Source organism: Lynx canadensis, chromosome F1 (assembly GCF_007474595.2).
Source record: "Lynx canadensis isolate LIC74 chromosome F1, mLynCan4.pri.v2, whole genome shotgun sequence".
In the NCBI taxonomy this organism is placed as follows: Eukaryota; Metazoa; Chordata; class Mammalia; order Carnivora; family Felidae; genus Lynx; species Lynx canadensis.
Genome location: NC_044319.2, coordinates 37501 through 158229, shown reverse-complemented (window position 1 = coordinate 158229; position 120729 = coordinate 37501). Strand labels below are relative to the sequence as shown.

The following is a 120729-nucleotide window of genomic DNA, read 5'->3' as shown; positions in this document are numbered from 1 at the left end:
ACCTGCCCCTTTCTCTCACTCTTCTTCTTCTGGGACTCCTATGATGTAGCTATTATTTTGTCTTACTGAATCAATTAGATCTCTGGTACCTGCCTCGTGGTCTAGTAATTTCCTTTCTTTCCTTTCTCTGCTTCATCTTTGTCCATATCTTCTGTTTCACCGATTCTGTCTGCTTCTTCTCCCATCCTTGCTGTCACTGCATCTAGTTTATTTTGTATCTCCTTTACATTTCATTTTCAGCGTTCATCGTGATGATTCCTTAGGTCCTTGATCTCTGAAGCAGGAGATTGTCTGCTGTCTTCTGTGCGTGGTTTCAAGCGCAACTATGCGTCTTATGAGTGTCATTCCAACAATGTGCTCACATATATTGTTTCTGTGTCTTTTGAGCACTTCTCTGGCTGTCCTTTCTTCCCGGAATTTTTTTTGAGGAGAATTCTTCGATTTCGTCGTTTTGGCTAGATTCCTGCCCTTTATGTGTTTTTTTTTTTTTAATTTTTGTTTTTCAACGTTTATTATTGTTGGGACAGAGAGAGACAGAGCATGAACGGGGGAGGGGCAGAGAGAGAGGGAGACACAGAATCGGAAACAGGCTCCAGGCTCTGAGCCATCAGCCCAGAGCCTGACGCGGGGCTCGAACTCACGGACCGCGAGATCGTGACCTGGCTGAAGTCGGACGCTTAACCGACTGTGCCACCCAGGCGCCCTGCCCTTTATGTGTGTTAATAGCTTGTTCTGTGTCCCACACCTGCGAGTACTACTATATTAAAAAGAGCTCCTACACGGTCCAGGGCCTGGCAGTTGAACAAATGTTTTTGGAGTGTGTTGTGTGCACTCTTTTGGTGCGTCTTTGGCTGCTTTTCTCGCTACTTGGAGTGGCGGTTTGAGCCTTCCACCAGGTGTGCTTTGATTTGTTTGTTGAAGTAATCCTGGAAAAAAGGAGAAGAAGGTGGTGAAGTATCCTTAGCCCAAACAAAGAGAGAAGTGACAGGAGTGGAAAAAAAGACCAGGCAGTGACTCAAAGGAGCTATAGGGCTTAATGTAGAAAGAGAGGGAGGCAAATGAAGGAGATCTGGAAAAGTATAGAGAAAATGCCCGATCAAACAAACAAAGAACCAGAACAGAGGAACAAAGAGAAAAAATATATATAATTAGCTTTGACTGAAAATCAACTCGAGACTACTAGGCTGATTCTAACGGGAGAAGAGGAAAGAGGAGAGTAGAAAGACAAAAAAGGGAAAAAGAGGAGAAAGGGACAGAAAAGGAAAGAAAAGATGGGCGCCTGGGCGGCTCATTTGATGAAGCGTCCGACTCTTGAATTTGGCTCACGTCACGTTGTCGCTGTTGGTGGGTTCCAAACCCCCATCAGGTCCTGCTGTGAGAGCATGGATCCTGCTCGGATTCTCTCTTTCTCCCTCTCTCTGCATGTCTTCTGCTTGATCACTCACTCTCTCTCTCTCCAAATAAAGAAATAAACAGTAAAAAAGAAAAGGAAAGACAAAAGAATAATAACTCAAATGAAAACAAACAAACAAACAAACAAAACCGGAGGAGAGTTGTCTATTGGTGCCTGGGACTGGTGGCTGTGCTGCTCTAGACGAGGGGCTGTCTGGTCCCATCAGTGTCAGTCTCACTCCTATAGAGAAGCAGTTACGAGGCACAGAGAGCCAGGGTTTGGTGTAATGGGCCTGCCTCCACGGAGGCTCACTGTCCATTCCCTGAAGCCCCACGATGTTGGTCATGGGGAGAGAAATGGCGACACCCCAATCTCTCCTGCCCACACGAAGTGTCTCAAAACTCACTGTTTAGCTCAGAGAGAGTGTACTTTGCCTGATGTCATGAAACCAAGTAGATGCAGACCAGGAATACACTTGTGGTCTTACCAAGCCTAGAGTTCTATGCCAGTTACTTCCTCATAGTCAGGAAAAATACGTGTATTTTAAGTATAACTCAGAGAAAATGAATACATAAAACTTTGTCATGTGGCTCAGTAATGCTTAGGTATGAGGTACACAATAGTAGCTCTCTAACTAAATTACAAATTTTAAATTCATGAATGAAAATAAAGGAACAGAAATTATGTTAACTTCTTTTAGTAGCAGTCAATTTTTAAGCACAACTTTTTTTAAATTTTTTTTAACGTTTATTTACTTTTGAGACAGAGAGAGACAGAGCATGAATGGGGGAGGGTCAGAGAGAGGGAGACAAAGAATCTGAAACAGGCTCCAGGCTCTGACCTGTCAGCACAGAGCCCGATGCGGGGCTTGAACTCACGGACCGCGAGATCATGACCTGAGCCGAAGTCGGCCGCTTAACCGACTGCGCCACCCAGGCGCCCCCCCAAGCACAACTTTTTTAAACCACAGGACAGAGAACTTGAAAGAGAAAATCTTTAGGTGAAGCAAACAAGCTGAAACTGAGGAAATTCTTCCTGAAAGCATTATTTATTCCTTCCAAAGAAAATTTGGTTTATCGAAATCAATCAACAAATGAGTGAACCCATGGTGTGGTTATTTATAGTAAAATTTAAAACCCAACACAGATTTCTCTTTCCCATCTAGCATGCTTCTGCCTAACCTCTCATCATTCGTTGGTATGTACAAAAGACACAATTGACTTTATTAATCATTTAAATCCAGTCGGAAATTATAGGTGAATCTTCACTTCTCACATGTGGACTTATCTCTCTCTCCCTCCCGACGGGGAGGGAGACTTACCTAACGGGTGAATTTGGGAGAAGGAGCTAAGCAGTGCTTATGTGTTTCTGAATCTCCTCTTTGAAAAGATGTGCCTGCCCACAGTAACATGTATTTGGGTCTGCTCTCAGCTCTGTGGTAAGCACCCTGCCCCCGGGGTGGGTGTCATGCATTTGTTTCCTCAATTTACAACTGTGTGGGGAAGTGCACAATTTGGGAGGAAGCCCAATGTGGCTAACATAACCTAAATCATATCCTCCAATTTGTTAGTGTGTATTAGTAATAAAGCTACTAATTTTCTCTCCATCTCCCTGTCTCCTGTGTTCTGAATTTAGAAAGAGAAGAGCAGGGTTACTTGCCACCTACCCAGTGTCACCTGTCACAGCTCCACCGAGAAAAATGACTAGACAACACTTACAGAAACATTCTCTTCTTCCTTGACTTCATAACTAATGTACATTGTTCAAAAGCAACACCCACTCGAAAGAGAGAAAAAGTTGAAAGGAACCATTTTAGGAACAAACATAGAAAGTCAGACAAACTGAGGACACAGAGGAGTACATTCCAAATGAAAGAACATGACAAAACCTAAGAAAAAAAACTAAGTGAAACAGAGATAAGTAATGTACCTCATAAAGAGTTCAAGGTAACGGTCATAAAGATGCTCAGTGAACTTGGGAGAAGAATGAATGGATCCAGTGATAACATCAACAAAGAGATAGAAAATATAAAAAAGAACCAATCAGAGCTGAAGGATACAATAACAGAAATGACAAATACACTAGAGGGAATCAACAGCAGATAAGAAGATGCAGAAGAACAGATCAACAATTTGCAAGACAGGGTAGTAGAAATCATCCAAGCCAAAAATAAAAAAAAAAGAATTTTAAAAATGAGGCTAGGTTAAGGGACCTGTGGGACAACATCCAGTGTAGTAATACTTGCATTCAAGGGGTTCCAGAAAAAGAAAAGAGAAACGGGCAAAGAACACATTAGAAGGAAAAAAAGCTTCATTTTAAAAATTCAAATATTTGCTTGATTTAGCTGTTTATAAAATGCTCTACAATCGCTCAGCAAGATAGTTTATAAAAATTGAAACAAGGTGCTGTAAGTAAAAAAAAAAAAAAAGGAAAAAGAAAAAAGAGTGCCATAATTAAGAAAGCAATTAAAGATGTATTCTCGTGTAAGAAAATAGCAAAACTTTAACTGAAAATAGAAATTAACCTTTTTAGTGTTACAAGTTGATTTAATTCATAAAAAGGACTTACCATGGATTCTTTTTTTTTTTAAAGTAGCCTCCATGCTTAGCATAGAGCCCAATGCAGGACTTGAACTCATGACCCTGAGATCAAAACCTGAGCTGAGATCAAGAGTTAGACGCTGAACTGACTGAGCCACCCAGGCACCCCCCCTGGATTCTTTTCAATAGTAAACATTCATATGTCGTTAAGTGTTTGGAGGACGATCATTCACTGACATACAGGGGTGCAAAAACTGGATTATAACAAAACTTTCAAATGTTTATGAACTACTGCCAACTGAAAATAAGTCCAAGCATCTACGTATGCTTGTGGTTAGCAGGCAATAACATTTACTTTCTAAAATCAAATTTAAATGAAAGCTTTTCAGGAAATTTTACATGGGTCAGTTTAGTTATATTTACTGAATACAGTTAATGCTAGGTGTCTCTTGTGGCGCATCTGGTGGCTCAGTTGTTTTTAGTGTCCAAATCTTGATTTTGACTCAGGTCATGATCTCATGGTTTTGAGACTGAGCACCACATTTGGCACTGTGCTGAGCATGAAACCTGCTTGGGATTCTCTTTCTCCCTCTCCTTTTGCCCCTCCCCTGCATGCACTCACTCATTCTCTCGGTAAAATAAAATAAAAATAAGTATCTCTTAGAAATGAGAGATCAAGGGACTAATATATATAAAATTAAGCTCAGTTCTTTCTTAGCATGTATAATTATGACTTTTACTTCGTATGTATTGGTTACTTAAACAACTCATAATTCACCAAATTAAAAGCAACAACTATATCAGATATCTGAAACCCCAAGTAAAACAGATAATATAACTAACCTTCCACAAGGAAGTCTCCCTGTCGTCATATGACAGCCGTGGGTTTAAGGTAGGAATCACTAAGTTTCCTCTTGGAGTAAGGTTTCCATTGAGCACTAAATTATTTTCAAAATGTCCACAATAAGGTGGTTCCAGGCCTGGGCTCATAGTAAGGGTCCTGAGTAAAGTTTGGTGCTGCTGTCTCTCCACAACAAGTTTTGTATTGCTCTCTGACAGTCTCTCATTAGTCCTGTGAAGATTAAAAAACACAAATACATTTTTTTCCCTAAATCATTCCTAAATGACATACATTTTTTTAAGTTTCCATAATAGTAAATAGCATTTGCCATTGAACAGTGTTTTAACACTGAACATGTGACAGAGCACACCTACTATCTAAAATTATACTTTTAAAATTGTTCTAAAGAAATACTTTTGTTTCCAGGGGGATTCCTAACTAACAATTCAAATTAGGGAAGGGAGAGAAGTGGCTATCAGTGATGTACATGGGTTAACAAATAATACTTGCTGTCTTCTGGAATGGCTGTACTGACAGGATCCTTCAGGATGCCATTATATATACATACTTATATTTAGTAAACCTGTTTACAGATGTAAAACTAAACCATCCCTCAAAGACATTTTCAAGCGTTTGCTTTCACCACTCTTGTACATTTCACTTTTTATCTCAAAGAAACTGAGCATTTGACACTGAGGAATCATTGAGAACAACAATCTCTAGGGGAGATAGTAGATGGCAGAGGTGTGATCAGAAAGAACTAAAACAGCTACAGAGGCAATTAGCTTATAACAGTTACCAAGGCACTGGAGGCAGAATCTGCCCTTTCTGTCTTCAGTCTTCCACAGGCCTCCCTCCCACCATGGTGCTCTTTTTAGCCACTTTGGGAATTATACTACCCTTCAGCCCTGTGTGAGTCTTTCTGTATTTCACCATATGTATGCCTTTATGTAAAGTAGAAAAAGCATAAAGGATAGTTTTTCTCAAGGCCCACTCTAGGAATCATACCAAAGATCACAATCAAGAGAATAAATGTACCAAGCTGCCAGGATGAGTAGTAGTAGTACTTGACCTTTTAGGTTAAAGATGTAATCTTCCAAAAAGAAACTCATCGACATTTCTATTTAGGGTAATTCTGACAAGCAATTTTATACTAATATGCTTCTAAATGAGAAAGCTTCAAACAATGCACTTAAAGACTAGCAGATCCGATCAATGGAAAATACACGGAGCGGGGGGTGCGGGGGTGGGGTGGGGGAAGAGGTCCTGTAAAAGCGAAAAAAAGAGGGATGCAAACTGTCCTGGACTAACATTTCAAAGGTAAGTTCACTTAGAAACCTCATTTTCCAAAATGACACGATCTAGTTGGCTTTCACTTCCTACTCATCTCATGATCTTGGCTCCACAGAAATTATGCTTTAGAGGCAAATTAATAAGCTAAATTTCTTGTCTATGATTCTCTTTTGACTTACCTATTCAGCTTATTTCTCAAGGACTTTCTAACTTTTAATTCTTCTAGGTAGAGTTGCCTGTAGGTTTCCAACTCTGTTTTAGTCGAACCTTGAGAAGTCTTCATTGTAGAGACCTGAGATTCCAGATCTTTAATTCTAAGTTCCATTTGACTTCTCGTTGAAGCATGAGCATTTTCTCTTAACTGGTCCAAGTTTTCTCGAGCTGCTGCTTGTGCCTAAAGCAAATTAACAGGATAGTTTTAAAATAGCTATAATCTGAATAATTAATTATACCTGTTTCCTTTAGTTCTGAGTCAATGATTCAGAGAGCAATTTTAAATGAAAAAAAAGCTCAAGTATAAAATATTTATCATCAATGTCAACCAAATTAAATATGATTTATAAAATTAAAGTTCAATCATTCTTGTATTAGTATTCACGCAATCTGATAATTCAAATAGTAGAATCAATGACAAAATTTTAAAAGTCAACAATAAACTTAAGAATAATCCAAGTACAGTGCAATTTTTAAATCATAATTTTTCTTTTCCTCTTCATAGTGAGACTAGTTGTTTAAATCATCATTTTTTCTTATCCTCTCGATTTAGTAGGAATAATGATGAAAACTGAAATCTTTAAAGGGAGGAACAAATGCCTCCAGAAATCTACAAATTACCATAAAGCAAGTAGAGGAAACCCCTACAATACATCTATCCAAAATGTAATTTGCAGTGAAATGAATTAAAGCACATTACAGATCAATCAATTAACCTGTAAAAACAGGTTGACTTCGTGTAATTTTTCTTCTATGTCCAGTCGTGCTCTTTCTTCAATCTCCCGTTTATACTGCTCCACTTGACTGCGTTCTACCATATTCATTTCCATAAATTGTTTCAATTTTACTACTTCTTGCTGTAACTTCTTGTTATTGCTCTCTAGTTTTTCACGTTCTTCTTCAAAAGCTTTCATTGATAATAACTCTTGTTGAAGAACTTGATTTTTTGCATCCAGGTGTAGACATTTTGAAGATGTAGTTTCCAGTTCTGTTGTAAGGACATCAGCCTGCATGAATAAAACACTATAGTTTGGAAGGGAGTGAAAAGAGTCTAACTCAAAACTACTATGAAAAAAAATTTTTTTTCCAGGGGCGCCTGGGTGGCGCAGTCGGTTAAGCGTCCGACTTCAGCCAGGTCACGATCTCACGGTCCGTGAGTTCGAGCCCCGCGTCAGGCTCTGGGCTGATGGCTCAGAGCCTGGAGCCTGTTCCCGATTCTGTGTCTCCCTCTCTCTCTGCCCCTCCCCCGTTCATGCTCTGTCTCTCTCTGTCCCAAAAAATAAATAAATAAACGTTTAAAAAAAAAAATTTTTTTTTCCAGATTTTAAGCAATCTCTACGCCCAGTGTGATGTTTGAACTCACAATCTCAAGATCAAGAGTAACTGAGCCAGCCAGGCACTCAAATTTTTAAATAAACTCATTTGCAATAAAATGTTACCTCTCTTAGAATGTGGAACCTTAACTCAGAAAATCAACACCCAAGTTAAAGCCATCGGGTGTTACTGAAATAGATCTTTGCCATCATTCTCTTTACTACACAACATTTGCACTTGATTCTATACTTTTATTTTTCTATGATTTTTTTCATATCTTTCTTTCATAAAATAAGTTCCCTCTTAGGAGAAAGTCTCTTAGCCCTTCCCCCATCTTAACACTCCATAACTTTTAAAGAAGTTTTAGCAATATCATATTGACTTATGTATGCCCAAGTCAAAAAATACGTCCCAAGATAAGACTCTGGAAATAAGACTCTAATTCATGAATCTATAAGTAATGATTCTAACGCCATGGCCTGTTTCTGAGCTGCAAATGTTTTATGTTAATTTGAAGTACATTCCCAGGAGAAATGATTCTCCAGGGTGTGTTAAGAAATCACATCTCCCAGTATAAAACTTGAATTGGATGATCCAATATGTTTTTGAGGCAAAAAAAAATTTTTAATTCAATACTGTTATCTTGTAATCCTTTGTTACTTTCTAGAAAATAAGAGATCATACTAAACAAAAACAACCACAACAAAACTGGCTGGAGTTTCAGTGATGCTGAGTTGGGAACGACTTCCATCCATTCTATATGATTGGTAAGACAAGGTGAGTGGATGTGGTGGTTTTATAAATTCGTTGATACTTCTGTGAAAATCCCTCCCCTTAAATATATGCTGGCTTCAGTAACTGGTTTCTCGTGAACAGAATATGCAGAACTGCTGTGATTTTTAAGGCCAGCTTAGAAAATGTGATACAGCTTCCTTCTGACTTTCTTTCTCTAGGGAAGCTCACCCTTAGAACGCAGCCACCACGTGGTGAGGAATCCCAGGCTACCTAGTGAGTCTTCATGTAGATACTCCAGCTGAGACTAGCCAACGTCCTAGCCAAAGGCCAGCCTCAACAGCCAAACACGTGCGTGAACAAGCCTTTAGATGATTCTAGTCTCCAGCTTCCAGTTATGCCAGCTGATGCCAAATGAAGAAGAAATGAGTTGCCCTACTCTGCTTTGCCTAAACTAAAGATTGGTGAACAAGAGAAATGCTGTTTTGAACTACTAGGTTTTGAGGTGGCTTATTATGCAGCAGTAAATTACTACCACAGATACTGATACTAAAAATGGTGTGCTGCTATTCAAAAAAACCTAAAACTAAACTTCCTTTGAACCAGGAGGTAGGTCGAACCTGGAAAGATGTAGAAAAGCGTAAGAATGAGACCCAAAAAGGGCCTCCACAAGACTCTTAGTGGAAACCTGATGGCCTGTGAAGAGGCTGACAGCAAGGGTTTCTAAGCAAGTGAAGAAAATGACACTGGACGAAAGGGAAGTCATGCTACAAAATACCTGAAAGTAAAACGGATAGGAAAGAGAAACTAAAGAAAGACTATGCAACTGAAAGGAACCAGGACTTACTGGGTTCAAGTATCTGTTTCTCATTTACAGCCTCTCTACATGTTGAACTGTCAAATAATGCTAAAATAAAGAAATGGCTTTTGGGTTCAGAGAAACTCCAGGGTGCTACCAGGAAAACAGAAAGATTTAAGGTATGCCTCCAATTGCTTTAAGGATCTTAAGACTATAAGATTTTTTTTAAAGTGGGTTCCACACCCGACATGGGGCTTAAACTCAGCACCCAGAGATCAAGTGTCACATGCTCTACCAACTGAGCCAGCCAGGAGCCCCAAGAGTAGACGAATTTTAAAGGCATTGTCCTATAAGAGCTTCACAGGAAACCTGAAGCGAAAAGCTTATCTCAAAAGGACTTGGGAGGGTCGCTTTGCTAAAACACGGCATGAAATCCAGTAATATTTACAGAAAACTAAAAAAGGTAAGAGATTTATTGTAGCAAACATGCTATTTGCTACCTTGGACTAAAAGGGGCCAAATAGTGCAAAATGAAAAGAGGCCTTTGGGTCTTAGAAGTCCCACAGGGAGGAAGCAGGATGAAAAAACAGCTGCAAATACAGGTCATTCCTTATGAAAAGGAAGGAACCAAGAGCTCAAGGAGTAAAGAAAGGGAAAAGACATGGAGAAAGTATTCCCGTGGTTAGGACTAAGTCCTAACTTAAGAACTGACAGCATGCATCAGGCTATATTTCAAAACTCTTATGGACTAGGGTGCTTCCCATCTTCTTTTTCTGAATGGGTGAGTCCTCAGCAGTTGACTAGAATGTTGCATTTGTGAGTGGTAAATAACTGTCTCTTTCATTCTCAAGTCCTCATATTGAGAACACTTGCACTCAAGGGGCTATACTTGAGATACCATAACCCAGGCAGCTTATCCCCACTGCACCTGATTAAGATGGTAAGATCTTGGACTCAAGCCCTGAACCTGATGCCATGATAACTGCGACTTGCAGGAGGTATTGGAGGGGGAGGGGAGTGAATGTATTTTTCAGGTGGGAGGAATACAAACATTTGTGGCCAGTGGGTAAAGTATACTGCTTTTTAAAGGTGTGCATAGGTTTTAAATATTAATTCCACTAAAAAAAAAGACCATGGAACAACCTTAGTGACTTGCTCCTAATGAACAGAATATGTGACTATGATCCTGTGTGTATTCCAAGTCTAGGTGACAAAAGGCGATTCTGCCTTGCTCTGTATCTCAGGCTGCTAACTTGGAATCTAGCTCCCCATCTAGTGAGGAAGCCTAGGCCACAAAGAGGGTCTAGGTGTGTCAGTTTAAGTGTTTCTGCTACCTCCTGAACTGAAGTCCCAGGCAACAGCCAGCATCAACCACCAGACGTCAGTGAACAAATCTTCAAATGGATCCAACCCCAAACCTTTCAGTTGCCCCACCTGAAGCTGAGCAGGGCAGAGACTAGCTGTCCTGGCCACACTTTTCCTAACAGATATGTGAACAAAAGAATCTAACCTTTGGGGAGTTTGTTAAGAAAAAAAAAAATGATACATTGAAAAGTGGATGAAAAAAAAAGAGATAAGACACATAAACCTGTATAGGAGAAATCGGTCTCCATTAAAGTAGGATGTAATAAATGTTAAGATTAATTTATTAACAACCAATGGTGCTAATGAGAAGAAGCAGATAACTAGAAGCAAGATCTAAGAAGTTTTTTTTCTCAGTTTTTCCCCAGTTAGGATCATATTAGCTGCTCATTTTCCATATATGGCCTTTATTATGTTGAGGTATGGTTCCTCTAAGCCTACTTTGCTGAGGTTTGTATCATGAATGGATGTTATAGTTTGTCAAATTCTTTTTCTGCATCTATTGCAATAATTGACTTTTATGCTTTTTTGAAAATTAATGAGGGTATCACATTCATTGATTGCAAATATTGAACCACCCCTGCAAACCAGGGATAAATCCTATTTGGTTATAGTGAATGATTTTTTTTAATGTTTATTATTTTTGAGAAGGAGCACAAGCAGGGGAGGGACAGAGAGAGAGGGAAATACAGAATCTGAAATAGGCTCCAGGGTCCAAGCTGTCAACAGAGCCTGACACTGGGCTCAAACCGACGGACCATGAGATCATAACCTGAGCTGAAGTTGGATGCTTACCTGACTAAGCCACCCAGCTGCCCCTGACCCCGGTGAATGATTTTTTAATGTATTGTTGGATTCAGTTTGCTTATTTTGTTGAAGATTTTTTCATGTTCATCAGAGATGCTGGCCTGTAATTCTCTCTGTGGTGTCTTTATCTGGTTTTGGTATCAGGGTATAGCTGGCATAGAATGAATTTGGAAGTTTCCCTTCCTTTTATGTTTTTCTGGAACAATTTGAAAAGGACAGGTTAAACTTTGTTTTTTCTTTTCTTTCCTTTTCTTTTTTTTTTTTTGTATTAGCTCTTCTTTACATGTTGAAATTTACGTCTGAAGTCATCCAGTCCTAGACTTGTGTTTGTTGAGAGTTTTTTGATTCAGGATTCAGTTTCCTTGCTGGTCATTGATTTTTTTCAAATTTTCTATTTCTTCTTGTTTTAGTTTGGTAAGTTATATATTTCTATGAATTTATTCATTTCTTCTAAGTTGTCCAACATGTTGGCATACATTTTTTCACAATATTCTCTCATAAATGTTTGTATTTCTGTGGTGTTGGTTCGTATTTCTCCTCTCATATTTGTGGTTTTATTTATTTTGGTCTTTTCTATTTTCTTGTTGATTACTCTGGCTAATGCCTTATCAGTTTAATTTTTACAAAGAACCAGCTCTAAGGTTTCATTGATCTGTTCTAGTATTATCTGTTTTTTGTTTGTCTATCATTCATTTCTGCTTTAATCTCTTTTTTAAATTTTATTTTGAGAGAGACCACACATGAGTGGGGGATGGGCAGAGAGAGAGAGAGAGAGAGAGAGGGAGAGAGAGAGGGAGAGAGAGAATCCCAGACAGGTTCCATGCTGCCAGCAGAGAGCCTAACACGGGGCTCGATCTCACAACTGTGAGATCATGACCTGAGCCAAAATCGAGAGTCAGACACTTAACCAGTTAAGCCACCCAAGGGCCCCCTGCTCTGATCATTATTACTTGCTTTCTTCTGCTGGCTTCAGGCTTCATTTGTTGTTCTTTTTCTAGCTCCTTTAGGTGTAAGGTTAGGTTGTTTGAAATTTTTCTTGCTTCTTGAAGTAGGCTTATATTGCTATGTACTTCCCTCTTAGGACCACTTTTGCAGCATCTCAAAGGTTTCAGACCATTGTTGTTTTTTTTTTTATCATTTCCATTTGTATACACGTATTTTTTTTTAAATTTCTTCTTGTATTTCCTGCTTAACCCATTCCAGTGTAGTAGCACGTTCTTTAACCTGCATGTATTGTTTTTAATAATTAAGGCCTGTTTTTTGTTTGTGATCCATTCTTGAGAATATTCCATGTACTCTTGAAAACAACGTGTATTCTGTTTTAGGATGGAACGTTCTGAAAAAAATCTCTTAAGTCCAATCTGGTCCGCTCTGTCATTCAAAGCCATTGTTTCTTTTTCTTTTTTTTAAAAATATATGAAATTTATTGTCAAATTGGTTTCCATACAACACCCAGTGCTCATCCCAACAGGTGCCCTCCTCAATACCCATCACCCACCCTCCACTCCCTCCCCCCCCCCCTCCGCCCTCAGTTTGTTCTCAGTTTTTAAGAGTGTCTTATGCTTTGGCTCTCTCCCACTCTGACCTCTTTTTTTTTTCCTTCCCCTCCCCCATGGGTTCCTGTTAAGTTTCTCAGGATCCACATAAAAGTGAACACATATGGTATGAGCCTTTCTCTGTATGGCTCAAAGCCACTGTTTCTTTGGTGATTTTCTGTTAAGATGTATTTTTTGGTGATTTTTTTGTTAAGATCTATTGATGTAAATGGGGTGTTAAAGTACCCTACTACTGTCTTATTATCAATTAGTTCTTTTATGTTGGTTATTGTTTTATGTACTTGAGTGCTCTCATGGTGGGTGCATAAATATTTACAATTGTTAGATCTTCCTATTGGATTGTACCCTTTATTATGATATAGTAGCATTCTTTGGCTCTTGCTACAGTCTTTGTTTTTGGTGGTTTATGTATTTTGAGAGAGACAGAGTTGGGAAGGGACATAGAAAGGGGGAGAGAAAATTTCAAGCAGCCTCCATGCTGTCAGCCTGGAGCCCAACATGGGGCTCAAAGCCACCAGCCATAAGATCATGACCTGAGCCAAGACCTAGTCGGTCGCTCAAATGACTGAGGCACCCAGGTGCCCCACAGTCTTTGTTTTAAGGACTCTTGTCTAACAAAAGTATCGCTATTTTTTCTTTTAACGTGATAAATTTTTCTCCATCCCCTCGCTTTCATTTTTTTTTAATAGAATTTATTGTCAACTTGGCTAACATACAGTGTGTACAGTGTGCTCTTGGTTTTTGGGGTAGATTCCCGTGGTTCATCACTTATAGACAACACCCAGGGCTCATCCCAACAAGTACCCTCCTCAATGCCCACCACCCACTTTCCCTTCTCATCCACCACCCCCCCCCCCATCAACCCTCTATTTGTTCTCTGCATTCAAGAGTCTCCTATGGTTTGCCCCTCTCCTTCTCTGTTTGTAACTATTTTTCCCCTTCCCTTCCCCCACGGTCTTCTGTTAAGTTTCTCAAGTTCCACATATGAGCAAAAACATATGATATATGTCTTTCTGTGACTTATTTCATGTAGCATAATACCTTCCAGTTCCATCCACATTGTAAGAGATAGCACGATTTCACTCTTTCTCCTTGCCAGGTAGTATTCCAGTGTATATATAAACCACATCGCTTTATCCATTCATCAGTTGATGGGCATTTAGGCTCTTTCCACAATTTGGCTATTGTTGAAAGCACTGCTATAGACATTGGAGTACATGTGCCCCTATGAATCAGCACTCCTGTATCCTTTGCATAAATTCCCAGTAGTGCTATTGAGGGGTCGTAGGGTAGTTCGATTTTCAATTGTTTTGAGGAACCTACGCACTGTTTTCCAGAGCGGCTGCACCAGTTTGCATTACCACCAACAGTGCAAGCATCCCCTCACTTTCAATCTGCAGGTGTCTTTATGTCTAAAATGAGGTTTTTATAGGCAGCATACAGATGAGTCTTGTTTTTTAATCCATCCTGTCACCCTAGGTCTTTTGGTTGGAGTGTTTATTCCATTAATATCCAAAGCAATTATTGACAGGTATGTATTTATTGTCATTTTACTACTTGTTTTGTGGTTGTTTCTGGAGATTTTCTCAAATCCTTTATTGTTTTTCTCTCGTTGATGTCTTTCTAATTTGCTTTAAGGATATATTTGGATTTCTTTCTCTTTATTCTTTGCATGTTTACTAGTGGGTTTTGGTATATGATAAGCATTAATTTGTATATCACCTCTTCTCTGTGTAGCAGTCTATATTAAGTTGATGGTCACTTAAGTTAGAGCTCATTTTTTTTCTCCTCCCCATGTTTTGATAAGCTATTATATTGTATATCCTTTTTGGGGGCATTCCTTGATGATTTTTTTTACAGAAATATATATTTTTACTGCTTTTACATTTCCTGTCTTTATACTGTCACTTTTGATCTCTCCTTTTCACTCAGAGTCCCCGATAATGTTTCTTACAGGCTGATTTAGTGGTCACAAACTCCTTCCATTTTTGTTTGTCTGAGAAATTCTTTATCTCTCCTTCTATTATGAATGATAGCCTTACTGGATAGAGTATATTTGGCTGCAGATTTTTCTCATTCAACACTTTGAATATATCATGCTATATCCTTGTGCTTTGCAAAGTTTCTGTTGAAAAATCTCCTGCTAGCCTTGTGGGTTTTCCCTTGGAAGTGAATGACTTGTTTTGCTGCTTTTAAGATTTGTAGCAGTGGGGCGCCTGTGTGGCTCAGTCGGTGAAGCATGACTTGATCTTAGCTCAAGTCGTGACCTCGCAGTTCGTGGGTTTAAGCCCTCCAGTGGGCTATGCACTGACAGCACAGAGAGTGCTTGGGATTCTCTCTCTCTCTCTCTCTCTCTCTCTCTCTCTCTCTCTCTCTCTCCCCCCCCTCCCATGCTTGTGTCTGCATTCTGTCACGGAAATAAAAAAAAAAAAAAACAAGAGCAAAAAACAAAACACTAAAAAAAAAAGATGTTAGCAGTATATTTTGCAAATTTAATTACAACATGTCTTGCGTGTTGATTTTGATGGAAGTTCTCTGTGCCTCCTGGATCTGGATGTCTGTTTCCTTCTCCACATTAGGGAATTTTTCAGTTATTGTGTCTTCAAATCAATTATCTGTCCCCTTCTCTCTGTCTTCTTCTTCTGGGACTCCTATCATATTAGTGTTTTTACATTTGACGGAGTCACCGAGTGCCTTAAGTCTATTCTTGCATTGGATAATTCTTCTTTGTCTTCTTCAGCTTCACTGCTTTCCATTACTTTGTCTTCTAGGTCATTAATTTGTTCCTCTGCTTCTTCCAGCTTGCTGTTCATTTTTACTGCACTCTTCATCTCTGATTCTTCAACTCTTTTATGTCTGTGGTAAGGGTCTCTCGGATGTCTTCCATTCTTTCCCAAAGTCCAGTGAATATCCTTATGATCATGGTTTTAAATTCTCCATTAGGCGTGTGATTTACATCTGTCCCATTTAGGTCTCTGGCCATGGCCTTATCCTGTCCTTTCATTTGGGATAAATGCCTCTGTCTTTTCATTTTGTCTAAGTATCTGCCAGCTTCTGTGTGTTAGAGAAGCCAATTATGTCACCTGCTCCCGAAAGTAATGGACTTAGGAAAAAGACGCCATGTAATGCCCAGGGTCTAGCACTTCAGGGAGTGTCACCAGTGTGTGCTGCATGTATTCTGCTGTTGTGTTCTGGCTATGCTATCCTTCAGGCCAGTCGTCTGCAGAGGCTCTCCTTGCCTGGTCTGGTGAGTGTTTGGTCCCTGGCCTGAATGTAGCAAGTTTTAACTAGGTGTGCTCTGGTCTGCTTATGAAATGAGACCTGTTACCACCTTTACTGGAACTGAGGCCAAGGGAAACTCTCTGGTTGGGAGATGTGGTGTGGGCAGACATTTGTCTTGGTCTGGGGGATGGGTCTGCTGTGCTGGAACTCAAGCAAGAGTGATTGAAAAAGGTAGTTCCACCAGAGTGCAAGGGGGTGGTGCTTGGTGTAAGCAAGTTAGGTAGCCAGTGTTAGCAATGCACTGCTTCCTGCAGGTGGCTTTATGTTTGTGGTGAGGGGCAGGAGAAGGAGATGGTGCCACCCAGCGGCTTTGTTCCTACAGACAGGTCTCTCTGAACTTTGCCTCTGAGGGATGTGCTCTGAGAAGAGCAAATAATCTCCCCACTGTGTGCCCCAGGCACTCTTCAGACCACTGTATCCATGCTGTATGCTCCCACGTTGTTTGCCTGCCCTCTGTCCATGAGCAGTGCAGTACCTCAGGGCTCTAACCCATCTAAACCGGATGCCCTTTAAAACTCCAGACTTTAAGCACTACTGGTTGCAAGAACTCACGAAATGCAGCCCCTCTTGTTTTCCAAGCCAGTGGGTATGGGGATATGTTCTCTTTGTGCATTCCCCTGTGTGTTTCCTCTCTCTCACCTTACCACAACCTCGACTCCCTCCCCTCTGCAGCAGCCCAGGATATGTTTCTCTTCTAGGCGACACTTCTGAATCAAGGACCTTCTTTGATGTGGCCTCTTTTCTCCCTTTTGTTGTGGAGTTTGTTCTGTCAGTCTTCAGGTCGATTTCTGGGGTATTTAGGGTGAGCTGACTGTTATCTAGTTCTATTCGTGGGATGAGGCAAGCCTAGAGTCCTCCTACTCCTCTGCCATCTTCCTGTCTCTAAGATCTTTTGCTAAGATTCCCTTCAATTTCAACAATTCTTACAAGTAGGCAGGAATGCCTCTTTAGAATTTCCCCTCAAGTTAAGGCAGAAGCACAGAGACATACGATTTGAAGCACAATAGTTGAAAAACTAGAAAGAGTCAATTTGATAACCAAAATTGGGCCTTTGATCTGATTTCAATTAAAGGAAATAGGCAGCTTTGAGTATTTTTTAATCCATTGAATACTCAATCTTCATTCTCCTTTCCTCAGTGAGGAAATAAAGAGACTGTTATGGAATCATTTTTCATCTTTTCAGTAGCAAAACAAATGTACTGTCCTTTGGCACTACTTAAATTAACTGCACATTCTCCTTTACCTTACTCCAACCTTGTTTGTGTGGGGAGGTAAGACCATTTCATCTTTGTGTTGTCCCACAATGCTTCTCCATGTCATACAAGTTGGCTTCAAAAATTTGTCATTCAAATTACCAATCTACTATTTGTTTCTGATAAATCAACTTAATACTACTTCACTTTGTACAGCTGTATTATTTGAATGATGTAATGTTTATTCCATTAATTATATGCTGAGCTATAACGTATAGCTATGCATATCTTTCTATTTAAGTGAAAGAAGGGGATACAGGCTACTGTGTTTTCCAAGAATGTAGGATCTGTGCCAAGAACAGGATTAACACCAGTGTTACACACAAGAACCAGGTCAGAAGAGGATTTCATTGTGAATTGCAAGATGATGGATTAGCAAGATTGCTTAACAGGAAAGAGGAATAGCCCAGAGTTAATCTTTTCCTTCCTAGATGGTGAAAACTATGGATGAGTCTATGCATTATAATGAGATAATAAAATATAATGAAGTAAACGGTAGACTGAGTCAAGAGATCCTATGGCCAAGATTTGATGGAAATGAAAGTGGGCAGCACTGACTGAGACACTAAAAGTTTGCACAGGTGGGGAACCTGGGTGGCTCAGTCAGTTGAGCCTCAACCTCTCAGGTCATGATCCCAGGGTCATGGGATCAAGACCCCTGTCAGCCTCCACACTAAGTGTGAAGCCTGCTAAAAATTCTCTCTCCTCTCTCTCTCTCTCTCCCTCTCTCTCTCTCTCTCTCTCTCTCTCTCTCCCCACACACCCCCTCGTCCTGTTTGAGCATGCTCTAAAAAGATATATAAGTAAGTAAGTAAGTAAGTAAATAAAAGTCTGAACACACTAAAGAAAGAGCATTTTATCTTTTTGAGCCTGACTTCACATTGAGTCATGGGGTCAGCAAGGCATAGGCTGGCGAAAGGGTCCTTCAAGAAGCAAAAATCTCTATAGGAGCAAAGTTAAGTTCTACTACATTGACTTTTCATTATTACACAAGTGACTGGTAATTTGCAAGATAACTAGGAAAAAGTTTTCATAAAATTTGATATGGTGCTGGCATAAGGACAGACATATAGATCAATGTATTAACATTGAGAATATAAAAATAAACTCTCACATTATAGTGAACTGATTTTCCACAAGGGTGCCAGACAATTAAATGGAATAAGAATAGTCTTTGTAGCAAACGGTACTGGGACAAATGGATATCCACATGCAAAGTAATAAAATCAGACCTCTACCCCATAGCATATACACAAAATTAACTTAAAATCTAAGAGCTAAAATGATAAAACTCTTAGAAAAAAGCTTCCGTGTATATGTTTGTGACTGGATTTGGCAAGGATTTCTTAGACGTGACACCAAAAGACAAAAGCAGATTAAGTTTACTTCACCAAAATTAAAAACTACTATGCTTCAAATATCACCATCAAGAAAGTGAAAAGGCAAGTGACTAAATAGGAGAAAATACCTGAAAATCCCATATCTGCTAAGGGATTTGTATGTAGGATATTTAAATAACTCTTCCAATAATGAAAAGACAATCCAATATAAAAACGGGCAAAAGAATGGATTAGTTCTTTAAAGACGATACAGAAATGGATAATAATCACGTTCAAAGGGAGATGTTCGGGGTGCCTGGGTGGTTCAGTCAGTTAAGCTTCTGACTTGGGCTCAGGTCACGATCTCACAGTTCGTGGGTTCGAGCCCCGCATCAGGCTCTGTGCTGACAGCTGGGAGCCTGGAGCCTGTTTCAGATTCTGTGTCTCCCTCTCTCTCTGCCCCCCCCCCCCCCCCCCCCCCCTCACACTGTCTCTCTCAAAAATAAAAGAGACATGTTCAACATCATTAGTTCTAAGAAAATGCAAACCAAAAACCACAAGATGCCATTTCATACCCACTAGAATTGCTACCATAAAAGCAACAGATAATGACAAAACATTGGCAAGAATAGGAAAATGGAACTCTCAAAAACTGCTGATGAAAATGTAATGTTGGCTGCCACTTTGGAACAGTCTGGCAGTTCCTCAAAAGGTTAAAACTAGAAAAACAATTGTTCTAAACTTATTGAGAGAGAGTGCACAAGTGGGTAGAGGGACAGAGGAGAGGGAGGGAGAGAATCCCAAGCAGGCTCCATGCTCAGAGCAGAGCCCAATGTAGGACTTGGATTCCACAACCCTGAGATAATGACCTGAGCTGAAATCAGAGCCGGCCACTCAACCAGCTGAAGCCACCCAGGTGCCTGCCCCTCCTCAAAAGGTTGAAAAAACAAAACAAAAACAAACAAACAAAAAAGGTTTATTTAACAGAGTTACCATATGAACTAGCAACTGTATTTATAGGTATATACCCAGAGAAATCAAAACATGTTCACATAAAAAGGTGTTCATCACACAAAAAAATAACCTCAAAATGGATGAAAGACCTCAATGGAAGACAGGAAGCCATCAAAATCCTCGAGGAGGAAAGCAGGCAAAACCCTCTTTGATCTTGCCTACAGCAACTTCTTATTCAAAAACGTCTCCGGAGGCAAGAGAAACAAAGGCAAAATGAACTAGGGGGACCTCATCAAATAAAAAGCTTCTGCACAGTGAAGGAAACAATCACCAAAACTAAAAGGCAACCGACAGAATGGGAGAAGGTATTTGCAATGACATATCAGATAAAGGGTTAGTATCTAAAATCTACAAAGAACTTCTCAAACTCAACACCCGGAACACAAGTAATCCAGTGAAGTAATGGGCAAAAGACATGAATAGACACTGCTCCAAAGAAGACATCCAGATGGCCATACAAATCAAAACCACACTGAGATACCACTTTGCGCCTGTCAGAATGGCTCACATAAACAACTCAGGCAACAACAGATGTTGGTGAGGATGCAGAGAAGAGGATCTCTTTTCCATTGCTGGTGGCAATGCAAGCTGGTGCAGCCACTCTGGAAAACAGTATGGAGTTTCCTCAAAAAACTAAACATAGACCTACCCTACGACCCAGCAATTGCACTACTAGGCATTTATGCAAGGGATACAGATGTGCTGTTTCGAAGGGACACATGCACCGCCATGTTTATAGCAGCACTCTCAACAATAGCCACAGTATGCAAAGAGCCCAACTGTCCACCGATGGATGCATGGATAAAGAAGATGTGGTATGGGGCGCCTGGGTGGCTCAGTCGGTTAAGCGGCCGACTTTGGCTCACGTCATGATCTCGCAGTCCGTGAGTTCGAGCCCCGCATCGGGCTGTGTGCTGACAGCTCAGAGCCTGGACCTGTTTCAGATTCTGTGTCTCCCTCTCTCTGACCCTCCCCTGTTGATGCTCTGTCTCTTCCTGTCTCAAAAATGAGTAAAACGTTAAAAAAATAAAAAAAGAAGATGTTATATATATATATTCCATGCAGTATTACTCAGCAATCAAAAAAAAGGAATCTTGCCATTTGCAACTACGTGGATGGAAGTGGTGCGTATTATGCTAAGTGAAATTAGTAGGAGAAAGACAAAAATCATATGACTGCTCTCGTATGAGGACTTTAAGAGACAAAACAGATGAACAAAAGGAAAGGGAAACAAAAATAATATAAAAACAGGGAGGAGGACAAACACAGGAGACTCATAAATATGGAGAAAAAACTGAGGGTTGCTGGAGGGGTTGTGGGAGGGGGGATGTGCTAAATGGGCAAAGGGCATTAATGAATCTACTCCTGAAATCATTGCTTCACTAAATGCTAACTAATTGGGATGCAAATTAAACAAAAATAAAACTAAAGATACAACAAAAAGAGTAACACCCCCCGCCCTACCAAAAAATTTCTCAACCCAGGAAGCCTCTGGTTGGGGATTCAGGAGATAAGGACCTTCTAGAGAAGTCAGAGCTATGGACTGAGTTGGCTGAAAGCTATCTAAGTTTTTGTTTCACAGGGAACACTTTAAAGTGGCAGACAATTTCATGCCATAACCTTAATTCCTTTCTATAGGGATCTACAGAAAATCCCTCGTTATTCTTTAATAAGCTTCATCAGTTTCGGATATTCTTACAAATTTTAGTTTTTGAGACCTTAATGATTTCTTTAGGACACAGTAGCAGGACAATGCCTAGGACTCGCATTCATAGAAGACTGAACAACAGAGAGTCATGTTACTCGCATGAAAAGTTCCCTGTTACTATTTGACTCATTTATAAGACATCTAGAAAAGAAAATAATTTTCAATGTCTCTTCAGCCACAAAAAGGACCAGTCAACAGAATGTTCTAGTTCCCCTGACGGGTATAGCTGTCTAATGAAACTTGCATGTATATTATATAACTTTTGTGACTGACAGAAACGAGTTGGTCAGTGTATCTACCTCATTGCTCCAGCTTAGGATTTACGATGAGCATCCTCCAAAGGAGGGTGAGAGTGGGATGACATTCACTGTTCTGCTTGGAAAACAGTTGGGGTTTCACTAGATATGAATAAATGAGAATCCTGAATGGCACATTAGTCTTTTCTGAGATTGAATTGTGAAATCTCCGAAAGTCTGGTTAACTCACTTGAATGGAAAAAAAAAATGAGTCTGAACTTGCAATGGTAGGAGCACTATGTTACTAGGTAAGTCTCTGACAGAGAAACCAGTTCTCCCTTTTCACTGGCATTTCTTTTCCATTACAAAATCCAACAAGGAGAAAAGTCCATTCCTTTGAGAAGGACGTTTGCATAATGATCTGCTGGTCATTGTTAATGAAGAGAATAAATTGCAAACTTGTAATTACAAATTACAACAAATCATCATTAAAATAAACCGTTCTCAAACTCTCACTGAAGGGATGAGATTACAAGAGAATGTCAGAATTCAAGATCAAATGATCACTCAAAGATTGGGGACGTTGGAAACACGCTGAAAAATAGTAGCAAGGACTCTCACACATCTGTATGCCAACATTCACAACAGCATTATTAACAGTAGCCAAAGGTGGACTAAAATGCTCAATGTGGTATATATAAAATGTTGCTTTTTTTAGATTCTCACGTTTTTTTATGAAAATCTCACTATAAACATCATTACTTTATGAATTCAATCAACTTCATCTATATAGAAGAATTACATCACTAGTAGCAAGTAGGAACAATATCAACCAAACCTTTGCAGCAGTGAGATTTTCCATGGGATCCAAAACATTCTTATGTACTACTACTAGTGAAATACGGATTCTTTTTCAGTAGGACAGACATTAAGAGATCGACTTACCAAACTTGTCTTTATCACGTTGTTCTCAGGATCTTGAATCTGGGCCGCTTGATGTTTGATGGTTGCTTCTTGTGTGGCATTTTTAACCTGTAGCCTAAAATGCAGATCTTAAGATAATTATTCTCACCCATAAATTTAAAACAACATCACATACTTTCTGAACAAATGAGGGTATTACAGAAATCCTTAAAATTTTGTCAAGAGGAAGATTTGGGAATTGTGCCATTTTTCTCATCGTGTTTTGTGGATAAGGTGCAAAATTCAGAGATAATATGCCACAATTCTGCATTTAAAAATAGCTCAAAGCTGGAATTTGTATCCAGCTTAACAATGATATACTGGCATAACTAATACATTTCCATACTACACTGTTTATCTGCTTTATAAATAAACAAGTTATTTTCTGTGAGGTTTAAATTATACTTTTGCACATGATCTTTCATCTCCTGAGCATATCTTACGGCCTCTCCATGTCGTTCCTGTTCTTCTGGCAACTAAAATAGAGAAAAAATTACTTTAACCACTGAAAATCTAGTAGAAAACCATCATCTGTTTCTTTAACTAAATTTTTTTTTGACTTGAGAGAGACAGGGAGAGAGAGAGAGAGAGAGAGCATGCAGAAGTGGGGAAGAGAGACAGAGGGAGAGACAGAGAAAATTGTAAGCAGACTGCTAGCTCAGGGCGAAGCCTGATGTGGGGCTCGGTCTCATGACCGGTCTCATGATGTGGGATTTGGGATCATGACCTGAGTGGAAATTAAGAGTCAGGACCTCAGCCAACTAACCCGCCCAAGCGCCGCTGTAAAATATTTTTGGAGCCAGCCACCCTCTCCTCTACATGCTGATTGATGGCTACTTTGAGATCATAACAAAAGAGTTCAGCTTCTACAACAGAGACCATGGCCTACAAAGATGAAATGTTTCAATACTCTTACAGAATAGTTTACCAACCTTACTCTCCTACAAAAACATAACATCGTTAATGTTTTTAAATTATATATGATCACATAAATGTACAAATGTATCTATTGGTCAAATGGAGGATATATAGGAATTTACCTTATGGTAAACATTTCTATTTTCATATTCCAAGCACCACATCAACTATGATTTTACATATTCACATAGGTGAATTACGTTCCTATTCTCGTGATTATGAAACTGAACACACTGTTTTCAGCGACAAGATATTTCATGGAAGAATTTGAGAAGCAATATCCTAGTAGGGGCCAGAATGCCTGGGTCTGATTTCCCAGTTCTGCTCATTATGAGCTGTATGACCTTGAGCACACTACCTAAAACTTCCATGTCTCAATCTCTGCATCTGTAAAATGAAGGTAATAATAGCACCTACTGGGACATCTGAGTGGCTCAGTCGGTTCAGTGTCTGGCTCTTGATTTCAGCTCAGGACATGATCACAGGATCATGTAATTGAGCCCCACATCGAGCTCTGCATGGACAGTGAGGAGCCTGCTTGGGATTCTCTCTCTCTCTCCCTCTCTCTCTCTCTCTCCCTTTTTCTCTCTCTCCCTACATGCCCTTCCCCAAAATCTCTCTGTCTCTCTGTCTCTCTCTCTCAAAATAAAGGACTTTAAAAAAGTGATCTCAAAATAAATGATAATAGTATCTACCCCACTGGGATGTTGGGAAGATTACATTAGGAAATAATAGATGAACAACTTAGAAGGGTACGTGGCACATAGCTCTAAGTGTCTGCATGTAGCATGATAGTTTAGGCAGGTGGCCTGCCAATACAAGTTTTCCCCCATACAAATTATACTGAAGTTATTCTTCATTCCACCGCAAGTGGTAGCATATGGGGAGCATGAGGCCCAGAATATTTCCTCAGTACTTCAAAAAACTTTGCCAATGCCACTAGCCTACAGTACTTTTTTCCACTTATAATCCTTTTAACTTACTTCCTCTCTATACCACTGAGTGCACAATGCTCACAGACTACGGTACAAATAGCACCTCCTTGACTGAGTAGTAGATCCTTTACAGGACCATCAGAGGCAAGGGAAAGCCACTGACATGGAAATAAATGAGTCTTGCGAAACTAAAGTTCCTCAATCATTTCATGTCCATACTCTTTACGTTAGGCTGCTTTAGCATGTACTCTGATGAAGAGATTAAGGGTTTGTGGTAAAAGCATATCAGAAAAGCTGTCCCCAGATATTTGCCTTGGTAAAGTAATACAAATCTGTAAATCACAGTTCTGGCTGTGTAAGAAAGAAAGACAAATTTAGCATGCTTTTTCATAGTGAGAGGGAAAAAAAACCTAAACATTTGATTGAACATTTCTCCTCTATTTGATTAAGTGCTTTCATTAATAGTTTTACTTATATAAGCGTGTGTGTGTGTGTGTATAGAGATATACACACATTTTTTTAACGTTTATTTTTTGATACAGAGCACGAGTCTGAGTGGCGCAAAACGTGAGGGACACAACAGATCCAATTAGGCTCTGCTGACAGCAGAAAGCCCGATGCAGGGCTCCATCTCAAGAACATGGAGATCATGACCTGAGCCAAAGGCAGACTCTGATCGGATTGGACCCAGCCAGGCACCCCTCAATTTAGTATTTCATTTCTTAGCATACATTTAGAATAAAAGCTTTGCTATACCAATGTTTCCAAGAAGAATTTATTGATACGGTATAAAGTACTTAATTTTATCAGAAAAACTGTTAAGTTAAAGTATTTTCAATTTATACAAGGATAAGTACCACACATATCAAAGATTACTATCCCTTAAATGTATACTTAGGAAGACGAAATTACCTGTCATGAAAAAAATAAAAACAATGTCAAACAAAGGAGTGAATTGTTCTGCACAGGCTAGATGACAAGTGTCAAGAGAGTTAAAGCTAATGGGAGTTAGAACAGTCAGAGAAAGTTCATTGGAAAGGAGACTGTGAGCCAAGTCTGAATAACATAGGTTTACTCAAGAGGAACAGAAACTAAAAAGACAGTAAGGACAGCATGCGTAACGGCTGAGAGATGGTGAAATCAACCCAATTAACTCAGAGGATAAAATCTGATGGCAGAGACATTACAAACGGGTGTCCACACAAGAACTACATAAATGTTCATAAGCAGCAGTATTAATAGGCAAGAAGTGGACACAACCCAAAGGTCCATCAACTGATGAATGAACAAGGGTCTTAACCCACAATGGAGTACTGTTGACAATAAAAAGAAATGAAGCACTAATATAAGCTGTAACCAACACAGATGAACCCAGAAAACATTAAGTAAAGGTAGCTAGTCCCAAAGTACCACACGTTGTGTGACTCCACTTATATGAAATATTCACAAGAGGCAACTCCATTGAGAGACCAAGTAGTAGACTGGTGGTTGCCTGAGGCTGGGGGCAACGGGTAAGGGTTTCCTTTCAGGGTGACGAAAACATTCTACTTGATGGCAGTGATGGTTGCACGAGTGTACACAGAGACAGTGAACTGTGCGTGGCAAATGGGTGACTTTTATGGTATGTGTTTTGTACCTCAAAATAGCTTTAAAAAAACCCAATGGCAGGACACAGAGAATGTTCTTAACTCTCGCTTTTGGGCGCCCATACTATACATGATCTGAATATTTCCGTGCTTTGACAATATGTCTAAAAGGCAAAGAAAATGAAGGAAATGCCGAAATTCAAGTGGTTTGTTAAGCGATCTTTCTGTACAAGTCATCCTGAAATCAATATGCATTCTTCTCAAAAGTGAAGATGAGAACTAAGACAATTATCTGAAACATCCCATTAAACATTATCTTCTGATTTGACCCAGCTTGCCTCATCATGGTAATAGAGATATCATTAAAAAACACTGTTTAGTAGGGGACAAAAGTCTCTTGGGGCACCTGGGTGGCTACGTCAGTTAAGCGTCCAATTCTTGCTTTCAGCTCAGGTCATGATCTCATGGTTCATGAGACTGAGCCTCACACTGGCTCTACACTGACAGCATGGAGCCTGCTTGGGATTCTCTCTCTCTCCTCTCTCTACCCCTCCCCTGTTAACACGCATGCACACACTCTCTCTCACTCTTTTTCTCTCAAAATAAATAAATAAAATGTAAAAAAAATTTTAAATTAAAGAAAGAACAAAAAAAGTCTCTCAATTTCTGTGAGGAAGGATACAAAAGCCTCAACTTTCCTAAGAGTAAGTATTATAAGAAAACAATGTATAACACAAATAGGAGAAGGAGAGGCAGAAGTTTACGAAATAAATGCATTGTAAAGATACTAAAATCATAATAAATTAATTATAATGAAAATACCAAAGAAAGCGGTCCATGGAAATTGGTATCCTAAAACACTTTATATTATTTAACCAGCTATAAGTTAGCTGTTGACAGGTTACATTTGCTACATACCTGACTTCTGATTTGACCTAATTTCTTCTTGAGATCCCGTGTTTCATCTTCCAGACGAAGATATGACGTAACCTCTGGGGAAGCCTCTGACATAGACTTTTTCTTCAGAGTATCAGCCAGTTCTTGTTGCAGTTGTCTCGCAACTACCTAATAAGACATTTCTGTTACTGATTTTCTAAATCATCTTATTATTAAATTATGTTAATAATAGACAACTCTCACATACGTACTTTGAGAAATATCAACACATACATCAATTCACCGTCGTTTTGTAACACATACACATTCCTGTTCACTGAATTCAGTTAAAGACACAAAAGGTGTTATCTCCCTGCCTAGTTCTGATTTTTTATGGTGTCTCTTTCCAGTCTCAGCACGACAATTTCGTCCTGCAACATGTGGTTTTTCTTGTGTTTTCTCATGATTATCAGAAAGCTAAGTAAAACCAAGCACATTTTCAGATAGCACTGAATAAAATGGCAGTATCATGATTTTCTTTGAAATGAAAGTATAATCTGTGTTTAAACAATGAAAAGGTTGCAGGGGGTGCCAGTGTGGTTCAGTTGGTTGAGTGTCTGACTCTTGATTTTGGCTCAGGGAATGATCTCACATTCTGTGGGTTCAAGCCTCGCATCAGGCTCTGTGCTGACAGTCAGGAGCCTGCTCAGGATTCTCGCTCTCCCTCTCCCTGCCCCTCCCCTTCTTGCATTCTCTTTCTCTCTCTCTCTCTCTCTCTCTCTCTAATGAATAAAGAAACATGAAAAGAAAGAAAGAAAGAAAGAAAGAAAGAAAGAAAGAAAGACAAAGAAAAGAAGGAAGGAAGGAAGGAAGGAAGGAAGGAAGGAAGGAAGGTAGGTTACAGAAAGTGAATATCCAACTGGAAAAAAAATAAAGTTGGCTCCAAATCTCAAATTTTAGACAAGCATAAGTTCCCAAAAGTTCAGAACTTTAACTGAAGATAATGAAGGCATGAAAGTCAAAAAGAATTTGTGAGAAAAGTGTTCAGAATCTCAGAATTGGAAAAGCCTTTCGCTGATTTACAACAAACCAGAAGGCCTACAATAAAAGATTAATAAATCTGACTATACTTAAAAATTGAGTTTACAGTAGATATCGAACACAGCGACCCCACAGTAAAATCCTTAGCTCTGCATATACTCGGACAGATTAAATTTCCTAAAATTCTTCTTTCCTGAGAATATTTCATAGATATCTACTTTGCTACCATTTCTATAGTCAGTTATAAGAATTATATCTATTGATAACTGAAAAATCTAGGCACTGTACTATAATAGAAACACTTCTACATACATCAATGAACTCATTTGGTTATCACAATTCTAGAATGGAGAGATTAAAACGGTGAGCTGCAGGACTCTCCCCAGGTCTTCTCAGTCCACAACTAGTGCTCTTGCACCAACCACTGCCACTTCTCTAGTGTAAATACACAAGTACGAAAGAAGTCTTGTATTTCAAAATACTCATAGGAAATAAGGTGAAATTCATACATCTCTTAGAAAACCATGAGATGATTTACTGCTGCAATAACTTGCATTTCCTCTTCATGTTGAAAACAGTAATAAATATAAAGGAGGGGAAATACACTCAGCTATTTTATTAGGAATAAAATACCTATCAATAAATTATCATTAAGTATATACCACAGCATACCATTGTTATCAAAAGTTCCTTGTAATGAAATAGGATGCTACTTGAAGCAAAAGTGTTACTTTTCTCAAAAGTAGGAGACTTGATACCGAAAATATGATCAGTGAACTGGCTACACTTGTCCTCCTGTCCATTAGCGGAAGTGTTCACCTAAACTATTAATATATCAAGGCAGTGAAGTAACTGTTCAAAACTAAAACACATGTTGCTAGTAGCAATAGTTTTGAGATTAGGGAAAGCTCATCAATTCCTACAGAAAGTAATAAAAGCCTCTCTTTGGACGAGGACATTATGAATGTCACTAGTTGTTGCAGACAATGCATTTAATCAAGAATATTATTTTATCCAGTGAAGCAAAAATGCCACCGTCCCCCATGACCCTCCGCTAAATATATGTGCTTTTAAAATCCTCTATAGTTTCCATGATGATCAGAGTTCAGTTTCATATGTACATATATATATATATATATATATATACATATAGATACACACACACATATGTATATATACACACACACACACATACACACGGAGAAAAAAGTAACAATAACTAAAAAATAGAATGCATACAAATACATACACACATGAACTTCAAAATAACTAAAGAAGACACCTTAGAATTAGTTTTCTTATGAGCCATTTCTAGCTCCTTTTGCTTGCAAAAGAGATTGTTTAGACTTCCATCTTGTAAGACTCTGGCCTTCTGTTCTGGAGAAAGTTGCCACTGAGTGTCACTGCGCTCTTCTACAACCTGGAGACACATTTCATTATGATTCTGGTCTCATACCGTTAAAAAAAAGAAGGTCAAAAGCTGAAGAGGAGAACTTTAAAAAAAATGTTCAAAAGAACATAATCCCATGTTTTAATTTATTTTAAACCTAAAGAATATATATTGAGTCAAAGGGATACTATAAAATATATATGTATGCTATTACACTATGTAATATAGATGGAAATACAGTTTTTATCAAAGACTGATTTACCTGATTTTTTGTGGCCTTCAATTCCGTGTTTAGCATTCTAAGAGCGAGTTCAACTTGTTGTTTTGTTTCAACTTCTTTCTTATATTCGTCTTCTTTTCTTCTTAACTTTTCCCTAATATTTTCATATAACATATCAGCATTTCTTCTTTCTTCTTCTTCTTGTTTTAAGGTACATCTGCAATTACATGTGCTTCTTTTAAAATTTGTTTTGTTAGACATAAAAAGTTCATTTTATGATCTGGTTCCACATAAGTTGGCTTATTATCCAAATGAAAAATTTCTATGGTCTCCAATCGTTTTCCTTGTAGGGCTCATGTTTTTAATTTGTCACTTCAATGTCTTCCAAACCATACATACAGTTGAAAAGAAGCCAGGAGAAAGCATTATGCAACTTCGTTAGTTTTAGTCAGTAATAACTCTGGTAGGTGTTGTAGGAAAGGAAGTTTGAAATTATCCAGGAAAGTTAGAGTTGAAAATTACCCCCTTTCCCACAGGTATAATTATTCCTCCATAGGACAGATAATTCAGTTTCTCGTTAAAAAGAGAAGTTGCTGTTTATAAGCAAGTTTATCAATTCACTGGAAATAAAATTTCCACTTGACGAAACCTTACAGGTACCTCCAAAGTGATGTGCAGTGAAAGAGAGCATCTGTGGATGTTGTTTACACAACATACACGTGCAGATTACTGTCATCCAAGACTACGCTGACGAGTCTAATATCTGTTGCCTATGCTTTTTGTTTCTTCTTCCACAACACTTGCAACTTACCTTGTTGATGATTACCTACTTTATGAATCACTTAAACATCCCTTCTAGAACAACACAGGATACGTATTAATTAAGTAAACAATAAAGAGTAATATGACCTTTCAGCATACACTTTTGAATTAATTTTATCTACCTATGACAGAGATGCTGAAAAAACTTCTCAGTAACCACTTTCCGTATTACTTTTTTTAATGTTTATTCATTTTTGAGAGAGAAAGGGAGAGCCCATGCAAACAAAGGGGGGGGGACAGAGAGAGAGAGAGAGAGAGAGAGAGAGTGAGGCAGAAAATCCGAAGTGGGCTCTGCACTGACAACACACAGCTCGATGTGGGGCTCGAACTCACGAACCCTGAGATCATGACCTGAGCCAAAGTCGGACGCTTGACTGACTGAGCCACCCAGGCGCCCCCATTTTACTTTGTTTAAATTTTTTATTGAGAGAGAGATGACGCAAGTGAGTGAGGGTGGAGAGAGGGAAAGAGAGACAGAATCCCACGAGGGGCAGACAGAGAGGGAGAGACAGAGTGAGAGAAGAGGAGCTCATCCGAAGCGGGGCTCGTGCTCACCCAAAGCAGGGCTCGAGCCCACCCAAAGCAAGGCTCAAACTCACGAGATCATCACCTGAGCCGAAGCCAGATGCTTAACCAGCTGAGCCACCCAGGCACCCCCACTTTACCTTTTAACCCCTGCATGTTAAGAAGCAAACGGAATCAATTTTGGCGGATTTTACTGTCTTGAGAAAAATGACCATTTTATACTCTGTTGGTAGGTACAGAAAGTAATATAAACTTTCCTGAGAACAATTTAAAAATATGGATCAAAGACCTTTTTAAAATTTTTTATACTTTAACCAGATTACATTATATTGAAGAATTGACTCCAAGCAAGTAACCAGACATGTAGAAACAGATTTATATAAAAGACATTCCTGACAGCATTAATTAAAATACAGAGAGATGAAAAACAAGCAGAATTCAATCTCTTAAATAATGATGTTTCTTGGACTATGGTGGACTTTCATATGGCCATTAAAATTGTGATTTGGAATATACATTAAAGTATTAGAAGTATTCACTGTTAAGAACTTGCTGTGTTATTGCCAAGAATCGCACACCTCACAACACTAAACAAGTATTCTTTCCAGGAAAATCCCATAAGGTAAGTCAGCAATTACAAAACTGCCCCTACACATCTGTAGTATAAAAGGAAACAGTTGAAATATTTCCTTAAAGCCAAGATGCTGTACCTCAAACTGCAGAATTCACGTTCCCATTCCACTTTTTGATGTTCTAACCGTGATATCATGTCTTTGGCTTCCTGTAGCTCGTTTTGTAGTGCACTAACCATTTTGTCCATTTTCGTCATTTTTCCCATAAGAAGTTTACAGTGATTTGTGTTAAGTTTCCTTAATTTCTCATAGGAAACACGTATATCTTGGATTTTCAAGAAGCCAGCATAATCTGCATCAGAGAAGAAACAGAAATGAAATAGATGAGTACTTTTTGCATATACAGGCCTGTGCATCTTCAATTCACTCATTCACACATTGAGTAAATATATACCTTCAATGGAAGATGTTATACTCAGCTCTACAGATGCAATAGAGAAGACCCCTGGCTCTCGATTAGCTTAAAGTCTAGTGAGGGAGAAAGACAACTCAAATGGTAATTCTAAATTCAGGTAGTTCCTATTAGAAGACAGAGTTCTGTGATCATAACTTGATCTAGATTGGGCCCAAGGAAGATAGATGTCCCTGAGGAAGAGATAAATATACTGAGGAATGAAGGATGAGCAGGAGACAATTAAGCAAAGGAGGAAGACAAGCACTCTCGACAGTCTAGAGCATGTGCCGAAGTTCCACTGTAATCTGCTTCTGGCCAAGATGGGGTAACACGTACTGATTGATCTTCCTACCTGAAGCAAGCAAAAACAAAACAGACAAAATACAATTTTAACATGATTTTCAAGACACAGAACTTCAGACAACGAAGGACAATGATCCCTGAAAACAAAACACGTTAGCCTAACACGTATGCCCAAGCTCACTGCCTTGAGAGAGTTTTCAGGCTACGACACAGGAGACATAAATTATTTAAGTAGATTTCACCAGACTCCTTGAGTCGTGGTGGCAAAACTGAGAGTCTGGTGAAGTCAAGGCAGATAGAGACGACAGGTCAGCATCCAGGAGAGGAGAAAGCAGGACACAGAAAGAACCCTGGGCATCTGCACAGGGTCCCCTTTGGCTATTCAGCAGAGTAACAACCAGTGCATACATGGAAGGAAGTCATCAAGGGAAAAAAAATCTGAAAAGAGTAGAGGAAACACTGCCTGGTGCTCCCACAGCACGAGGGACAGTATCTATTCACATTAGCTAAGATAGAAAAACTCATAATTTGCCTTAGGCTGATCACCACTCTGGATTCATCCAATAATTTGTAAGAGCAAGACTAAAGGATCCAACTGTTTGTAAGTAACTTAACTATATCTCCAAACAAAGCATGAAAAGATAACTAGAGGCATGGGAGCTATTGTTTTAAAAACCAAATAGTACTTACAGAGACGTAAATTATGTTAGCCATGAACAATACGATGGGTAGGAATAAACACATATTAGACATCACAAAACAAAGGACTGAAGTTTAACATTGGAAACCTGGGAGAAAACTTCAACTGGGAAATATACAATTGCCCAAAGAGGCAGGGGAAAGGGACAGGAAAAAAAAATGGCCCAAATCTTCCTAAACCTCATGAAAACTATAATCCCACTGACCCAGGAAGGATATGTCTAGGAAAGAAGAAATGGAAGTCAACTCTTGTGATTTGCCTAAACTCTATACGATGTGGTATAACATTACTGGAAGGGAGACTGTGATGCTGAAGCCATAGACTATAAACCCTAAACCAACCACTAAAGCAGCAAAACTGAAAAGTTCTAGCTAGGAAGCCTAAATAGATAAGTGAATAAATGAATACATGAATAAATGAATACATGAATAAATAAATAAATGGATAAAACTGAATCATAAAAATTACTCGATTAAAAGAAAGCGGAAAGAGAAGAGAACGGGAACGAGGAGCAGATAGGACAAATGCAAATCAAACAGCATGATGACATATTCAAATCAACTATCTCAAAAATCACAGTAAATGGCCATTTGTAGCAACGTGGATGGAACTGGAGAGTGTGATGCTAAGTGAAATAAGCCATACAGAGAAAGACAGATACCATATGTTTTCAGTCTTATGTGGATCCTGAGAAACTTAACAGAAACCCATGGGGGAGGGGAAGGAAAAAAGAAAAAAAGAGGTTAGAGTGGGAGAGAGCCCAAGCATAAGAGACTCTTAAAACCTGAGAACAAACTGAGGGTTAATGGGGGGGTGGGAGGGAGGGGAGGGTGGGTGATGGGTATTGAGGAGGGCACCTTTTGGGATGAGCACTGGGTGTTGTATGGAAACCAATTTGACAATAAATTTCATATATTGAACAAAAACATCACAGTAAATGAAAACGGTCTAAAAGCCTCAACTAAAACGCAGACTGTCAGAATGGATAAAAAAGGAAGACTCAACTAGATGCCACCTATACAAAATGCACTTTAAATGTCAAGACAGAAATTTGTTCGAAAGACAGGAATATGATATACCACACTAACACTTGACCAAAGAAGGCTGAGCTAGAGTGGCTATATGAATAGCAGACAAAACAGTTTCAAGCAAAAAAAATATATATATATATTACCAGCAATAAACAACAGGTCATTATATAATCATAAAAGGGTCAATTAAGAGCAATCTTAAATGTTCATGTATCTGTTAATAGCTTCAAAGTACATGAAGCAAAAATTGATAGAACTGAAAAGAGAAAGAGGCAAATTCACAATTATAGTCTGATATTTCAACACGCTCAACATCAGCAAGGGCATAGTAGACTTGGCCGCCACTATTCTTCTCAAGGATCTATGGAACACTTACCAAAAAAGACTATGTTCTGGGTCAAAAATAAATCTTAATAAAAGGAAGAAGTCAAGAGGCCTGAAGTCATAATAGTGTGTTCCCTGACCACAAAGCAATCAAATCAGAAATCAAGCACAAAAATATCTCTGGAAAATACTCAACTATTTGTGAACTACAGAACACATCGAAATATCCCCTGGGTCAAAGAAGTAATGAAAAAAGAAAAAAAAAATTAGAAAGGATTCTGAACTGAATGAAAATGAAAACATAGTAGAATTTGTAGAGTCCTGCTTTAGTAGCACTCACATGAAGACTGATAGCACTGAATGTATACATTAAAAAGGAAGAGGGAAGTGCGGTGCTCCTTGCTGCCTTTGTGGCTCCTCCCCCAGCTTCCCAAGGCACCCTGCCCTGCCCCGCCCCACCCTGGCAGTGGCTGGAGAGCAGGTGCTTTGTTCACAGCGCACAGCAGGCACTTGGGTGGGTGGGGGCGGGGTCCGCCAATGCCGGGAATTGAAGGTGGGGGAGTAGCTGTAGGAGGAGACCCCCCTAGACTGAGGTGGGCATGGGTCGGGCCCCGGGTTCTGCTGGAGCGGGAGGCGGCGGCGGTGGCAGAGGCATGGTCCTTCTGGAAGGGAGAGCCCAATGCCTCTGCACCTGTCTCCCCTCCCTTCCTCTCCGCCCCTGCCATGGGTTTTGTGTTCTAGCTCCCCATCTTTTTCTCACTACCTACATCATCACCCTTCTTCCGACTTCGCTTCCCAGCTTCTTGCGACCCTTTCTCTCACTTAAGCCTCAGTTACTCAGGCTCTTTTCACCCTAGTCTTGCCGGAGACTTCATATGCCAGCAGTCTCTTTCATGGGATGTCCCCATCCTTCCCCTCTCCCCACATCCTATTCTGGGCTGATGGCAGCCAGAAATCCTTCCTATTGCGTTTACCGGCAGTTTCCACCTGGCCCTGAAGCTTGGCGCAGATCAAGTCCACCACACCCACGCTGAGAAGGACCCCTAGGAGAACCACTTGTCCCATGGTGGTATTGGACAATGTGTTCTCGATTTTCCTCTGGTTGCTTATTTTAGTCTGAGTATTTGTTACTCTCCACCGCTATACTTTACAAACGTATGTTTTGGTTGCATGACAAGGAGTTGGAAATGAGCCAGAGACCATTCGCAGGTAAGGAGAAGATTTAGACATTGAGGATTCAAGGAAGAAAGGAGAAACAGAATGTTAAGAAGGTTAGATTCCTGAAAGTATTTTGATATCTTTTGTGATCTGAGGAAGTGGAGATTACTGAGCCTACACAGATTGACATTTTGGGAGAAAATTTCATGATGCTTGATTCGCTCTTGGAGTAACACGAATACAAGTTCTCAAATCTGCATATTCTCTCAGTTGGAACCAGCTGTATATCTGAATGTTCACTTCCATCAGAACTTGTATAAGAGAAAGAATGGGAGTCTGCTTCAACGAAAATGACTACCTCCGGGACCGGAAAAGGGTCATTCTGTTTCCTAATAGTGTATATGGCCATTTCAGTGGGCACAGATCAGGATTTTTACAGTTTACTTGGAGTATCCAGCACTGCAAACAGTAGAGAGATAAGACAAGCTTTCACGAAGTTGGCATTGAAGCTACATCCTGATAAAAAAAAAAAACAAAAAACAAAAAACAAACAAACAAACAAAAAAAAACGAATAACCCAGGGGTGCCTGGGTGGCTCAGTCAGTTGAGCGTCCAACTTCCGCTCGCTCGGGTCATGATCTCACAGGTCGTGGGTTAGAGCCCCGCGTTGGGCTCTGTGCTGATGGCTCGGAGCCAGGGGCCTGCTTTGGATTCTGTGTCTCCCACTCTCTCTGCCCCTAACCCACTTGCATTCCGTCTCTGTCTCTCTCAATAGTAAATAAACACTAAATAAATACATAAATAAATAACCAACCAACCAACCTACCAACCAAATGAATAATCCTAACGTACAGAGTGATTTTCAAAAATAAATAGAGCATATGAAGTACTCAAAGATGACGATCTGTGGGAAAAGTATGACAAATACGGAGAGAAGGGACTTGCAGATGATCCAGAAGGTGGCCCGTATGAAAGCTGGGATTATGATCGTTATGATTTTGGTGTTTATGATGATGATCTTGAAAGCATGACATTGAATAGAAGAGAAGTGGATGCTGCTGTTCATTGTGGAGAACTGTGGTTTGTGAACTTTTACTCCCCAGGATGTTCACACTGCCATGAATTAGCTCCCACATGGAGAGACTGTGTTAAAGAAGTAGATGGATTACTTTGAATTGGTGCTGTTAACTGTGGTGATGATAGAATGCTTTGCCGAATGAAAGGAGTCAACGGATCTCCCAGCCTCTTCCTTTTTAGGTCTGGAACGGCCACGGTGAAATATCACAGGGACAGATCAAAGGAAAGTTTGGTGAGTTTCGCCATGCAGCACGTTAGAAACCCAGTGATGGAATTATGGACAGGAAATTGTGTTCACTCCATAGAAACTGCTTTTGCTGCTGGTATTGGCCAGCTGATCACTTTTTGTTGCAAAGGAGGAGATTGTTTAACTTCATAGACACGACTCAGGCTCAGGGGCATGTTGGATGGTCTGGTTAATGTAGGATGGATGGACTGTGCCACCCAGGACAAACTTTGTAAAAGTCTGGATATTATCACAAGTACTACTGCCTATTTTCCTCTGGCGCCCCATTAAATACCAGAGAGAAAAGCAGCGTTTTGTTCCTTAATTCATTGGATGCTCGAGAAATATATTTGGAAATCATGCATAGTCTTCCAGATTTTGAGCTACTTTTGGCAAATACACTAACGGATCGATTGGCTCATCATCTATGGCTCTTATCGTTTAGTTTCGGAAAACATGAAAATCCAAATGATCCTGAGTTGAGGGAACTAAAAACTCTACTCAAAAGTGAACATATTCAAGTTGGCAAGGCTGACTGTCCCTCTGCACCAGACATCTGTAGTAATCTCTCTGTATTTCAGCCATGTCTAGCAGTATTTAAAGGACAAGGAACCAAAGAATATGAAATTCATCATGGAAAGAAGATTCTATATGATATACTAGCCTTTGCCAAAGAAAGTGGTAATTCTCATGTTGCCACACTTGGACCTCAAAATGTTCCCGCCGATGACAGGAACCGTGGCTTGTTGATTTGTTTGTGCCATGGTGTCCACCATGTCAAGCTTTATTGCCAGAGTTACAAAAAGCATCAAAGCATCTGCGTGGTCAGCTTAAGTTTGGTACACTAGATGGTACGGTTCACGAGAGACCCTGTAACACGTATAACATTCAGGCGGATCCAACAACAACAGTGGTATTCAACCAATTTAAGGTTCATGAATAAGAAGGACATCACTCTGCTGAACAGATCTTGGAATTCATAGAGGATCTTAGGAACCTTCAGCGACCTCCCTGACACCCACCACTTTCAATGAACTAGCTAAACAAAGAAACCATGATGAAGTCTGGATGGTTGACTTCTACTCCCATGGTGTCATCCATGTCAAGTCCTAATGCCAGAATGGAAAAGAATGGCCCGGACACTAACTGGACAGTTACTGTGGGCAGTATAGACTGCCAAAAGTATCATTCTTTTTGTGCCCAAGAAAATGTTCAGAGATACCCTGAGATAAGATTTCCCCCCACAAAACCAAATAAAGCTTTTCAGTATCACAGTTACAATGGCTAGAAGAGAGATTTGGGGTCCGGGATTTCGACCTCAAGCATCCACAAATCTAATGACTCAGACTTTCGATGAAAAAGTTATACAAGGGAAAAATCACCGGGTGATTGAATTCTATGCTCCTTGGTGTGGACCTTGCCAAAATTTTGCTCCAGAGTTTAAGCTCTTGGCTAAGACGATGAAAGGAAAAGCGAAAGCTGGAAAAATAGACTGTCAGGCTTAGGCTCAGACATGCCAGAAAGCTGGCATCAGAGCCTATCCGACTGTTAAATGTTATCCCTATGAAAAAGCAAAGAGAAACATTTGGGGAGAGCAAATAGATGCCAGAGATGCAAAAGCAATCGCTGTCTTACTAAATGAAAAATTGAAAAATCTCCACACTCATGGAGAGAGAGATGAGGATGAAGTTTAATGATGTGAAGATGAAGAAAAAAGAGAAAAGGAATTCTAACCCATGACATCAGAGGAACATCTTTGTAGGATGTTGCTACATTCTGGGTCACACTAAAGGAACATTATCTCGGAATTGTAATTGCACCGTCTGAATTCTGTACAACATTGGTATAAATGAAGGGTCTGCAAGCTTTTTCTGTAAAAGGCCAAACTGTAAATATTTTAACCTTTGTAGACCATATACTTTTGTCACATAGTACTTTGTTTTTGCTTTGTGTACAACCCTTTACAAAATCTAAAACTTTTCTTACCTCAGGGCCATACACAAACAAGCCAAGCCACATTCAGTCCATGGGCCATAGATTGCTGACCCCTGGAAATGATACTAAAACTGCCTGGCTCAACCAGGAGCCTGCTCTGTCAAGTACATACATGTCTAGGGTCTATTCCTTAAAGTTTTGTGGCTGGCCTGAAAGGAAATAATTTGGTATTTATTTACCTGTCTGAAAAATTGTGTGAAATGGATTGTGGCCATAGTGTAATTAAAAAAACCACACACACACACACACACACACACACACACACACACAATGTGGCAAGCAGATACCTTATTTTCATGGTGTATTATAGTGAAGAGATTTTCTTCTTTTTTCTTTCTAAAGGTTGAAGAACTGATTTTAATTTTTCACAGTTGAGAAAAATTTTGGTAAAATAATGCCAATAGATTTCTACAGCATCTAGAAGGAGAAGAAGCAGCAGCAGCAGCAGGAGAGGAGGAGGAGGAGGAAGGGGAGGAGGAGGAAAGAGGAGGAGGAAGAGGACAGAGGAGGAAGAGGAAGGAGGAAGAGGAGGGAAGGAGGAGAGGGAGATGGAGAGGGAAAGGGAGAAGAAGATGATGAAGAAGAAGAAGAGAAGAAGAGGAGGAGGAGGAGGAGGGGGGAGAAGGAAGAAGGAGAGGAGGAAGAAGGAGAGGAAAAAGAAGAAGAGGATGAAGAGGATAAGGAAGAAGAAAGGTCTGAAATCTATGACATTGGGTTCCACCTTTTGAAACTAGAAAACGAAAACAAATTAAACCCAAACCAAGCAGAAGAAAGGAACTAATAAAACTCAAAGACAAAAATCACATGAAAGAAAGCAGAAAAACGATAGAGAATAATCAATGAAACCAAATGCTTTCCGGAGGTGAAAAAAAGGATAAATTTCTACCAAGACTGATCCCAAAATGAAGAGAAACAAGGGAAGTATTAACAATATATCAGAAATTAGTAAATGTAACATTACTGGAGATTCACAGATACTAAAAAAGGAACAAAGTAATATTATGAACTTTATATAATTAATTTGACAACTCAGATGCAGTGGGTAGATCCCATGAAAGACAGAAATTATCAAAGCTCAATCAAGAATAAGGGGTGCCTGGCTGGCTCAGTGGGTAAAGCTTGTGACTCTTGATCTCTGGATTGTGAGTTCAACCCCCACTTCGGGCTCTGTACTGATAGCTTGGAGCCTGGAGCCTGCTTCAGATTCTGTCTACCTCTCTCTCCGCCCCTCCCCAACTCATGCTCTGTCTCTCTCTCAAGAGTAAACATTAAAAAAAAAAATTAAATTTAAGATATATTATTTACAACTGCACTGAAAATAAAAAACAATCACAGTTAATATCATAAAAGACAGAAAGACCTATACATTAAACACTACAAAATATTACTGAGAAAATTTTAAAAGGCCTATATCAAGGGAGAGATATACTCTGTTCAGGGGTTAAAAGATTCAATATTGTCAAGAAGTCAATTCTCCCCAAATAAATCTGTAGATTCAACATAATCTAAACTTAAATTCCAGAAGACCACCAGAGTTGGTTTTTGTTTGTTTGTTTGTTTAAGAAACAGACAAACTGATTCTAAAATTCACGTGGAAATGCAAAGGATCCAGAGTAGCGGAAGAACACTGAAAAGAACACAGCAAGACGACAAACACTACCTGATTTCAAAAATCCTTATAAACTGGCAGTGATTAAAACAGCATAATATTGGTACAAAGATGGACAAAGAGATCAATGAGACAGAATAGAGCCCATACTTAAACCCACACATATGTGGCCAACTGATTATGACAAAGGAACAATGGCATAAAGTGGAGAAAACACAGCCTTTTCAATAAATGGTGCTGGAACAACTAGATATCCATATGCAAAAGAATGAACTTGTATCCATACTCTGTATCACAAATAAAAAAGAATATAAAATGGGTCATAGATCTAAATGCAAGACCTAAAACTATAAAACTTCTAAAAGAAAGCATGAGATAAAAGCTTTGTGACCTTGTGCTATGCAAATATTTCTTAGATATGAAAACCAAAAGCAACAATCATACAAGAACAAACGAATGTGTAAACTGGACTTCACCAAAAAGAAAAACTGCTCTTCAAAAACACTGTTGAGAGAAGGAAAAGTCACAGAGTGGGAGAAGAAAAACCTTGCAAAAAAAAAAAAAGAGAAGTGAGAAAGGAACTGTATCTAGCTCTTTCCACCATCTTTCTGTGCCACCATCATGATGCATGTGAATGTCGTGGCAGATGCTCCCCAAAGCATAACAATACTGAAGAGAGAAGCACACTCCAGGTTCTTACTAGGCCATGCTCCAAAGACATTGTCCACTTTCTAACTGTGATGATGAAGCATGGTTACACTGGTGAATTTAAAATCATTGATGATCACAGAGTTGGGAAAATTGTTGTGAAACTCACAGGCAGGTTAAGCAAGCATGGAGTGACTGGCCCCAGAATTGATGGACAATGCAAAGATCTAGAAAAATGGCAGAATAATCTGCTCAGTTTGGTTTCATTCTACTGACCACCTCAGCTACAGTCATGGACCATGAAGAAGGAAGATGAAAACACACAGAAGGAGAAATCCTGGGATTCTTTTTCTAGGGATGTAATACATATGTGCAAATAAAATGCTTCAGTGGAAACAACAACAACAACAACAAAAACCACAAAAAAAAGAAAACAAAGAAGGAACTGTGTCTAGAATATACAAAGAATTCTGAAAACTCAACAACTAGGAAAACAAACAAATTTTTAAAACAACCAAAGACTTGGACAATTCAAAGAAGATACACAGATGGCAAACAAGCACATGAAAATATGCTCACCATCATCCGTTATTAGGGAAATGTATATTGAAACCATAATGAGGTACATACTAAATATCCATCCGAATGGCTAGGATTTAAAAAGCTGACAATACTAAGTGTTCATGAATATGTATGTAGGAATTGGTGCTCTCACAGACTGCTGGTGGGAATGGAAAACCGTACAACTCCTTTAGAAAACAATTTGGCAGCTTCATAATAAGGGAATATAAAGGGACATGAGATTTTTAAGGGTGATGAATATGTTAATTGTCTGGATTATGGTTATCGTTTCATACGTGTAAACATATGTCAAAACTATCAAATGACACACTTCATATATGTGCAGTTTACCTAACTAAAGCTGTGGGAAACAAAAAGCTCTTTCACAGGAAGAACGTCTAAAACAGTGGATAAGACACAGACGGAAAGAAGGATGTAAAACCATACAAGATGAAGCCAGAGGACTGTGGCCTTCAACCTAATAGCAATGAGAAGTAATAGCTACGTTTTAAGCAAGGGGTACCATGATGAAAGACACATTTTTTAAAACATATACTAATTATGGTTGCAGTGTAGACCAAGGTCCTGGGAGGTAGAACGGCAGGGAAAACAGTCCTGAGGTTATTTCAGTCATCTAGGAGAAAAATAATGACCTGACCTGGGTGAAGGCACAGAAGAGAAGCAGAGTTAACAAACACATTAGATGTGCCATTCCCACTAAGAAAGGTACAGTAGAAATGATGACTCTTTGGCTGAGAGGATACAATAGTGCTCCTTTTATTTTAATATAAACCATATTTCTGAGATGAGCAGCTCTATAATACAGCAGTGCTCTATGGTGCAGTAGTAGGCAAGGTGTGCACATATTACTACAGCAATATACGTAAAAAGACTTCCTACCTTTACAATCCATGCCAAGTTGTTCAATCAGCAACATGAAATTCTTAGAGTAAGGCAACTCACAATGCTCTGAAGCTGTTTCAGATGACTGAATGAAGTCGACAAGGTCATCCATAGAGGTAATTTGCTTTTTGACCTACCAATGAATAATACCATTTCAAAATGTCCCCCAAATATTTATAAAATATACTAGGTGTAGAGAAGTGATAAATAGCCATCTTTTTATAAAAGCAAAAACAGGGGCACCTGAGTGGCTCAGTCGGTTGAGCATCCGACTCCATTTTGGCTCAGGTCATGACCTCAGGGTTCCTGAGTTTGAGTCCCACGTTGACCTCCACAATGACAGCATGGAGCCTGCTTGGGATTCTCTCTCCCCCTCTCCCTCGACCCCTCCCCCACTTGTGCGTGCTCTCTCTCAAAATACATTTTAAAAATAAGTGAATGAACATTTAAAAGCGAAACCACAGAGACTTTTTAAAAGAACAGATTTTTATCAAAAAGACACTGTTATCCATAGCTAGTATTTCTAAGTAACTTTTTCACAGCAAATGACTCTACAACAAAGGAACATTTTCTATTTTTTCACTACATCTTCCATAAAGTAATTTTTTGCCACTGAACAATATTCCTAACAAATATGTATCAAAATGATATAATAAAATAAAAATAAAATAAATAATAAATAAAATAAAATTACATTGTCTCTTTTGCTTACCTTGTTCTTTTTCTTAGAAATTTTCTTTGCAGGTCTGAAAAAAACCCAACAATTCTTTTCAGGCAAATATTAAATACTTAAAATACAAAGCATATCTAAACCTATTGTTTCTGATATAAAATCTCTGCATTTGAAACTAATTTTCCACAAAGGGGATTAAACAACAGAGTAACATTAAACAACATAGAAAACATACTACTGCTAATATTAACAAAGGATTAGGTGTATCCAGTTCTAGTATATGTGCTGCTGAAGCAAGCACAACAAAGTACTAACGTTAGGTAAAAACTAACAAAAGCAAAGGAAAATCCTAATGCTACTTGCATTATTTGATAGGAATGATACCATTGTTTGTGTTGTTGTCATTTTACTAAAAATAAGCTTTTACTGGCACTAAAACCTACTTGGAAAGTGCAAGTTAACTCCCTATATGAAAGAACCCCTTTTTAACAATCATGATATTAACGTGTTGAAGACTCACTATGCAACTACTCTCTAGGCATTACTATGAGCACTTTACATGTCTTCAAGGTATTTGAAGCCCCACAACAATCCTATGAAGTAGGTTATTATATTAGGTATTTTACACAGGAAGAAAATGAGGCACAGAAAGTCGAAGTGACTTGCCCAAGAAGCCCTAGTCGCTGGCCAAGAACAGACCCTGAATTCAAACCCAGGAATGTGCCTTCAAAGCATGTGTTTTATACTATGTGGTTAAAGTAATACTCCAGTGTTTCTAACTAATATGACAGCAAATGAATCTATATTATGATTCGATTTCTAGCTATAGTGATACATAACAATTTCTGAATCTTACACATTTTTTAAGAGACTTTATACTTGGCAAGATGGGAAATCTACTTTCAATAAACTAAAGATTTGCTTCTTCTAGAGAAGTTCCTTAACAGGCATGCATGCATGCATTCATTCATTCATTCATTCATTCCACTGTTTATTCCCACATTCAACACATACTTATTGAGCATACAATCTGTGTCAATGGCACTGTTGGTACTGGAAGCATGCTTTTGGTAATTTAGAGCTCTCTAGTCCAAAAGGAATAATCTGTTATGGATTACTAGTTTCTTTTCCAATTGTAAATAAACAAAATCTTCCCCTTTCCCCAGAACCTAAATAATATTAACTTAACAGAACCAGAAACTTTAAAGTCCCTAACAAAATCATAGCTATTTGTGATATTATCAAAGGCACTGGATATCTAAAAGCATCAAGGAAGGATTAGTTTTATTCAGAATGGCCTCAGTGCTTGCATACATTTATGATAAGGGTGTGTGTGTGTGTGTGTGTGTGTGTGTGTGTGTATACAAATATATACATATAGAACTTATACACATATACTTATATATACATATAGAACTTATGCAGCCATATATATGTATATGTATATGTATATGTATATGTATATATATATATATATATATATACTTGCATACATACATATATATTTTTAAATCTGCACATTCAATTGTATGAGAATACCCCATTGTGGAACCAATTCAGAATAAACCAACTTCTTTCACAAAATCACATGAATAAGGGTACTAAAGACAATTACTATAATCTTTAAAAGATAATGTAATACAATCAACAAACTTCCTAATGTTTGGAAACGCAAACAAAATTAAATTAACTAACCATGTCTATCTCTATTGATCATTTCCAACAGCATACATACTCTAAAAGCTCCCATCTTAAAATAAAAAGAGAAAGAAAATGCCTTTGCAATTCACATTCTTTTTCAGTTATCATCCATTTCTCTACTACCTTTCCCAATTAAAATGCTCTAAGGAGTTGTTTACACTTACTCACCTTCCATGCTTCCATGGTGACTACTGAAACTGCTCCTTGACAAAGTCACTTACCCTCATCACAACTTTTCAAGCAGTGTGTTTGATATGTTGAGTATTTCTTGCCTTAGCTTGGACCTACCTACACTACAGCATTTTATTTCCACAAAAGGTAATCACTGCTAAAATTCCTTCACAGGCACATAAGGAATTTATAGATTTTACCTGCTTTCATGCTGATCCTTTTCACTGAAATGGCTGCCATCATTCTTTTGTAGTGGACCACCAGTTAGGGAATCTGCCTTCTGCAACACTGGTGTGATCACAGATCCTTTTGATGTCCCTTTTTCATTTTCACCTTTCTTTAACTTCTTCATATGTAAACCAGGTTCCCTCCTTAAAGAAAAAGCATTAAAAAGCCATAAAAAGCCAATGTTTTCTAATAATTTTACTGATAAAGAATAAAAAGACAATTTTCATCAAGTTCTGAATTTTACCCATCTGACTTAATTTGATTAATTCAGAGAACAGTGCTGAAGTACCAACCATACACAAGGAAATACTCATCTGTTGCTTCAAACACAGGTAAATATACAATTAGAATACAATGTGATTTGTAAGAATTGACATGTGAAAAGCTGTAAGTGAGGACGAGAAAGGCTTTACTGAAGAGGGAAAATAAACAGCAGAGGTCACCAGGGAAAGAAACGGGAGAAAACCATTTTCTTAGAGATTAGAATGTGAGCACAAAGATTACACAGATGGCATCTAGGTGCCTTGAAAGGAAAAACTATAAGCTTATAGGAACTTGGAAAAAAAAACATAAAATACATGGAAGCAAGTAGTAAGAGATCAGTCAGGAAAGAAATTCTGAAGAACCTTGAAGGTTACACTAAAAAGTTAGAGTTCATTTCCTAAAGGCAGTGACTCTTAGACATGGGAGTAATAACTAGATGTGTGCTCTATTTTTGGCTTTGCTTTGAAATATAAGAACTCTTAATTTCAACAAAGTTTTAAAGTAGCATGAGGTCCATATAACATGAAAGAAGAAATCAGGGAAATATCTTAGGGGAAAAACTACTTTTAAAATACCCATATGTCAGAGCGATATCAGTATCATAGCTGAATAAGATGTGCCTCATTGCGTCTCCCCACCTACAACAAACTGGCATCTTATCCAACCAAGGGCAAAACTACCTTTGCGGGAGCTGTGGGAATCTAGCACCATATTCCGAGGGACCGAGGAAAAGTCTTGCCTACCCGTGCATCAGGTAACAGGCATACATACTACAGTCTAATCTGTGGACCTAGCAATAGCCCATAAAGTGCCTCCAGCCCCTCCCTCTCAGCCACATCTGGGAGTCCCTCCCTAGAAAACACTGTCTAGGATAATCACCCGCGGATGAGAGAGCCTTTTTGGAAAACCAGGTGTCCTGCAGAGAATTTCCAGCATACCACTGGAGCAAAAAAATCAGGTGTGGACACACTGAAGAGGTAGTCATTAAAGACTGGAGGAGGTGACTGCTACTTCAAATGCAAAGACAGCAATGCAAAACTGCAAAGAATATAAAATATCAAGGAAATATGATACCATCAAAGGATCACAATAATCTTCCAGTAATCAATCGGAAACACATGGAGATCTGTAATTTATTCAAAAGAGAATTCAAAAATAGCAGTTTTAAGGAAACTCAGTGAGTTACAAGAAAAACACAAAAAGCCAATTCAATAAAATCAGAAAAACACTCTATGAATAAAATGAGAAGCTTAACAAAGAGCTGGAAATAGTAAAAGCTAACTAAACAAAAATCCTGGAGCTGAAGAGTATAATGAAGGAGATGAAAAAAGCAAGAGTGATCACTGACAGGAAATGGATTAAGCAAAAAATAAAAATGTGAATTGAAAGACAGGAACTATCAAATTATCCAGTCAGCAGAGAACAAAGTAAAAAGAATGAAAAAGAGTGAGGAAAGACTATGTGACTACAAGTGAACCCTCATAAGGCTATTAGCAATTTCTCAGCAGAAACCTTACATTCCAGGAGGCAGTGGGATTACATATTCAAAGTGCTAAGAGAAAAAAGACTACCAATCAAGAATACTTTACTCAGCAAAATTATCCTTCAGAAGTCAAATCAAATAAATACATTTGATACACCGCATTAACAGGATAAAAAAAAATCATATCATCATCCCAGCATGTGAGGAAAAAGCATTTGACAAAATTCAACATCTTTTCAGGATTAAAAACTCTCAACAAAGTGGGTACTGAATTATCACACCTGGACATAATGAAGTCCAATATGATAAGCCCATAGCCAACATCATATGCAGTGGTAAAAAACTGAAAGCTTTTACTCTAAGTTCAAGAACAAGGCAAAGTTGCCCACTTGACCACTCCTATTCAACAGGATAGAGGAAGTCCTAGCCAAAGCAGTCAGGCAAGAAAAGGAAATAAAAGGCATCCAAATCAGAAAAGAAGAAATAAAACTGTCTTTGTTTGCAGATGATATGTTCTTATATATAGAAAATCCTGAAGATACCACCAAAAAGCTGTTCCAAGGATGAAGGATACAAAATCAACATAAAGATGCAGGGGTGCCTGGGTGGCTCAGTCAGTTAAGCTTCTGACTTCGGCTAAGGCCATGATCTTGTGGTTTGTGGTTCAAGCCCCCTATTGGGCTCTGTGCTGACAGTTCAGAGCCTGGAGCCTGCTTTGGATTCTCTCTCTCTCTCTGTCTCTCTCTCTCTACCCCTCCCCTGTTCACACTCTGTCTCTTTAGCCTCTACTACAAAGCTGTGATCATCAAGACAGTATGGTATTGGCACAAAAACAGACACACAGACCAATGGAATAGAATAGAAACCCCAGAGGTGAACCCACAAATGTATGGCCAACTAAGCACTGACAAAGCAGGAAAGAGTATCCAATGGAAAAAAAAAAAAAGGCAGACTCTTTCTTCTGGGAGAACTGGACAGCAACATGCAGAAGAATGAAACTAGACGACTTTCTTACACCATACACACAAATAAACTCAAAATGGATGAAGGACCTGAATGTAAGACAGGAAACCATCAAAACCCTAGAGGAGAAAGCAGGAAAAAAAACCTCTTTGACCTCCACCGCAGCAATTTCTTACTTGACACATCTCCAAAGGCAAGGGAATTAAAAGCAAAAGTGAACTACTGGGACTTAATCAAGATAAAAAGCTTCTGCACTGCAAAGGAATCAATCAACAAAACCAAAAGGCAACCGACAGAATGGGAGAAGATATTTGCAAATGACATATCGGATAAAGGAAGGGCTAATATCCAGAACCTGTAAAGAACTCACCAAACTCTACACCCACAAAACAAATAATCCAGGGAAGAAATGGGCAGAAGGCATGAATAAACACTTTTCCAAAGAAGACATCCAAATGGACAACAGACACATGGAAAGATGCTCAACGTCATTCCTCATCAGCGAAATACAAATCAAAACCACACTGAGATACCACCTCATGCTGGTAAGAGTGGCTAAAATGAACAAATCAGGAGACTACAGATGCGGGCGAGGATGTGGAGAAACGGGAACCCTCTTGCACTGTTGGTGGGAATGCAAACTGGTGCAGCCACTCTGAAAAACAGCGTGGAGGTTCCTCAAATAATTAAAAATAGAACAACCCTATGACCCAGCAATAGCACTGCTGGGAATTTACCCAAGGGATACAGGAGTGCTGATGCATAGGGGCACATGTACCCCAATTTTACAGCAGCACTTTCAACAATCGCCAAATTATGGAAAGAGCCTAAATGTCCATCACCCGACGAACGGAGAAAGAAGATGTGGTTTATATATACAGTGGAATACTACTTGGCAATGAGAAAGAGTGAAATCTGACCGTTTGCAACAACGTGGATGGAACTGGAGGGTAGTATGCGAAGTGAAATAAGTCAGGCAGAGAAAGACAGATACCATATGTTTTCACTTATATGTGGATCCTGAGAAACTTGACAGGAGACCATGGGAGGGGGGGCGGGGGGAAAAAAGTTACAGAGAGGGAGGGAGGCAAACAATAAGAGACCCGTAAACACTGAGAATAAACTAAGGGTTGATAGGAGGTGGGGGAGAGGGGAAAGTGGGTGATGGGCATTGAGAAGGGCACCTGTTGGGATGAGCACTGGGTGTTGTATGGAAACGAATTTGACAATAGATTATATTTAGTAAAACAAAATTACAAAATCAGCATCAAGAGATCAGTTGCATTTCTAAACAATAACAATGAAATAGCTGAAAAAGAAATATAAGGAAAAAATCCCCTTCCCCAAAGCATCAAAAAGAACAAAATACTTTGGAATAAATTTAATCAAGGACTTTCTGAAAGATAGGTACAGTAAAAACTACAAGACATTGGTAAAAGAAACAGCAGAGACACAAACAAATGGGAAGATACCCCGTTGTTTATGGATTTGAAAAATTAGTATCATTAAATATCCACATTACCTGAAACGACCTACAGAGTCAATGCAATCCTTGTCAAAATTCCAATGACCTTTTTCACAGAAATAGGAAAAGCATTCCTCAAATGTGTAAGGAACAAGAAAGACCCCAAATAGCCAAAGCAATCCTAAGAAAGAAGAACAAAGCTGGAAGCATCACACTTGCTGGTGTCAAACTATTACAAAGTTATGGTAATAAAAACCGTATGAAGTTGCACAAAAACAAACACAAAGATGAATGAAACAGAATCAAGAACCCAGAAATAAACCCATGCATAAAGTCAACTAAAAACCCATGCATAAAGTCTCTTTGTTAAGAGACCCAAGAATACTCAAAAGAGAAAAGGTAATCTCGTCAATACATGATGCTGAGAAAACTGGATATTAACATGCAAAAGAATAAAACTGTGCCTCTACCTTACACCACTCACAAAAGTCAACCCAAACTCAAATAAAGACTTCTATATAAAATCTTAAATCGTAATACTCGTAGAAGAAAACACAGGATAAAAGCTCCGTATTTCAGACGGACCCAGTCCTGGCAATGAACCCATTGGAATAAAGGGATGACCTACCTGACATATTTTTCTCATGTTATACTATTTATTTTTGACAGTGACAGAGACAGAGCACAAGCAGGGGAGGGGCAGAGAGAGAGGGAGACACAGAACCTGAAGCAGGCTCCAGGCTCTGAGCTGTTAGCACAGAGCCTGACACAAGGCTCAAGCTCGTGAAGTGCAAGATCATGACCTGAGCCGAAGTTGGACGCTTAACCAACTGAGCCACCCAGGTGCCCCGACATATTTGAAATTTTGAAACACGCCGTTAAATCACCTTTCCAAAAGGAGTTACCAATTTCATCCAGCCACAGTGTCTAAGAATGTCATTTTCCTCACATTTCCTAACTTTGATTATTTTTTCAATAAAATATTTATGACCACAAAAATAAATATTTATTTATTTCAATAAAATACTATGACTGCAAAAAATGGTATCTCGTTGGTATTTACATTTTTCTCATTAGCACGTAGGATGAAATATCTCCACGAAAAATACGAAATTTGTTCATCGTGAACATTAGCTCAAACTAGAAAAGTTTGTTGCATAGGAAAATAACAATGACCTACTATTTAAATACTGCTATAGGCTTACCTATCAGAATCTTTTTTTTCTCCAAAAGGCAATTGATGGTTATCAGTTTTCCCATTCTGTCTTTGTGGAATTAATCCAGCAGCCGCAGCATCATGTATGTTTTCTGATACTTCCATGTCACTTCCTCTGTGCTTCTTTTTTTCTTCAACCTTTAATGGAACTTGATACTAAAGGTAATTGTTACTTTAGTCAATAAAAAGAAGTTTTTTTCATTCATTTTATCAGCTGACACTTAGTTTGTCATAATTTCAAAGGAGGAAAATATTTTCTGTTTACTTTATCATTACAAGTAACTGTAATTTTTATAAACTCTGCTTCATTTCTGTTGAAATTAAAAAAAGCAGAAGTTACCAATATTTCTAAAAGGGCTTTCTTAATTTTGTACTCTTATTCATATCCACACTTTGCTACCGAGAATTCCCCACCCACCCCCACCCCATCTGACCAAGAGATACAAAGAAATAAAAAGACAAAAGACAAAATGTATCCTTTTCTATCCTTACCACCTGGGTTTTACACAACAGCCAGATTTAAAACATGGGACATGGAGGTCCTCCAGTAACAAAAACAGGGAGCTTTCCTCTTTCTGCACGGAGCTATTCTTTCCCTGACTGCCTTTTACAATTCTTTTTCTTTGGGATCCTAAGGTTCTCAAAAGAAGTGACAGTGTCCCCTAAAATTTATGAACCAAAGTTTGCCACAACACAAAAGGAACAAAGTGAAACGGACGTTAGGGTGGAATTCTGGGAAATTAGCAATGTTCTCCGAATCTCACATTCAATAACCATAACATTGTATAGGGAGAGGGTATAAACGTAATGATCACCTTTAATTCCATTTGCTACTGATAACGCGAGTAAAACTCAAAAAGGTTAAATGATTTGTCCCAAGTTCCTAAAGTGGCATTACCTAGCATTTTATGGCGCCAAAAGAGATGATACAATTCTTGAATGCTGACTCAGAGAAATGACCACAAATTCATTATGTTAATCAGATGCATGAAAAGTGTGACTTTGGCACAGTAAATTAATACCTTGATAGGGGACGAGGGGATTAGCTACTTATTCTTCTAAAGGAGGGTATCTCTAGGTTTTGTCTATTTCTAAACTCCACACATCTCAAAACTCAGTTTTCTCCCTTGGAGTTCAATACTGAAGCTTTGCTGAAGGTTTGTGCTTCCTACATGGTAAAAATCATACAGGCCAAAATCATACTTTATTGAACATAAAGTGAAGGTTTGACTCAACAGAAACATCTGAGAATGATGATTTAACAAACGTGGGGAAAAAAGCAGTGATAATACAAATAGCTGTTATTAAGCTTATCTCAAAGGGGTCATGTTGAAATTCTAAGTTCCAAGATTGTGAGTAAAGCAGACAAGACTGCATATATTTGTGGGCAATAAGCTGAGAAATTCCCTGAGCCTGCACTGATGGCTTAACCAGGCATAAAAAATTACAAAGCCATAGGATGCTCACACCCAAGTTTGGGTAAACAAGATTAGGTAACTAAGTAGAGAGAGGGCGGGGCAAAGGCTCCAAGACAAAGGTGTGTGAGGGAAACCAGATTAGATATGCAGGAGGACACACTCCCCAATTTAGTCCTATGGCAGAAAGCTGCTTTCACAGGAAGGAAGGACCAAATTAGGTAAACAGGTAAATAGGGCTATAGGCGGTAGGCTGCAGGGTGAAGATGCCCAGAGGGGAGCTAATTAGCAAAAGAAAGGTGCCTTGTGGATCCTGAGGTAGCATCCTTCTTCTCCCCTAGACTAGCTGAGATAAAGAGAGAAGCTGCCTCAGGTCTGTTGTTAACAACCATCTGCCAGGCGCCAGGATTTTGTTTTATATTGACCCAAACCCCTAACACCCTATATCTTCAAACCCCCTTTCCCTCATGCCCATGAGTTCATGTTCACAGATTGATTGTGTCTTTTGGGCACGTCCATCACCATGTTTGGAAGCCTTCTGATCCTAATAAAAACAGAGCAAGGACCCTTAATCTGGGCTCCTGTGTTCTCCGGGACATTAGCCATCTCTCCTATTGTAATCCTGCATCCCGCTGCTGTCTAGCTAGACAAGCAAGAACTCTAGGCCCAGAGTCTACAGACACATACTGAAGCAATAAATAGATTGCCTTAGCTGGGAACATTTGTGTATCTTCCTTCTCTTAGTTATTGCTTCTTTCCCATTTTATTGTTTATGGAAATGCAATTTATATTGACGTCAATATGTTTTTTTTTTAAAAAACCTGGAGATTATTATGTTTTTTAAGCAGTTTCTTTATGTTTATTCTGGTTCATGAGGTCACATGGTACTTACATAGCTAAGTTAGTTTCCCAGTTCATATACTACTTGGAAGACTGACACAGAAACTTCAAGGAAAACAAATCATGAGAATGTTTTCCTGAACTCCTATTTGTTAGATAGCAGAAATAATCTATTTCCAGACACAATTACTTATTTAGACAATTCCATTGTATGCACACTCTTGTTCTCTTGAGTGGAAAATCAGAATGGATTAGATAATTGCTAAAGAGAAAAAACAAGAGTAACAGCAAGGTGGACCTCTATCTCTTGTGCAGGTTGAACTTTCTCTCTTTCCAAAGACAGGAACTCTACTTGTGACATGCCTATCTCATTCTTAAACCTTTGCATATCTTGATGTAAGTCTTCACTTAGATATACTTCAGATGCTGGAAAACTAGATGCTGAAGAAGAACTCACGATTTCCAATTCAGAATCAATACTTTTATAGTTATGAGTACTGGCATTATCTGCATATAATGGCTTCTGGAAAAAAGTCTTGTACTGGTTTGTTTTCTCGTAAGTGTTTGTGACAGCAGAAATATCATCCCTTTTTGTTTGAACCGTGCGTTTCATCACATCGCAGCAGGCAAGCCACAAATCAAAAAGGCTCTCTGAATAACTAGACTGAGGTCTAATTTACAATCGGTGGTATTTTGGTCCATATTTTTTGCCATTTGCATGTCAAACTCTTGGCCTTCTTTCACTTTAAATGTAACTAGTGGGATCCTTGCTTTTTTTATTTTCTATATCATTTTAAAAATCCTCATTGTTGTTAAAAAGATGCTCAATGTCTGGTTTGTTCTCATTTTCATAGTCTGATGTTCTTTCTTTCTTTCTTTCTTTCTTTCTTTCTTTCTTTCTTTCTTCCTTTCTTAATATGAAATTTATTGTCAAATTGGTTTCCATACAACACCCAGTGTTCATCCCAACAGGTGCCCTCCTCAGTGCCCATCACCCACCCTTCCTTCCCTCCCATCCCCCATCAATCCTCAGTTTATTCTCAGTTTGTAAGAGTCTCTTATGGTTTGGCTGTCTCCCTCTCTAAGGTTGTTTTTGTTGTTTGTTTGTTTTTTCCACTTCCCCTCCCCCATGGTCTTCTGTTAAGTTTCTCAGGAACCACAAAAGAGTGAAAACATATGGTATCAGTCTTTCTCTGTATGACTTATTTCACTTAGCGTCACCCTCTCCAGTTCCATCCACGTTGCTACAAAAGACCATATTTCATTCTTTCTCATGGCCAAGTAGTATTCCATTGTGTATATAAACCACAATTTCTTTATCCATTCATCGGGTGATGGACATTTAGACTCTTTCCATAATTTGGCGATTGTTGAAAGTGCTGCTATAGGGGCACCTGGGTGGCTCAGTCGGTTAAACGTCTGACTTCAGCTCAGGTCATGATCTCACAGTCTGTGGGTTCGAGCCCCACGTCAGGCTCTGTGCTGACAGCTCAGAGCCTGGAGCCTGCTTCGGATTCTGTGTCTCCCTCTCTCTCTCTGCCTCTCCCCTGCTCATGCTCTGTCTCTCTCTGTCTCTAAAATAAATAAAAACGTTAAAAAAAAAAGAAAAAAAAAGGAAGTGCTGCTATAAACATAGGGTTACAAGTGCCCCTACGCATCAGCACTCCTGTATCCCTTGGGCAAATTCCTAGCAGTGCTATTGCTGGGTCATAGGGTAGATCTATTTTTCATTTTTTGAGGAACCTCCACACTGTTTTCCAGAGTGGCTGCACCAGTTTGCATTCCCGCCAACAGTGCAAGAGGGTTCTTGTTTCTCCACAATCCTCGCCAGCATCCATAGTCTCCCGATTTGTTCATTTAGCCACTCTTGACCGGTGTGAGGTGATATCTCAGTGTGGTTTTGATTTATATGTCCCTGATGATTTGCTTTCATTTAAAGAAAGCTTAGAAGATGACTGGCAAGCATATTCTGGGGACCCAGAGTATGAATGAGAGAGAAGGACATTTTCAGGACTAGGCTCCTTTTGTTCAGGAAATGCCTGAAATACTACCGAGACAGACACTCCAAATGCATCTTCTTCTGTATTTGTCCAATTCGAAGGCATTTCCTTTCAGTTGGTTCCTTGTTAGAGTGACCCTGTGGTGGTTCTTCTTCAAGATGAGTAGGAATGCTGTATGGTTAACAAATTTCACCAAACTTCTGCTTTCACTCACTGGTGATGAGTTTTAAGCTCTTTTTCCAGTCCATTTTGCCTTATTTGATCCACATTTCCTCAAAGTTTTGCATAGAAGCGTGTCTTAAATATACAGATATATCATGCTCCCTATCACATCCCTTATCCATTGCTGGTTCTTGAGTCACTTTTTGCAGTTGCAAAAACGGATGGTTAATTTCCTTGTTTGGATTTGCACATGAATTTTCTGCCAGGATACATGGTTGTAAAAACACCTTACCCTTAAGTAATCAAGTACGGACAAAGAAAAATGAGAAAATAATTACAATTTTACTGTTAACTTTCTTAATCTATGTTTAGTTGTTCCCAAGTCACTGGATTGTAACTTCCTGTAAGAAGTGAAAACTAACTTGCCTTAGCCTAAGACAGAAGGAAAATATGAACTCATAAACTTAAGCTTGTCAGTTCTTGGAACTAAACAATTCATTACATGTTAAATCGACCAAAAAATTAAGTTAGATGATTTTTAATGTTACAAACCTTAAAAACTATTTAGCTTACCATCCCTTATAACGAGCACTAAAGTGCATTTGAGTACTTTTTAAAGATTAATAACTAGAGAATTGGATAACTTTAAATTATTAGCAGCCAAATCAATTAATATCAAAGAGAAAGAAATGCGCTGGCGGTGTGAATCGGCTTAAGATTCTCTCTCTCACCCTGCCCTCACCTACCCACGTGCTCTGTCCTCTCTCTGTCAAAAGAAATAATGAAAAGAAAAAGAAATCATAAGGAACAGAAAATACATTTACAGGATGGTACTCTATTTACTGAAAAATATCTGTGTGTAAGTGGACTCCCACAGTCCAAACCCATCTGGTTCAAGGGTCAACTGTATACCTATATGATGCCTCCACTAAGAGATTACAGGAACTTCACATAGCCCCAGATTAGAAAATCAAACACCCATTCCTACTTCCCCATTCTTTTCTGGACACTACTGCCATTTTATTGGCCTTCAGACATCGTCACATTTAAAACAAGTATTCTTGGGGGGCCTGGGTGACTTAGTCAATTAGGCGCCCAACTTTGGCTCAGCTCATGTTCTCACAGTTCATGAGTTCAAGTCGTGCAGTGGGCTCCTTGCTCTCAGTGCAGAGCCTGCTTCGGATCTTCTGTCCCCCCACCCCCTCTCAACAATAAACAAACATTCACCAAAAAAAAAAAGCATCCTCAATATTTACTAAGTCAATACATGCCACTGTGATCATTTTGTCTTCTATTTCTATAGCACCCTTTACAGGTTACAAAACGTTGCCACATTTGTTCATTACACGTAACCAAGAGGTGGGTATTAGTGCCATTTTTAGCAACGAGGTCATTGGCATTCAAGCAAGTTTTTCCAAGGTCCCACAGCTAGGAGGTGACGGAAGCAAGATGCTAGCATGTCTTTTGATTTCAAACACAGCGCTTGCAGCATTATGCAGCAGCTGCCTGGGCCTAAGAGATCAGGACCTTTTTACCTCCTTCCCTAGTTGTCACCTTAGAATAGGTCATCATTACTTTACTTATATTACTGCAAGTATGACTGCGATGTTATTTTAATTATCCAAAAGGCAAAGTGAAAGCACCTCGTGGACGTTTTCACATCACTCCTCCATGCTTATACTTAAACATAAGAAGAAGACAGTACCTCAGGAAGAGAAGGTGATTCTACATCTTCCTCTTCTCCCAATTCTAATGCTGACATATCTATAGGATACGGTCACAGATAAATTAATGTGTTACAGGTAAAACATGTGTTACTATGAATTGTAAACACAGACACAAGTCTATCTCCACTCATGACTATTTCAAGAAAATAAAAGCAATAGCAGAAAAGATGTTCAGGGGGTTCAAGATTTTCCGGAAGCAAAAGGGGGCAGTACTTGGGATACTTGTAAAGAAAGATAGCAACAGAAAAATATCTTCAGGAAAAAGGGATAATATATTTGGATCTACACACTTTCAGATTTTTCTCATACTAGCATTTAATCATAGGAAAACAACTCACAGAGATTCACTAGCTTACCGCTTCTGTAATTTTTATGCACTCCACCAGCAGAAGTCAAACTGTCATTAACTGTTTGCTCCGGTGGCACATTTTCAATAATACCAACACCATCTTGCTTTGCTTCCATTGCTGACTTTGCTGTTCCTTCCTAGAAAAACAGCACAAAACAAAAACCCAACTTCAGAAAAACATCACATTCATTCCTCTGGTCACGCACTCACCCACTCAGAAAGACGAGCACATACTGTATCTGTCAAGTCATAGCCACGATCCGGGGACGAGCTGGAAATATAAATAAAAGACAGAGTCTGTTCTATACGCTAGTAGCGGTAGAGATGCATGAAAACAGGTAAGGACAGAACAATACCATCCACTAGTTCTGCAAGGGAAGTGAATCACGTACAGTGAACGCACAAAGGAGAAAACACTTACATTTGGGAAGCTCAGCAAACTTCCCAGCTCAGCTGGGAAGATAGGGCTGTATCTTAAAAGACAGACAAAGCCCACGGGGAGGGTGTGAAGGGCATTCTAGAATGAGCAAAAGGATCAACTATGAAATAATATAGTAAGTGACAACACCTATGCAATATGGCAAAACTGGAACAGAGTTATTGGGAATGGGATAGATAGAGAGATATTACTAGAACATCAGGACGAAACCAAAAAAAAAAAAGAAAAGAAAAAAGAGCAGTGTTATGCTAGAACATGAATTTCCACCTTCAGGTAATGGGGATCCATTGAATAAGCAGAGGAGTGACATCGTCACAAGTATATTTTAGAAAGGTCACCCTGGCAGCAATGTAGGATGAACATAAAGGAAGCAAAACCAGAAGAGAACTGCAAAATTATAGGTGAGCGAGTGAATTACGGGAATAACATATGAAAAATGGTCAGCAGGTACAAAATATCGAATGTGGTGAGTGACTGGATGCGGTCATTTCAGGGGAGTTCGGAGTCCAGGACTTTTCCTGTTTCAGGGCTGCTATTTTTGAGGCTAGGGAACACAAAGGACAGAGCAGATTACAGTCAGGAAAGAGGAAAGGGAAAGGGTCAGAAACAATGTCTTGAAACTAGGGCATATTAAATGTCAAGTGCCCAGGGGACTTCCAAAGAAAATGTTAGGGCCGCCTGAATGCCTCATTCAGTTAGCACCTGACTCTTGATTTTGGCTCCAGTCATGATCTCACAGTTCAAGGGTTCAAGCCCCCCGTCTGGTTCTGCGCTGACAGTGCAGGGTCTGCTTGGGATTTTCTCTCTCACCCTCTGTCTCTCTACCCCTCCCCACGTGTGCTCTCTCTGTCTCTCTCTCTCCAATTAATAAATGAATAAACTTTAAAAAAACAAAAAGAAAATTGAGATCAATGAAGTTCAAGTAAGAAAAGGCCATCGTAAATATCTATAAAACAATTAAACTGATAGACTAATGCAATCCTACACAGAACTGTGAAATTGTGAAAAGGAAAGTAAGAGGAGGCGGGAGGAGTTAAGATGGCAGAGGAGGGGGATCAGCGTTTCCCTTGTCCCTCAAACACAGCAGTATTGAGGTCACAACACTTGGAATACCAGCAATGCAGGCTGCAGAGGGACAGGAAAATCTCCACAGGTGCAAAGAGACAGCTTGGCGGGACAGAAGGGTGTGGATGCGAGTTGGGAGAAATAAAATGGGCAGCGCAGGCATGGAGTCGGGGAAGCCCTTTGGTGGAGAAACAAAAGGAAGAGAGAGAGAGGCTGTGGGAAGTGTAGTTGGATATGAGAAAACCTGTCCGGACCACAGACCAAGGAGATGTCCAGAGAGCCAGTTTCTACTTTGCAAAACAGCCTTAGAAGCTAAAAAACAGAATTTTCAAGGTTGCCAGACTTTCTCTAGACCAGAGCTGCCACCTCCCATGCCTGGTGGGGAGGGAGCCGCCCCTAGGCTCTCAGGGAAACACTGGGAGAGAACACCTTGAGTATGGTGGAAAGGGGAGGTATTGCCCTGCCCAAGGGAAAAAGACCGTGCAGGCACGAGCCAGAGGCCCTCTGTCCACTGGGCAGAGTGGCGCAACTCCACTACCAGGTCCGAGCAAAGCGGGATCCTACAGGGTTTTGAATCCCAGCTCAGTGCTCAGGGAGCACAGGAGACTGTGCAGCAAGGCAAGCTGGCCCCCCAGGCTATTCTGTGAGGACGGCCTGAACAGTGAGTTTTGAGACACCTCGTGTGGCCAGGAGAGATTGGGGTGTCGCCATTTCTCTCCCCATGACCAATATCGTGGGGCTTCAGGGAACGGACAGTGAGCCTCAGTGGAGCCAGGCCTATTACACCAAACCCTGCCTCTCTGTGCCTGGTAACTGCTTCTCTATAGGAGTGAGACTGACACTGATGGGACCAGACAGCCCCTCGTCTAGACCAGCACAGCCACCAGTCCCAGGCACCAATAGACAACTCTCCTCCGGTTTTCTATCTTAGTTTGTTTGTTTGTTTGTTTGTTTGTTTGTTTGTTTTCATTTGAGTTATTATTCTTTTTTTCTTTTCGTTTTTAATGCTCATTTCTTTATTTTGAGAGAGAGAGAGAGACAGTGATCAAGCAGGAGAGGTGCCGACAGAGGGAGAGAGAGAGAATTCGAGCAGGATCCACGCTCTCACTGCAGGGCCTGATGGGTGTCTCAAACCCACCTACAGCGACAACATGACCTGGGCCAAATTCAAGAGTCAGAGGCTTCACCAACTGAGCCACCCAGGCGCCCATCTTTTCTTTCCTTTTCTTTCCCTTTCTTCTCTTTTCCCTTTTTTCTCTTTCTACTCTCCTCTTTCCTCTTCTCCCTTGGGAATCAGCCTAGTGGTCTCGGGTTGACTTTGGGTCAAAGCTATTTATATATATTTATATTTTCCCTTGTTTGTGTGTGTATCTTCTGTTCAGTTCTTTGTTTGTTGGTTTCATCAGGCACGTTCTCTATACTTTTCCAGGTCTCCTTCTTCATTTTCCTCCCTCTCTTTCTGGATTAAGCCCTACAGCTCCTTTGAGTCACTGCCTGTGACTTTTTTTCCACTCCTGTCACTTCTCTCTTTGTTTGGGCTAAGGATTCTTCACCACCCTCTTCTCCTTTTTTCCAGGATTACATCAACAAACAAATCAAAGCACACCGGGTGGAAGGCCCAAACTACCACTCCAAGTAATGTGAGAAGCAAGCAAAGATGCACCAACAGAGTGCACACGACACACTCCAAAAACACGTGTTCAACTGTCACGCCCTGGAGAGTGTAGGACCCCTTTGTAATATGGTAGTGCTCGCAGGTGTGGGACACAGAACAAGCTAGTACAACACATAAAGGACAGGAAACTAGCCAAAACGACAAATCAGAAGAATTCTCCTCAAAAACAATTCCACGAAGAAAGACAGCCAGAGAAGTGCTTGAAAGAGACAGAAACCATATATCTCATCAAGGTTTTGGAATAACACTCAGAAGACTTATAGCTGGGCTTGAAACCAAGCTGCTTCAGAGATCAAGGAACTAACGAATCATCACGATGAATGCCGAAAATGAAATGTTGTAAAGGAGATACAAAATAAACTCGATGCAGTGACAGCAAGGATGGGAGAAGCAGCAGACAGAATAGGTGAAATAGAAGATACAATTATGGACAAAGATGAAGCAGAGAAAGGAAAGAAATTACTAGACTACGAGGCAGGTACCAGAGACCTAAGTGATTCGGTGAGATGAAATAATGGCCACATCACAGGAGTCCCAGAAGAAGAAGAGTGAGAGAAAGGGGCAGAAGGTTTATTTGAACAACTTAGAGCTGAGAACTTCCCTCATCTGGGGAAGGAAACAGGCATCCAAGTCCTGGCGGCACAGAGAATTCCCTTCCAAATCAACAAAACCAGGTCAACACCACGACATGTCATAGCGAAACCGGAAAGCTACAAAGATAAGGAGAGAATTCTGAAAGCAGCTAGGGACAATCGGGTCTTACTTAATCTACAAGGGAAGACACATAAGGGTAGCAGCAGACCTGTCCCATGAAACTTGGCAGGGCAGAAGGGAGGGGTAGGAAACGGTCAATGTGCTGAATGGGAACATATGCAGCGAAGAATCCTTTCCCCAGCAAGGCTATTATTTAGAATCGAAAGAGAGAGAAGGGCTTTCCCAGACAGACAAAACCTAATGGAGTTCATGACCACTAAACCAGCCCTGCAGGAGATCCTAAGGGGCCACTCTGTGAGTGGAAAGCAGCAGAGACTACAAACGACCAGAGGCCTCACCTAAAGCATGAAACCTTCAGATAACACAATGACACTAAATCCGTATCTTTCACTAATCACTCTGCATGTGAATGCAATGCACTCAATGCCCCAATCAAAAGACACAGGGAATCAGAATGGGTAAAACACAAAACAAAACCAAAGAACAAGATCTATCCATATGTTGTCAACAAGACACTGATTTTAGACCCCAGGACACCTCCAGATTCAAAGTGAAGGTATGGAGAACCACCTATCATGCTACTAGAAGTCAAAAGAAAGCTGGAGTCGCCACACTTCCACCAGAAAGACTAGATTTTAAACCAGAGACCGTAGTAACAGATTCAGAAGCGCGTTTTATCACAATTAAGGGGTCTATCCATCAAGAGGAGCTAACAATTACAAATGTTTATGCCCCCATAGTGAAACACCCACATATATGAATCGATGAATCAAAAACATGAATAAATGTATACATACAAATACCATGACTGTAGACGACTTTAAGACTCCACACATGGCAAATGGCGGATCATCAAGGCAGAAAATCAGTAAGGAAACACAGATCCAATGTGTCATTGGACCAGATGTATTCAGATATACATACGTATATATTGGCCTTAATATATACATTTACATACACGGATATCAACACCGATATATTGAGATCTCTTCATCCAACAGCAGTAGAATGCACATTCTTTTTAAGTGCACATAGAACATTTTCCAATGTCAATGACATCCTGGGTCACAAAACAGCCCTCCACAAATATAAAAGGACTGAGATCATACCTTGCATATTTTCAGATCACAACAACGAGCACTTGCTCATTCGTTCCCTCTCTCCCTCCCTTTCCAAGAGAAATACAAACATTACAAAAACATTTAGCTCACCTCCTTCCAGGATAGAGAAAAAAAGAATAATAAACCTTGTGGGGCAATGAGTCATGGACGAAAACCACACACAGACAGTAGAATTCCATAACCAATATGTTGACAATGGAGTTGACAGAAAGTGATGTACTAAAAGAACAGACACTAAAGAAATGGTTTCTGCAAGGAAACATTAGGCTAGGGGTAAACGATTAAAAAAGAGCATGCTGGTGGGAACACGTAGGTGGCTCAGCCAGCTCAGCGTCCACCTTCAGCTCATGAGTCATGTTCTCACGGATTGTGGGTTGGAGTCCCACATTGAGCTCTGTGTTGACAGCTCAGAGCCTTGAGCGTGCTTTGGATTCTGTGTCTCCCTTTGTCCCTGCCCCTACCCTGCTAGCTCGCTCTCTCTCTCTCTCTCTCTCTCTCTCTCTTTCTCTCTCTCTCCACAAAATAAACTTAAAAAAATTTAAAAAATACCTTAAAAAGCATGGGGGGAGAAGAGGAAAAAAGGAAACAAAAAAATAAGACATGACCAATCAATCAAGCATGAGCTTTTTAAGACAAGGAAGAAAAGGAAAAATGTGAGCAAAATAAGGTAAGTGGAAACAACATACATTTTTCAACAGGTACATAGGTAGGATTGGGAATATACTATGGACAATAGTCTCTTTTAACCCTTTTAAAGATATATGTGTGTATATATATATGCATATATATATATGTATATGTATATATATATGTATATATGTATATGTACATATATATGATGTGTACCTAAAACAGTCTTTGATTCACAGAATACCCCTAATAATACTGACTTTCATCACTCTACAGTTATCTAGTTATAAATACTGTAATGAAGAATTTAATTTTTTTCACTCTAAAATAAATTGTTCAATTACTGGCATCTATCACTTCCTAAGAGCTATAAATTATTACTACACTGACAAAAGAACAGAACAAGAAAGGTTCCTAACACATCAACTTTCACTATGGAGGAAGAATTGGGAATGAGAGTTCTAGGAAGAAATGTGAACCTTCAAAGGATGTATGTAATGGGACACGGATGGGGTTAACAAAACAAAGGCTGAGGAGTTTTTCTCTGCAATTCTAAGCTCACAATGGGAGGATACTAAAAATATACTGTAACCTTCTTTCTTATGTAACTCCTGATTTCCTCAATATAATTCATTTGCGTTTTTACATATAAAACACCAAAACGGAATATAAACTGAAGCCTTACTCTTTAAATTCACATATTTAATTGTGACATATCATGTGTATTTCGCTACTTTCAAATTCCATTCTACGGAATTCCATTTCCCTACTCATTTATTCACATTCAAAAACTATGACATTGCTTCTTCCAAGCAAGACTTTATTCTAGGAGCTCCAGGAGTCAATCAAGTATGTTTCCTAACCTCCAGTACGTTATAATGATTTAGGGGCTTTGGAATGAATATTTAAATAAATATCGGATGTCTGAAACTTTAAATTTTAGAATCTGACACAAGGACTAGGAGGAGATAGTTTTAAAAGCTAGAATAGGAAAGATTTCTGAAATTAGAAATTTGACAACTTGGCTATGAAGAGCCTCTGCCAATAGAGCTACTCTTTTCAGCAAAATACGTATTCTTCAGGGAGATGCACAATCGTAACTTACTCTTCGTGGAGTTATTTCAAAAATACAGGGGAACGCTTTTGTAAGGTAAATGTTGAGAAATAAGGTAAACATCTAAATTTCTACGTTTTCTAATATTATTTTAGTCTAAATGTAGAACAAAGGATAGAGACAAAGGAAAATCCTGTCTCTCACCAAAAGAAAAATTGCCTGGGGCGGAGCACAACCTACAATAGATACTCGGATCCAATAAGATTTCATTTAGGCATGAGTATTATCAGTCACGCTACTATCACAGTAAGAATCCTTATCCTTAACCAAATGTCGTATTTCCTCCATTATGGGAAAGCTTTTCCCAATATAATTGCATGGTCATTATATATTTTCCAGCCCATTCTTTGATCAGCCTCCACCTCTAGGATTTACCAAAGGAAAACAAAACAAAACAAAACATTCAACGCGTCATGTATCTGTAAAGTGGTTTGTTCTTGCTAACTTTCCGTTACACACGTAAAATGATGATACACAGGCTACTGTTAAATTTTCAGAGTAAATAAGGGAGAAAACTAAATTCAGAGCAGGAAAGTGAGTTTCACAGGAGGGTACTTTACCTTGGTACCAAAATCGAAGTCTTGGCTAGCTGATGTAGGCCATGAATCATCAAGACCAGGTTTGTCGGAAAGCCTTTAGAGCAAAAATATGCAACAAAAACATGTTCATTTGTTGAAAAACAAAATTTCAAAAATTAAGGGAAAGGTCAGCTATCTGTTTCTTCAACGAAGTTTCTTGGTATAATTAAACGTTGGCCTCTGTTGTTTTCATTAAGTTTTACTTTAATTCCAGTAATAGTAACATCCAGTGTTATATTAGTTTATGAATATAGCGATTCACCAACTCCATACTCACCCTGTGCTCATCATGACAAGGGCACTCCTTCATCCCCATCACCTCTTTCACCCCTCCCACCACTCACCTCCTCTCTGGGAACCATCTGTTTGTTCTCTGCAGTTAAGATCCTATTTCTTAGTTTGTCTCTACCTTTTTTTTTCTCCCTTTGCTCATTTGTTGTTTCTTAAGTGCTACATGAGTAAAATCATATGGTATTTTTCTTTCCCTGACTTTGCTTACCATACTACTCTCGGGCTCCAACCAGGTCATTGCAAATGACAAGATTTCACTGTTTTATGGTTGAGTAATATTCCAGTGTGTGTGTGTGTGTGTGTGTGTGTGTGTGTGTGTGTGTATGGATACACATATACACACACATACATACATATAGGACTTCTTCTTCGTTCACTCGTTTGTCCATGGACGCTTGCGCTGCCTATTGGAAATAATGCTGCAATAAACACAGGGGTGCATGTGTCCCATGGAATTCGAGTTTTTGTATTCTTTTGGGTAGTATCCAGTAGTGCAATTACTGGATCATAGGATAGTTCTGTTTGTAATTTTTTGAGGAACCTCCATACTGTTTTCCACAGGGGCCTCACCCATTTGCATTTCCACCAACAGTGCCAGAGGTTTCCTTTGCCTCCACATCCTCACAAACACTTGCTTCTTGTGTCTTGGAGTTTAGCCATTCTGACAGGTGTGAACGTGGTATCTCGATGTAGTTTTGGGGAGCATCTTTTCATGTGTCTGTTGACCATCTGCATGTTGTCTTTGGAAAAATGTCTGGTTATGTCTTCTGCTCATTTTTAAACTGGGCTTTTTTGGAGGGGGGGATGTTGACTTGTATCAAGTTTTTATACATTGGGGATGCTAACCCTTTACAGGATTTGCAAAACATTTGCAAATATGTTCTCCCATCCCAGAGGTTGCCTTTTAGTTTTGACGGTTTCCTTCACTGTGCAAAAGCTTTGTAGTTTGATGTAGTCCCCATAGTTTCTTCTGGCTTCGTTTCCCTTGGCTCAGGAGACATAACTAGTAAAATGTTGCTACAGCCAAACGTCAGAGAAATGACGGCCTGTGCTCTCTTCAAGGATTTTTTATGGTTTCAGGTCTCACACTTAGGTCTTTAATTCATTTTGAGTTTATTTCTGTCTATGCTAAAGAAATTGGTCCAGGTTCATCCTTTGGCATGTGGCTTGTCCAGTTTTCCCAACACCATTTGGTGAAGAGACTGCCTTTTCCCCACTGGATAGTCTTTCCTGTTTGTGGAAGATTAACTGACCATACAGTTGTGGATTTCTTTCTGGGTTTTCGGTTCTAGTCCATTGAGCTGTGTGTCTATTTTTTACACCAGTACCCACCATACTGTTTGGATTACTACAGCTTTGGAATAAAACTTGAAATCTGAGATTGCGATACCTCCAGTTTTCCTCTTTTGCAATATTGCTTTGGCCATTCAAGGTTTTTTGTGGTTCTATACAACCTTTAGGATTGTTTGTCTAGCTCTGTGGCAAATGCTGTTGGTATGTTGACCGGGATTGCATTACATCGGTAGATCGCTTTGGGTAGTATCGACACTTTAAAAATATGTATTCTTCCCATCTGTGAGCATCGGATGTCTTTCTCTTTCTTTCCGTCATCTTCAATTTCTTTCATCAGTGTTTTACGGTTTCCAGGGTACAGGTCTTTACATTCTTTCCAGGTACGGTTTCCAGGGTACAGGTCTTTCATACTTTGGACCCTGTTTTAAAAAAGCTTTCAGTTCTCTATTTTGCCTCCACCTCTCCTACCCTGTGAAATCTCCAGGAAAGACCCAGTCTGAGTTTCCATAACCAAGTGTGACAGGCAGGGAATTCCCTGAAATGGTTGAAAATTAAATGTATAGAAGTTACCACAATGACTTCTCACCTCACATCTGTCAGAATGGCTCAGTTTCAACACACAGGAAACAACAAGGGTTGCTCAGGGTGTGGAGAAAAAACAACCCTTGTGCACTGCTCATGGGATGTAAATTGGTATCGTCACAGTGAAAGCCAGTATGGAGGGGCCTCAACAAATTAAAACACAAATACCATAGGATCCAGTAATTCCACTACTGGGTATTTATTTACCCAAGGGAAATGGAAATACTAATTTGAAAAGATATATGCACCCCTATCTTTATTATAGCATTATTGACAATAGACAAGATATGGAAGCAACCCTAGTGTCCATCAATTCATGAACAGACCACGTACACACACACCCACACACACACACACACACACACACACACACACACACACACACACACACACACACTGGAATATTACGCAGCTATAAAACAGAATGAGATCTTGCCATCTGCAACATCATGGATATACCTAGATGGTATGAGGCTAAGTGAAATAAGTCAGACAGAGAAAGACAAATCCTATATGATTTCACTTCTATGTAGAATCTAAAAAGGGGAACAAATGAACAAACAGAAAAAAAGCAGAAACAGACCCATAAATGCAGAGAATTGACTGTTGCCAGGAGGGAGGTGAAGAGGGGGGATGGACAAAATGGGTGAAGGGGAAAGGGAAGTTCAGGGTTCCAGTTACAGAGTAAATAAATCACAAGGCTCAAAGGAACGCCATAGAGAATCTAGTCAGTGATATCGTAATAGCATTATACATTAACACATGGGAGCGACACTCATGGCGAGCATGGTGGAACATCCAGAGTTGTTGCATCACACATTACATTGTGTGTCAGGGAGACCTCCATTTAAGTAAATATACCAAAGTGAAGGTTTCTATGTTATGAGTGGAAGTACTAACTGGAGATTAAAAGATTAAAAGTTCCCAAGGCCAACTTTGTTCCTACACTGGTCTTGCCTTATTGAGGTCCATAAGAACTAGCAAGACCTTCCAAGCCTTCAGGGGCATTCAGCTCCCCAAGGAGAGAGACTGCGATCAAAATGGTCCTGGTAGTTGTGCCTCCATTTCTCTCTACGCTGCCTGAATACTTTCTTCCCTATGAGCTCCCACTCCTACATCACTCTTCGGCACGGTTCAGTGGCATTCTCCAACCTTTCAATCTTTAGCCTATGAAGGCACACACTCCTACAACAAGGATGGGCTCAAATGACCGAGGGTAGGAGCCATGTCCTGCTCCTGGAGAACAAGCTAATTGGGAGTCTCAGTCATCCACACAGTCACCTCAACATAGGCATGTTATCACCTATCCAGATGAAGCTCCCTTACTGATTTGACAAGTCAGTCCTACCCCTGCCCAGCCCTACAGGTACATGGGAAGGGCATCACAGATTTAGGAAAAGAGGTGGAGTGAGGAGACAGCTTGCCTTGGGCCATACATCTCTGTAGTTCAGAATCTCCACCCCCCACCCCCAATTCCTTCAGAGGATCTAAGCCATCCTCCCTAAGTTGGGGTGGAAGTAGATGATATCATATTTCTATTTGCTGTAAACAGACTCTTCCCAGCAGCTCAAATGATTTTTAATCTCTCTCATCAGAAAAGCTGAGGTATGCTCGCACCTTCAATGAAACCAACACACACAAAAGCAGAAACCTGGTCACGACCCTCTTGAACTCTCTATTTGATTATGCCTTTCGAAACAACTCCCCTAATCCTGGGTCCTTCATTCCTGTCATTCACCTTTGTCTCACTTGGCATAAACCCCCATATTCTGACATCTTTTCTCAAACTCGTATCCCTAACCAACTCAGTGTTGTTCTCCTTGACACCTGGTCTCCTCTGCTAATTCGATTCTTACCCTCCTTCATTGTATTCATTAGACCCACTCCCCAGCTTTCTATTATTAAAACAGATGCCTGCAAGATGAAGACAAAAAAGAAGGAAGAAAGGAAAGAAAGAAAGAAAACCAGAATTTGAAATGCATTTCTGTCACTTATCATATGCAAATAGGTCACTTCATTCTCTTTGGAGTTTCAAATTCTCCAGGGAAACAACCATTGGGCAAGGAGGTGAAACATAGGTTGACGTACCAGAGGGTGTTTTGAGGAATTAATGTCTGAGGTTCCCTAAATCTTGAGACCCTAAGTGCTTTTGATTTGGCCTCTGGAAAAATGGAGGGTCCTTAGCTGGCAGAAGTGGGCAAATTATTGGAAAAAAAAAAAGAAAGAAATACCAAGGAATCCAGAGAAGAAAGTCCAAAGGCAAAAACACAGTACAAAAAGTCATGGGGAAAAAAAAAAAAACTCCAAAAAACGCAAAAAGCTTCCTAGAACTAGACAAGGGTACTAGCCCAAAGGGAAACCAGCTGGGAACTTAGGCAACAGAGAATCATATAGCAATATCCTCAAAATAGAGAGTGAGTTTAATTAATGTAACATGGTCTACAACTAGATATCCTTCCCTTACAGAAAACTCATTTGTCTCAAGAAGAGGGGATATCACTATCTCTAAGGACTTGCCTGACGACATCCTGCTTATCATGTAAAAGCCTTGACACCATGGCCACAGCTGACGTCCACCCTAAAATCTCAGATGTTAAAAACAAGGGACTATTTACCACTGCACTAATGACTTCTGTTAGCACTAGTGGTCAAATATATGAGGCCACATGCTTGGATTAACCTGGGTTCTTAAGCAATCCCTAAATTGGTGTTCTGACATCATTATCTTTGACATTCTGAGTTGATCTGCCCCAGGATCTGTATCTTCATCTCAGTGCTGCTGAGGAACCAGAGAATGGATGCGGAAGCTTCAAGGGCTGACGGGCAAAGCCCCTCAGCTACCCGTTAACTATGGAATCATGGTCGAGTCATCAACCTCCCTGAACCACAGTTGCCAAAGCAATAAAAAGTAGGCTACAATAACACAGCTACTTTGCAAAGCTGTACAATGACTATATAACTGAACAGACGGTACCCGTAGGATATAGTGTCTGGTCCAGTGTAGAACACGCAACAACTGCTTTTGTTCTCTGCGTTCCCTTAGGAGACACATAATTTTCAGTTCATTCATTCCCTTTCCTTTCCTTTCATTATCCGTTTCATTTCATTTCATTCCTTTATACTTTGAGAGTGAGTGCACACAGAAATCGGGAAAGACATCCCAAGGAGGCTGTCAGCGCAAAACCCGACGTGGGGCTTGAACTCACAAACCTGAGTTGAAGTCAAGAGTCACACCCTTAACCGACTGAGCCACCCGGGTGGCCCAGCAAATGTCATTTTTACAAATCCATAAAAATCCTACCTGGCTATAGAATCTTCCTCAGCATTCTGATCTGCTCCTAAAGAAGAAAGCAAAATACATGTTAAATCAACAATCGAAAAATAGAGGAAATTACAAGTGTACGGCTTATGATTTGTGAAAAAGTATTGCTTTGGGACCACACCTGGAAACCACACTACACTGAATGGTAATTATCCCATTCGTAGGCTTAAGGCACTAAGAAATCTTACTTTCTCCTCTATATTGACCAAAAGCAAGAATGGGTTTTATCAGAATTTGACACCTACAGGGGAACTGATGTTTACAATGGCCATCACTGACCGACTCTATGGCACTGGAGGAAACTGGTATCGTTAGGAGAATGATTATCATGAGCGGACAATGTCAGACTGAAACTAGCATGATTTTTCTGGACTTCCACTCCTAGAGGAGTTGAAAGAGAGTATCTTTATTTTGCGGTAACACGGCAGAACTTCCCCAGCTCTTCAGCAGACACTCTTCAGTTTTAGGAGGAAACACCCCCTCACAAAGTGTGCTCTATAGCCATGGTACTTTGCAGCATGGCCAAACCATAGCAAACAGACTCTCCCTGGCCTTATTTCCATTGGCAAGGTAAGAAGGAAAGATTTGGCATTCCAGTTTGATATCGTTCTAACCTCTTGAGGCTGTCTCCTTCCATTGCTAGAGAGTCTATCTAGACCCACCGCACATCACAGAGGAGGAGGATCCCAATGTGAGTGCTCTGTAGTGGTTCATGATGTCATTTTTCTCAACCCTCCCCATTAGGTGACACACATCTAGAGAAATCATACTTCTTTTCATGGAAGGCAGAGGTCATCAGATCCTCTACTGATGAGCAACTAAACGAAACAAAGGGCAAAGAATAGCTTGAATGCCTACATTCAATTACCGGGATATTTTCACTTTCTAAACATTCAAAGACATCCACTCTATGATTCTAACTATATGACACCTGGAAAGAGCAAGGCTATGGAGCTAAGGGTTGGGGTGAACGTAGGGATAAACGGGCACAGCACAGAGGACTTTTAAGGCCGTGGAACTCTTTCACACGATACCACAAAGGTGGATTCACATCATTACACATTTGTTAAAACTCATAGAATGTATAACACCAAGGCTGAACACTAATGCACATTAGAGACTTGGCCTCCAAATGAAGAGTTCGTGTCCGTAGAAAATGCACCACTGTCGTCAGGGTGCCTGGGTGGCTCAGTTGCTTCAGCGTCCAACTCTGGATCTGAGCTCAGGTCATGATCTCACAGTTCATGGGATCAAGTCCTGCATCAGGCTCTGTGCTGACAGCACAGGATTCTTTCCCCCCTCTCCCTCTGCCCCTTGGCTGCTCACACGCATGCATGCTCTCTCGCTCAAAACTCAACCAAGGAACTGAAAAGAAAAATCCTACTAAAAATGGACCACTGTCGTGCAAGATGTTAACAACAGGGGAGGCTAGGCGTGTACGGGAGCGTGGTATGGTATATGGAGACTCTCTGTACTTCCTATTATATTTTGCTGTGAACTTAAAACTGATGTCAAAACTCAGGCTTATGAAATGTATGAAACAACAAAAACAACAAAATATGGTATCCATTGAAGCTACTCTTAGCATATACTAACTCATGATACAGTCACCTTGAACATTAAAATAGAGATCAAAGTAACACAATAGGGGTACTGTCTCCCCTTTGGAAGTATATGAAAATGCATAAACAAAGCACAAAAATACAACAGTTATTTGTATACTTAGGCAAGAAAACAATTGGTGAACATGATCCGAAATCTTATACCTATAAACAGGGGTTCAGCACCATAGGAATCAAACCTGGGTTTTCCATATAATTAAGAGATTTTCATTCTAATTTTAAATCAAAAATCATTATGTTGATCATACCTAAGAATCATAATGAAAGCTTAATCCCATAAAAAAAAAGATTATTATGACCTAATATTGCCCTAGTAGTTTTTACACAAATACCTACTTCATATGGATGATGAAACTGAAACCAGTACCATGGTAACCGTCATGTTACTTGCTAGTAAAACAAAATTTGAAGACACCACCAAAAATGACGTCAGGGCTATAATTCCTCTGCAGAACAGATTTCATCCAGCAGGCCGAAGATGGCTACCCTCAGAACTTCCTACTTGAATGACTGGCCCTTGGCTGTTCCCTGGGATCTTGGATTTAAGGACGGTTCCCACCATTCCCTAGCTGGTTAAGAGTGGTTCACTGTGCCTAAGTGCTGCTACACTCAATGTGCTTAAGGCCGTACACTTGATTTCCTTTCTGGAAACCTGGAATTTTGGGACATGCTAAGGAGAAGATACCTATGTGATTAGCATTTGATGAAAACCTCGGGCACTGAGTATCCATAAGCCTCGTACTGGCCCACAACATTTCACTTGTGCTGTCCTCACTTCATGCTGGAGGAATTTAGCACATCCTGCCAACTCCATAGAGAAAGGATTCCTGGAAGCCTGCGCTTGGTTTCCTCTGGCCTTCACCCCGTGCACCATTGCTCGGTGCTGATTGGCCTTTCTAGCCTGTCCCCAGACCAATCCACACGCATGACTACAACTATATGCTGAGTCCTGTGAGCTCTTCTAGTGAATAATCAAATCTGGGTGTCACTGGGATGCCTCTAACACAACTGCATTATGTGAAATTTTATTATTTGGGTTGATGTCTTACGCGTGGTTACAGTCAGAAGGTTATGTCACAGAATACCTTTCCAGGAATCTCTTTTCTTGGTATTTGACTTGAAAATTCCTACATCCCTATATATCCATGTGAAGAAAGGTTTAAAAGGAATACATGAAATCATGATGTCAGAAAGTGTGAAACAAGCAACAATCTTATTTTACTCTGTAAAGAGAGAGAGAGAGAGCGAGCAAATCCTGGTGATTGCCCCTATGTTCTACCATATAAAAGTTCTCTGAAATATGAAAAATCAGTTAATTTTCTCCAGCTACCTAGGACTTAGTTCATTTTTCTGGCAGATAGGAATCAAAGAAGTAACAGGGATCATTCCACAACAATCAGAACTGTCAGACAGAATATGAAAACATACTACTGATTATAGTGTGCTTTTGTTTCTTTTCCTTATTTTCCTAGAACATTAAAAATATAGTTCACCTATTAAAGGCAGTTATTGCCAAAATAATCAAAAGTCACAAATACGGCATCCAAAATGTCAGATGCGTTATCTTGAGGTCTCCTTATGTGACCCTCCTTCCAATTCTCTTATTTTGCCCTAAAGGATACTACCGTATGAAGTACCCCCATTTTATATGGCATTAACGTATATACATTTATCGCTGACTACAAACGCTTATGTTCACCCATGGTAGTTAGGACATAACTCTGCATCATCAGCTAGGTCAGTCCTTAATGTCTTGCCAACACTGAGGATAACAGTAAGAGTGGGAACATTTGGGGATACTACTCTGACAAATTCTGGTACGAGGAGCTCACCTGATAGTGTTGCTGCATTTCAAATAGTCTGCTCTTCCCTTTGAAGAACTAGTGTATTTTACCACCTTCCAGTAGAAACACCATACACACCGGCTTACTTTCCTTCATTTACTCCCTGTAGGCTCCGCCATTCACATGATTCCCTCTTTGGCTCTTCTCTTCTTTCCTGAGCTTCCTTGGGCCTTCCAGGGTCTTGAAAGGGAACTAGTCATTTAGGTCCTTTGGTGGCACTCTCAATTTAATCTGCTGCCGACACCACATACGATATGCAACTTACCTCCTTTTCACATCTCTTTCTCTTTCCTATGCACTTAACAGGCCGGTTTCTTTAGATATTAGAATATATCAGTATTCCTGTTTTAAATCAACATTCTGTCAAATGACCTTTGCATAAAATACAGTTCTTACCTTCTACTTGTCCATTTAATATACTTGGCCCTTTCTGATCCACAGCTCCAGAGACACGAGGAACATATTTGTTGGGCTTCTCAGACATACTCTGTTAAAAGTAGCATCAGTAATGAGTTGCGTGAAGGCTTCCTAAGCCTTTTCCAAGAAAATTTCTGAATTTATGATTTTAATAACAATCAGACGTACACATAAGTAAAACGTATTGACCACCAAAACATTTAAATACAAAACCTCATATATGCTCTCTTGATTCAGCGTCCCTTTGAATCTTCATTTGGCTAGTGACTCTCTAAACTGATCATGGAAGGCCAGAATAAATACTTTCAAAGGCAGAAGCCTGGCTTGTATGCAGATTTCAAAAAGGAACTAACAAAACACCTTCCTTTGCATTCCTCACCAAAATACAAGGACATCTGAAATAAGTTTTGAAACAAATTCTTTAAAAGTGTACTTGCTATAAATGAAAACTGCTTCTAATAAAATGGCAGACATTTGTTTCAGTGTCAATTCATACCTCACATGATCAGAAACTTTGGAGTATATCATGTTGAGTATCAACCAAACACTGGTGTAGCTGCTGCTTCGTTTAGGTAAACAAAGGCTTGACCTTTTTCTTGACGAAAGAAGGGTTGGATCGAATGGCAAAGTAGTAAGAAAAATCTTTTCTTAAAATTATGGTGAACTAATAGCAAAAAAATTGTAGATATAGGTATGGAACTCTTCCCAATGTGTAGTAAGCATTCAAACGGCAAGTACAAGAACATGTATGTCTTAGTCACCTAAAATGTGCCAAGCACTCATTTCCCTATGCACACTTTCTTTTTTACACACAACAATAGTAATGATTATGATGATGGAGTGAGCCTTCCTACTTCTTGGTGACTCCGAGACATTGGAGTAAAATGATGATCTGTGGTCCTCTCTGTCCGGAATGTCCCTCGCCACGGTCTACATGACTGGTCCTTCTCATCTTTCACTTGGCACCTTTTGCCACTCTCAGATCTTTTCTGACTACCAGAATTCCCACTCCCACTCTCATCCTCATCCTCACTACAAACGCCCCCAATATTCTCTCAACTAACATTGTCCATTTTCTATTGATGAAGCCTTTATACTGACTTATAATGGATTGCTGTTGACTTACTTTTCTGCTCCGACCACTACAACCTAACCCCTCCACTTGTACACTCAGTATCTAACTGCTTCGTACATACTCAGCATACAAGGACCAATTAATTAAGGTCAAAACATTTATACTAATCTCACTGAGAAGATCTCAAAAGTACCAAATCACTATACTGTTGACCTTTGAGCAAAGCAAGGGTTACGGGCTCTGATGGCCATGCATTCGAAAATCCACAAGTATCTTTTGAATCCTCAAAAACAAAATCAAAAAAAAAATCTCCTACTGAATTTCCTACTTTAAAAGCAATTACACTTAGAAATCAAAAAGTATATATGTCTTGAAAACCAGAACATTAAAGCAGAAGCGCTTGTATACGCTCTCTAGGTCTAATCTACCTTTTCGGCCTCATTTGGCCATTGACTCTGTACACTGAGCATGGGAGGTCAGGGTTAGGATAAGGGAATGCTGAGCTTACCAGCAATATACACAGTCGATTAATGCATGTTATCCCTGTTATCTGTATTACATACTGTATTCTTACACTATAAACTGAAGAAAAGGTTACGAAGAAAATCGTAAGGAAGGGGTGCTGGGTGGCACTGTCGGTTCAGGGTCAGGCTCTTGACTTTGGCTCAGGTCATGATCTAGACTTCCTGAGTTCAACGCTGGCAGTCTGGAGCCTGATGAAGATTCTCTCTCTGCCCCCGCTTCCCTACTCACGTGCTCTGTCCTCTCTCTCTCTCCCCCAAAATAAATAATAATAAAAACAAAACCAAGACGAAAAAGACAATCATAAGGACGAGAAAATACAGGATGGTACTGTATTTATTGAAAAAAAATCTGTATGTATGTGGACTCCCACAGTCCAAACCCATCTTGTTCAAGGGTCCAATGTATACCTGTATGATGTCTCCACTAAGAGTTTACTGGAACTTATTATAGCCCCACATTAGAAAATCAACAACCCATTCTAACTGTGCCATTCTTTTGTGGACACTAGGGCCATTTTGTTGGCCTTCGAACATCTTCCCATTGAAAACAAGCATTCTTGGGGGGCCTGGGTGACTTAGTCGATTAGGCACCCAACTTTGAAATTGCGAAAAGGAAAGTAAAAGGTGGAGGGAGGACTTAAGACGGCAGGGGAGGGAATCATAATTTCCCTTGTCCCTCAAACACAGCAGTATTGAGATCACAACACTTGGAATGCCAGGAATACAGGCTGCAGAGGGACAGAAAAATCTCCACAGGTGCAGAGTGACAGCTTGGCGGGACAGAAGGGTGTGTATGCGAATTGGGAGAAATAAAATGGGCAGCATAGGCATGGAGTGGGGGAAGCCCTTTGGTGGAGAAACGAAAGGAAGGTAGAGAGAGAGGCTGTGGGAAGTGCCTTTGGATATGAGAAAGCGTGTCCGAACCACAGACCAAGGAGAGGTCCAGAGAGCCAGTTTCTACTTTGCAAAACAGCCTTAGAAGCGAAAAAACAGAATTTTCAAGGTTGCCTGACTTTCTCTAGACCAGAGCTGCCACCTCCCATGCCTGGTGGGGAGGGAGCCGCCCCTAGGCTTGGTAGCAATCTCAGGGCTACACTGGGAGAGAACACCTTAAGTATGGTGGAAAGAGGAGGTATTGCAGCCAGGTTGCTCTCACAGCCCGGTTTACAACTTTAATTACCTTTCCCCATACAAGGCAACACTGGGCAGATTCCAAGGATTAGAACATGAGTATCTTGGGGGGTGGGCAATATTCCGACACAGATAACATTGCCCAGGAGTGTCTGGGAGCAAGTACTATTTGAATGTAGAAACCCCTCCCTCCATAGGTACCCAGGGAGAGAATAAGAGACACTTGGCCATGGGGGGGTGGGCACTGGAGTCTCAGCGGGGCAGAACCCTTGAGTATCTGCACCATGTCCTGTGTTCCTTTCGCCCTTGTCCTCCTCAGTCTGCACAGGTGACAGCCGACCTGCCCTGGAAGATTTGTGGGGGACCTCTCAGCTCTGTTCCACCCCATCACTCACCTGGCTTTCTGTTCCACCTGTTCCTTCCCATGCCAGGGTGTGTGTGGCCCAGGCAGGGCTGACTCAGCCACCCTCCGTATCCAAGAGCCCAGGACAGATGGCTACCATCACCTACACTGGAAACAGCAACAGTGTTGGCAACCAGGGAGCAGCTTGGTTGTAGAAACACCTGGGCCATGTTCCCAAACTTCTGACCCACAGAATTGTAACAGATTTTAAGGGCTCTCAGAGAGATTCTTAGGCTCCAGGTTAGGCAGCCCAGCATCTCTCTCTCTCTCTCTGCGGCTTCAGCCTGGAGATGAGGTTGAGTATTACTGCCCGGCACAAGGCAGTGGCTTGGGGCCTGCATTGTGCTCAGGGCTCACAGGGAAGTGAGATTAAAACCCACGGGCTCCCTGCACCTATTCACTGCCCAGAGCCTTCCTTGTCACTGTGCTTAGTGGGGTAATTGGCTGCTGAGTTCCAGGGATGTGTCCGTGGGGTGGGGTGGTGGAGGGTGATCACGCATGGCCATCCTTTCTCTTATGGTCTCCTGGAACTGGGTGTGTTGCTGCACCTCCATTTCTAAAGTCCTGAGTGTGGCCTGCTGACTCAGCCGTCCTCACTGTCTGGGGCTCTTGGTCAGAAGATCACTCTGTCCTGCACTGGAAGCATGTTAGTTCCTAGGACCAGCTTGCCTAGGGAAAAAGCTCTCCCCTCAAAACTCTTGCTCACTCCCAGTCTCCTGCTTCTATATGTACACCCCCAAAGAGTAGACCCAGTTGATCCCTGGGTCCAATCTTAGGCTGAGGGTAACTGGCTTGTTACAAGGAGGGCTCAAGTCTGCCAGAGTGGAACACCCATGAGATATGCTGAGAGCGGTCTCTCTGTCCCTGAGGACACATCCCTGCATTGCCCTCTCCCCCTAGGCAGGGATGACAGCATGGGAGGAACCGCAGGGTGAGGTGAAGATCGTCCACCCCTCATGACTGCCATAGTGGGAAGCTGGCTGGTCTTGGCCAGTCCATCACTGTCCTTTGTCCTTCTGATGTCCTCAATCTGGAACAAGTGCTGTCTGAGCGCGGCTTCCCTCTGGCCCCCCTCTACAGGGATCTGCACCATGGAGGCCGTTTCGCTGAGGTCAGGGCTTCGCCACGGAAAAGAGGCTGCAGCCTGAAGAGGAAGCTCGTGGGCAGTAAGGAGACCCCTGACTGTGAAGAGGGGGCAGCGGACAGAGCATGGGGTGCAGTTCTGTCTCTCCAGGGTCCCCTTTGTGTAGGTGCCTCTGGCCCTCAGGCAGCAGGGGGTGCGGTGGGCCTGCCCTGCTAGAGCCCCTGGGGCACAGTGCTGGCTCAGAGCTCAGATGGGGCTCCCTCCGAGGGTAGGAGAAGGATCTGCATGTGCCATTGAATAGGGCAAGTGGGTTCCTCAGGAAGCAGAGCTCCAGGGGCATGTCCATCACAGCCTACGAGCTCCCCTCCCCTCCTCCTCCCTCTCTGTCCAGGTGATCTGCTGTCCATGAATCAGGGGAGGCTCAGTCATTTCCTTCTTATCTGAGGGCACAACAGGACAATGACTTCAGCCTCACCATCCCCGTGTCTCTCTGCCTTTATTGCAGGGCCCTGGGCACAATCTGCACTGTCCCAGGAATCTCAGCGGTGGGGTATCCTGGCCAGAGAGGTCCCTATCTTGCACTGGGCAGGGCAGCATCTTTAGACCGTGCTGTGCAGGCTGGTATCAACCGCTCCCTGGTGCTGCCCCCAAAGCTGTGATGCCCAGAAGTCCTTGGTGCTCACTTCCTTCTGGGACCATGGTTAGGCTTGCCCACTTCAATTAGCTGTGGAGCGAACCATCTTGCATTCGATGGAAAACTCTGAATCTGTTTAGAATGATATATGTTCATCGAAGGAACGACGTAGGAAGTGACCACTAAGGATTCAAGTGTGAGTTCTGTTCCTTAGGAAGTTGTCTTGGTGACTTATCCCATGTCTTCAGTGACTGTGGGGCTAAACAGGCTTTTCTGCCTGGTTTTGGACAAGAAATTTACTAACCTCTCTTCAGACAGGCTGCGGGCAGAGGTGACTAAACTCACTTTACAAGTTTGGATTAAATGGACAATTGCCAGTTAAGTGCTTGGGACACGTGGGCGAGCATGGGGTGGGGGGGGGGGTTGTGTTCTTTGGAAGAACCTGAGAGACTGTACAATGAATGTGCCAGGAGGGCAGGGACACCACAGCACTACTGTGTATCCCAGGTCCCCAGTAGAGACATCCAGCCCCTAGACATCTGTGCTTTAAGGAAAACAAAAGGCAGGCACACAACGTAGAACTGAGAAAAGAATGCCCATGATAGAGGCTGACTGGTACTGGCACGAGAACACTCAGATCAATGGAACAGAATAGAGAACCTAGAAATGGACCCACAAACGTATGGCCAACTAATCTGTGACAAAGCAGGAAAGAATACCCAATGGAATAAAGACAGTCTCTTCAGCAAGTGGTGCTGGGAAAACCAGACAGCGACATGCAGAAGAATGAACCTGGACCACTTTCTTACACCATACACAAAAGACAGAGTTTGGGATTGGCTGTGGCAATGGGGGGGGGGGGGGACAGCTGTGGTGACAGTGGTCCTAGCATGGACCTCAGAGCTGCATGGAGGCTCAGGCCTGCTGAGTGAGGTCGTGACCCAGTAATGCGGGGCCAGGCCTCCACACGTTTAGTGGTAGCAGGACAAGCACCTTGCGAGGACCTTAGGCAAATACTACTTCTGTCTTCACAAGCACCCCTTGAGGATGGTACTGGAATGACTGTCACTCCTATTTTAGACATGAGGAAAGGGACTCCTAGAGAGGTTTGTTGAGTCTGCCCTGGGTCATGCGGTGTGAAGGGCAGAGCTGGGCATAGAGCAGACTGAGCAGATACAGATCCTGCACCCTCCCCCATGTACACCCGTTGTCCTATCTCTGGGGAATCTGTCCTGTTCACCAGGTGCAAGGGGGTGTGTGCAGCATGCCTGTGTGAGTAAGAACTTTGCAGTCTCTGCCTCCATCGATCCTAATTATTCTCTGGAAGATACATATGAAATAAACACACAATAAAGAGTCACCTAGGAGGAGATCCCTGAAACAGATCACCTGAGCACAGCTCTAGTCAGGGAGCACTTGGGTGGCTCTCTTGGAGGGGCTGACTAAGCCCCCAGCTGAGGAATGTATTCAGGGTAACTGGGGTGCAGCATGGGTCACGGCTGGGGTGAGCAGTGGTGGAAGCAATGTCTCCTGCAGAGGAAAAAGCATATGGATGGAATCAGGAGGTGACAAGGAAAATTTGAGAAGGAAGTGATGGGAGGCCTATGTGACAGGAGCTTTACCTCAATCAACAAGACAACTTGTAACCAACCCAGCAGACTGCAGGGTGTGCTTAGACACAGCTCAGGGCACAGAGTCAACTTGAAGCCACAATAACAGTGTCCTGAGGCTCAGACGTCCGTGATAGGAGATACAGTGAGAATCTGAGTCCTCCCCAACCTCTGTGCCATACACACATCTGTGTGATACAGGTTTGGAATGGTCTCTAGGGAAACAGGATACAAAAATCAGCTGCATCCTCTTGGCTGCTATAGACAGCTTTGAGCAGTTTGGAGCAATTCTGCATGTATTTTAAAGATGCAACATGGAGGGGCACCTGGGTGGCTCAGTCAGTTGAGAATCCGACTTTGGCTCAGGTCATGAGCACATGGTCTGGGAGTTCGAGCCTCGAGTCAGGCTCTTTGCTGACAGCTCAGAGCCTGAAGCCTGCTTTGGATTCTGTCTGTCTGTCTCTCTCTCTCTGCCCCACCCCCCCACTCATGCTCTCTCTCGCGCACGCACATGTGCACTGTTAAAAATAAAAACATTAAGAAAATTTTTTTTAAAGGATGCAATGTGGATCTCCAATGCCTGGAAGCTTTACATTGTATCTTGGAATCCCTGGATATGTTCACATTTCTTTTCCATATATCACAAGCCTCATCAAGATAGTTTTTGATAAAACATTCCTGGCCAAAAGTAATTATTTTATTTTATTCCAAAATATCCATCTCTGTGACTGTGAGGATGAGTGAAATTTATAAGTGAAAGAAATCATAAATATCCAAATTTGACCACTACAAAATAATATATATAATAAGCTTTGAACAATTGTTTACTTTTTCCAACTTAAAAATAACACAACAAAACCACATCTAATAACCTAAATTCAACTGGAGGATACTGTCAATATTAGCCACAGGTGCTGGGTTACACTATTCAGTATACTGTTTTAAGAAAATTCCTTTTATTCATTTATTTATTTTTCACACTTATTTAATTTTTGAGAGAGAGGGTGCGCATGAGTTGGGAAGGGGCAAGAAAGAGAGGGAGACAGACCATCTGAAGCGGGCTCTGCACCGAGAGCACGGAGCCTGACACAGGGCTCAAACTTATGAACCGTGAGATCATGACCTGAGCTGAAGTGGGATGCTTAACCAACTGAGCCACCCAGGTGCCTTTAAGCCGGGATGGAGGGGCAGCCTGCTGGCAAAGCAGAGCCCCCGTCTGGCTTGCAAAAACGGAGGGGCCGGACGGAGTGTGTTCTGACAGCAGGCAGGATTTAACATCTGGAAGGTTATAAGTTAACAGATCTGCTCGGAGAACGGGGGTGCTGGAGGACAACGGGAGGGAGAGTTGTTGAGCCCCGGACAACAGAGCGCAGCTTGGCCGGGAACAAAGGCGCTTGCCAGCGCCATCTCCCTCACCCATCCCCCAGCCAAAATGCCAAAGGGAACCAGTTCCTGTCAGGGAACTTGCTTGCACCACACAAACACCCAACGCTGTGCTTCTGCGGATCCATCCCTCTGAAGGTCTGACTCCTTCCCGGTGCCGCAGGGCCCCTCACGAAGCGGATCTCCAAAGGAAAAGCGAGCTGAGCCTGCCCCTCCCGCCCCTGTGCACCTTGCCGATCCACCCCAGCTAATACGCCAGATCCCCAGCACCACAAGCCTGGCAGTGTGCAAGTAGCCCAGATGGGCCACGCCACCCCACAGTGAATCCCGCCCCGAGGAGAGGGAAAGAGAAGGTACACACCGGTCTGACTGTGGCCCCAGCGGTGGGCTGGGGGCAGACATCAGGTCTGACTGCGGCCCGCACACCAACGCAAGTTATGCAAGACAGCACAGGGGAAGTGCCCTGCAGTTCCGCATCACTCCAGGGACTATCCAAAATGACGAAACAGGAGAATTCCCCTCAAAAAAAATCTCCAGGAAATAACGACAGCTAACGAACTGATCAAAAACTATTTAAACAATACAACAGAAAGTGAATTTAGAATAATAGTCATAAAATTAACCGCTGGGCTTAAAAACAGTATAAAGGACAGCAGAGAAGCTATTGCTACAGAGATCAAGGAACTAAGGAACAGCCAGGAGGAGCTAAAAAATGCTATTAATGAGCTGCAAAATAAAATGGAGACAACCACAGCTCGGATTGAAGAGGCAGAGGAGAGAATAGGTGAACTAGAAGATAAAATTATGGAAAAAGAAGAAGCTGAGAAAAAGAGAGATGAAAAAATCCAGGAGTAGGAGGGGAAAATTAGAGAACTAAGTGATGCACTAAAGGGAAACAAGTACTAGAAGAAATAATAGCTGAGCACTTCCCTGATCTGGGGAAGGAAAAAGGCATTGAAATCCAAGAGGCACAGAGAACTCCCTTCAGACATAACGAATTGATCTTCTGCACTACATATCATAGTGAAACTGGCAAAATACAAGGATAAAGAGAAAATTCTGAAAGCAGCTAGGGATAAACGTGCCCTCACATATAAAGGGAGACCTATAAGACTCGTGACTGATCTCTCTACTGAAACTTGGCAGGCCAGAAAGGAATGGCAGGAAATCTTCAATGTGATGAACAGAAAAAATATGCAGCCGAGAATCCTTTATCCAGCAAGTCTGTCATTTAGAATAGAAGGAGAGATAAAGGTCTTCCCAAACAAACAAAAACTGAAGGAATTCGTCACCACTAAATCAGCCCTTACAAGAGGTCCTAAGGGGGAATCCTGTGAGACAAAGTACCAGAGACATCGCTACAAGCATGAAACCTACAGACATCACAATGACTCTAAATCCATATCTTTCTATAATAGCACTGAATGTAAATGGACTAAATGCGCCAACCAAAAGACATAGGGTATCAGAATGGATAAAAAAACAAGACTCATCTATTTGCTGTCTACAAGAGACTCATTTTAGACCTGAGGACACCTTCGGATTGAAAGTGAGGGGATGGAGAACTATTTATCATGCTACTGGAAGTCAAAAGAGAGCTAGAGTAGCCATACTTATATCAGACAAACTAGACTTTAAATTAAAGGCTGTAATAAGAGATAAAGAAGGGCATTATATAATAATTACAGGGTCTATCCATCAAGAAGAACTAACAATTATAAATGTCTATTGCCGAATATGGGAGCCCCCAAATATATAAAACAATTACTCACAAACATAAGCAACCTTATTGACAAGAATGTGGTAATTGCAGGGGACTTTAATACCCCACTTACAACAATGGATAGATCATCTAGACACATGGTCAATAAAGAAACAAGGGCCCGGAATGATACATTGGATCAGATGGACTTAACAGATATATTTAGAACTCTGCATCCCAAAGCAACAGAATATACTTTCTTCCCGAGTGCACATGGAACATTCTCCAATATAAATCACACACTGGGCCACAAAACAGCCCTTCATAAGTATACAGGAATTGAGATCATACCATGAAAACTTTCAGACCACAATGCTATGAAGCTTGAAATCAACCACAGGAAAAAGTCTGGAAAACCTCCAAAAGCATGGAGGTTAAAGAACACCCTACTAAAGAATGAATGGGTCAACCAGGCAATTAGAGAAGGAATTAAAAAATATATGGAAACAAACAGAAATGAAAATACAACAATCCAAATGCTTTGGGACGCAGCGAAGGCAGTCCTGCGAGGAAAATACATTGCAATCCAGGCCTATCTCAAGAAACAAGAAAAATCCCAAATACAAAATCTAACAGCACACCTAAAGGAAATAGAAGCAGAACAGCAAAGACACCCCAAAGCCAGCAGAAGAAGAGAAATAATAAAGATCAGAGCAGAAATAAACAATATAGAATCTAAAAAAACTGTAGAGCAGATCAATGAAACCAAGAGTTGGTTTTTTGAGAAAATAAACAAAATTGATAGGCCTCTAGCCAGGCTTCTCAAAAAGAAAAGGGAGATGACCCAAATAGATAAAATCATGAATGAAAATGGAATTATTACAACCAACCCCTCAGAAATACAAGCAATTATCAGGGAATACTATGAACAATTATATGCCAACAAACGGGACAACCTGGAAGAAATGGACAAATTCCTAACACCCACACACTTCCAAAACTCAAACAGGAGGAAACAGAAAGCTTGAACAGACCCATAACCAGCGAAGAAATTGGATCAGTTACCAAAAATCTCCCAAGAAATAAGAGTCCAGGACCAGATGGCTTCCCTGGGGAATTGTACCAGACATTTAAAGCAGAGAAAATACCTATCCTTCTCAAGCTATTCCAAAAAATAGAAAGGGAAGGAAAACTTCCAGACTCATTCTCTGGAGCCAGCATTACTTTGATTCCGAAACAAGACAGAGACCCCGTAAAAAAAGAGAACTACAGGCCAATATCCCTGATGAATATGGATGCAAAAATTCTCAATAAGATACTACCAAATCGAATTCAACAGCATAATAAAAGAATTATTCACCATGATCAAGTGGGATTCATTCCTGGGATGCAGGGCTGGTTCAACATTCGCAAATCAATCAATCAATGTGATACATCACATTAATAAAAGAAAAGATAAGAACCATATGATCCTGTCAATCGATGCAGAAAAAGCATTTGACAAAATTCAGCAACACTTCTTAATAAAAACCCTGGAGAAAGTCGGGATAGAAAGAACATACTTAAACATCCTAAAAGCCATTTATGAAAAGCCCACAGCTAACATCATCTTCAATGGGGAAAAACTGAGAGCTTTCCCCCTGAGATCAGGAACACGACAGGGATGTCCACTCTCACCGCTGTTGTTTAACATAGTGTTGGAAGTGCTAGCATCAGCAATCAGACAACAAAAGGAAATCAAAGGCATCAAAATTGGCAAAGATGAAGTCAAGCTTTCACTTTTTGCAGATGACATGATATTCTACATGGAAAACCCAACAGACTCCACCAAAAGTCTGCTAGAACTGATACATGAGTTCAGCAAAGTTGCAGGATACAAAATCAATGTACAGAAATCAGTTGCATTCTTATACACTAACAATGAAGCAACAGAAAGACAAATAAAGAAACTGATCCCATTCACAATTGCACCAAGAAGCATAAAATACCTAGGAATAAGTCTAACCAAAGATGTCAAAGATCTGTATGCTAAAAACTATAGAAAGCTTATGAAGGAAATTGAAGACGATATAAAGAAATGGAAAAACATTCCGTGCTCATGGGTTGGAAGAATAAATATTGTTAAAATGTCAATACTACCTAAAACTATCTACACATTCAATGCAATCCCAATCAAAATTGCACCAGCATTCTTCTCGAAGCTAGAACAAGCAATCCTAAAATTCATCTGGAACCACAAAAGGCCCTGAATAGCCAAAGCAATTTTGAAGAAGAAGATCAAAGCAGGAGGCATCACAATCCCAGACTTTAGCCTCTACTACAAAGCTGTCATCATCAAGACAGCATGGTATTGGCACGAAAACAGACACACAGACCAATGGAATAGAATAGAGACTCCAGAACTGGACCCACAAATGTACGGCCAACTCATCTTTGACAAAGCAGGAAAGAACATCCAATGGAAAAAAGACAGTCTCTTTAACAAATGGTACTGGGAGAACTGGACAGCAACATGCAGAAGTCTGAATTCAAGCTGTAGGCTGGGAAAGAGGTGGGGAATTATCCCTCTTCACCACTATCTTGCTTTCGGTATTTTTCTGGAAACCCATGGCTTTCCTTGGCTCATACCTGCAGTTCTTCTATTTCTGCCTCAGCCAGCACATGACATGGCCTTTGCCCCTCTGTCTGTGTGTCCAAACCTCCCTGCTCTGGTAAGGACAACAGCCTTTGCATTAGGGCCAGCCCCAATCCAGGGTTGATGATATCTGGAAAGACCTTACTTCTACTTTCACAAGTACTGGGGGTTAGAGCTCTGATACCTAATTTGGGATGGGATACAGTTAAATACGCACCAGAGCTGAACAGCAGATTTGAGCAAGAGGAAGACAGAACCAGCAAATTTGAAGGTAGGAAAATTGAGATCCAGTCTGATTGACAGCAAGTTAAGAAAAATAAAAATGGGGGGTGGATGAACAGAGCCCCAAAGACCTGTGTAATACTATCAAGCATACTAACACACTAACTGAGAGAGAGAGTCCCAGAAAGACATAAAAGAGAGAAAGGACAGGGAGAATATGCAAAGTAATAAGAGCAAAAATCGCACTGAATTTGATGAAAACATTAATCAAAATATTCAAGAAGTTCAATGAACACCAAGTGGGATAAACTCACATCCCACTAAAATGATTCAAGGCCACAGACAAAGGATTGTGAAAACAATACAAGAAAAGCGATTAATTATGTATAGAGTGTCCTCAGTAAGTTTAATGGCAAATTTTCATCAGAAACCATGGAGGCCAGAAGGCAGTGGGATGATCTACTGAAAGTGCTAAAAGACAAAACCTGTGCACGAGAATTCTGTATCTAGCCAGGATGTCCTTCAGCAATGGAAGAAGACATGAAGACATTCCCAGGTAAACAAAATATGAGAGAATCCATTGCTATCACCAGCCCTACAAGAAACCCCAAGTCCTGGGGCACCTGGGTGGATCATTCCATTTCATATCTGACTCTTGATTTTGGCTTAGGTCATGATCTCATGGTTTGTGAGTTCAAGCCCTGCATCAGGCTCCACATTGATAGTGTGGAGCCTGCTTAGGATTCTTTCTCTCTCTTTGCCCCTCCCCTGCTAATGCATTATCTCTTTCTCAAAATAAGTAATAAACTTACAAAAAAAAAGAAGTCCTGAGTCCTTCCATCTAAAATGCAAAGACATTTATTTCTACATGAATAGTTACATAGGTAAATATAAAAGAGTACAAATGTGTAAGTGCATAAGCACAAGTGTATTAGCACACAAACTATATACAGCCTAAATATATAAACAATAGATTTTCTTCTAATTTAAAACTGTGAAGTTAAAATTACACATATATATAAATTGCATATATTATAAATACATAAAATGTAAATATATATGTTAATGACCACAGGCTGTATAAAGAGGTAATTTGAGTGAAAATAATGGCAAAAAGAGAGGACATCAATTAGATATATTAAGAGTCAAGTCTCTAGGGGCACCTGGGTGTTCAGACAGTTGAGCGTCTGGCTCTTGATTTCAGCTCAAGTCATGATCTCAGCATCAGGGGGTCAAGCCCAGAGTCCACAATCAGTGCAGAGCCTGCTTGAGACTCTGACACTCTCACTCTCTCTCTCTCTCTCTCTCTCTCTCTCTCTCTCCCCTCCACTCCCCCACTCATGCTCTCTCTCCCTCTAAGATAAGTAAATGAAACAAATTTTTAAAGGGGTCAAATCTCTGTATGCCATTGAAATTAATCTGGTATGAATCCAATTAGAATGTTGGAAATTTAAGACATTAGTTGTAATCTCCAGTGAAACTACTAAGTATTCCCTGAATATATAGTAAAAGAAACAACATGGGAATTTAGTTGGTACACTAGAAAATAACACAAAAGAAAGCAGAAATGGAGGAATATTAGAACAATAAGATATAACATATACAGAAATAATGGAAAAACAATAGATTTTGATGCTACCTGATGAGTAATTAAGGGTACATGGATTTTACATCCAATTAAGAGGCAGATATTGACAGAATGGGTAGAAAACAACAATCTCTCTCTATGCCATCTACAGGAGAGTCATGCTTTAAACCTAAGACACAAAGGCATTGAAAGTAAAAAGGATGGAAAAATATATAGCAAGCAAATAGTAATCAAGAGAGCTAGACTGGCTTTGTGAAGACAAATAAACTTTATGACAGTTTTTTTCTAGAGACAAAGAAGGACATGGTATAGTGACAAAGTGTGCATCCTTCAAAGAGATCATTGTAAACACTTTGCACTCAACAGGAGAGCGCCAAAGTACATAAGTGAAAGGGCGGGCCTATGCCAGCCGACTCCATCTTGTTCTGTGTCCTTCACCTTGACCACACCTCCTCCCCTTGAGCCACCCCCTCCCCCACCTGCCTAACAGAACTCGGACCCTTCCCCAGCCAATCGGCTGAGGCCATAGCCGTTACCTCACCAACTGCCCCTAGGCCCCAATAAAACCTTTGTCCTTTTGAAACTCGCTCTCTCTCCCCGGTACCTCACCGCTGCCTCGGTGCAGGTAGGGGATTGAGCTCGAGCTAGCTCGAATAAAGGCTCTTTTGCTTTTACATCGGACTCGGCTCCCTGGCGGTATTTGGGGATCACGAATTCTGGGCATAACAATGGAACTGACAATTAAAAGGAGAAACTGATCTCTCAACAATAAAACTAGGGAACTTCAATATTACGCTTCTAATAGTGAAGAAAACCTGTTAATTCTGGTGATGCTCATGAAAGGACTGTGGGGTGGGCAGAGAAGGGGCTGGGACCTATATTTTATGGTTCAGGGCATTGACATTTAGAGAGGTTAAGTGGCTCACTCAGAATCACAGCACTGGTGACTTATGGTTCAGAGGCGGGGGATACAGAGAATTCCCTGAGGACAGAGATCTCTGATCACCTGGATAGGAGATCATGCCCTGCACACTGAAACCAAGCCCTTTCCTCACTCCCTGGCCCATATCCTTTGGCCCCAAGGTTGCTGAAGGGAGACAGCTGGCTCCCTAAGGAGGTACTGGCCCAAGAGAATGGCCCAAAACCCAACCCAACTCCTGCCTATTTCAATCCCTGACCCAGAAAACAATGCCTTTTCCCCCTGATGGATGGGGTGTGAGGAGGTGTGAGAACAAAAAACACATCCCCATCTCCCCATCCCATGCCCCCCAGTGCTTGATGCCACTAGCTGCCTTGCTGGTGGCCAGGTGACCACCCTGAATGACCACTTGTCTGTTTGACTCCCAACTGTCTCAGAACCCAGAACATTCCAAACCAACTGCCCACAGGACAGTTGCCCAGTGATTAGCGTCATCTTCAACTGACCAAACCTGGGTGATGAGCAGTTGATAGTAGCTAGGAAAGGGGTCTGCTAGGTTGGTGCTCTGGCAGATGAAGTCTAGAGGCCCCAGTGTCTCCCTGACGAACGATCTGACCCACCATTTGAGCAGCCTGGACAAAGGCATGGCTAGGAGCGGGCAGGGGCTCCCTGCCTCTGCGTGTACACCTTCCCTGCTCCTTCCATCCTCACCAACATCCAGTCTCCACTGTACCAACTACCCTTACTCCTCTTGAATCTACTTACTGATTTTATACACACACTACCTTCTTCAATGGAGTAGTCATTCATTGGAGTGTTATTTGTGGCTCGACCCTGTTGTTTGGAAAGATGTCCATCTTGATGCTGCTGAAGCACTGCTGGGGAAAGCCAGTAGATTGTCTTGAGCACAGATGCCTTTCTTGTGAGTTCTGTGTTTGAATCCCTTAGGATCCTCTTTTTGTAATCTGAGCCATGATCCTAGAAAATACACTAAAAAGGGAGAGAACTGTTAATATGCACCTGGAATATTCATGCATCCCTAGGTCACACTCCCATTCTCCTTGTTCACCAGTGACTGGGGAGCCAGCTGAGTCTGAGCTGGGCTTAGAAGAGGGGTACTGCGATGTGGTATGCACTTACCACCCCCAGCAGACTTGTGCCCAGGGACCTGACATTAGATGAGACCATGTAGAAAGGACAATACAGAGGGCAGTGACGGAGAGCCTGGGAGCTGGTGCCTGATAACCTGTATCAGATCATACTAGAAACCACACATACCTGGGAAAGTTACTTAACCCCTCCGACCTCAGTTCCCTGTTCTGTGATATGGGACCTACTTACTAGTATTATAAAGCTTACTATAAGAAAATCCAAATAATGCCTAAGGAAAATGATTGGGACCGCCTAAGGGCTCCATATGTGACCCGATATTACATGTCTGGAAGAACAAGCAAGAAATGTAGGAGTGGTTGCCTGCAGAGAGGAAACCTGGATGGCCACAGGGCAAGGGTGGGTGGAAGGTAACCTTTCCGCCTTAAGGTGGGCATGAGGCTTTCCTGCTCGTGGAGAATATCTGCCATCATCTCCTGTGATCCCCATCAGACTCCACGGAATGCACAGGGCAGGGTACTAACCCACATTTTGTAGTTCATGACACTGAAATTCAGAGATTTTAAGCAACCAGAGTGAAGAAGCTGATGACAGGACAATCTGGGACAGGAATGTAGTTGGTTTCTAGGGACAGAGATCCTGGATACCCCAGAGTTCTCTAGCTCCTGTTTTCCCTCTGATCCCCAAACTCTCCTGCCGTGAAACTGCAAAGGGAGCACATGCCTGCCTCGGCCTCCACCCGTAGGTTTCGATCCCTGACCCAAAAGTGATGTCGCTTTCCGCGAAGGAAGTCCCTTGAAGGGTCAGGGTGTCCAATCTAGGTCTCTCCGCCTGCAGCATCTTCACACATCAGCTGTCCAATGTGAGCTCCTGGGCATCTGACCAGTGGTCTGCATGCCCCCATGCAGCTCAGAATGTGGGCATTTCCAAGCCCACTCCCCACATGACAGCTCTCTAGTGATGAGCTTGGTCTTCAACGGCCAACCCTGGATGAACAGCACTGATTAATGAGGGCATGACTTGCTGGGCTGGTGTTTGGTGCTTTAATGGATGAAGCTGGCATGTCCCCCACTACCTACTGACCACTGATGTGAGCAACTGTCAGAGCAGCCTGGCTGAGGGAGGGCAGGGGCTGCACTGGCTCTGAGTGCACACCTTTCCCACTTCCCTATGTGACAAAATCTCTCCAGACTCCTTGTCCTTCTCTGGCCCTGGCAGTGGAAGGGGACAGAGTCCCCTGTCCTCTTAGAGGGTCCCCTCCATGGCCACAGCCTGTGACACCCACCCCAGGGCTCTCCCTGAGAGTCACTCAGACTCTCCTTCCCTCTGTCATCAAATATTTATTCCGCCAACCCGATGGCACTGTCCCTTCTCACCACCCCTGGGGCAACACGCAAAGTGCCACTGACTCTGTCCACATCCCCCCATTGGAACCCCACTGTGAGATCTCAATTGGCTTCCCAAGTCTCCAGATTTATGCTGTATGGTTTTGGATTTTGACATCTACATCCAGGAGAGTTGACCTGTGTGTCCCCCCTTCCTGTCATGCCTACTGCTGGGGTGGCATCAATTTTCTTCTGATCCAATGAAAGCAATGTGGGCATATTCCCTCTGTATCTGTTCTCTGGAAGAGTGTGTATTTCCGTGTCTGGATGGAAGTTTCTCTGGAAGAGACAGGCATATCTCCATCTTCAACGTTTGTTTGAAATTAAAGGAAGCCACCTGGGCTTGAAGTGCGCTTCATGCAAAAATTTCTTATATTGCCTTTTTTTTTTAAATGGCTGCTTTATCTATTGTATGTATAGTGCACACATCTTACGTACAGCTTTATGGTTTCTTATAAACATATCTGCTGCGAATCCTAGTTCCACATACAGAATGGCTCTAGCACCCTGGCAGCCTCCTGGAGAAGGAGATACAAAATAACTGCTAACTTATTAGGGTAAGGAATGAAATCGGTTACCATGTATTTCCCAAGCGTGATGATTATACATAATTAGGGCACAAAAGAATGTGGTGGCACCCTGGGAAGGTAGTGGAACAAACTGGGGAGCTGGGAGGATCCAATTTCCACTGTGCAGGCACGGGGGCAGGGCAAAGAAGCTGGAAGACGCTTCTCAGAAGCATTTGTCTGAATGTCCCTACTTCACAATGAGAAAGAATGAAATCTGGCCATTTGTAGCAACGTGGATGGAACTGGAGGGTATTATGCTAAGTGAAATAAGTCAGGCAGAGAAAGACAGATACCATATGTTTTCACTCATATGTGGATCCTGAGAAACTTAACAGAGAACAATGGGGGAGTGGAGGGGGGGGGAATTACAGAGAGGGAGGAAGGCAAACCATAAGAGACCTTAAATATACTGAGAACAAACTGAGGGTGGATTGGGGTGGGTGGGGAAGAGGGGAAAGTGGGTGATGGGCAGGGAGGAGGGCACCTGTTGGGATGAGCACTGGGTGTTGTATGGAAAGCATTTTGACAATAAATTATATTTAATATAAAAAAAAGAAAAAATAAAAAAAACCTAAAAATCTATTAAAAAAAAAAAGAGAGAAGCATTTGTCTTTCACGGAGGGAAAATCACCGCTACGGAGTGTGGTGCCCACGGTAATTCAGCTTCTGCTACCTATGTGTCATGGGCTTTTGTCTGTTTTATTTTACATAAAAATGAGTTCAAGATAAAGCAGGCAAAAGATAAATTTTGCTTGATGTAAAATCCTCCAGAATTAACTATAAAATATATCTCTGCAGCTAAGACAGAATCTATACAATTCACATGCTCAGAGGCTGGCACTGAGTTAGTGGGTAGCCCTTTGTCCATGACCTCCCGTCTTCTTCTTAAGCTTCTAGACACTTAGGTGCTCTGAGACCCCAGCCGACACTTGCTTGGTGCTTCCTTCACAGGTGTCAAAGCAGCAGCAAACACGGGTGCCCTATTCCCTGCAGAGGCACAGAGGTGGAGGGAGGAGGGGTGCCTGGGGTGGGTGTGTGGGACCCCAAAGACTCCTCCAGTCTTGGAAGGTAACCTTGGGCCCAGACACCCCCAGGGGCCTGTTTGGGGCTCTTGGCTAAGGGCATTGCCGTTGGCTGACAGTGTTAAGCGTCCTCCAGGTGAGATTTAACCTGGGCATGTGGCCGTGCAGCCCTCAAGCGTCTGGTCCCTTGAACAGGGTATTGGAGCAGAAGAAAGGGGAGGCTCCGGACTGCAGGAGGAAAAGCCCAAGTCCCACCCCTGGCATGTGAGGAGCAGGAGGTCTGATGACACAGGGCTGGAGGGGGGAGGTGATGATGTCCCCTCATCCACCTGTGATAGGGCCTAGCATGACACCTGCACCATCGAAGTGACACTTAGAGGGCTTCCCTTTTCTTCCTCAGTATCTTTTCTCCCCATTACATCCAAATGCCTGACATGTGCCTTTCCTTTTAAAGAAGCTTATGATGAGGTAGTAAAAAAATAGTAATCTTTATGGCTTAATGTGTTTCAATGCGAAAAGGCTACAGAAGACACTACTGTCTAAGATGTAATGAAACCTAAAAAAAAATTAAAATAGCACAAATGGAATTAAACCAGTTATATCTGAATTAATTTAAAAAATTGAAACATAAAAGAAACATGAGCAATTTGCAATTCTACCTCCTTACAAATTCCCTAATGGACACTGCACTGAATTTCCCTTCATTTCCATGTGTGTTTTGATTTTTACATATATACATAAACAAAATTTATATACATATATATTAAAACAAAAAATTATAGAACCCCAGTTTGAGGTGTTCCAGGCTGTCCATAGGGCTCCGCAGAAGCTGACTACCCCAAGGGCTTGGGCTACTCCCAGCCCGGGCTGGAGGCTGCGGTGGCCCCTACTTGATGCCCAGACCGCTGTGTGGTCACGGGTCTGCAGATCTGGACCTGGGGAGCCGCCGTGCTTGCATGCCAGGGAGCGCAGGGCCTCTGCCTTCACTTTTCCCAGGAGGCCCGACTTGGGCAGAGTCAGGGCCACGCACCCCTGGAAGTATGGAGCAGGTATCCGTTTCCAGGAGAGATGTGCTCAGGGCATCCCTCCCCTTCCCTGTGCTGGTTCTTACCACCCTTCCGTCTCTCCCTTGCACGATCACGTGCAATATGGCCGCCACGGGGCTCCCTTCCCTTTGGTTGCCTTTCCCAAAGGGCCCAAGACAAAGTCAGGGAAGCCACGGAGATGTGGGCCCTTATTTGCCTTCTGCTTTTCCTCCCGTCCTCTCCACATTCCACATTTCCTCTTCCTCTTCCACTTTATCGCCTCTCACCTTCTTCACCCACCCCCCTCTTGAGCCTGGGGGAAGAGACTTTCTGACCCCTGCCAGCTGGTGGGAAGAGAAGGATCGAGTCTGTCCAGAGCACCACACCCCTCCCCGGGGCAGGAGAGCACCAACTGCGCGGTTCCTGGAACCCCCAGTCTTCTGGGGGAGCCTCTCGGGCAGGTGGGCCCATCCATCCTCCGCCCCCACCCTGCTCCCAGTCCACCACTCAGGGTGGCTGAGCAGGACCCAGGAGTGCAGACTCAGGTCTGGGCCCAAGGCGCTGCGCGGAAAGCGGGTGAGGGGGTGGCGGGAGATCTTATAGACACTGGAGATGTGAGGATGTCCTGTGCCTGGACGGGACCAGGTTCTTCAGGATGAGAATCGTTCAAAGAGGGAGTGGTGAAGAGCCACAGAAGAAGGAGCTTAAGGATGGGAATGCAAGAAAGTGAAGGACATGACAGAGGAAAGAAATTAGGTGCAGAATTCTGCTCCCTTTTTCTGAGTCTTCATAATCTGCAATTCATCTTTGGCATGGACCATGGCAGCTGTGGCCCGGAAGGGGTGGCCTTGGGAAAGGACAGGGGACTGTGAGAACTCATACTCACTGCTCCTGGCAGGATAAGGGCTGATCTCAGGCCCCATTCTGACCTCAGCTCTGCACTCCTCCCTGGGACCACGATGAGGGACTGGGTCTCTGATCTCCAGTGTACTTTTCCAGCCCTCACATTCCATAATTGTGGCCTGGAATGAACACTGGTGTCATCTTGTCCTTCTTAGGAGGCAGCCGCTGTCTCCATGCATTTCTGTGCGTGACGTTGCCTTCCTCAGTACTCACAACCTGCTGCTTCCCTTCTATCCCCCGTGATCAGTGTCCTTTCCCTTTTCCTGTCACCTCCACCGACCAGACTGTTGTGTCATATGGGTGGAGGGGGGGAATGATCACGGGTATACTGCCAGCCTCCCTAACCAATCAGTTGATCAAGTAACCAATGCAGCCAACCCCCCTGGGATACCTGCCACAGGCCTGGGGTTGTGCTGGGCCCTGTCAGAGAGAAAGGCAACCACTGCCACACACAGAGTGTCTGTCCTGTGCCTGGGGCGACCTTAGGTACTTGGAGACACTTAATCCTCAGAACCCTGTACCTTTCCTAGCCCCTAAGAGGATAAACATGAAATTAAAAGTACTTGGTCCAAATTCCCCTAATCCACAAGCAGCGTGACAGGGGTTCTATAGTAGGTGAAGCCACATGAACACTGTCCCTGCCAGCCTTTGCCTGAGCCCTGGAGAGACTGGGGGGAGACCCCGGGCAGGCCTGAACGGAGGTCACAGGATGGGCCACGACCGTGTGGCTGAAGCAGCAGGTTGTGACCGGGGCAGGGACTCCTGTCTGCTGCTCGGAGTCTCTGGGCCTGGTCAGTCCCAGGAGAGAGCTCAGTGGGGCCATGAGAGCCAGGGTGTGTGGCCAGCCCAGCAGCCTCCACACAGGCTTCTAGAATTCCCGCCAACCAGGGAGGGTCTCAGGGCAGCTGCACACAGGCCTCTCTCACAGGGACTCACGTGTGCAGGATTTATTCTGATCCCGAGAGAAATGTGCTCCAGGGTGCACCTCCCACCTCACTGCTGCAGGAGGCTGGGAGGGTACATTTTCTGTGATGCCCACTCCGGGAGCATCCTTTCACCCAGGGGCAAGGCTGAGGGTGTCCCGGCAGGTGCTGGTCTGAGACCTGAAGGTGCAGAGAGAGGGTCCCCACATCCCCAGCCTCCGGCTCACATGGTAGCACTTGGTCTCCAGTTCAAGTACGTGTGACAGTGTATCTCCCCAGACTTCTTCTGTCACAGGTCATACCAAACCCAATGTAGTAACTTCCCCGTTCAATTCGCAAAACGTGCAAACCAAATGTAATGGAGGCTTTGATGCTCGGTGGAGGAGAAGCAGAAAAGAGCTGGTCTTGGGGGAAAGATAATCTTGAAGAGCAAAACACACTTGAAGCCCACACACAGTATCTCCTACTGTTATGACGCTGACATATGAAAAACAGAACAAAACAAAGCTTCACACACATTTCCTCCTTCTCTCGATTTCATACCCCATTCCTCAGTCTCCAAAGCAGCAGGGATATTCAACTGCTTGAATGTTTAACTTCATTTACGTTAATTAACTTAAGCATAAGCAGGCACATCTGATCAGTGGCTGCTCCCCTGGATAGCGCAGTTAGGGACACTGGTGTATGGATTTCTGTAGAATATGGTCACGGTGATGCACGACATTACGCATTCGTCAAAACTCATAGCATGTCAAAGCACAAAGAGTGAATTTCAATGGAAGCTGCGACTTTAATTTAATGAAAATGTATCATTATGATTTTGCTAATTATACCAAAGGTACTACACTCGTGTTAGATGTTATCAATTGGGGAAACTGGAGGGGTAGAATATGGGAACTTTCTACATTATCTGTTCAACTCTTACATTCATCTAAACCTCCTGTTCTAAATAATGCCTATTGAGGTTTTTAAAAATCTGTAAACACTGTTTCAGGAAGAGATCTATTAGAGCCAATGTTCACAAGTCAGCTGAAGGTCTATACAACAGCGAGAGATGCTGTTTAGTGTAAAACGTGTGCCCAATCTTGAGTTAGAAACGTATCTTGACTTCTATACAGTTACAGCACAACTGATTGCCTTGATCACTCCCCTTTGCATACAGAAGAATATGGTTTAGATTTTATGGTTTTCTATTAAATATGGGACACTGACTAAAGTAGAATCCTTCTTCTTGAATGAGCTTAATGAGTGAATTTCCACATACCTCAATGGGGTCATTTGTAGAGTACCCCCTGTTGTTTGCCAGATGTGGAGTTTTCTGAAGCACTGCCTGGTGCCAGTTGATATGCTTGACCTCAGGGGAACATTTCTTCTTCATTCTTAAAACAAGATCCTGGGAAATGCACTGCAACAGAGAGAACTGTTGACACCTTGCTGTAGAAGTCCATAGGGAAATCAGCGATAATGTATTCACAATCAGTCTTTTGATTCCATTATTTGCCAGCTGACCAGCAGAGCCTCGTGAAGCCAAGTTGGACGTCTGGAGATCCTGCAGTTGGGTGTACGCTTAGAACACCCAACAGACGGATCTTGTGAGCAAATAGCTTTATTTCCCTGAGGCATTGTAGAAGCACAGCAAGTACATAGTCCATGACTGACGGCCTGGGTCAAAACTCTGCTTAGAAGCTCCACGTACCTGAGAAGGTTGTATAGACCCCTCTGTAACTCGTTTCTCTGTTCTGAGATACTGTAATGTTAATAGGGCCTAATTTTGAGTATTAAGTTGTGAGCTCAAAATGACTAAACACAAGTAAACTCTTCAGAACAAGAAGTGGTGTTCCATAACTTCCCTTGGTGTTCAATCACTGAGCAAGGTAGACCCTTGGTAGTGATTGAATCCAGAGAGGGGATGTGGCTGGCTCCACAGCAGGGGGGGATATAAGCTTCCTGTTAGCCTTTATATGGAGACATGCTCTACAGCTCAAAGAGAGTATCTGTGATCTCCTGTGGTTTCTGTGTCAGCCCTGTTGAGGTGGGAGGCGGCAGAGCAGGGCCTGTCATCTGTATTTTACAGTGGGGGCGTTCAAATTTAGAGAGAAAAACTGATTCGCCCAAAGTCACTACACTGTTGAGTTGGGTGTTCAAGACAGAAATTTAGCTGGTTCCCTGGAGAGAGAGATCTCTGAACACCTGAAATCATGCCCTGTACCCCTAAGCAGGGGCCCCTCAGTCTCTTCCTCAAATCCTCCCGCCCCATTTTCTGTGAAGGAGACAGTTGATGCCTTGCAGGAGGTGCCTGAGCCAAGAGAAAAACCCAGATCCTAACTCAGTCTCCCATCTCTAGGTTTCAATCCTCGACCCAAAACACAATACAGTTGCCCCCAAGTGAAGCCCCTCTGAAGGATGAGGGGAAGCCCAACGTGGGCCATCCTTCTCCGGCATCTTCACACCATCAGCCATCTCACGTGGTGCCTTCCAGGTGACCAGTTGAACACCCTCAGTGACCGGGGTTGTTTGGCTCCCAAGCTGACTCAGAAGCCAGGACATTCCAAACCAATGGTCACATGATGGCTCTGCTAAGAATTAGCTTCCCTTCAACTGACCAGCTCTGGCTGAGCAGGTATTGTGAAGTAATTGGGAAACTGGCCACCTGGGCTGGTGCTTTGGTGGCTTCGTAAATTGTCTGTGGCCTTCCATGTCTCACTGGCTATTGACTGAAGTGTCTAAGCTGCATGGACTAAGCCTAGACTTGGCTGAGAATGAACACAGGGCTGTTCTGGCTCTGAGTATCCACTTTCCCTGCTCCTTCCTTCATCCCTCAGATCCAGTTTCTACGGACTCATCATCCTTTTGATGAGTCTAGACCCTTTTGTGGCAGGGGACAGAGCCTTATCTCCTCTGGGAGGGGCCTCCCCATAACCACATCCGAGATACCCCCTGAATACCCCCAAAGAGCACACAGTGCTCGAGTCAAAGGTCCCCAAAAGCAAATGAATAGGATGCCTATCAGGAGTTGTTTTTTCCTGGGGATGTGTCTCTCAAGACCACTTAGGGTGCCAACTACAAAATTCCTCACCCAAGCAAGAAAAATTGCTACTCAGGAAAAGATCGTATGACACTGTTTCTTAGCAGGATTGGCATTGCCAGCGGTTAATGTCCTCTTGATCAAGTTACGGTTGGCAAGAGACAACCACTCACCAATCTCCCTACCAGGGAATGTAATGCTATCATGTAAAATGTACATTGTCCTATGTCACCGAATATGACTGGAGATACTCTAAGTAATCAACTTGTCTTCCATAGGCAAAGACAGGCAAGTTCACCTCAGCAACACCTTGGTGTCTTCTTACACGAACGGCCCACACTCTTTCCTCCTTAGGGACACCTAGAAGGAAACAGAATATACGTCAGTACATTGTTGGCACTGCTCAAGAATAGCTCTGGACTGTTCTTTAACATGAACATGGGCCAGAGCATATGGAGGCTTTGCCTCCATGGAATGAATGTTACTGCTGAGCCACGCTCAGCAATAATCCTTAGAGTGTGCAGTATGAGGAGTTTTTTTGAGAATGTAAACAGGAGTCTTGTCAAGTGTCCATGGCACGTATCTACTGGGGAAAACACATCTCTCTCTCAGTCACCTCACTCTCTCACGAGCGTGTCTCATACTCTGTGTGTATTTCCCTTTCCCTCATTTTCTGTCTCTCTCAAACACACACGCGCATGCACACACAAACACACACACATACAAAACACACAGTGAATACATTGTCCTCCTCACACTGTAAATAAACATGCACACAGGTTTTCCCCTGGGAAATCTGTCTTTTCTCCATACCCTCAAGCCTCGGTCCTACCGGGAACCTGGAGTCAGGGTAGCTCTCTAGACTGATGCCAGCAGGAATATCCCAACTTCCTGACCACATAGATTATTTCATCAGCAGGGGACCGATTCCAAACTACATACCATATTCCATTGCTCCCGTGGCGACCTGAATGTAGAGAAAAGAAACCCCATCAGGGTCAGATCATGATGAACACGCATTGCACTGGTCTTTGGTTCTCCTCTTGACTTTCGGGAACCAGATGCACACGGTGCTCGAGTCAAAGGTCCCCAAAAACAAATGAATAGGATGCCTATCAGGAGTTGTTTTTTCCTGGGGATGTGTCTCTCAAGACCACTTAGGATGCCGACGACAAAATTCTTCACCTAGGCAGGACAAATTGCTGCTGACGAAAAAGTCCTAGGACACTGTTTATTACCAGGTTTGGCACAGCCAGTGGTTAATGTCCCCCTGACCAAGGTGACCGTTGGCAAGAGGCAACCACTCACCACTGTCACCATCAGGGAAAGCAACAGGATCATCGAAAATGTAGACTGTCCTATTTACAACAGATGTTGATTGGAAAGACTCTAAGAAAGCACTTGTGGTCCTCAAGGAAAGACAGGAAGCTCACCTCAGCAACAGCCTGCTGACTCAGGACAGGATGGGGCCGCCGTCTTTCCTCCTCGGGGACACCTAGAAAGACCACAATCCCTGTCAGTACCATGTTGGTGCTGCTCAAGTATCACTCAGGGACTGTTCCTTGATATGAACATGGGCCAGAGCATATTGAGGCTTCGGTGACCTGCATGGACCAAACGTTACTGCTGAGCCGTGCACAGCAGTATTCCTCGAGGTGTGCAGTGGGAGGAGTGTGTGAGAATGTAGACATTAATCATTGTGCGGTGTCAGTGACCCCTATCCTCTGGGCAAACCCACATGTATCTTTCTCTCTGACTCTCTTGCAGTGTGTCTGTCTCATTTTGTGTGGCTTAGTCTGTGTGTCTCCCAAGAAAACACACTCAACACACATTCACAGTCACAATCACGTGACACACACACACACAGAACCACCCCAGGACTCATGCCCACAAAAACACACCACACTCGACGAATACATTATCTTTCTCCTACTGTAGAAGTATCACATAGTTTTTCACCTGGGACGTAGGTCCTTCCCCCCACCTCACAAGCACCAGTCCTCCCAGGCCTCTGGAATTAGGGTAGCTCTCCAGACGGAAGTCAACAACAATGCCCCACCTGCATCACCATCTAAACATTTTTCTCAGCAAGAAACAGTTTCCAGGATACGTACCTGTGTCCTGTGCTCCTACGGCCACCTGAATGTTAGGAAAGAAAACACCATCAGGGTGAGATCACGATACACACTATTGGCACCACTCTTCAGTTCCCTTTGCGTCTTTACGATACAAGATGGGACTCAGCGGTTGAGTCAAAGGCCACAAAGGCAAACGAATAGGATGCCTGTCAGAAGTTGTTTCTCCTGGGGATGTGTCTCTCAAGACCAATGAGGAGGCCTACTACAAAATTCTTCACCCAAGCAGGACACAGGTTGCTGCTGACGGGAAAGATCCTAGGACACTGTTTGTTACCAGGTTTGGCACTGCCAGTGGTCAATGTCCCCCTGACCAAGGTGACCGTTGGCCAGAGGCAACCCCTCACCACTGTCCCCATCAGGGAAAGTAACAGTATCATCGAAAACGTAGACTGTCATAGGTACAACACAGGTTGATTGGAAAGCCTCTAAGAACGCAATTGCACTGCTCAGGGAAAGACAGGCAAGCTCACCTCAGCACCAGCCTGCTGCCTCCTTTCAGGAAGGGGCCGCCGCTTTTTCACCTTAGCGACACCTAGGAGGACACAGAATACATGTCAGTATCTTCTTGGTGCTGCTCAAGCATACCTCCGGGACTGTTCCTTATATGAACATGGGCGAGAGCGTACGGAGGCTTTTGTCAACTGCATGGACGGAATGTTACTGCTGAGCCACGCTCAGCAGTATTCCTGGAAGGGTGCAGTATGCAGAGATTTTTGAGGATGTAGACTTTGGTCATTTTTCAGTGTCAGTGGCACATAGCTCGTGGGCAAGCCCACGTCTGTCTTTCTCTCTGTCGCTCGCTCGCTCTCTCCCTCTCTTGAAATGTGTCTGTCTCTTTCTCTGTGTGGCTTTTTCTCTGTGTCTCTCAAGAAAACACACACACACGCAGACGTACACTGTCACGATCCCACGACATACACCCACATACAGAACAACCCCCAGACTCAACACACAAAATGACACCGCACAAAAGATATACAGCATCTTTCTTATACTGTAGAAACATCGCCTAGTTTGTCACCTGGGACGTCGGTCTTTCCCCCCCACCCTCGCGCACCAGTCCTCCCAGGACTCTGTATGGTAGATATTGGTCATTGTCCAACGTCAGTGGCCCATATCTCTGGGCAAACCCACATCTCTGTCTCTCTCTCTCCCTCTCTTTCACTGTGTCTGTCTCTTTCTGTGTGTGGCTCTGTCTCTCTGTCCCTGAGTCTCTCAAGAAAACACACACACACACGCATGCATACACACTCACAATCATGCGACATACAGAGATACAGAACAACCCCAAGACTCATGCACACACAATCACACCGCACAGACGGAATCCACTGTCTTTCTCAAAGCACAGACACATGGACATAGATTTCACCTGGGATGTTGGTCTTTCCCCCCCACACTCAAGCACCAGTCCCCCCAGGACCCTGATATCCGGGTACTCTCCAGACTGAAGACAGCAAGAATGCCCCACCTACACCTCATCCGAAACATTTTCCTCAGCAAGAAACAGTTTCCAGGACACATACCTTCTTCTTCTCGTGCTCCGACGGCCACCTGAATGTTAGAAAAGAAAACACCATCAGGGTGAGATCATGATGGACAGTATGTGTACCATTCTTCAGTTCGCTTGGTGAATTTGGGATTCAGGATGGGACACAGCGTTTGAGTCAAAGGCCACAAAAGCAAAGATAATATGCCTGTCAGAAGTCGTTTTTCCTGGAGATGTGTCTCTCAAGAACACTGAGGATGCAGACTACAAAAGTCTTCACCCAGAAGGAAAAAGTGCGGCTGCCGAAAGAGATCCTAGGACGCTGTTTATGACCAGGTTTGGCACTGCCGGTGGAAAATGTCCCCCTGACCAAGGGGACAGTTGGCAAGAAACAACCATGGAAATTGACAATATGTTTCTCCCCACAGGGAAAATAACATTATCATCTCAACGGTACATTGTCACATTTACAACAGATGTTGATTGCAAAGACTCTAAGAAAGCACTTGTGGTCCTCAAGGAAGGACAGGAAGCTCACCTCAGCAACAGCCTAGCGACTCATGACAGGAAGGGACCGCTGCTTTTCCTACTTAGGGACACCTAGAAGGACACAGAATACGTGTCAGTACCTTGTTGGTGCTGCTCAAGAATAACTCAGGGACTGTTCCGTGATATGAACATGGGCCAGAGCGTACGGAGGCTTTTGTTACCTGCATGGACTGAATGTTACTGCCAAGCCACGCTCAGCAGTATTCCTTGAAATGTGCAGTAGTATGAGGAAATTTTTGAGAATATAGACATTGGTTATTCTGCAGTGTCACTGGCGCATATCTCCTGGGGAAGGACACATCTCTCGCTGTCTCTCCTCTCTCCCTGTCTCTCTAATGAATGTGTGTGTCCCTTTCTCTTAGTGTGTTTCCCTGTCTCCTTCCCTGTCCCTCAGTTTCTGTCTCTCTCAAACATACACACATACACACACACACACACACACACACACACACAAAAGCACAGTGAATACATTGTCTTCCTCACACTGTACACATGGACAGAGGTTTTCCCCTGGGAAATCTGTCTTTTCTCCATACCCTCAAGCCTCTTTCCTACAAGGAACCTGGAGTCAGGGTAGCTCTCTAGACTGATGCCAGAAGGAATGCCCCATGTTCCTGAATATATGCAGTCTTTCATCAGGAGAGACAGATTCCAAAACGCATACCATTTTCCATTGCTCTCACGACGACCTGAATGCAGAGGAAAGAAACCCCATCAGGGTAGATCATGATGAACACGCATTGCACTGGTCTTTGGTTCTCCTCCTGACTTTAGGAAACCAGATGGCACACAGTGCTTGCGTCAAAGGTCTCCAAAAGCTAATGAAATAGGTGCCTGTCAGAAGTTCTTTTTCCTGGGGATGTGTCTCTCAAGACCACTTAGGATGCCGAAGACAAAATTCTTCACCCAAGCAGGACAAATTGCTGCTGACGAAAAAGTCCTAGGACACTGTTTATTACCAGGTTTGGCACACCCAGTGGTTAATGTCCCCCTGGCCAAGGTGACAGTTGGCAAGAGGCAGCTACTCACCACTGTCCCGATCAGGGAAAGTAACAGGATCATCGAAAATGTAGACTGTCCTATTTACAACAGAAGTTGATTGGAAAGACCCTAAGATAGCACTTGTGTTCCTCAAGGAAGGACAGGAAGCTCACCTCAGCAACAGCCTGGCGACTCATGACAGGAAGGGACCGCTGCTTTTCCTACTTAGGGACACCTAGAAGGACACAGAATACGTGTCAGTACCTTGTTGGTGCTGCTCAAGAATAACTCAGGGACTGTTCCTTGCTAAGAACATGGGCCAGAGCATGTGGAGGCTCTCTCTGCCCCTGCCCCCGCTTGCACTCTGCCTCTCAAGATAAAATAAAGACATAAAAATTAAAATAAATAGATAAATGTCTTATTTATTTATTGTGTGTGTGTGTGAGAGAGAGAGGGGAGAAGGGTAGACGGAGAGGGGGAGAGAGAATCCCCGGCAGGCTCCACGCTGCCAGCGCAGAGCCCAACGCAGGGCGTGAGCTCACAAACCATGAGATCATGACCTGAGCTGGAATCAAGTCGGACGCTTACCTGACTCAGCCACCCAGGTGCCCCAATACCACCCTCTCCTTAACAGCAGTCATTTATCTGGCATCGTTTTGGCCAGTCTTAAGGGAGAACAAGAGGGCAGCCGAGTTCTATGCCCATTCACAGACGTTATCCTGAATCTCCTCCTCCAAACACCCACACCATACTCGCTGCCCGGCAGCCTGACCCTCTTGAGCCTGCAGAACTTCTCACCGGCTCCCTCTGCTTTATCCCAAGTGGGGTGTGGCGGGGGGGGGGGGTTTCCAAGCCTCGCAAATACAGGACACAAATTTACCTCAATGACATGTGGAGATGGACAGCCAACATTTACTGAGCACCCAGTGTATACCAAGCCTGTCTCAGCTTTACCCACACTGTCTCAAGTTAGCCACTCATGCCTGCAGCCCCATGACGGAGCACTGCTGCCCTGGGTCATGAACGTTTTCCATGTTTTCCTGTACCTGAAGTGTGGATGTATCTTACAGCAGGTGGCATCTCACCATCGTGACACAGTGGTCATTGCCTGACCTCCTGCAAACTCGGTCCTAGCCGTTCCTATGTTGCTACTTCACATGCAGAGAACAGGTGCTATTTTAAGCGTCTTCAGAAAGATTAGACTGTGAGTCATCTTCGACTTAAAAGGTTTTTGTGTATGCAGAAACACGGGCAGCAGAGAAGTAGAGCACTGATTTGATATTGGCAAAGGAGACACATTATTCACCACTACAGCCATGCCCACAATTCCAGATGGCCTTGCAGAGCAACAACCAAGGACATGCACTTGTGAGAAACGCTGGGCCTCCTACACTCCTGATCAGAGGTCAGCAAGCTTTTTGTATAAAGGGTCAGACGGGGAGTAATTTTGGTTCTGTGAGACATACAGACTCAGGTGCGACCACTCAACTCTGTCGTTATGGCGTGAAAGCAGCCATACACGATAGGTAATGGGCATGGCTCTGTTACAATAAAACTTTATTTGCAAAAACAGGTGGAGCGCTGCATTGGGCCCATGGGTTATAGTGTACTGACCCCTTCTTTGGATGGAACAGTAAACAGTATTTGGGGGTGCTTGGGTGGCTCAGTTCAGTTAAGTGTCTGACTCTTGATTTCGGCTCAGGTCATGATCCCAGGATCATGGGATCAAGCCGCACATCGGGCTCTGTGCTGGGCATGGAGCCTCCTTGGGATTCTCTCTCTCTCTCTCTCTCTCTCTCTCTCTGTGCAAGTGCACATGCTCTCTCTCTCTCTCGCAAAGAAAAAAAAAAGAAAACAGTATTTACTAGAAAAATACAAGCAGTGATGACTCTAAGTCAAAAGTGATATAGAAAATTAAACCCTGAAATGTGAAGAAATTCTAGGACTGTCTTAACTAATGAATGTCAGTTATAAGTTCCCTTATGCATAGTTAAAAAAGCAACGTATGATTTAAAAAAACCCTTTTACTTTTTTTTTTAAGTTTATTTATTTACTTCGAGAGAGAGAGAGAGTGAGCTGGGAGGGGGCAGAGAGAGAGAGCGAGAGACAGAATCCAAAGCAGGCTCCACACTGCCAGCCTAGAGCCTGATGCAGGGCTCGATCCCACAGACCACAAGATCATGACCTGAGCCAAAATCCAGTCGGACACTCAACCAACTGAGTCACCCAGGCACCCCTAAAAAAAAAAAAAAACAACTCCTTTTATCCAAATCAAAGAGCTCAAAGAGCTGTTTCAAAAAGTTTCAAATAAAATTTCCAAGTAATGAGAAAACATTTTCTAGAACATAGTATCGTTTTTTTACTTCCTGATGGTTATGTTTAAAAATGGAGCATCTTAAATCCATAGCTTCTTAGATCTGAGGAGACAGGATCTTGTACCCATTGTGATGTGGACATTAAGGCTCACAGGGAGAAGTGACTCGCTCGGGGTCACCCCGTGATCACAACTGCGACCACAGAGCTAGAGCGACTGGCAGCTTCCTCTGCCTCCTCCCAGCTGAGCCCAAACACCACACTGATCCACACAGTCTCAGGAAGGGAAAGGCAGAGGGGTATCTACTCCATGAGGGTAGGGGTTTCGTGTGCCTGGCTCACCACCCATCTCTGGGGCTTGCACCAGCCAGGCCTAGAGGTGATTGATAAATGATTCAACTCCCACATCAGGCAGCCTGAATTCAAAACATGACTCTGCCACTTACTCCCCCCTGTGCACATCTCAGCGTTATCATCTTGGATGATACTACTTGCATCAAATAGTTGCTGGGAGGTTAAATGAGTTAATATAGTTAAAAGCACTTATCATGGTGCTTGACACAAAGAAAGCACTCCATAAATATCAACTGTGAAGGGGGCGCTGGGGTGGTTCAGTTGGTTGAGCATCTGACTTCAGCTCAGGTTGAGATCTCACAACTCGTGAGTTCGACTCCGCATTGGGCTCTCTGTCGTCAGGGTGAAGCTCACTTTGGATCCTTTGTCCCCCTCTTTATGCCCCTCCCCATGCATGTTCTCTCAGAAAAATAAACATTTAAAAAATATATCAGCCATGAAGATACTTATCCTGATATCCCAAACATCCAGCACAAGGAAAGTTCAGTATAAGTACTTGCTGAATGAGTGAGTGATAACAAAAGAGAATGGATGGATGGACAGCTAGGTGGACAGGTGGGTGGAGAGATGGACTGGAAAATAAATGGATAATTAAATAGATGGATGGACAAATGGATGGATGCAGGTAAAGATGGGTGGATGGATGGATGGGTAGATGGAAGTAAACATGGGTAGGAAGATGGATGGATGGGTGGATGGATGGATGGACGGATGGATGGGTAGATGGATGGGTAGATGGATGGATGGAAGTAAACCTGGGTAGGAAGATGGATGGATGGGTGGATGGATGGATGGGTGGGTGGATGGATGGATGGATGGGTGGATGGATGGATGGATGATGTAAAAAAGGATGGATGAATGGATGGGTGGGTGGATGGATGGATGGATGGGTGGATGGATAAATGGATGGATAGGTAGATGGATGGATGAAAGTAAACATGGGTAGGAAGATGGATGGATGGGTAGATGGATGGATGGATGGGTGGGTGGATGGATGGATATAAAGATGGATGGATGGATGGATGGATGGATGAAAACCTGGGTAGGAAGATGGATGGATGGGTAGATGGATGGGTGGATGGATGGGTGAATGGATACACGGATGGATGGATGGATGGGTGGGTAGAAGTAAAGATAGGTAGGTGGGTGGATGGATGGATGGATGGATGGATGGATGGATGGAAGTAAACATGGGTAGGAAGATGGATGGATGGATGGGTGGGTGGATGGATGGATGGATGGATAAATTGATGGATGGGTAGTTGGATGGATGGAAGTAAACATGGGTAGGAAGACGGATGGATGGGTGGGTAGATGGATAGATGGGTGGATGGATGGATGGGTGGGTAGAAGTAAAGATAGGTAGGTGGGTGGGTGGATGGATGGATGGATGGATGGATGGATGGATGGATGGAAGTAAACATGGGTAGGAAGATGGATGGATGGATGGGTGGGTGGATGGATGGATGGATGGATGGGTGGGTGGATGGATAAATTGATGGATAGGTAGATGGATGGATGGAAGTAAACATGGGTAGGAAGATGGATGGATAGGTAGATGGATGGATGGATGGGTGGGTGGATGGATATAAAGATGGATGGATGGATGGATGGATGGATGGATGGATGGCTAGATGGATGGAAGTAAACATGGGTAGGAAGACGGATGGATGGGTGGATGGATGGATAGATGGGTGGATGGATGGATGGGTGGGTAGAAGTAAAGATAGGTAGGTGGATGGATGGATGGATGGATGGATGGATGGATGGATGGATGGAAGTAAACATGGGTAGGAAGATGGATGGATGGATGGGTGGGTGGATGGATGGATGGATGAGTGGATGGATAAATTGATGGATAGGTAGATGGATGGATGGAAGTAAACATGGGTAGGAAGATGGATGGATGGGTAGATGGATGGGTGGGTGGATAGATATAAAGATGGATGGATGGATGGATGGATGGATGGATGGCTAGACGGATGGAAGTAAACATGGGTAGGAAGATGGATGGATGGGTGGATGGATGGATGGGTGGGTGGATGGATGAGTGGATGGATAGATGGATGGATAGGTAGAAGTAAAGATAGGTAGGTGGGTGAATGGATGGGCAGATGGATAGAAGCAATGCTGTCATATGGAGGAATGGATGGAGAGATGGAGATGTGGTCAGATGCATGGATGAATGGATGAACAACCTGGAACCAGAGGGAACTCCTCCTGTATAACTGGAAGCCAGACCCCCTGTGGAAGATCTGGGTCCCAGATACCTCCCACCGGCTGAACCAGAACATTGTTCTTGCCATAGAGGAGCGTGGCCCGGGAGTTCTGGTGCAGGGACTCAACACAGTCACGGGCAGAAAGGGATGGTCGGTCGTCCATGCTGCCACTTGAATGTCTCTTCTGGATCTGGAAGGGTGAGGGGAGGTGGAGGGTGAGGCCTGCGGTGACCCTCAATGTCCCGCTCCATTCTCCACCTCCACACCAAGTCTGGCACTCAGCCCAACTCTCTCCCAGGGCCCCAGAGTCCACCCCTACTCGCACAGAGGGCTGGACGCTTGGTGGGTGAGTCCTGCCACAGGTGCGAGCTGTGGATGCGGTGCCTCTGGACAAGCTCGTCGGCCGAGGGGTCAGTCCAGAAGTGATCTGCAGTCTTCATCTTGGTGTACTCCAGGGCACGGGGCCCCACTGTGGAGCATACAGGGGCTGGGAATCCATAGCCCTGCAAGTCCACCCTCCTGTCTACCCCCAGATGGGCCACCAACTTCACTGCCTCTCCCCTCCAGCCAGTGAATATGCCCCAGGGTCCTGCTAAGGAGAGTCCAGCACAAGAGCCTGAGAGCAAGAGCCAGGGAACAGGTAAGTTTTGATGGAGAAGGCTAGAGGGAAACGAGAGAGGCCCTTAGGAGGTGCACCAGTGAGCCAAGATCAGAGATCCAGATGAAGCTCAGAGCCCTGGACCACTTACCCAACAAAGACGCAAGGATGGGGCCATCCACCGGGTCCATCAGGAGGGCTTCCTTCTCGTAGTATTTACTAGCAAGAGAAAAGGACAGGAAGGTCTGGATGGGAACCAGCAGAGGGCGCACAATTGACACTGACCTGATGCTTAAGAGCAGACTGAGTTCAGCCTCCCTCTTGTTACCCAGTTAACGCTGTAAGCCTCAAATGTCCCATCTGTAAAACGGGGGTAATAAAAACATATATCCTAGGGCCGTCAGAAGGACTTTAGAGGGGCACCTGTGTGGTTAAGTGTCTGACTCTTGATCTCAGCTCAGGTCTTGATCTCAGGGTCGTGAGTTCATGCCTCACGTAGAGCTCCATGCTGGGTGTGAAGCTTACTTAAATTAAAAAAAAAAAGGGAGTTTTGAAAGAGACAACAGATGTGGGCACTTAGTACCATGCTTGGCACGTAACTGCTTAATACATGGCTGTGATACAGCCTTAATGAGAGTAACGGGAATAATAATTAGAAGGCCGCTTCTGGCTGCTTCTATCAGCTTCTATCACATCTTCCATTTCAGGCGCCAGGTGGCTTGGGAGCTCAGATGATGTCAGCTCTTCTAATATTATTGAGGCAATAAAAGGCTCTTTAGCTGTGGTGTGTACGGAAAAGCTGTATTAACAGGACTTCCTGCGCGGATAACTATGTGGATGACGCTGGCCTGACGTGCTCGCAAGCGCCCCCTGGCTTCTGGCTCTTCAAAATAACTTGTCGTATGGGCAAGACAATGTTTGTGCTGAGTGTTTTTGGGTTTTGCTTCTTTGAGTTGTTGTGTAGTGCCTTCTAATTCTCTGCAAACTCCTACAAGCTAGGAACCGAATTTTAGAGTTGGAAAGGACCTTGTTCTACCTTCCCAAGGGATGTCAGGCTCAGAGAGGGTAAGTGACTTCTTGGAGGCCACACAGCAGGTGGATGCAAGCTATACCTAGCCAGCTTGGGTGTTCCCATCCTACAGCAGGGGTCGAAGAACACAGGATCTGCAGCGAGGCAGACTGAGCGGGAGCCCAGGTCGGCCAATCCCATTCTCACTGTGTGTCCCTGGGCATGTGACGACTACCCTCTCTGAGCTTTAGTGTCCTCAGCTATAAAATGACAAGAATGACAGAACCCACCTGCCCAGGTTGTTGGGAGGATTAAATATTGACCTGCTTTTACAGCAACAGCACAGACTCTGACACCAGGGAGTTCTTGCTAAGGGGTGGCAACATCACTGTAATTTGACCCCAGAGGAATCGTCTATCCACCAGGATACTGGCTGAGGCCGAACGGACATGCTCTGTGCGTTCTCAGCAGCAAGTTTATCCATTTTGGTGTCAGATCTGAAGGCAAAACTTCAAGACGCTTTCCACTCTGCCACTCAGTCTCTATGCTGAAAACCAGCACTGTTGCATGATCATAAACCCTGGAAATAGTACCTTAAAAACTAGCAGGTGGGACTGGGGGCAAGATGTGACCATTGAGGGTAGCTCGAGGGCGCTTCTTTGGGGTGGTAGGTTTCATTGGAACAGTTCTGTGTCGTGACTGTGGTGTTGGTTATACAGAAATATAGACTGTATTTATACTAGGAGTATAATACATACACATATGTAATTTTTATTAAATAGTTAAATAATACATATTTAATTAAATAATACATATATGTATTCATACTGAATTTAACTATGCTAAAATTCCATAGAACTAGACAGAAAAAAATGAGTGTACGTAAAAACTAGTGAAATCCAAATAAAGCATGTAGTTTAGTTAACAGTATTGTACCAATGTCAATTTCCTGTTTTGGTATTTGTACTATGGTTATGTAGGATGTTATCACTGAGGGCAGGCGAGAACTCTTTGTGCTAATGCTACAACTTCTATGAGAATCAAAAAAATAAAAAGTTTAGACACAAAAAATAAAGAGATAGTTTGGCATTGCTGCTCAAATAAATTACTCATTCCTTCTACCGACTCATTCAGCAGAAAACACAAGGTCATATGCCAAAGGCAATAGCTACAGAGGCCCGCACCCATGCGAGGGCATGGGGCAGAGACGTATCACATTTTACTTGAAGGTGAAGAGATTAATTGGACTCCAGAGCCTGGATTTCTTCCAATTTGTCTCCTGCCTCCTGGCTTTGCACCTGCTATTCCCTTGGCTGGGAACACTCTTTTCCCTACCCACTTCACCTGGTTAATGCCTACATGCCCTTCGAACTCATGATTAACTGCCATGTCTTCCAGGATTCTTTTCCGGACCACCCAGAGGAAATTAAACACCACCCACCTGACTTGGAATACTCACCACATATTACCACAATTACTATTTTCCTGTTTTCCCTGCAACGATGTGAGGTTCATGAGAGGAAGGACTCTGCTCTCTCCTTTCATATATATTTTCCTAGCAAACAGGCAAAGAATAAAAGGTAATCATAATACCCACTGCATGTGAAGATGTGGTTAAACAGGCACTTTCATATACCGAGAGATGAGGAGATTCTCAGATATTTCCCTCATCGTCTTTTCTCTTTCCCACTCCCCCTGTCTATCTCTGTCTCCCCATCTGTCTATGGCTGGAAGGAATGTTAGCCATGAAGAGTTTCAGGTTATACAAAAGCCCACATTCTTCACTGGCTCCTCTGTGCTCTTAGCATAATATCCAAGCTCTTAACATGACACTTAAGACCAATGTATCTCCAACATCTCGGTTAGTGCCTGGCACATGGTAGGTGCCCAGTAAATAGTTACTGGATGAATGAACGCATGGATAAATGCTTGCCAAGAGTACTCATAGTCTAAACCTTTACACCAGGTTAATCTGAGCTAGAAGAGAAAATGTAAAAAAAAAAGTATCATACATTTCCAAAACACTGTGTAAAAAAAAAGTATCATACATTTCCAAAACACTGTGTACTCACTAACTCCCCTTCTCACCTCTTCTCCCGAATGGCAACAATCCCTGTCCCATTTATTAAAAGAGCAGCAGAGACACAGAGAAGCTACATGACTCTTCTAGGACCACAGTTAGCAAGCAGACTGTAGGCTTCATTCATGGGAGGAAAAAGATCCCTAAGATTGCAAGATCCTTGTTCCTCATTCCAAATTTGAAGATCCTATATTAGCAGGAAGCACCTGAATAGTCCCAGGTTCTAAGCTGGGCTCATTTAGAGGCAAACATCCAGAAGGCCTTTATCTAATTGCTTTCAAATCAAGTGCACGTCAACAGGAGAGAAAAGAAAGTTGCTTTGTGCCATAGGGTGCAGTTCCCAAAATGGGAAGAAGGTGGCGCCAGAGCACGCCACGGCGGCTGCTCTTTCTCACTCACCTGCTCTTTTCCACCAGGTAATGCACAATTTTGTCCAGGACCTTCTCCAACAAAGCAGTGCGGATCCACAGGTGCTTGATGGCAAGTGGGGACGGGCTGGGCAGCTTCGGCAGCTTCCGCACATTCTCCTGGAGGCCCTGAATCTGGTTTTGCCTTCAAGACCAGTACAGGAGGAGGAGGAATATTCGCAAAAAAGGAGATCCAACAGGACCTCCTTTTGCATATGCAAACAGCAAAATGCCCAACCTCTCTAGGGAATGAAGGAACGGCAACTAAAACAACAACAAAAGCCCACATTGCTCCTGGCAAGTGGGTGACGTGTTGAAAAAATGATAACACCCAGTGAGTGTGAAGATGCGATAAAACAGACACCTTCATATACTGTTGATGGGCAAGCCAGATTCTCATAGCGACACTTCTCTTCATCTCTCTCTCTCATTCCCTCTCTCCCCTTCCCTCTCTCATGAATGAGCGATTGCATGAATGAAATGAATGGCTCTCCCTTACCACCTGGCATGGGTATCTCTAATTCCTCCATGAGAAAGTCATTCCCGATATTATGGAAGGCCCATGGAAATCGCTCCCTTTAGGAAGTTATCAGCAAACACTTGGGAATTTAGGATACGGACTGGAAGGCACCTTGAGCACCAAGTGGCTGAGGAGTCTGATTCCGAAAGGGAGCCGGTGACGCTAAGTCCACAGCCTTGCCCGTCCCACAGTTCTGGCCAGCAGCTCTGGGCTGGCAGGCCTGCAAGGGAGGGAAAGGACCATCTCCCACCCGCTGAGATGGAGTGATCACCCAGGGCACACACAGCATGTGCGCCTCTCTCTCCCTTCTCTTGCCCGTCACACACACGGCGAATCAATCCACACATTCTTTCCCGTGAAGCCCAATCACGGCTCCGGAATCTTTCACAACAAGGTCCTGTGGGCGGCTGCTAGCACCAACGGGAGCTGAAACCTCTTTGCCAGCCCTGACCAGGCTCCAGACCGCGGCTCTGGCGTAGAGTCAAACTGTGCGGTCGGGACTCTGGTGGGAGGTTCTCGCGTACATGCTCTCAGGCCCTGAGCACCCGCCCCCCAGGAAATCAGCCCTCCAGACCTGTGAGTGAAGTCACCGTTCCCCTTGTTGCCTCAATGTCAGCATCTGGTCCATGCAGATGGAGACCACAGTAGTTTCATTAAACTTGGTCTTCCTGCATTCGGAATGGGTTTGGCTAACAGCAGACACTTACTCATTCAACAATCTTTTCTTGAGCATTTTACCAGGTGCTGGGCACTGTCCAGACACTGGGGACAAAATGGGGAATAACAGATTTTAGTGGCCTGTTCTCATGGAGTTCAGAGCCAAGGAGGAGAGATAGACAACAATCAAGTGAAAAGTACACAAAGGAATGAATAATTAGAGGTGGTGATAACCACAGGAGAGAAAATAAGCAGTGATATGTAAGAGAAATGGGGTGAGGGTTGGAGTTTACCCTTAACTGGGGGAAGGTCTGAATGATGAGCGGGCACCAGCCCTGGAAGGTGAGGCGTGTGAACCGGGTGGTAGGTAGAGCATGTGCAAAGGCCCCGGGGTAGGAAAGAGTCTGGCGGGTTTGAGGAGCGAAAGCAGAGTGCAGACAGTGCCAGGAGGTGCAGGTTCTGGCAGAGCTCAGGGAGGAGCCTGGACTGTCCCCTGAGGAAACGTTCCAGCCCATACCCCAGGCTCCGCACTCACACGCTCTCAATCAGCTGTTCCAGGTCCTTCACCTTGCGGCTCAGCCCTTTGGCCGGTGGGAAGTTCTTGCCCACTTTCATGAAGAGAGCTGCAATCTGGTTGCTGCACAGAAAGCCAGCCGCCCGCCGCCGCAGCCCATGCAGGACGCAGGCCTCTACAGCCGCTGCAGGGACACAATGGTCAGCAGGCCCTGCCCTACCCGAGCTCCCCAGCACCCAGCCCAGCTCAGGTCTTCAGCCACACAGAGGCGCCTTGGAGAGCGGGGCGCCCCAGAATCGCAAAATCCACGAAAGCATCAAAGGAAAATCACGTACGTCTGTCTGCCTTCCACTCCCTCAAAAGGGAGCAGGAGAGCTTAGCAGTGAACCTGTGTTTGCTGCCCAAGGTCAGACTGTCTGTGTTCATATCCTCTCCCAGACACTAACCGGCTGCGTGACCTTGGGCAATGACTTCCTCTCTCTGTGTCTCAGTATCCTCATCTGTGACATGGGAAAGTACGAACAGGCATCTGACATGGTTGCAGCAAGCGAGGTGGGGAAAATGCATGGCAAGCGCTTCACACGGTTCGGCACATAGTGAGCGCTTCAGGGACGTTAGCTATTACTCCTGTCAGTGAGGGAGGGGAGGCTGACCACACGACTGGCGGGCTTTATCTGGGCTGAAGAATCACATGATCGTCACCACCACTGTGACTCCAGGAACAGCTAACATTATGGATCCCATTCCATCTCTGCCACAGCCAAGGAAGAAAGGAACGCCATCTCCAGTTCTCAGATGTGGAAACTGAGGCCCTAAGAGGGGAACTGAATTGCCCAGGGCCACCCAGACGAGCTGGGATCCAAAGCCAGGTCTGAGCCCAAGGTGTGCTCACGACACTTGTGCCGCCACAAAGGATCTGAAGAGAGGACTGTCATCATCTTCCCATGTCTGTGTTTCCCCTGGACACCCCGCCCAGCCCTGCTCAGAGCAGGAGACCTGGGCAGTAGCTTGGGCTCTATCACTAACTTGCTGTGTGACCTCAGGCAAATCGCTTTCCCTCTCTGGGCCTTAGTGTCCCCCCCACCCCCCTCCCCCCGGGAAACAGTCCCTGTGCAGGCCATTCTGATGGCCCCAGTCTTATTTCTGGTACTTTCAGCAGCGCTTTATTGAGTATTTTCTTATCTTCTGTCTTACACAGCAGACTGGGAGGGAGCTCACTCTGGTGTATCATAGGAGCATAATCGATGTTGATGGAAAAACTGAGCATCTTATAAGAGCTACTCCTTATTGGGTATCTGCTGGGTGTGAGACCAGTGTTAAGGTTTACCTTACCTAATCCTTGTGGAAAAAACCCAAGAAGTGAGAGTTCTAGTTACTGTGACTCCACAGAAGGAATACTCCAGCAGCCTGAGGGTTAAGAGCCTGGCCCAGGTTATGTTGCACACAAGGAGAAATACCGAGAGGTTTGGTGCAACTGCTTGTCTGGGTTTGTTTTTGTTGGCAATCATTTGACTTTTTTCAAAACCTTATGATTATACTTTTTCTTTTAAGGAGGCTCCACGCCCAACGTGGGGCTAGAACTCACAACGTTGAGCTCCAGAGTCACGTGCTCTACTGAATGAGCCAGCCAGGTGCCCCAGCGATTACGTGGCTTTGAACAGATGCCCACCCTACTGCCTAATCTGCCCATGGGTTTAATATATTCTGGGTGAGCATCTCGGAAATATCTTCATTTTTGCTTGCACACACTACACTTTGGTTTAGACTGCAATAAGTTAATTAACTGTTCAAGCACTGGAGACATGCCTCGCGTCTTTCTGACAATGGCTCATGAGGCACAATGGAGCAGAGACACCACAGGGAGCCCCTGCAGGCCTCACCCTGCAGTGACATCACCCTTCCTCCCTCATCCAAACACTGGGGTTGGAGGTAGAGAATCATGATTTTTATCCCGTTCTGTTCCTCTAAATCTTCAACGGGTAAGCATGGTCGCACACTCTGAAGTATGCCTATTATTTTCTTTGCAAATAGAGATGTCCAGGATAAAAAAAAATTAGGCGTATATACATTCTCATATTAACATTTATGCGTATATACACATGTACATATGCAGACGTATATATATATATATATACACCTATATATACACATACAAGTATATAAACACACACACACAATATATATGTAATTCAAATAAACACATCTCACTTTAAAAAGAAATTTGGAAAAAAGAAAATTAAAAAAAAAAAAAAAGGGGCGCCTGGGTGGCGCAGTCGGTTAAGCGTCCGACTTCAGCCAGGTCACGATCTCGCGGTCCGTGAGTTCGAGCCCCGCGTCGGGCTCTGGGCTGACGGCTCAGAGCCTGGAGCCTGTTTCTGATTCTGTGTCTCCCTCTCTCTCTGCCCCTCCCCCGTTCATGCTCTGTCTCTCTCTGTCCCAAAAATAAATAAACGTTCAAAAAAAAAAAGAAAATTTTAAAAAAGAAATTTGGGGGCGCCTGGGTGGCTCAGTTGGTTAAGCGTCCAACTTCGGCTCAGATCACGATCTCATGGTTCATGGGTTCGGGGCCCGCATCAGGCTCTGCGCTGACAGCATAGAGCCTGCTTGAGATTCTCTCTCTGTGTCTCTCTTCTTCTCTCTCTCTGCCCTCCCTCTGCCCACACACTCTCTCTCCAAATAAACTTAATTTTTTTTTTTTTTGCCAAGGTCACCCAACAAACAAACAGCAGAGGAGGGATTCGAACCCAGGTCTGCCTGGCTGCAAAGGGGCTAACCTGACAGCAGTGGGCTCCCAGGTCATGGCATGTGCTCGATGGGTAGTGCCTCCAGCCATCTGGATGAAGCTGAGGGCCGACCAGGTCTCCTCGCTCTGGCCTCTCCTCGGGGCCAAGAGCGCGAGAGGGGAGATACAGCACGTCCTCCGTTGCGAGACACTCCAGTCATGGAATGAAAAGGTTTTCAGGCAGAAAGAAACATCCCTGCTTACACATACACACGGATTAGAAGCTGAACCCTGTGGGGACACGTAAAACATGTGTCTGCAGCCATTGTGGAAGGACAGTAAGAACCTGGCAGCACGGTTATTTCTGGAATCTTGTGAGCACAGCTGGTTCAAGGATACAAGTCAAGCTCCGAGCCCTGGGCCCGCCTCCTCTGCTGAGCCAGCTGGACATGATCCCTTAGGATGGATCAATGGCTCCCGATTCCCTATGTTTTTAAAGCCCATCCATCCTCCCCCTTCATTTGGCAACAGCCACAGGCAGGGTGAGGAAAGGGTGCAGAGTCTGCCGTCAGATGCACGACCAACGTCACTAGGGGGATGGGTAGCCGTGAACTGAGCCCACAGGAGGGGAAGACAGTCCCTCCAGCGTCAGCAGTGACTAACTCTTGCTGGGTACACAGGCCATTCTTCCTTTCTTCTCTCGGCTTCTCCGTGGTTCCAAATTCCCTCACAGAGCCCCCTGAGAATCCAAAAATAACTTCAGAGTCACAAAGTCAAAACACGGTGTGAGAATCCTGGCACAAAGATGCCACTCCCCCAAGGCAGCCCACAGAGAAAGAAGCCCCTTTCCAGGTCAGGGTCCACGGACTCACCACAGAAGGAGATGATGTGGCTGCTGTCCTCGTGGACGAACTTCCGTGTGGCTGCCTCCTCCATGATCTGCTTCACCTAGAAGGGCAGAGGCAGTTGGACGGGGAGACCCAAACGTGACCCAGGGTGCGGTCATCCCCAAGGGCTGTGTCGTCCTTCCTGGCCTTCTGAGGCCATCTGGGGTTCTTTGATAACTTCTCTCCTTCCATGCCCTCCTCATGGCGCCTTCTGTAAGTCTGAGGCCTGGGGCCTGTGAGAGCATCATGTTTTACTGAATTATTTCTTCAGGCTCTCTGCGTGGCTGGTTTTTCTCAGGTGTCACACGAAATGTCATCTTCCTTGAGCCCCTTATCTGACACAGCCCTCCCCTGACACCACTCACACCTCGTTACAGTCCCTTCTGGGTACATATGCTATTCCTGTCCTGTTTACTTGCTTACTATTACTTTCTTCTAAGATATAAATTCCCTGAGGCCAGGGCCTCACCTATCTTGTTCACTTCTGTATCCACGGAGACCAAAACAGTGCCTGGCACATAGCAGGGGCTCAATAAATATTTTTGGAAGCAAGGAGGGGAAGGAAGGAAGGAAGGAAGGAAGGAAGGAAGGAAGGAAGGAAGGAAGGAAGGAAGGAAGAAAAGAGAGAAGGAAGGAAGGAAGGAAGGAAGGAAGGAAGGAAGGAAGGAAGGAAGGAAGGAAGGAAGGAAGGAAGGAAGGAAGGAAGGAAGGAAGGAAGGGGAAACAAGTATATAAAAGAATCAGGAAGGTATAGTGATAAATCAGGCCTGGAATCTAGCAGCTCTGGGTTCCAATCCCTGCTCAGGCACCTCCCAGTTGGGTCTGTGACCTCAATTTGGGAAACCGAGGCTCAGCAAAGTGAAGCAAACTTGCCCAGAGAAGCAAAGCTGGCCCAGAGCAGACACCGAATTCCAGGCTGTCTGACTCCCTGGGGGTGTGTTTTCCTACTATCCTCACACGCTCAACAAATCTTTTTTGAGCGCCCCTGATGCACCAGGAGTGAGGGACACAGTGCTGAAAGGGCAGCCGTGCCTCTGCTCACAGAGATGACTCTCCAGTGGCCTGAACACCCTTCTGCTTTGCTGGATTCTGGCCCCCGGTCTGCCCAGCCCCCAGTCTGCCCAGCCCCCAGTCACCATGGGGCTTTAGCCATGCATTTCTCCTCTCTAGAGGCTCAGTTTCCCCACCTTGAGGTTGAGGAGGCCAAGAGAGATGACCTCAAAGGCCGGTCCCAGCTCTACATCGCCAGGGCTGCGACATGGGGTAACAGGAGCAGTTCTGAATCCAACCCATCCATGAGCAGCCGCTCCCTTCCTGGCTGCCCCGTGACCTACTCGGCCTCAGCCAGGCCAGCTCAGCAGTGCACCCACCGGAGAGCGATCGCAGGCTCTCCCATGCCCCTCTCCTCCTTCCTTGCGGATGCCTCCTGGAGGGGAAAACAGAACTCAGAGCATCCCTGGCCATGCCCTGCAGTGTCTGCCCCACACAACCGAGTCAGCACTCGCCCCATGAACAGCGCTGACCTCTGAGCTCAGCGAGCTCTAAGCTGGGCTTCGCCAGCGGCATTTCCAAGTCTGAAAACTATCTAGCCAAAGCCCTGGAACCGGCCCTGTTTACAGGTGTGGAAACTTGAGGGTTGGGAGGCAAACTGGCCTACTAAAGGCCACAAAGCTAGGAAGCCATGGCTGGACTTTTGGCTTAGGACTTTTTTTTTCCCCCATCTCAGTTCCAGCTGCCATATCCTGGCCACTGTGGCTACTGATTGTGTTTCCAGAGTCAAATCACATCACCTCTCTGAACCTTAGTTTTCTCGCGGGTGAAAGGCGTACAGGAACAGCACCTGCCTCATGGGGCTACGGGAAGACTGAACAAGGTAACGCACACCATGTGCTGAGCACAGAGCCTGGCGCACAGGGTGCCTGCAGTGTTACTTGCCTAAAACCTCACCTGGTCTCTCTATTCTGGCTGAAACAGTAACCTGTTCAGGAGAATAAAATTCCCCTGCTTCAAGGGTCCCCACAGTGGCTGCTCTCGAACACCCATCAGATTGATAAGCACAGAGCCCGACGCGGGGCTTGAACCCATGACTGTGAGATCACGACCTGAGCCTTAAGACACTCTTTTTTTAAAAAACGCTTATATATTTTTGGAGAGACAGAGCACAAGTGGGGGAGGGACAGGGAGAGAGGGAGGCACAGAATCCGAAGCGGGTTCCAGGCTCTAAGCTGTCAGCACAAAGCCCAACGTGGGGCTCGAACTCACGAACCATGAGATCATGACGTGAGCCAAAGTCGGTCCCTCGACTGACTGAGCCACCCAGATGCCCCCATAAGAGACTCTTAAATTCAGAGAACAAACTGAAGGTTGCTGGAGGGGAAGTGGGTGGGGAGATGGGCTAAATGGGTGATGGGCATTAAGGAGGGTGCTTGTTGGGATGAGCACTGGGTGTTGTATGGAAGCCACTTTGGCAATAAATTATATTAAAAAAAAAAGAGAGAGAGAGACACTCAACTGACTGAGCCACCCAGGTGCCCCAAACCATACACAGTCTCCAACA

The 120729-nt window shown here is 42.8% G+C and overlaps 2 protein-coding genes, 2 long non-coding RNA genes and 2 pseudogenes across 4 annotated transcripts in view; 3 read left to right on the top strand and 3 right to left on the bottom strand.

Moving 5' to 3' along the window:
* Nucleotides 1-839: 839 nt before the first annotated feature.
* Nucleotides 840-57054, bottom strand: LOC115505017 (ankyrin repeat domain-containing protein 26-like). The gene is made up of 15 exons (XM_032591863.1): nt 56786-57054; nt 50653-50819; nt 45245-45415; nt 43212-43245; nt 42497-42632; nt 31649-31862; nt 29634-29808; nt 29264-29401; nt 26983-27129; nt 23031-23101; nt 22555-22701; nt 6997-7303; nt 6247-6461; nt 4777-5005; nt 840-926 (listed from the first exon to the last, which is right to left on the bottom strand). The coding sequence occupies exons 1-15, from the start codon at nt 56840-56842 to the stop codon at nt 864-866; spliced, it is 2271 nt and encodes a 756-aa protein (XP_032447754.1). The 5' UTR covers nt 56843-57054; the 3' UTR covers nt 840-863.
* On the top strand, nt 8297-8897 carry LOC115505021. The gene is made up of 2 exons (XR_003965886.1): nt 8297-8371; nt 8548-8897. It is a non-coding gene; the product is annotated as an uncharacterized LOC115505021 (long non-coding RNA).
* On the top strand, nt 35697-39205 carry LOC115505020 (annotated as a pseudogene).
* Nucleotides 40743-41390, top strand: LOC115505019 (annotated as a pseudogene).
* On the bottom strand, nt 56988-74245 carry LOC115505509 (ankyrin repeat domain-containing protein 26-like). Its single transcript, XM_032591862.1, has 5 exons — nt 73843-74245; nt 69960-69996; nt 64475-64547; nt 57164-57293; nt 56988-57028 (listed from the first exon to the last, which is right to left on the bottom strand). The coding sequence occupies exons 1-5, from the start codon at nt 73928-73930 to the stop codon at nt 56988-56990; spliced, it is 369 nt and encodes a 122-aa protein (XP_032447753.1). The 5' UTR covers nt 73931-74245.
* A 34597-nt stretch (nt 74246-108842) lies between these two features.
* LOC116737749 overlaps nt 108843-120729 on the bottom strand; it is a 49293-nt gene continuing 37406 nt past the window's right edge. Inside the window, exons 4-9 of the long non-coding RNA XR_004908376.1 lie at nt 118158-118233; nt 114585-114747; nt 112865-114154; nt 111845-111940; nt 109528-109595; nt 108843-108968 (exon numbers count right to left, since the gene is read on the bottom strand). This is a non-coding gene — a long non-coding RNA (uncharacterized LOC116737749). The remainder of the gene's footprint in view (nt 108969-109527; nt 109596-111844; nt 111941-112864; nt 114155-114584; nt 114748-118157; nt 118234-120729) is intronic.

Excerpts from the sequence above, each read along its gene's own strand:
- LOC115505017 (XM_032591863.1), bottom strand. The coding sequence starts at position 56,842 with ATGTCAGCATTAGAATTGGGAGAAGAGGAAGATGTAGAATCACCTTCT. Across the intron at positions 31,863-42,496 it reads ACTTGGCATGGATTGTAAAG|ATTATGCTGGCTTCTTGAAA; the intron begins GTAGGAAGTCTT and ends TCTCTGATGCAG. Across the intron at positions 6,462-6,996 it reads AAGTCAACCTGTTTTTACAG|GCACAAGCAGCAGCTCGAGA; the intron begins GTTAATTGATTG and ends AATTTGCTTTAG.
- LOC115505509 (XM_032591862.1), bottom strand. The coding sequence starts at position 73,930 with ATGTCTGAGAAGCCCAACAAATATGTTCCTCGTGTCTCTGGAGCTGTG. Across the intron at positions 57,294-64,474 it reads ACTTCGATTTTGGTACCAAG|GAAGGAACAGCAAAGTCAGC; the intron begins GTAAAGTACCCT and ends CTGTTTTTCTAG. Across the intron at positions 57,029-57,163 it reads GCATAAAAATTACAGAAGCG|TATCCCAAGTACTGCCCCCT; the intron begins GTAAGCTAGTGA and ends TTTCTTTACAAG.